This window comes from Engystomops pustulosus, chromosome 1, assembly GCF_040894005.1.
Source record: "Engystomops pustulosus chromosome 1, aEngPut4.maternal, whole genome shotgun sequence".
NCBI lineage: Eukaryota > Metazoa > Chordata > Amphibia > Anura > Leptodactylidae > Engystomops > Engystomops pustulosus.
This window is the reverse complement of record NC_092411.1, coordinates 61,388,960-61,533,138: the sequence shown is the minus strand read 5'-3', so window position 1 is coordinate 61,533,138 and position 144,179 is coordinate 61,388,960. Positions and strand designations below refer to the sequence as shown.

The 144,179-nt window shown below is 42.4% G+C and overlaps 2 protein-coding genes across 3 annotated transcripts; both read right to left on the bottom strand.

Moving 5' to 3' along the window:
- Positions 1–5,231: 5,231 nt before the first annotated feature.
- Positions 5,232–21,749, bottom strand: ISOC1 (isochorismatase domain containing 1). The gene is made up of 5 exons (XM_072141757.1): positions 21,158–21,749; positions 15,160–15,279; positions 13,832–14,035; positions 13,309–13,425; positions 5,232–9,179 (listed from the first exon to the last, which is right to left on the bottom strand). The coding sequence occupies exons 1-5, from the start codon at positions 21,476–21,478 to the stop codon at positions 9,033–9,035; spliced, it is 909 nt and encodes a 302-aa protein (XP_071997858.1). The 5' UTR covers positions 21,479–21,749; the 3' UTR covers positions 5,232–9,032.
- Positions 21,750–46,002: 24,253 nt separating this feature from the next.
- On the bottom strand, positions 46,003–91,556 carry SLC27A6 (solute carrier family 27 member 6). 2 transcript variants are annotated; one of them, XM_072141742.1, is made up of 11 exons: positions 91,440–91,556; positions 80,305–80,933; positions 73,846–74,055; positions 72,132–72,290; positions 68,031–68,155; positions 63,980–64,174; positions 61,590–61,680; positions 60,223–60,421; positions 57,110–57,207; positions 54,261–54,391; positions 46,003–47,612 (listed from the first exon to the last, which is right to left on the bottom strand). In XM_072141742.1, exons 2-11 carry the CDS (start codon positions 80,783–80,785, stop codon positions 47,436–47,438), a joined length of 1,866 nt encoding a protein of 621 aa, XP_071997843.1. In that variant the 5' UTR covers positions 80,786–80,933; positions 91,440–91,556; the 3' UTR covers positions 46,003–47,435. The 2 variants fall into 2 exon arrangements, with proteins under 2 accessions (XP_071997843.1, XP_071997836.1); XM_072141735.1 differs by lacking the exon at positions 91,440–91,556 and adding an exon at positions 81,024–81,344.
- Between the last annotated feature and the right edge of the window lie 52,623 nt (positions 91,557–144,179).

The following is a 144,179-nucleotide window of genomic DNA, read 5'->3' as shown; positions in this document are numbered from 1 at the left end:
ACCTGAACCAAGAGTGGCCGCACCCATGAGAAGATCTCTCAGTTCAACCTGGCTGGCAGAAGGGGGTCAGTGGACCCATTATGAGATAGATGAAGTTCCCCGAGTTGAAGTTCCAGTGGCTAGGTCATAAATACTGAACATGTGATTACCCCTTAAAAGAAAATCTACTATGAAAATGAAGCATGGTAAACCAGGGACACTTACACCCAGATCACTCTGTTTCCTCAGAACTTGTGTAGAAGGGAGCAAAGAGGAGCTTGAGACAGTGTAACACTCTGTAAAAACAGAGTTGCTAGGGTAGCCCTCATTAGCATAATTTTAGAATTAGATTTTAATACGATTACCACAGTCACGGTGCCTAGATCTATGAGTGTGATGGTAGATCCATCTAACCAAATACTAAATTTAGTGAAAAACTGAATTCCAAAGCCTACTAATAAATTATCCCTAACTTACCCTTAACTATTGACTATTATGGTTTTTGACAGGGCTGCAATAAACTGGGGTATTTAATTCACTTTTAAGGGAACCTGTCTCCAGATTTTCAGTAATAAGCCTAATAACAAGAGCCCATAGCATTATACTAACTTGTACCCAACTTGTACCCAACAAAAATCTGTAGTTCCCATCCCCAGAAAATAAAGTTTGTAAGCTTAATTGGCACCCTGCCAAAAGAGGCATCGAGCATGTGCTATTTGTGCAGGCCAGTGTGTCTCACACATCATGTCTACTCTTCCACCCTGGGTCTTGCAGTGCACAGCAGAGGATGACTCATCAGCCCAAGGTGGAGGAAGAACTTGCCTGCCTTGCATGAAAAGTACATGTCCTTGGGACACTGTGCTCCTTCAGGCAGTGTGCTAGGAAGGCTTACAAATTTCGTTTTCTGAGGATAGGAACTGTGCATTTTTTTTTTTTTTTAGCTAAAAACAGTACAGGCACAAGCTCGTATTAGTGTGATGGGAATCTGTTATTAGAATTATTAGTGAATCTTGTTAAAAGGTTCCCTTTAAAGAGAACAGCCGCTACACTATGGATAAAGCTGGCTTTTCAGCTCCCTCCACGGTGCGATTACCAATTAATAACCTATCCTCTGGATAGGACATTAATAGTTTAGGGTTATAAAACCCATTTAAAACACTCCCAAGATTGACCTGGTGTTGTTGTCATTCCTCATAGTTTCAGAAAGCGTAGATAAATAAGCCATGCTCCATAAAAACCTTGAAGAAACCTTGATGCAACAGAATAAAGCACGGGGTCTCCATAATAAAACCACATGAGTATTCTGTAACACTGTACTGCACATCTAATTGAGATGTTACAGGCCTGGAATGAGGATCAATGCCACTTCTGTTTTAGACAAGTTATATAAAGAGCACAGATTGAATTTGTTGATCGCATTACAGGTCAGTGCCTCAGTCTACTTCATTTACATTGATCACTAGAGTATATAGGCACAGTGCTGCTGCTGTGTCCTAGTTCTGAAAACACATTTATCTGTCCAACTTTTATAAAGGGAACAAGTTTGTGTATAAAAAGTAAAGATCAGGACAGGCAGCACTGGATCGGAGTCAGTAACAGAATCATGGTCACAAAGAGAAATCAGGACAATCGTAAAGGGTTTGTAATGCGGCTTTCTCATAGAAGCAAAAAAGATCCGGCAGGGGACACAGGAAGGGGCTGGCCAGCGTCAAAGCATGTATTATTATGGTCCAAAATCAAGGACGTTTTTGCCTCTGGTTCACTCAATATTCAAAATAGGCGACTATACTGATCACCACAACCCACAACGGTTGTGGATCAAACAATGGGGATACCACGTACCTGTAAATCACGGTGCCATGCACCATACCATCCAAAAAATACCTTGCAAAGAGGAAATAAAAGATGGTTTTTACCACAACTGGTAATGGTCTGTAGTTGTGTCCAGTGGTCAGCTGTGCTGTTTCCAAAGTACGTGTATTGACGGGAGCATTAAGATGGTAAAGGACATACCTGTATATGTTAGAACCAAAAACGTCACGAACTGTAACAAGGCTACAACTGTCCCTGTCCCCGGGTGTGATTAGCTCCCGCCCTGACAAGGGCAGTCCCAATAACTTGCCCTAGTTTAGAAAAAAACACCCTGCATTCCCCTTCCCAGACGCGTTTCTTCCTGCTGTAGGTTCTTCAGAGGGATTGCGGTGGAATCAATAAAACATGGGGTCTCCAATGTAGAGGAGCATCCCTTGGGGTGTAGTAAATAGTCTGATAAACCCAAGTGTAGGCTCATCTACTGGGTCCCTGGTGTGGAGCCCCAGGCGTTGATCCCTATCTGATGGTGTAGGGATAACTGTCCCCATCAACTGACGGATAATATATACTCTAATCCCCCTGTGGATCACTCACCAATCGGGGATCCTATCACACACATGTCCATCAGTGGTGCCAGCTGCGTTCTCTAATTACCGCACGAGCTGCCCTCACATGCCGGCGGAACTTCCGGTCACGTGATACCATCACGTGATCACCAGTCACGTGATCGCTCGGGGTGTGTCTAATGTGGTTGTCATGAGTGCATGACGCTGTCATCTGTGAGAGCATCAGCTCTCTACTGATGATCCTTACACAGTTTAAAATGGCTAGTAAAACTTAGCGACCAGATCGGCTGAGCAACAAGTGTCTGAATAAGTGAAAAAAAAAAAAAAAAATATATATATTTTTTTTTTTACTTTATCTTTTAATTTTAAAAAAAAAAACAAAAAAAACAAATAAAAAAAATTGAGATTTATTCCTTTGTTTACTCAGGGTTACTGATGTAAAATACAAATTAGTCATTGGTGAAAAAACGCATTTGCGCCGTATTCTTGTGGGCTTGGATTTTACGGATTTCACTGTACGCCCCAAATGAAATGGCTACTTTATTCTTTGGTTCAGTACGATTAAGGGGATACCAAATTTGTATAGTTTTATAATGTTTTCATCCATTTATAAAAACTAAACCCTCCTGTACAAAAAAAAAAAAAAAATGTTTGGATTTTGCCTTCTTCTGGCTCTAAAACCGTTTTTATACTTTGGTGTACAGAGCTGTTGGTGGTGTCATTTTTTGTGACTTTTGATGACGTTTTCAATGTTATTTTTAGGACTAAACGACCTTTTGATCTTTTATAGAACTTTTTTTATATTTTTTTAAAATGGCAAAAAAGTGTTTTGGTTTATATTTTGATCGGGCATTTTTGGAAGTGTCCATACCTAATGTGTTTCTGATTTTTACTGTTTATTTAGATCAGTTCTGGGGAAACAGGGGTAATTTTTTTTTTTGTTTTTATTAAAAAAAAATTTATATTTTACTATTTTTCATATCACTCTAATACTTAATGCTCACCAATTGATTCATCATCCCTGATGCTTCCTTTAGTGCTGTGTGCAGACTCTGTAGTATCTTTGTTTACTTATCCAAATACTAATAGGAAGGGAACTGTAGCAGCAGATGATGACTCATCCTGTCCCACTCCCCTCGTATATGTATGTGAGGGAAGAAAAAACACACACACTAAGAACGGAAAAAAGGAGTGAGAAACAAGAACAAGAAGTTGTATAGAGATGCAGAGTACAGCATGGTGAGAACAGGGAAAGATTGGCCAACCCCTTTAAGCTAAATGTCTCCCATTGAGTTAAGTAAACATGCAGGAAACACAATGTTAGCACCCAGGTAACGCAATAAGTAATTGGGGGTGAAGCCTTTCCATTTTAGTTTAAAACACAATTGAAACGCCACAAGTGAACACAGCAATGAAAGTGGCTAGAAGAGTGGCATGGCGACATACCCCAAATGGACTCAGGCTTCAAACCAATTTAAAAAATTCCTTTTGGTGAGGATAACTGTACTTATCAGTATTTGGCCTGGTTATGGCGGCAGAGAGGAACCAAAGGAGGTGAGCAAGAAGCGCTGAAATGATTTCCTATGTGAACAAAAGGTTGACGGTATATTTAGTCGATAACACAGAATGGCGGCGACAGAGTGACCAAGTTCCATAACGTATCTGGTGAAACACCCGAAAAATGATCCCGACAGAGCTCGTTAGCTATGGGGACGACGACGTGTGGAGGCAGCTATGGGGGGGGGGGGGGACGTGTGGAGGCAGCTATGGGGGGGGGGCGTGTGGAGGCAGCTATGGGGGGGGGGGACGTGTAGAGGCAGCTATGGGGGGGGGGACGTGTAGAGGCAGCTATGGGGGGGGGGGACGTGTGGAGGCAGCTATGGGGGGGGGGGGGACGTGTGGAGGCAGCTATGGGGGGGGGGGGGACGTGTGGAGGCAGCTATGGGGGGGGGGGGGACGTGTAGAGGCAGCTATGGGGGGGGGGGGGAACGTGTGGAGGCAGCTATGGGGGGGGGGGACGTGTGGAGGCAGCTATGGGGGGGGGGACGTGTGGAGGCAGCTATGGGGGGGGGACGTGTGGAGGCAGCTATGGGGGGGGGGGGACGTGTGGAGGCAGCTATGGGGGGGGGGGACACGTGTGGACACTAACGTTGCCATTTTGTAAACACAAGGTTAACAGCCATGTAAGAAATTTCGCCTCCTCAGCTGTTGTATTCCCCTTAAAAAAAAACAAAATGGAGACTGCGTTCACACATGGCGTTTACAACGAGTTCTTCCATGTGATTTCAGTTTCTTTCCATCTTCCATGTTATTTGACATTATGAGCATTAAACAGATCAGTGCAGAGCCCCATGCACACGACCGTCAAGGCGACGTATGCATGTCCACAAGCTTTCGGCTGTACATACGCCCCCCATATGTCTAAGGCACACGGGCTTGAGCCCAATAAGCGCTCACCGTTCAGAGCCTGCTCTACAAGTATCTTTGGCTGTGCGGCTACTATTTTATATGGAAGGGGGCGGGGTGAGCAGTGCTCACTCCCTCCTCCTCCGTGCGCTGAGTTACGGCACAGTGGGCACACATTCGTGTGCATGGGGCCTTAATCCAACATTTCACTAACAAAGCAGACCCCACCCCAGACTGGAGCAGTATTCTAGGGCTGACTGTTGTATCTGCTATATTTTGGGCAAATAAGAATTTTCTGCATCATATATCAGTTCTATCCCCACCATAGTGATCAGCCCATGGCACAGCCGTGATCACAGAATAATGTGAAATGGGCCCAAAGCAGGAAGCAGTTCGTTTTCTGAAAAAAGTAACCCACATAAACCAAAGCTTCAACAGCATCAAAAGAAAACAATACAAGACACAGGGTGGAAAAAAAAAAATAAGTCACATTTTATTTACCAAGGATTTGATAAAAATGGAAACATACAAAGTTTACAATACAAAGATTTTCACACAAAAAACAGCACTTTATCTAGGTGTATTCCAACAGAGTTATTGTATAGAACACGCAGGCACCTTATGTAGAGTCACTCGTGACATTAATCAGAATTAAAGAGGACCTGTCACCCCATTTATCGGCACTAGGAGCTGCTTACTAAAGTAAGCAGCTCCTAGTGCTTGATCAAACGCCGCAGTGTTAGAGTGATAGTGTTACCGGAAGTTTCCGGTAACGCTATCAAACACTGTGGCGGGGTACAGTGTAATCATCGGACAGCTTGCAAAGCTGTTCGATGTATTCATGAGGGGGCGGTCCGAGGCGCTGCCTCTAACCCGGACTGCCCCGCTCCCTCCATAGGCCGGCATTGACTGCCTCGCGCTATGCGGCAATCACCGCCTCTAGTCACACCCTAACCCCGCCCCCTCATGAATACGTCGGACAACTTTGCGAGCTGTCCGACAATTACATTGTACCCCGCCGCAGTGTTTGATAGAGTTACTGGAGGTTTACGGTAACGCTATCACTAACACTGCGGCGTTTGTTCGAGCACTATGAGATGCTTACTTTAGTAAGCAGCTCCTAGTGCCCATAAATGGGGTGACAGGTCCTCTTTAAAGAACGTACAAGCTTGGGAATCAGAATACCCATTAATGGACATCAATGGTGGAAATGTATACGTCCATTTCCAATGCTGTTTAAGACCGGTTGTCCATGAAACAAGTTCAGTCTGTGCACTGACAGGATTTCCTGAACCGAACATAGTATCACTGGACTGAACCTGGCATCTTAAGGTATTGTGGTCCGAGGTTCACTCCCCATAACCCTCCAGAACATGGAGCAAGTTTCTCAGACTGAACTGGTGCATGGGGCAAGAGGCCTGAACCACACATGTCTAAGCAACCCCAGATCGGTTCTGGTTTATTTATGCAGTTTTTGAAACCAAACTAGTTGTGTAGAGAAGATAAAAGTCCAGAAGGAACTTCTCTTTGATTCCTAGATTTGGCCACAGCAAATAATGTAGTGTTAGCATTTCCAGCTTCTGTAATATAGAATATTATTTGCTTCTCATACCACACATATAAATATGGGTCAGAAGAGAAGATTATGTGCATCACTCCTGCCACACTGAGAAATTATCACTGCCATACATCTATGAGAGATTGTATACCATGTGCAATTTGGGAGTGTACACTGCATAATGGAGATATTTTCCATCATCTGGACCAACAGCTTGTATCCACATTTTGTTAATTCCCAGTGTTGCTTTTTTCAGATTCAATGAATAAATCATTACTGGAGCATGGACCTGACTGCTGCCACAATGTCTCTAGATAAAACAGAGGATAAAGTGACCATTTATTCCTCATTTTATATTAGTTGGCTGCTGTACTTGTCCAGTGGACAGCAAGAAAAATAAAGCCTACAGGGATCACCAGCCAAATCCAAGTGCACACAAGTGCTCAAGACTGGAACTTGTCCTCCGATTTAGGAAAAGCTCAAGAGACATTAAAAAAGGGAATAGAAAATTAGTAACGGAAACAAGATGGATGAAACTATGAAGGATGCTGCACAGATACACCAGAAGAGGAGAGAGATTTAGAAGTGTGCAGACACATAACTAATATTGAATCTCTGATAAATTATTTTCATATCACTACGTAAAACAAGTGTCATGCACTGCTGTCTGTACTTACATTGCGGGAGCCTTATAGCAGGGCTTGGGATCCAATCACGTCCTAGGTTTTTTCCTTTATATCCGCTCAGCAGGCTACCATTTCGTAATCCTTAAAGTCCACTTTCTTAAACTATTTTTTAGCTTTGATCCATCTAGAATCTAATAGTGCAATGTATAAACATAAAAGACCTCACAAGACTACATAAAATTAAATGGTTTCTCTGTAATGGCCAAAATCTCTATATCAGTAATTAATCAATGAATCGGATCCAATAAGAAAACCAGTTATGGGTCGTAATAGCCGCTTTTCCCCTCCGTGGTCCCTGGTCAACTCAACCACGAGGCCCTGATGGGAGTTTGTATCCACTGCAGAAAGTAACGGCACCACACTGCCAACGTCATCATGGGTGCGACGCACACAATAGCAATGAAGGTAGTTGAAGAGATGTCTCCTGCCAAGGCATACTGCCACGTACTGAGAATGCAGAACATGTATCAGGAAATCAAGAAAACAAGTTTCTGGACCAATGCTCAGAGCTGTGCAGCGTTTGGACATGTTACAGTGGCACCACACTGGCCTGGTCCAAACCCTCTTCCACAATGTCATTGTGGGGATATACAACCTGCTGCAAATTTTTGGCTGGATACAAGTCCCCATAGACACCTATCACACAGGTGTGCCACTGTACCGTACACAGGAATAAGCATGCTCTCTTTTTCCAAGCATAAAACTGCGTGAAGGAGGCCCAAGACAGGTTCCATACAATAGAAAAGGGCTAATGATAATGGATGTAAACTTGGGAGCCCACAACAAAATATACAAAAACAGTGTTTAGTAGACATATGGCACAATAAGTTTTCTTCCAGTCTCTGGAAAATATAAAAAGTGACTGGCACTTCATAAAGCCATATATCTTTACATACAACATACACATTTGCTAACTAGATCTAGCTGGCTATATACTGGGGGTCAAGGGGCTGGCTAGCTGTATACTAGAGGGCATGGTCTGGCTGACTATGTACTGGGTGAAGGCTGTGACCAATGTATTTCCCACCCTAGGCTTATAGTCAAGTCAATAGATTTTCACAGTTTGCATTAAAATTAGGTGCCTCAGCTTATACTCCATGCCTGTTCAAAGGTCACATGCGGTATTGCAGCTTTGCACACATCCTTTGTATAGGTGTAGTTCTGTTCCTAAAGGAAAGCGACCTTGATTTTTTTTTTTTAAACCCCTTTCAACAATAGAGCAGTCCATAATTTACAAAAACATTGCATATAATCCTGATCTACCACATGTAATCCCTTTCCATGGGAAACCATATCCAAAAGATGCTACACAGACAAACTACAGTATTCACTTCATTTGACACGCAGGCAAACAATCATTTCGTTTACAGATGAGTCCATGAAGATACTGGATTTTTTAACTTACTGCAAAAAGTACTCATGCAGATCTGCAATTACAGGCAGTCCCCGGGTTACGAACAGAAGTAAGGTGAATTGGTACATCAGGCGGAACGGGTATATTTTATAATTGTAGCCCCAGACAACTTTTTTTATTCATGTGACAATTCATTTTTCAAAGTTTTGTGCTTTAATGGGAACAAGGATCATCACTAAAGCTAAGGGCAGCACGGTGGCTCAGTGGTTAGCATTACAGCCTTGGAACACTGGGGACCTGGGTTCAAATCCAAGGCCAACATCTCCGTGTTTGTGTGGGTTTCCTCCCACAATCCAAAACATACTGGTAGGTTTATTAGATTGTGAGCCCCATTGGGTACAGGGACTGATTTGGCAAGCTATGTGCAGCGCTGCATAATCTGTGTGCGCTATATAAAAAGAGAATCATTATTATTAAAGCTTAATGACAGAAACCTTACAGCTGATCATTGCAACCTGGGACTAAAGTAAAGCATCCAGACAACGTCACCAGATGTTATAGTGGGCATAGAGGTCCTTCTGTATCTAGGGGTCGTTTGTAAGCCGGGGACCGCCTGTATACCGGAAAAGATCACATATACATGGATCCAATAAGAATCATTCAGTTTACAGTTACACTTTAGAAAGGAGTCCCGACTCTGGAGCACTTGCTTTAATAAGGTTTTGGATTTCTTTAAATTTAGGATGGTCCTTATCTGCAACTAGCTGCAGGAGCACAGCCTCGCTCGTGGTGATGATGATTCCGTTCCGTGCAAGACGCTGCAAAAGAAAAATACACTACAGTAATTACTTATAGATTTGACTGCTAAACATTTAAATACTGGTCTGACCAGCTCTCAGTATAAGGGCGCATTTACACAAACTTATGCCCGCCGGGACATAGCCAGGCATACATATATGTCCAGCGCCATGGAGAGGAGGGGTTGACCTCTCCATGGAGATGCATGGCACACAGCACCATTACACAGGGAAAGATACAGTGCCACGTGTAAAAATATAGGATATTTCTTATCTATGGCCGCCTTCTAAGAACAATTTTTTTATAATTATTCTAATTAGCTTTTTTTTTTTTTTTTGAGAGTCCCGCAGTGCTGTAGCTTTACAGGCTGTTACCATGAGCAGAGCAGGTCTCCTCTCCCCATGCACTCCCTGCTACTAGATTACAAAGGCAGGGGGTGGAGGGAGACTTGTTCTGCTCATTGTGACAGCCTGTGAATCTGCATGCTCATTAGCATCATTTTCAAAGTTAATTTTAGAAGGAAGGAGGCCACATAAGAAATATAACAAGATTACCACAATCACAATAGCTGGATCTATGAGTAAATTTTTCCTTCTGAATGGATTTTTAACCCAATAACCCCTTCAATTAGCACTTGAAATTTGCTTCCTATAAATTTCCTCTTATGTGAAAACTCACCCGTTTACCTGGATATAATAGCCTCCAAAATCAAATACTTTTTAACAGATCACTGCCCACTTCTTATTTTAAAGGACTTTGCAATTTGTTACAGAGCAGGTGCATAAAAATTAGAGCTGGAGATACAGGCAGTTAAGGAAAAAGGTGTCTGACGTGACTACTCCAGCCTCTAAAAAGAGACTCATTTCATGACTATTCACAAACTATTTAAATGGGATAAATTTTCATTCTCAACTCCAGTCCATACAGAATAAAACAGCTTTCAAAATTCGGGACACTCTGCTCCACCCCTGTTAGGCTGAGGTTTTTGCAGCTGTCTCAGGATTCCTCAGCCCTGTGCCCCAGCCTCGCGTCCACACCAATACTGTACTTTTTTTCAATCTTAATGCTCGAATCTATTGCAGCCAAAACTAAAAATAAAGCAGTTTTTCCATCAGTAATAATTATTCCTATAGCAGGACAAAAACATGGCATTAGTGAAGACACTAAACACCTTATTAGCCATTATGGAGTCTAAAATATTAGTGCATGGTTACAGAAACCCAACAGTCTGTAAATGAGTTACACATAGGGGCTAGTTTTGCACGTCTAGCACCCAAAGGTTGTGCAAAAAAGCATTTTAATATTTTTTTTTTTGTCATTTTACTTGCTTCACACTTTTGTGACATGTTGGACAATGATGTCTCTGCCGGCAGATTTTCTATCATTTCCAAACTCAATTGCACAAGTCAACTCCCTACACGCTGCAAAATTATTTCAGAGCCTGGACATACAATTTTTCTTCCTTTAGTACAAGTATACCGAGCTAGAGAAGACTTATGCAAAAAAACCAATTTCACAGAAAGGGTTAAATCTCAAATCTAAATATTTTCAAGAAGACACAATGTAAATGATTTCCGTTTCCCTCATTGTACAGAACAGATGCATGTGGAAAGCTGTGCCTTGCCCTTGTTAGCCTCTAATCCTCCGCTATTTACAGAGAAATAACAATGGCATTTTGTGAAACGATTTCTTAGTGCCCACCAAATGAAGCATGGAGGTCGCCCGCAGCGACTCCTCTCCCTGTCAGCACATTGATCCTAGGAGCAAACACAATTTGCCTTCATGCTACAATAATCTAGTTGCTCAGTGTGGATACTAGCTGGGGGCACAGACTGCTAGATCTTATCACAATTTAGCTGGGTCGTTCAATGGTGTAATGTTTCTACCCACTTTCACCCTCAACTGGCATAGATCAGCTCACATCAGCAAACAGATCACAGACGACTCTTACATGACTACAGTACCAATAACAATACAGCTACATCATAACAGGATCACTAATTAAAGTAATTATGGCAAATACTACAAACCATTAGGTCTAGTCTTCTAGCAGCCCAACAGCTATAACCTACTTTTTGGATTTAATAACCCCCGGTGGGAAAAGTGTGGAGGAAGAGATGTGGGTGAAGGATATGGAATACATTCATTTAAAGTACCTATACTAAAGTGCTCAAAAAATTGTAAACAATACAAAATTAAAATGTGTCTAGGTCACAAAATATCAGAAATCAATCCTGGCATGCTGCAGCTCAGCACACATTCAAATGGCAGAACCGAGGCGCAGGTCACAGCTGCGTTTGGGCCTCAGTTTTTATCTTCTGCCACTAAAACAATAATAAGAGAAGGATAACAAACCTAGTAAAATGTCTATTAATAAATCTCTATATAGAGCCAAGTTATTGATTTCAATAGACTTTCGTTAAATGTTCTGAACATTACTCACAGTACCCACTTGAGACTTAAAAATAACACTGAAGTTTTTGTCCGATTTTCCATACAAATACTGAAAGCTCTAATGGAATTGTCGAAAACTGACACTGGCATCCCGGAAGGAGCAGCGAGTCACAAGGGCGTATGAGATTCATGCAGTCAGTGTGCGTCTCTCAGCCCGTATCTCAAGCAGCTGCCTCATTCCTCACTTCAGCTGACATCATCTTCTGTTCTCTTGTGCCATGCTGAAGACATGGGCTGTCGTATGGTGACTCTGGTAAATAACACACACCCTTGGGACTCAATGCTCCTTCTGGTATGGTGCCAGCTAGGCTTGCAAAGTTCATTTTCTGGGGATAGGATCTATGTATTCTTAGCTAAAATCAGTGTGTGCAGTAGTTCCAGTGACAGATTCCTGTTAAATTCAGTTAATATCAGTTAGAATTGTGCAATTATTGGCTCAGTGACAAAAGATCCAGACACAGGTGTGGAATGTAGTAACACAGCTAAGAAACTAAAAAGAAGAGAGCTCTTCTTTTAGCCCTGTTCTGTTTGGCATTGCAGTAAAATGAGGGTTCAGCAAGTTGAAAATAAGAACTACCAACACTAATTAATGGATCTGAGATTTTTCATAAACTATTTTTTCCGCTTCCGGCTTGGGTTGGGTGGGTAGAAGGGGACAGACTATTATATATAGTTCATATAATACAATAGTACAACGACAAATTGTATAGTTGGATAAAGTAAAACAAGATGTTAAATTTTAAAGGTAACCTACCACTTCTGATGGTAGGTATGAGATGTAAACACCGGGCACCAGCTCAGGGTGAGCTGGTGCCGGAGCTTACATTAGCTAGTGTTTTAAACCGCTATATCGCGGTTTAAACACATTTTGATTTACAGCCTCGAGGTAGCTTCGGCACTGCGCACGGCCGTGCACGCGCACCCCCATAGAAAGTGCCGGAGGCGTCACGCGCGCACGGCTGCACGCAGCGCCGAAGCTACCTCGGGGCTGTAAATCAAAATGTGTTTAAACTGCGATATAGCGGTTTAAAACACTAGCTAAGGTAAGCTCCGGCACCAGCTCATCCTGAGCTGGTGCCCGGTGTTTACATCTCATACCTACCTTCAGAAGTGGTAGGTTTCCTTTAATGCGCAACTGTAGATGTTGTCTTTGATGTATTATATGTATATACCTCTTTTTAGGAATTGTAAGAAAATAAAGATTTAAAATTTTTTTTTTTTTTTTTTAAGTGAAAAACTGAACTTACAAAGATTATTTCAGTAGGGAGTGGCCCTACTTACATTTCGGAGAATGTTACAGGGAAGTCAGATGAGAGCCATGTTAGGTCTTTGGCTAAAATAAACTTTAAATACATTGACAAGCAACAGACGTACATCATTTAAAAATAATCTACATTATTAATGGGAATTTACTAGAGAATAAGACAGTGGGAAACTAGTCTGTTACACCTCCAAAATAAAACAACTACTATAGTAATAAATATATCCCCGAAATCTACAAACCATGTTTTAGGCAGAATTTAAATATCAGGGCCAGGAAAGTGAACCCTCACTATCTACTGGTGGCAGTATTATTAAAAGAACAGGATTCCTCATGACCTATTGATACGTACGTTGCTGGATATTCTGAGGGTATGAATATGGAAGAATGAAGAAATGAGTGACTTCACTAAAAACAAAGAAGCCGATTCTTACCTCTAAGGCAAACATTCGATCCATCATGCTTCTAGATGAAGAAGCATCTGCCACAATATGGACTTCTACTCCTCGGCCAATCAGATCCAATGCCGTTTGTTGAATACAAACATGAGTCTGAAAACATATAAATATAAAAATAAATAACTCGCCTCACAAAGCAAAATTATGGAATTCAGTTATTTTATAATGAAAATATAAGAGCAAATGCACATACGTCCTTCTATGTGCCAGATGTACGGACACAAACCCAGAACAGCTGAAGTGAATCAAAGGCTAATGCAAACTGTCCTCTTACCCATCTGCTCTCTTATAAGAAACTTGTCCTAAGTAATATGTCAGTTGCAGTGAAAAAAGCCGAAAGTGGTTCTTCCACAGTGACAAGAGTAGTAGTAGGGATGTCTGTGTAGGACAGCAGCATGTACTATACATTTACCCGAGTGATAGAAAAGAGGCCCACGACTTCCATACACCATTCCTAATGCTAGACAATGAGGGGAAAAGACGACCAAGCCAAACTCACCTCAACTCCAAACAGTACGACACTACGAACTCCAGGAATTTCCGCTAATGCTGCCTCTACTTCAGGTAACACCATGGAGAACTTGGTTTTTGGGACTACAAGCTTCACTCCTGTTAAGTCCAGTTCCTGCACCGTGCTCCCAAGGCCTTTAGGATACTGTTCTGTGACAATGACAGGTATTCCTAATATACGTGCACCTTGTAGCTAAAATTAAAGCATTGAAATATTAATTTAAGGAACCTCTAGTCTAGAGCATTGATTTCTATTGAGTTAACTGCCACAACAGCTAAAGATCCATGTGGAAACGTTCCCGTGCACCAAGTAGCATACATGTTTTTATGCAGGAATCCTACAAGCTATTTAATAAAGATGACCCCTCCCCCCCAATCACCTGACTGCTTTCTTATATTTAAGTCTGAAGGTATAACTAGACTTATTTATGTCTTTCTCTGCTAATGAATCTTTATTACCGAGTCATTATAGGAGCACCTCACTCCTATGAGGGACATTTGTCATACGCTGTGTTCATGGAGCGCCTGCTATGATAAAGGCCCCGCCCACCCACCATGGCGGATACATCATGAGGCTTTGGTCTATTCTGCAGTGGCTAATACACAGCAGGACAATTTCATGCCAGGCTCTACCATCCATGGAATTGCAGCAAAAGCTTGCAAACTTAAATTTTGCAGGCTCTGGCTAGTATGCAGGTGCAGTGCCCGAAAACCCCTCACCAGCCCTCTCTTCCACTGCCCGCACCCTCTTCACGCTCTCATGGAGGCGTGAAGGTTTCATTGCTTCTACGCCAGTTTTCTGGTGTACGAACACTGATAAGTCACACCCTATATCTATTCACATATCTTTTTAGAACATCCCAGAAGTTGGACTATCATGGATAGGGGATAACATGCAGAATTGATACAACCCCTTCTTACAAATATGAAGCATAGTCGCTGTACCATATATGGTATATATGGAATGCTTTGTAGGAAGTGAAGTGATTAGAGAAGACCACAGCACTGGAGAGGTAAAGTTCCATCGATTCATGCATGATAAAGATTCAATGAGAATCAAAACGTCGCTGTTTTTTACCCGGATGTATTGTAAATAAAGAATGGTTGGAACTTTACCTCTCCGGTGCTGTGGTCTTCTCCAATCACTATGTCTACATGGGGATTTGCTGAGCACCAGGACTGCGTGCACCTTATATCTGAACCACTACAGTTTTTGGATTGCTGCCTCCCTTCCTTTTCCTTTTGGTAGGAAGTGAAGAAACCTGTGGTCCCTTAACCTTTCACAGCCCTTGTTAGCATTAGAAAGCCAAGACTTACCAGTCTTTGTCCTACGCTTATAATATCGCCAAAATACTTGATGGCTGGTCTGAACCTCTCTTGCATGTCACAACAGAAAAACACAGTGCTAGCAGGTGTAAGGTTCCCAAGTGTTGTAAGCTGCCAAGAGAAAGTACAAGAAATTCAAGTCAATTATTTCTATGTTGCATCCATTTTCGTAATATTTCGTAAGATTACATGCAGTCTAAACCTGGGTCAGCACACGGCATCTCATCGCAAAGAGAAATCAGAGGAATACTAAATTCACCATCACTAAAAGATGGAGCCAAAACTGCAAGAAAACCAAATAAAGTTGTAAAGTAAGGGGTTAAAAATGAGCTTTATTCTGTAAACATAACTAGGTGCTTAAAATTGTATCTAAAAATGAATATAAAAAGTTTGCAACTTCACAAAAACCTTTAGATGGTCTGAGTGTTGTACCGTCTAATTGGACCAAAACAACTTTTATGAAGTGAAGTTTGTTAACCATTTGTTTTGCAGGAGTTAAAGCAAATCAGGTGCAATTTTGAAATTTACCCTCGCTCTCTCCGGAATATAGCAATACCCCATATGTGGTGGTAACCTGCTGTATGGGCACACACCATGGTATTGAAGGGAAGAAGCGCCATTTAGAGCAGATTTCCATTGTTACTTTTTAAAGGAAATCTACCATTTTAGAAAAAACAAACAAAGAAAACAAACTATAAATACTCAGCTCATCTTGATCCCGGCGCTAGTCTTGACACGCCAAGGTCTCTTAGAAAGGAAAGGGATGTTCATTATGTAGGGCCCCACCACCTCCCTCTGCCATACTGGAAGCATGGGAGATGAGGCAGGGGGCGTGCATAATTAACAGCCCAAAGCGCAAGACATACCTTTCTTTTTTAGGTCATCCCGGCAGGTCAAGACTAGCGACTCACCCCCCCCCCCTTCCCTCTGTGTGTTGAAACTTTCAGTGCTGATGTGAGATTACATAAGGGTTAAAGGGTTAGGAACGGCAAATTTCTGTGATTGCAGAGGGAGAGGAGACAGTGTAACAGCCTGTGAACCTGCAGCACGGAGAGGGTCTGGAAACACTTTTATTACGTTTTAACTAGCTGTATGTGCCCCCCCCCACAAAAAAAAAAAAAATTATGGCCGCTAAACTGCCGCTTATGAATATTCGATAAAAATGCACGGTCACTAGAGCCTTTTCAGGGTGCGCCACTAATCTGTCACCAGAGTCTGATTTGTATCAGGGGAAACTTTGCTATAAACAATGAACTGTACATGCTAAAAATGTTTTCAATAAATGTCTATGCTACATGGCGGTTAAAATAAAGTATGTGAAACTTAAGCTGAAACATTTGGCAAGAAGACAGAGCACCGGAGAGGAAAATGTGAAATGACAACTTCCGTCTGCCCAGTAATATATCCACTGCTCTCTTGTCACTTTATAAACATGTTGTAGAGGTAAAATAAAGAAGAAATCCACACAATAAAGAACTATAGAGAAAAGACATAACAGTTCTTTGATGGATATTATATTGCAGCAGACATCCAGGAGAGGGGTCACATCCTCCATGACTGCTGGAATTTGTCCTATTTTATATAGAGTAAAAGGTGAGCGCCAAAGCCTGACAACATCTATGAATACTTAGTAGCACTGACAATATATAATATAATCCTCCTTGATAACAGGATGGGACTGGTATTATGGCTGTACATACAGGGGATGTGTGGGATTACTTAGTCCTGCATCTAATGAACCTTGCTGGCAAAGCTAAAACGTGATTGTATTTCCGCCAGACATAATAACGCGGCATTTAATTGCTTTCCCTGGCTTCATGCCAACCACAAGTTGCTCTTATTCCATTACAGCAACGAGACCGCACATGGACCGCAACGTTATTGGAAACGTTCCAACTTCTGACAATCGTTCTACCTGTAGTCTGCTCCTGTTCTGTCTAAGCATCTTCAAGACACAGACACACAGCGTTATCCAGGGCAGCAGCTACAAGACCTTTTTCTTTCCCTTTAAGCCGGCAGCAGCTGAGGAGCATTAATCATTGTTGCCTTGGCTACTAAGGAAGGAGGCCACGTCTTCTAGGAGAAATTACTGCAGATTTTAATTCTCATCAGTTTTCTATGATACCACCAACACATGACAATATTGATCCAGGTCATTATAGTACAGAAACAGGACACTAGATCCACAGTCGAGATCATTTTCAGAAGAGAGTGCCGACTGTTGAAGTCCAAGTGTATACAAAGAGGTAAAAAAAAAAAAAAAAAAAAAAAAAGGCAAAAGTCCCTAAAAACAGAGGTATCGATGGAGTCAGAAAATAACGTATCTTCATTGTACGGTATACAGGCAAAAACAAAACAAAAAAATCCCAAACAAGAATTGATTTTTTTATCCACCACCATGAAGTCACCAAATGTCATCAATAATATATAGATCCACCAAAATTAAGTTTTTGTAAATCTCAATCAGCAAAAAAATAAATAAAAACCAAGCCCTCATATGTCCACTTCCCCATACATTTAAAGTGTTACAGCCTGTTCAATGTGTGTGTATACCTGCTCTGAATGGCACTCCATCTCTCCAATGCCCTGCGGTGTGCCCATATAGCAGTTTATCAGCACATAAGGGATATTGGCATACCTCAGAGAAATTGGGTATCAAACTATGGTACATCTTGTAATGTAATCCATTGTGACTGTATAACCTTTGGGCCAAACAGACTGTATCCCCCACCCAAAAAAAAAGTAACACTTTCGCACCTTTTTGTTTCAACACCTTTAAAACACGTAAAAAATGTGTTTTTTTTATATGTCGTTTCTTTAATTTGGTATTTAACTAATATTTAGGCAACTCAAAGTAACTTTAAAACTTAGCAGGTCCCTCAAAAGTCAGAGATTTGCTGGTTTTCATGAAAATATGAAATATTGCATTGAAAGTTCTAAGCCTCAAAGCATCCTAGAAAAACGAGAGGGTGCATTTTAAACTTTAAAAATGGAGCTAAAAAAAATTTAGGCATATTTCCATTTTTCCCTGCAAAAATAAATGCAAAACATGTCACCCAAAATGTTCAACTAACATGAAATACAATATGTGACTAGAAAACAAATCTCAAAATGACCTGGATATGATAAAGAGTTCTAAGGTTATAGCCACTTATAGTAGAGATAATCGGACACCATGTTTTCGATCGGGACTGGCCAATCACAGTCAAGGCCATTTGGTAGGGGCCCCAATTTGTTGGATTAGCTGTTCGTCTGCCAATATGTACATGTGCTAGATAAACCAAATGGAAACATTGGGCCCACTCCTCTCTAGTCTGCAGCCAAAGCCAGTTTTTACTTTGCCAAGTACAAGTTGCTTGTATGTTTTAGTATTTGTTCTTTCTGTATATAAGATCCCATGTAAGGGTCTAAGCTGGGAGGGGTTCTAGTACCAGTGGGCTGTTCAAACACGGATTTATTGCAGAAATTTCTGTGACAGAGTCAGTTCTATTGATTCAGGTTGTTTCAGTGGCCGGCCTGGTCATGGATTTCGGCCAGCCCTATTAAGATAACGAGGAATAAACGTCTGCAACAGTATGTACAAGATATGTCTCCTCTAAGTGGGACACCGGTCCCAGGCAAACGACTGTTTTGGGGCCGGTGATACAATTTGCCACCTTATCACGGCCCCCATGAAGGTCAATAACATCTGGTCATGGTGCAATGAGCACAGTGTCTACAAGCACTATGACAGAGCCGGGCATTTATTTTTATGGCGTTTTTTGGCCTAATGAACTACTACCAATGTGTCATCAAACAGCATAAAACCTTCTAATTTTTGTTTCTTTCATAGTCCAGTGTGGAGGCATCATCCAGAAAAATCAACTTTGAAGTGAGATGTAAATTGGTTGTATAAAGTTAAGGAAGTGGAGAGTTTAGAGGGAACCCGTCACCAGGAGACCCATTTTTACCACTCCCCCAGTCCCCACAGAGCATAGTAAATGCACGACCAAAGACTTTTTGTAATATATATAAAAAAAAAAAAAAAATAGGTTTTACAGAAATAAATTTATACTATATAATACCTTTCAATGCCATCTGCTCCACGTCTAGGCACTTGTGACTTGGGAGTGGCTATAGAGGAGCAGTTTCTCCCCCCTCCGGCCCTGGGAAACAGCTCCTCCATGTGTCCTTTTAATACATGAATAACCCCTGCTGCTCTATAGCCAATCCCGAGTGATGGGAGTTATTCAAAGGGGGGGGGGGGAAACTGGTCCTCTATAGCCACTCCCAAGTGACAAGTGCCTAGTCACAGAGCACATGGGATTGAAAAGTTCTATACAACATATCTTTTTTTTTCTGTAAAACCTATATATTTTTTTTTATACAAAAAAAACTTTGGCAGTGCATGTACAATGCTCTGGGGGACTGCTATAATGGGTCTCCTGGTGATAGGTTCCCTTTAACACTGAAGTCAAGGTGAGGAGCTCTGAATGCCTCATTCACATCATGCATTGGACTTCAGGAGATGTTTAGTGGAGGTCTCTGGATGTAGGACCTCCAATCATTTTACTTAAAAATTGATTTTTTGGATGAGGCCATGGAAAAAAAAACTAACAAAAAAACAGGGAGACGAAATCTGCTGCAGACTTTCTGAATCAGACAGGATAGTCCTCTAATTGGAAACTACAGTCTTGGTCGTCTGCATTCAGCGTGGATTTTTATGTGGGAAATCTTTCTCATTATACGTTACCATTCCAGGCTATGACATTTAGAAAATCTCATGCACTTTCTTTCAAAGTGGAAATTGACTTGGTGCGAATCTTAAAATCCACATTGTATCAATTTTCTGATGGGAGTTTGATCTGAATTGCCTTTAGACAACCTCCCTCCAAAGTCAGCATGTAACATATGCAGATGTTCTCCGGGATTTGATGCCGACAAACCTGACAGTGCAGACTAAACCTATAGCTGACGATGTACAAATCAGGTGAACCCACAGATCATATCATCTGAATTAAAGGGGTCCTGGCTAGAGATAAGCAGCTCCACGTTAAAGTTCAGGTTCAGCCACCTGACATATTGCTGGCCGAACACCCAATCTGTAACAACAAGCCATGGCTATGATTGGCTGACTAGAACGTTAGGATGTGCTCATCTCTTGTCCTGGCAACCTATCCAAGCCCAGGGCAGGTGTAGCCCTTTAAGCCCTTAGGCTATATTCACACAAATGTACAGGAAACATACACGGCCGGCGTATATACGTCCCCCATACATCACAATGGCCTCACGACGCTGTACGGGAGCGGTATGGTGTACCACACCTTTCCGTAGAAAGATAGGCCGTGCACTGTTTATTCCTATGGCGTGGGGGAGCAGCGCTCATCCCCTGATCCTCTCCCCGGCACCAATGTATGCCTGCTGTACTACAGTACGGCGGGCATACATAGCGTGAATATAGCCTTAGGGTGATGTCACACATGACATTTTTGGTCTGATTTTAAGCATGCATTCTCACTCCCTTTAAAAACGTATATGTTTTTTGACCGTTTACCATGCGTTTGGCTGCTTGCAATCTGTATTAAGTAATAACTGGGAAAAATGGTCAAAAACTGATGCGATTTTAAACGGACTGAAAATGCATGCTTAAAAACTGACCAAAAACGCCATATGTGGCATCAGCCTTACGGGCAGGAAAAATAGCCATCTGCCCAGATCAATCAATGAAGGTCCAGCCATTACCATTTCATGATATAGAATAGGGAACAATCACACATGGTTATACCCATAGTCTACATATAAAGCAGGCTGCAGGGGGGAACTCACCACCAAAATAGCGGGTCCACCTCACACCCCTGTCAGAATCTGTGCGGTCACACCTTAGTTGTAAAGCTTATAGTGACACCAATGTGAACAGAGTCTTACACAAAAAGGGACATTTTCTAGGGGTTTTCCTTCCCATAGGGCAGAGGTCACAGTTCTCCTCCTGTAGTGTAGGTGGGGCACTCACCTGGATCTGCAGGGGCACCAGGCGGACCTTGCACCTGTCACTGACCACGAAGCCCTTGGGCAGGTCTATGTACTGCCCCCACTCCTCGGCGAAGAGCTGCACTACAAACTTGCGGTGCATGTCTATCTGGTCCCCGTACAGACTGAGGAACTTCTGGATCAGGACTTCATAGCCGGAGCCGTGCGGCACGGAGGAGGGACGGGCGAAGACGGAGAAGCAGAAGAGGACGGGCACGGAGCCGCTGCACAGGTTGTTCCCGGGGCAGCTGTTCACCTGCGGAGGAGCCGCTGCTGCCGCACACACCGCCGCCTGCTCTGCCATGTTCAGTGTCTGCGCGCTGCACACAAGGACAGATGCTGGGGGTTATCCGTGCGGCTATCACTCCCCCCTCCCCGGCCACTCCCACTGTCACCCCCTGCTGGAGGAGGAGGAGAGCGCAGGACGCTGCAGCACATCACTCACACACACCATGCGGCCTCCCAACAGAAACCTGTGGCTGTGCGATTGCACGTCCTAACATGGCGGCAGCGCTGCTCCTGGGACTTGTAGTTCCACAATTCCAGCGCCCTGGTCCTCCACCTCCCCCGAGCTCCCCCTTCGGTAACTTACCCCCGCGCCCGCTGACGTCAGGCGGTCGGTGCACACACGTCACCGGGGGCGGCAGACATCCGGGCCTGACTCCTGCCGTGTGTCACGTGACGTATACACCCCGCGTGTATATTACAGGAGATGTATACTGTATATATGTGCTCGTCATACAAGTGTGACTGTGTCCTCCCGCACTGATGTTCAGTATATAAACTATGTGCAAAATATATTTAAGGGATTGTCCACTTTCAGCAAATAATTGATACCATTTTAAAAAATACTTTCAGGGGGAGATTTATCAATGTTTCTGATGAGTAGAAGAAGTGAAATAATCGGAACTTCTTGTGCAATGCAATCATTTGGGATCTTAATAACGTAAAGGGCGCGGCGGCTGGGTATGTGGTGTTTCTGCCCCGCGGCACACTACTTTTGAAGGACCTGCAAACTTTCTTTTACTGGTTTTTACCAAAACTACGGTCCGGCCTGGTGTAAACAGCCGTCCCGCCCCCTGTAGTATACAGCCAGCCTGACCCTTGTAGTATACAGCCATCCCGCCCCCTGTAGTACACAGCCAGCCTGCCCCTATGTAGTATACAACCAGCCTGCCCCTATGTAGTATACAGCCAGCCTGCCCCTATGTAGTATACAGCCAGCCCCCGGTAATATACAGCCAACCTGCCCCCTGTAGTACACAGCCAGCCCCTATGTAGTATACAGCCAGCCTGCCCCTATGTAGTATACAGCCAGCCCCCAGTAGTATATAGCCAGCCAGCCCCATGTCGTATACAGCCAGCCCACCCAGCACTTAAAAAAAATAAACTTATATACTCACCCTCCAAGGGAAGACAGAAGAGGAGCCGCACCGGCATTGGGGTCGCCGGAGTATAAAAGTTTAGGTTTTTTATTGACTCGTGTATAAGCTGAGGTGAGATTAAAATGCGGCTTATACAAGTATATACGGTATATCAATTATTTGCTGCTAGAGGACAACCCCTTTAAGTGTGTTACATATTAATGCTCCACATACAATGTAATTTTTACCGTACATACTCAAGTATAAGCAGAGGTACCTAATTTTAACACAAAAAACTGGAAAAACCTCTTGACTCAAGTATAAGCCTAGGGTGGTCTCAGCCCCCCCCCCCACAGTATATAGCTAGCAAGCCCCCTGTAGTATATAGCCTGCCAGCCCCCTGTAGTGTATAGCATGCCAGCCCCCTGTAGTGTATAGCCTGCCAGCCCCCTGTAGAGTAAAGCCTTCCAGCCCCATGTAGTGTATAGCCTGCCAGCCCCCTGTAGAGTAAAGCCTTCCAGCCCCATGTAGTGTATAGCCTGCCAGCCCCATGTAGTGTATAGCCTGCCAGCCCCCTGTAGTGTATAGCCTGCCAGGCCCCCTGTAGAGTAAAGCCTGCCAGCCCCCTGTAGTGTATAGCCTGCCAGGCCCCCTGTAGTGTAAAGCCTGCCAGCCCCCTGTAGTATATAGACTGCCACTCCCCTCTAGCCCCCTGTAGTATATAGCCTGCCAGCCCCCTAGTATATAGCCTGCAGCCCCTGCCCCCAATATAGTGCCTATAAGAAAAAACAAACCTTCGTCCACCGACATGTTCTCTTCTATACAGCAATGCACTGGCATCGTCTCTGTTTCCCCACGCTGTCCGGCGCAGGTACTATGACAATGCCTGCAATGGACAGCGTGGGGACACGGAGCCGGTGCTGGAGCATCGCTGTATAGAAGAGGACCTGCCTAATTACAGTCCTGTCCACAAGTGATAACATGATGTCAACGTATGTTTTGTAACTGCAATGTTGACAGCAATGTAATTAGGCAAATCTCCTCTTTTTATAGCTGTTGTGATGTGTTTGAAAATGCATGTTTAATGCCATGTTGTAGGACATAGGTCTCCAAAACACGATTCCCCTTGCTGCTGAGGGCGCTTTTACACGATGCGTTGTGCCGCCTTTTTTTAAACGTTTTTGACGCATTCCAAAGGCTTCAGGCTTGATCACATGATGAGGATACATTGAGGGTCATTTACTAAGGGCCTGAATCGCGTTTTTCTGTCGCGTTACCCGAATATTTCCGATTTACGCCCCTGTTTCCCTGAAAACAGACCAAGAAGGGTGTGGTGACATTTTGCATTTTGGTTGCGTTTTCATTGTGTTTTGAAACGCATTACTACAGCTGAGGTGATTTGCCTAATCACATTACAGTTAACTTTTGTGTTTACAAAAAGCTTTGTAAACATAATTTTCAGTGCGTCTGTTAATAATGTGTTAACATATGTGTTGACACAATGTTAAAGGGGTTATCCGGGTTTAAAAAAATTTTATGGCCGGGCTGGGGAGGGCTAGTTAAACATAATAAACATGTACTTACCTCCTCCGGCGGCGCCGATGTCCCGCGCCGCGGTCCCTTCGATCCGTGCCCCTGTTTGTTTACAGGGGCACAGAAGCCGCGCACAGGGAGCTTCCGGTCCACGATGTGGATGGCTCCTCCCATCCGTCCCTATCTCTCAGCGTTGTAAGCGCTGGGAGATGGTGCGCATGGGAGCATCCGGCCGGCTGGAAGCTCCCTGTGCGCACTTGTAATGAAACCGGCGCACAGAGAAGACCGGCCGCGGCGCGGGACATCGGCAGCACCGGAGGAGGTAAGTACATGTTTATTGTGTTTAAATAGCCCTCCCCAGCCCGGCCATAAGAAATTTTTTAAACCCGAATAACCCCTTTAACATATGCAATAACACTGCATTTACATTGCGTTTTGTACATTGCTGTTGTAAATAATTTCAAAAGGCAATGAAAATGCAACCAAATCGTGTGACCGTACCCGAACACCCCGTGTGACTGCAGCCTAAGCCACCATCTCAATGTATTTTATATAAATTATACATATATATATATTATATATATAGAGAGAGAGAGAGAGAGAGAGAGAGAGAGAGAGAGAGAAGCTGTAAGAATACGAATAGTTGAGAGACAAGGAATGCAATAATGGAGTGTCCCTTTTACACAGAATCGTAGCATTTTCTGTGATTACATATATGGTAATAAATGTAGGACAATAAGGTGGCATCTAACTGTAAGCAAATGCTTGAGGAATAACAAAAGAATAATTATCAGACGAAGCTTAACAGCGCTGATTTATGTTGACAGGGAGTTTAGAAAGAAGCACTTTAAAACCTCAGATTGGTACATTGAAATAATAATATTTGTGCGTTGCATGGTACACTAAACAGAGAGGATTACCACCAGAAATTCAGCGTTTGGAGCATCACCTAAATTGCAGGTTACTGGCTGTAATAGAAGCTAAAGCCGCAGGTCTTTGTAGTTAATTCTTAGGACCAGGGAAGAGGCGGATCATTGCTCTCCATGGAGTAAATGACTGATCCCTCACAAAGCAGCTTAGAAGGAGGATGATAGCACATGGATTGATGAAAGTGGAAAGTGTTCCCCTACTGTTCTCGGTTGTCTCTGTACTTTTTGCAGTGCTGCAGGGGTCACAAGCTAATTTTTGCTTCCTTAAACTATCATACACGCACTAGCAGCAATTCCCAAGGAGTCCTATTTATCAGATTGATGTGCATACAGTGCTGCAATAAGGATTTTGGAAAATCACAAGCAAATTATGTGCCTTCCTCCATCTAATATATAAAGCTGAGTGAATACGTGTGCAGGGCAATAAAGATCGCGGTTGCAAGGGGTGTGACCGGGCCTCTTAGGGGGATGAGCCTGCCATGGGCCCAAGTCACCGCACTAAAGAATTCCCGTTCCCGAGCCTCTCTTAGCACTGCAATCTGTCTTCAGAGACTTCATGTGATGGTGTCATTTTAAGGGAGAAGCCACCAGAGGACTCCAGAAGGTAAGTGGTTTTGTTATTTTATTTAGGGACCAATTGATAAAATATATATATATACTAGCTGTAGATCCCGTTTAACAAAATAGAATCGGTCAACAAAAAAATATTGCAGGTGCACCCGTGCCCTCATCTGTGGTCCCCGCTGCTGCTGTCCCCGCTCCCCCGGGTCCGAACTCACCTCTCCCGGCTCCTGATTACTCCGCCGCGGTCCTATCCAGGCTGCGGGCCTGCTTTCTGGCTAGGCCGTGCGCGCCCTAGCAGCCGACTCACCAGGAACTTAAAGGGCCAGCAACCCCTGCCAGATCTTCAAGTCATTCTACTGTAGTGAAAGCCTCCTGAGCATTTCCAGACGCCTCCGTGTGGCCGTCCTCTGTTCCCCGTGGCCGTCCTCTGTTCCCCGTGGCCGTCCTCTGTTCCCCGTGGCCTTCCCGTGGTCCTGCCTTCCCTGTGTCCCTACCTTGGCTGCCACTGGGCCCTTGGAACAACCTTCCCGCCGCAGAAAGACCATCCCGCTTTGCAGCAGGCGCTGGCAAAGACCAGGTGCCACTTAGATTTCGGTCCCGGGTTGGGGCTAGTAACACCATCTCCTGTGGTGGTCCAGGGAGTCCACAGACTTTAGCTTCAAGAGACTCACTCACTCTTATGCTGGTGGGGAGGTCAATTTATTGTGGGGGCAATGACCCTTTTCGAAAACCTAGTGCATTTAGGGAAAATACTAAGATACACAGTATATGCTGTATATAGTATATGTATGTACAATGCAGTATAGTAAGGGATGGCCGTTGGGATGGCCCACCTTCTGAATTCAGAACAATAGTCCTCAACTGCACGTTTACCCTGACGTAAAGTAGTCAACTGTTCCTCAGCATAACTGTATTGTCTGGTTCCTCATACAGAGATCCTAAGGCTGAAAAGAAAAGATCCACAGAGGTCAATTCAGGTGCATCAGAGGCTAACGAGAATGCCCACTCTTGGGGACTACCTCGCAGTTGTGAAATGATAATGCCCACCTTTTGAGCTTCATTACCAGAAGACTGGGGCCTAAGACGAAAATACAAATAACAACTCTCCCTGAAGGAGAAGTAAAGCTTCCTATCACCACTAAAGAGATCAGGCAGCTTGACTTTAGGTTCACACACTGACAAACCTGAGGTAGCAGGGGGGCGCTGTTCCTGCAACTGAACCCGCTCTGCAAGGTTCTGTACCATCTGAACTAAGCCATGTAACTGGTTGCTAATAGCCTCCATAATACTGCCCCAGATATAATTTTTTTTGGGCTGGTCAAAATGTAATGGCAGGACACAAACAAGGACAGTGAGCCCTGACACTGAGACCCCCAATCTGTCCCTACCTACTTATTGGGTCCCCCCTAAACGGAGGCCAATAACTGGGCGGCATTCCCTCCCTGGGTAAGGTGTGAACACGTAACAACACAGACAAACAAACACAATAAGGCGAGGTATACAATCCGGGTCAGCAACAGCGGGGGAATAACAATAACCAAATCACAATCCAAATAGACTAGTCAATAAACAGGCAAGAAATCAGAAACCAGGAGTCAGAAATCAGAAATACAAGAGCGCTAGACACACAGCAAGATAGCAGTTTGACCAGCAAGGAGTCAAAGCAACACTGGAGACTGAGGGTGCGTTCACACGTTGCAGTTAAAACTGCATCACAATCAGCTTTGAGGTGGTTTTAGGTGCAGTTTTGTCAATTGAACAGGTGAAAGACATGAACTGAACGGGTGAATGACATTTGTGGAGCAGGTTTCTCCTTCAAAATCAAATTCACTCATTCAGTTTATGTCTTTCACCTGTTCAATTGACAAAACTGCACCTAAAACCACCTCAAAGCTGATTGCGATGCAGTTTTAACTGCAACGTGTGACCGCACCCTTATAGGGAACTCAGCCCTGCCACAGGTGGAATGAGCAATCAATTACAGATCACAGTGTTAACTCTTGCAAGACAGACTCAGTGAGGGGAGTGGCAGACATCATGTCAAACAGCATAGGACCTAGTTCACACTGCTGAAAGATGATGAATTCAGTGTCTCCTAATCCTACCAGCACGGTTAGAGGAGACAGCAGGCGCAGACGTGACACACAGTCTATAGGAATGGGGTACATGGGTAACAGTATTTAGAAGTGAGGTGTGAACTAAAGGTTCAGATTTGATGCCACTAATTGATTGAAGATTGTTTTATACTTGTTTGTTTTATACTACATCACCTTTTATAGCACTGACCAAATATTATTATAATGACTATCCAGATAATGTTAATCCCTGTTTAAAACAGGATAAGTTTAAAAAATTACAAAATGTTAAAATAATGCTAATAAGTATTCTTAGAGGGGATAAAGAAAATCGTGCCTTTTTTGCTACCATGTAATGCAGCCCCCTTACCATCAAGCATGACTTTCAGGAAGCCTAAAGACATGATGTATATTTAAATCTATTCCAGAAGGAACAGATTCCCAGCTGTAGACAGTGTTTGTTTCCTGAAAGTCATGCTTGATGGTAAGGGAGCTGCCTTGCAAGGTAGCAAAAGAGTCATGGTTTTCCTTGTCCATTCTAGGAAAAATTATTTGTGTATTCCCAGAATCCTCTAGTGGAGCATCAATGGCTGTAAGTCTCTGCATGCCTGCAAGGCGGCCTTTGTTGGAAAAGTCTCCATAAGGAGAACTCTTACTTTATGACCCTAACATTTTAAATGTTCACAAGTTCAAGTCAAGTTCACAGCAAATTTCACTGATATACAAAAAAGTTGAATTGCAGTTTTCAGGGGGGAAAGATCACTTAAGTCAAATGTGGAATTGTTTTTATTGTGATAATGTATCTCTTCGGCTATTCAAGCTGCATTTAACATAGAAGCTTGTTTAGAGGTGCACAGCTCAAGTATTCCCTTTCTTGTAAAGTGAGGCTGCTGTGATGTTATGTAAGGGAATGAGTGTTGGGGATGTTATAAGAATAACCCTTGTTTTCTCGACTTTCTGCTGGTGACTGGGCTGTGGTTAGGGATGTAAGTGTCAGCACTCAGCACCAATATTATCAATCAGAAAATTTGTAAGAACTGATAATAATAACCATCCCACACCCTGAGGTCATAGCACCACATACACAGACCTATCTGACTGAAACTCTGGATAAAGGCACATTCTGACAGCTGTTACAGTTCAGATAGTCAGTGGCAACACTTCTTACCAGAGGCAGAAGTGGGACATGGTACCTCACTAAGTGACTATGTCCTCTTCTTTGGGTTCGGAACTGCATGAAGACTTATGTTCTTGAATTATCCCTGCAGATCTTTCCAGATGTTGGGACAGCAGAATAACAAGGAAAGCAGATTGCATGCTTCATAAAGCGGTGCTGGTTTACTGACAGGTTGACTTAAATTCAGATATAGTAGACCCCAGTTATATTTAGGTATTGTGCACCCCTTTACATGTTATATACACTGTTTCCTGTACATGCTATATAATGTGCCCTTCATTACAATTACCATATATTCCGGCGTATAAGACTACCTGGTGTATAAGACGACCCCCCTACTTTCCTGTTTAAAATATAGAGTTTAAGATATATTCGCCGTATAAGACTACCCCTTTTCCAACGCATACAAAACACCGGTAAAAATTAAAAAAAAAACAGATTTGAATTTAACATGGTCCTTTTTTTAATTTAAATTCTTATGACATGCAGGTATATAGCAGGAAAACTGTCGCTCATAAACATAAGGCATACAACAACAACATTACCATCGTCCATTTTACTGTAAATTTTACCATACTGTACCTTAAATTTTTATTTTATTAAATATTCCACGCCATGTACTCAGAAGCGGGAAAAAAATTCCAAATGCAATAAAAATGGTGAAAAAACGCATTTGCGCCATATTCTTGTTGGCTTGGATATTACGTCTTTCACTGAGCGCCCCAAATGACTTGTCTACTTTATTCTTTGGGTCGGTACGATTAAGGGGATACCAAATTTATATAGGTTTTATAATGTTTTCATACATTTACAAAAATGAAAACCTCCTGTACAAAAATTATTTTTTTGATTTTGCCAACTGCTGGCGCTAATAACTTTTTTATACTTTGTTGTACGGAGCTGTGGGTGGTGTAATTTTTTGCGAAATTTGATAATATTTTCAATGATATAATTTTTAGGACTGTACGACCTTTTGATCACTTTTTATAGATTTTTTTTATATTTTTCAAAATGGCAAAAAAGTGCCATTTTCGACTTTGGGCGCTATTTTCTGTTACGGGGTTAAACGCATTGAAAAACCGTTATCATATTTTGATAGATCGGGCATTTTCGGACGCGTCGATACCTGATGTGTTTATGATTTTTACTGTTTATTTATATTTATGTCAGTTCTAGGGAAAGGGGGGTGATTTGAAATTTTAGGTTTTTTTATTATAATTTTTTTTTTACTTTTTTTAATTTATACTATTTTTCAGACTCCCTAGGGTACTTTAACCCTAGGTTGTCTGATCGATCCTACCATATACTGCCATACTACAGTATGGCAGTATATGGGGATATTACTCCTCATTCATTACAATATGCTGTTAGCACATTGTAATGAATGGGTTAAAATGAAATAGCCTCAGGTCTTTGGAAGACCCGAGGCTACCATGGAGACGGATCGCTGCCCCCGATGACGTCACGGGGAGCGGCAATCCCAGGTAAGATGGCGGCGCCCATGCGCCGCTATCTTTTTGAGGCTGCCGGCAGCTTTGCCGGCAACCATCGCTGCTAGCACCGATCGCAGGTGTCACCGGTAAGCCTTTGCTGCAATATGCAGCAAAGAGTTACCGGCTATGGAGAGGGCTCAGCCCGTGAGCCCTCTCCATGCAGCGCGACACGGCGGGCGGTCGGGATTACCGGCGTATAAGACGACCCCAGAGAAGACAGAAGTTTTTACTGTCTTCAAAAGTCGTCTTATACGCCGGAATATACTAACATATTGCCCTTCCTTTCATTTTGAATAGTGTGCCTTTACAATTTATATATTGTGCCGCCTTATAATTTAGTTGTTGTGACCCCTACATCCTTAAAATTTATATACTGTGCCCCCCACCCTCTTTATAAATTATATACTGTGCCCACCTTCTTCCTTATAATGTATATACTGTACCCCTCTCTTCATATAATTTACATACTGTACCCTTCCCTCCCTATAATGTATATTTTGCCCCTCCCCTCCATCTGTAGAGTTTAAATACTGTACCCTGTACTGGACAGATGATTATTAATTGCTTTTATGTTCGGTATGATTATGTACCGTAATCTGATTCTCACCTAGATAGTGAAAAGTATGAAAATCATTTACATCTTCCTACTCTGTATAACCACCTTCACTCCAACCATTATTAACTTTTCAATATTTCAGGTAAAAGCCTTAAAATACGAGAGGCTACACAGCAGATCCAGCTGTTTATTGTTTTTCTGTATCATGTGAAATGGCTTTGTGGGCTACTCCACCCCTTCATAAAATGGAAAGTGAATCACATGTTGATTAATTCACATAAGCATAGAAACTTGCTCTTGTAAATTACATTGCAACGCCGAGCTACTATCTCTCTTAAATCCCTTAAGCTGCTTTCAACATCAAAATTGTAATCTAACCATATGCCAAACTACTTGAAATGCTCTCCTGTTGTATTATGTCTGGGACAATAACAGGAATCCAAATATAAACCATCAGACGAAATCCAGATATGATACGTATGCAGCTGTAATGCAGATGCTTATACTTCTTGTTTGGCCAAAGTCCATAACATAAAAATACAAGTGGCGGATTCAAATGGGTAATAGAAATAATTCAAATTTTACACTATTTTTTGACAGTGCCTTCCTGTATACTTCATAAATTAGATAAACTACCATATATACTCGAGTTTAAGCCGACCCAAGTATAAGCCGAGGCCCCTAATTTTACCACTAAAACCTGGGAAAACCTATTGACTCGAGTATAAGCCGAGGGTGGGAAATGCATTGGTCACAGTGTATAGCCTGCCGCCCCCTGCCCCAGTATATAGCCAGCTCCCTGCCCCAGTATATAGCCAGCAGCGGGGGAAGCTGGATAGTTGATTTTTTATATATATCCTTTAATCGAGTATAAGCCGAGTTTGGGTTTTCAGCACATTTTTTTGTGCTGAAAAACTAGGCCTATACTATAATTTGAGCTATAATTTGAGTTCCTTGACTAACAAAGGTTATAGTCATGGGGTATTTAGGCTGCTTACAACAACGTCCGGTATATTTAAACAAGTAAACTTTAATGATTACTGTATTTGTGTTTTCATATTTTATATTGTTTATGAGTTATACCATTAAAACAGACAAAGTAGCACAATGAATATACGTATTACAAGATGTATTCAGACAATCGGTATCCATATAGCTATTAAAAATGATATAGAATTAGTTGCACATAGTCATCATTTACACTTCACAAGTACAACAGTAAACAAAATTAAATAACATTGTCCAAAATCATGATTGTGTGGCTTCCCCACTCAGGTCCGACAGAGTTCACCATATTTTTAGTGGTGCATCTTAGGGCTAGGGCTTGCGACACAAGTTAAATACGACACTCGCTCCGAATCAGTAGGACAGTCTGACAGCACGCCCCCTAATTTGTGTCGCATGGAAGCAGCACAACTGCTCCACAAAAGGGTTGCGGGCGCCACAATCACAGCGCGCGTACTTCTTAAATACCTGTGCAAGCCATTTTAGCCCCGAAAAAGGTTTACAGTCCGACAAAAGTGTGCACGCGATCTTTAGTAAATGAGCACCCATGTGTATTGCCTCGAGATTATGAGGAATGGAAATGTTCCGGGAAGGGCAGGGGTAGTCGTCATATTGCCTCTACTATTATTTTATGGAGCATGCATTTCAGATGAGACATCCATGGCTCCCAAATCTTATCAATGGACTGGTGGGTAAATAAACCATATGTAAGGGCTCGCTCATACCCCCACACAACTATTTCTCTAGTAAACTCCTGCAGTGTGGGTACGCTTACTGCTTTTTGGCCGGAGCCTCGGATCTCCCTGGGTCAGCAGGTCATTTGTCCCATTGCTGGGGCATTCCTCCCCTCCCTCATCACTATCCTCCGATCTCTCATCACTATCTGTGTCCTCAGGACAAAGATGGTGATGAGAAAGTTTACATTTGGCACACTGCTTTCTCCTGCAGGACCTAGCCTCTGGGAAATATTACTACCAGGAGGATACAGGACTCTTGATGACATGACCTGCAGGGGAAAGCAGTGCATAGAGCTGCACCAGCGAGGTGAGGGGGAAACATGATAGGAGCTAAAGGAAGGCTGTGTGGGGGACATTACTTGGGGGGGGGGGCTGTGTGGTAGATAGTACTGTGGGGATGTGTGGGAGGAATTACTAGGGGACAGTATGAGGACATTACTGGGGGGCTGTGGCGGACATTACTTGTGGACTGTTTGAGGATATTACTGGGGGCTGTGTGAGGACCTTACTGGGGGCTGTGTGGGGGAAGTTACTGGCGGTTATGGGAGGATATTACTGGGGGGCTGTGTGAGGACATTACAGGTTGCTGTGGGGGACATTACCAGGGGCTGTGTGAGGACATTTCTTGGGGTGTGTTCACATGTGGCTTTAGGACGGCCCTCGGTTTGATCTTGAATGTATTTCCAGTGAAACACATTTGATCGGTAATGAGCCCCTGGGGTGCTGCAATATCCTGTTTTGTGATGTTTTTTATGTCTAAAATGTGAAAATACTGTAGCATAATATCCTTTTAAATATAACCTCTCCCTTATATACCTTTTTACATAACATTTCCATTTTATATTGTATGTTTACATTCCCACAATAAAATTATATTTTGGTCATATGCATATTAAAGGACACCTTTCTATCTTTCATTTGTAAATGTGAGATATCAAATGTATGACCTCTGAATTTATGATCTCTATATATTTGTGGACACCTGTCATCAGGTCTCTGTCACTAGTCCTGTCACCACTACCTGTTGGAGCAGCTCACAAGGATTCCATCCCAGCCTTTATCTAGTCAATGCATACATTAACCCCTTAACATCGTACATGTATGGTGCTGAGGTGCGGGGGTGTATGAAGTGGGTTTACGGGCTGAGCCCTCTTCATACATAGGGGGGGGGGGGGGGTTGTTGCCTATTGCAGCAAACCCCCACCACTAATAACCACGGTTGGTCACCGATCGCAGCTATTAACCTGTCCGATGCCTTTGGTAAAGCTGCAGCCGGCATTCAAAAGACGGCGCCACCATCGTTAATCGGATCTCCGCTCCCCCGAACGTCATTGGGGGGCGGTGAACGGTTACCATGACAGGCTGTCAGGTTTCTGAAGATTCGTTACAACGAGCCAGTGGCTTATTGTAATGAATACTGTGCAAAAATGCCATTTACTGCAATACAGAAGTATTGCAGTATATGGTAGGAACGATCAGACCAGTTTAAAAAAAAGTTTTAAAGATAATTTAAAAAGTAAAAAACCTAAAAGTTCAAATCACCCCCCTTTCCCTAGAACTGATATAAAGCGTAATAAACAGTAAAAAACACAGACACAATAGGTATCGCCACGTCCCAAAATGCCAGATCATAGACAATTGTTGTTTATCACTTGTAGTCTACATGCAGGAGTTGAATGTTTTCAGCCAGCTGGGCTTCATCTTTATGTTCTCCTCCAGAGACCTGATAGCGTGTAGAGTACCATCATGGTGAACTAGTTGGTGGTTTGGAAAGCCCAATCTGTATTGTACCTGATTCTCACGTAGAGCTTTAGTGATGGGAGCTTGTTGCCTGTGGGCTCTCAGGGTACCTGCCGATAGGTCGATGTATATGGAGATGTCTTTATACGGATCAGGCAGACGTTCCATCTTCCTTGCCGCTTTCATTAGCCTCTCCTTAGTGGTAAATGTTTGGACACTTCTGCATCAATATATTTTGGCTTCAGGAGCCTGTGTGCCCTGTTCATTTCCAATTCTTGCAGGGAGCAGTTAGGGAGTAGGATCTTCATTAGCTCTCTCAAATATGTGTTGTTATCAGAATGCAGTACGATCTCTGGTTAATGCCTCGAAACTTGATGTTGTTGCGGCGGGACCTATCTTTGTGGTCCGCCACCTTAGCTTACAATCTCTGTACCGCTAACTCCAACTCATAACGAGCATCAATGAGAGGATTATGAGAGGAGTTTTGACATGCTGCACTTTTTCCTCTATAGTTCGGACATCTTCTGTAAGAGGGTACAGGAATTTGGTAGTATCCGCCTGGAAGGATTAGCGCATTGCGCCTAGCATATGCTTGATGGAGGATCCTGTGACAACCTGGGCTGTTGCTGGAAAGGCTGCGAGGGCATTTTGGTGGTCATTTGCCCACCACTAACCCTCAGCCTTTGCTCAGCCATGCTCTGTGAGGGTGTGGTGTGTAGCAGCCTAGTTCATGTGGCCACCTGTGCATAACTGCCGCCATTTCCCGAATCTCAATGACGGCGCCCATTCGTAGACAACTTGCCCCCAATTTCTGGGTTGCTTGTGAGAAGTTGCAGGGTTGTTGGTGCTGAAGTGAAAAGTCGGTGCCATCTTGGGCATGCTCCATCAGCAGAGAAAAGTGTAGTTCCATCAGCTTATAAGGCCGGGAGTTCTTCTGCTTCTTGGACATTATGAGCGCAGTAAGAAGGATCTTAGGAGCCGACTGCTCTTGCAGGGAAGCTGTTTAAAGTCGCTAATGACAAGGTACCTTAGTGGCGCTAATCCCTCATGCGTTCATCTTGCTCGCCTTGCAAGCCATGTCGCTCACTGTACAGTATTTGTGGCATTATGGTAGGCAATTACATTGGCAACATACAAGCCTTGCCAGAGGGTGGCAAACACAAATAGGAGGTGAAGGAGTGACACTACAGCCCCAAGGCTCACAGCTATGAACATTTTAGCATGGGTCCTGCAGTGAATTGCTGTGAAGACTACAATAAAACTGCTTTGTGCAATGATTAAAAGAACCTCCAAATGTAAGGTCACATGACCATATAAGTGAAAGTAAATTGTAGTGCACAGTAGATTACACAGAGGAAAAATATGTTGTAGCGTAAGTGTAAGAGAAGACATCACTTATGAGTCATTGTTTTGATATGTGATATTTTTGTTAAATTAAGTACAGTACTTGTTTTCCATAAAAAGTCATTGCACCATCATACCTCCCAACTTTTGGGCTACAGAAAAAGGGACAAATAGCCTTTTTCATAAATTATACCCATTGACCTTTGCCCCCAAACACAGTACAATATCGACATTAATGGCCCCACATAGTTTAATAATGTAACTCGACAACATATCACACTCTTTAATTTTATCCTCCCTTTATTTTTGTTCCACTACTTAAAATTTATCTTCCCTTCACTTATACATAGTACTTATTGTACTCTTAACCCTCTTCTACTCTCCTCTTTATATTATGTCCTCTGTACTCCCTCATACAGTGGCCTCCTGACCTTATCCTCTGCATTTTTTGGCCTTCTTTCCTCCATCCCCTGCACATTTTTGGCCTCCTGTTCTCCATCCTCTACATATTGTGGCCTCCTGTCCTCTATTTCCCTCATATTGTGGACCCTCTCCTCCATTATCCTTCGTATTATGGCCTCATGTCCTCCAACCCCTGTATATTGTGGCCTCCTATCCTCCATCATTTGCATGTTGTGGCCAACTGTACTCCATGCCTTGCATATTGTGGCCTCCTGTCCTTCATCCCCTGCATATTGTGGCCTCTATCTCCCTCTTTGGGGGGCCTCCTGTCGTCAGCCCCCCTCATATTGTGGCCTTCTGTCCTCTATCACCCTAATATTGTGGACCCTCTCCTCCATCCTCCCTTGTATTATGGCCTCATGTCCTCCACCCCCTGTATATTGTGGCTTTCTATCCTCCATCATCTGCATGTTATGGCCAGCTGTACTCCATCCCTTGCATATTGTGGCCTCCTGTCCTCAACCCCCCTCATATTGTGGCCTCTGTCCTCCATTTCCCTCATATTGTGGCCTCTGTCCTCCATCCTTCCTCATATTGTGGACTCCATCCTCCATCTACATCATATTGTGGCTTCCTTTTCTCCAATCCTTTACTCTTGTACTCAAGGCTACCTAATATTGTGGCCTTTTTCCTCCATCCACCTCATAATATGTCCTCCTGTCCTCCAACCACCTCATAATTTGTCCTCCTGTCTTCCATCACCCTCATATGGTAGCCTCCTGTCCTCTATCCCATGCATATAGTGGCCGCTGTCCTCAATCCTCCTCATATTGTGGCCCCTGCCCTCCTTACACCTCATATGTTGGCCCCTGTCCTCCATCCCCCTCATATTGAGGCCCCTGTCCTCCACCCCTCATATTGTGGCCTATTCTCCTCATATGGTAGACCCTCTCCTTCTCCTGTTTTTAAGTATTAAAAAAAAAACTTTTCTTACTTTCCTCATTTTCCCACAACAGTCCTGCTTCATCTTCTTATTTTGTGGCCTCCTGTTGTTCAACCACCTCATATTGTAGCCTTCTGTCCTCCATCCTCCCTCATATTGTGGCCTCTGTCCTCCATCCACATAATATTCTGTTTTATATCCACTTCAGTTATTTTTTTTGTCAAAGTCTGTGTGGTATCCTTGGTTCCCCTAGTGACCCAAACACTTGGTTCCCCTAGTGACCCATAGAATTCTAATGTTATCCGTGATCCGCACACATAAAAATAATAGTACAGGACCTAAAACTTTTTCAATGGACAACAGATCAGTGGAAAAAATGAAATCAGAAAAACAAAAAAGGGAGAGTATGCTATCTATGAAAATAATAGTAAACCAATCAGATGTGTGAATAAGCTAATGGTTGTAACAATTTATGCAATGTTCCCCAACATCACCAATGCTATTTTCCTAAAAGCCCCAGTTGGATATTTATCTTAAAGTAATTTTCCAATATAGAAGACGACATATAACTAAATCTGGCATTGATATATCTGTATAACCATTTGTATATACAAGCAGTCTTGAAACAGCATGTGGCTTATTTACTAAGGGTCGCGGATCGCACTTTCGTTGGACTGTTCGCGGTTTGCGGGATTTGTGCCGCTGTGACAGGTACTTAACAGGGGATTGTGTCGCACACAATCGAATTGTGGTGCAGCTGCGCCGGCTTTCATGCGACAGAAAGCAGGGGGCGTGCCGTTGACGATCTGACTGATTCGAACTGAGTGCAGGATTCAAGATTCAAATTGTGTCACAAGACAATGCACTTACATGCACCATGAAGAAGACGGTGAACTCCGGCGGACCTGAGCGCCGAAGCGGCACATGCAGGATATCGGTCACACAATCTTAGTGAATCGCACCAGAGTCAGACACTCCGTACCTCGTGGACTCCAGCTGCCGGATAAGTAAATGTGCCCCCCATATTTGACAATTAACCTCACAGTTTATGAAGCAGACAAACCCTTAGTACTTGGGATTGTGCTGTTCCTCTGTTATTCCTAGTGCAGTAACGGCACAATGCAGAGTGCTAAGAAAAGATGCTCCAGAGTACAAGTCTAGTGAGCAATTGTAGGAAATGCTTGAGCACCACCACATGGGCACAACCAGTCATTTCAGATACCAAACACATTCATTAAATACAAATGTCACATCTGCATCAGTGGCTCCATCTGTTGTTGCAAAATTGATGTATACAGGCAATTCCCGGGTTACGTACAAGATAGGTTCTAGAGGTTTGTTCTTAAGTTGAATTTGTATGTAAGTCGGAACTGTATATTTTATAATTGTAACCCCAGACAAAATTGTTTTGGTCTCTGTGAAAATTGGATTATAAAAATGTTGGTTTATAAGAACCAGGATTAACAATAAATCTTCATTGCAGACACATTTGATAACTGTTATAGCCGTACTGGCAAAATAATGGATACCGGAATAGAAGCCCAACATTCCCCTTTGTAGTCAATGGAATCTTTTGGGCTTGGTTGGTGTCTAGAATCCCCAGTACAAATGTGAACACAGCTTCATAGAAGCTATATTGCTCTTCTTACATTAGATGTTATATCATGACCAATTTTTCTTTTGTCGTCCCCATCCTCATAAAATAATACCAATTATTATTATTTTTTATGGTTTAATATTTGTATGCTCTTACCATTTCAAAGCATCAAACATGCAAATAGTCAGAGTTCAAAATTCAAACAAAGTTTAATAGCGTTTAGTAAGCGTTCCAAATTCAATATAAAACTATTTATTACTAAACAAATTTAATTTGCATTTACAAAATATCATTAGGCGATCACTGCTATTTACAAAAAATTGTAATATTTTGTGAATGGATATCAGGTAATGTTTGTATGAAGCTGTAAAGTTGTGGGTGCTCTAGGCAAATCTGGGAATACGAATAAGAGGGGGAGCCATGCTAGGGACTAGAAATGACAGGAGAATAGGTATATTTTTTAACATATGTACATATTTATATATGTATATTTTTATTAGATATAAAAACTTTTCATATATCAATTAAGGTATTTACATAGGTTTTAAGAAAGTATGTTACCCTTGATGATTCTGGTCTATAATAATAATAATAATGATGATGATTTTGTATCATGTTCTTACACATATAACATTGGGTCTATGATAAATACATATCAGGTATCAGGATTAAGTGTCCCATGGGCCCTGGGCTGTTCACCTGACTAGGACCCCACCAGCGTCCTAACTAACATGTACATGGATGATAGGATTTTAGTGCTACTCTATATCCTCTATATCCTTAATGTTATACTGTTCATAAAAGTAATTTAACGATAAACTTCAAATCTGCGCTTACCACCCATCTATCTAGGAAATCACATCCCCTAACTGCATGAAACTCTCCACCTGACTGCCGTCCAGAACACAAATGTCCACCCAGATACCCCCTTTAATGAAATGTCCACCCCATATGCCCCCTTTTAATAAAATGTTCACCTCCAACTGCCCCTCTAGTAAAATGTCCACCCCTGATACCCTCTTTTAAAGTAATGTCCACAGCAGGGCCGTCTTGAGAGAAAAAAAAATCTATACTCACCATCCTGCTTCTTCTCCCCGGCCCCGTAGCTCCGCCTTCTCCTCGTGGCTCCGTCTTCTCCTTCTGGCCCAGGAGCATACACTATGACATGGTGGTGTCGCGGCCTTGTGACGACAGATAGCAAGGGTCCGCGTGACACATATACTATATCGCAACACCACCATAGTGACGCCGGCACATACTGCCTATATGAAGATCTGCCATTGTACATTCTTATATAGAAAAAATTCTAATAAACACATCCACTGATTTTGCTCAGAGAATTGATTGCCAGCAGCGATAAAGACTATCTCCGCAAGAAAATCGCTACACTTACAGGTCAGTGTATAATCACTGTTAATCTACATGTAAGTGTACAAACATTGTCAGTACATAAATTCTTGCTCCTACATTTAAAACACAAACTATCCAGTCAGCGCAATTATTTAAAATTGTGGTTATATTAATAGTTTTTATTTGGCAGTGGAGAGGCACACTGCACATACCAGCAAAGGCACCGCTTATTCAGAAGCACCCTATCAACCCTATTCCTATATGCACCAGTGTGCTATACATATACATTGAATTTTATTGATCAAACCTCCCAAGTATATTCTTCAAAATTTAAAAAAAACCCTCAAAATACACAGTTCCAAATTATTATGCAGAGCAGAGTAACAATTTATAGGTTGTAAAGGACTGAACATGGTAATTTGTTGAATTTGAAGCATCACATTCACTGAAATCAAAAGCTATTTCAATCCAAAACATCCTAACAGGCCAAGTTACATGTTAACATAGGAACCCTTCTTGGATATCACCTCCACAATTCTTGCATCCATTGAACTTGTCAGTTTTTGAAGAGTTTCTTCTTGAATTTCTTTGCATGATGTCAGAATAGCCCCCCAGAGGCTGCCTCCCTCCCTCATAGATCTTTTGCTTGATGATAGCGTTAGGGGTAGGGTTGGTGGGCCCAGACATACACGAAGACTCTTTTTCAAACAGTCTTGTTTACTGATGAGTGTCGTGCAACCCTTTATAGTCCAAATGGATGGAGTAGTGGATGATTAGTTCAAACAAGGCTGTGACATCAGCAAAGAGGTGCACTCATCTTTGTGCATGACAATCCACCATCTCATGCTGCAAAGATACCTCTATGTCATTGGCTGCAATTGGCATAAAATGAAAGAATCTTCTCCTGACCTTAACCCTATAGAGAACCTTTGGAGTCAGGCCCGGCGCCAGCACCCGGCCAACCCGGGCAAGTGCCGGGGCCCCGGGGTACTGGAGGGGCCCACTCGGGCCCCCGGATCAATTGTACCAGTGTCGCTAAAAGACACTGGTATAATTGATCACCATCCGGATCGATCACTTTTCTCCCTCTATGCTGCGCTCCCGACCAGAATCTAAAACTCAACAGGGTATGCGACGGCTCTGAAGCCGGCGCACATGATGACGTCATCGGATCACGTGTGCCGGCTTCAGAGCCGGCGCGTACGGGAGGCCCAGGTCGAAGACAGCTGCAGGTGCTGCTCCAGGGGAACCAGGAAAGGTAAATTCTTTTTTTTTTCTTTCCCAGAGGGGGGGGGGGGGGTCAGTGTGTCATCAGGGAGAGGGGGGAGGGAGGGGGGTCAGTGTGTCTGCAGGGAGAAGGGGGAGGGAGGGGGTCAGTGTGTCATCAGGGAGAGGGGGGAGGGAGGGGGTCAGTGTGTCAGCAGGCAGAGTGGGGAGGGAGGGGGTCAGTGTGTCATCAGGGAGAGGGGGGAGGGATGGGGTCAGTGTGTCATCAGGGAGAGGGGGGAGGGAGGGGGTCAGTGTGTCAGCAGGCAGAGGGAGGGGGTCAGTGTGTCTGCAGGGAGAGGGGGGAGGGAGGGGGTCAGTGTGTCATCAGGGAGAGGAGGGAGGGGGTCAGTGTGTCATCAGGGAGAGGGGGGAGGGAGGGGGTCAGTGTGTCTGCAGGGAGAGGGGGGAGGGAGGGGGTCAGTGTGTCATCAGGGAGAGGGGGGAGGGAGGGGGTCAGTGTGTCTGCAGGGAGAGGGGGGAGGGAGGGGGTCAGTGTGTCTGCAGGGAGAGGGGGGAGGGAGGGGGTCAGTGTGTCATCAGGGAGAGGGGGAGGGAGGGGGTCAGTGTGTCTGCAGAGGGAGGGGGTCAGTGTGTCTGCAGGGGGAGGGAGGGGGTCAGTGTGTCATCAGCGAGAGGGGGGAGGGAGGGCGTCAGTGTGTCTGCAGGGAGAGGGGGGAGGGAGGGCGTCAGTGTGTCTGCAGGGAGAGGGGGGAGGGAGCGGTTCAGTGTGTCATCAGGGGGAGGGAGGGGGTCATTGTGTCAGCAGGGGGGGTTCAGTGTGTCCGGAGGGGGGGTTTCAGTGTGTCCGCAGGGGAGGGGGGGGCAGTGTGGCCACTGGAGGGCGGCCCACGGAGGGGCCCACTAAGGCTCTGTCACCCAGGGGCCCACTAAAACCTGGAGCCGGCCCTGTTTGGAGTACCATCAAGCAAAGATCTATAAGGGTGGGGTGCAGTTCATATCAAAACAGCAGCTCTGGGAGGCTATTCTGACATCATGCTAAGATATTTAAGCAGAAACTCTCCAAAAACTCACAAGTTCAATAGATGCAAGAAATGTACAGGTGATAGCAAAACAGGGTTCCTATGTTAACTTGTTACTTGACCTGCTACGATGTTTTGGATTGAAATAACTTTTGATTTTAGTGAATGTGACCTTCTTATCCTGCAAATTTAACAAATGACCATTTTGAGTTTTTTACAATCTATAACATGTTTGGAAACTCTGCTGTGCATAACAATTTGGAAATGTACATTTTGAGGGTTTTTTTTATTTTAAACAATATACTGTTATCATTGGGAGTTTTGTTCAATAAAATTCAATTTGTACTCTAATGGGTTATACTGACTATCATTTGCATGCAGCATTTTGGAAAATCAGAGATAAATATAATTTGCTTAATAATTTGGATCGTGGTGTAAATCGCAGTTCACACTATAAAATGTTAAGCAAAAACATATCGAGAAATTCAATGCCTCCTAAGCCGCATTCTGCGGACAGAGAAAGACACTGACACTGATGTTACAATGAATCTGTAAGGATTTTTGTTTTTAACTTTCTGTGATTTTTGAATAAGAAAAAGTTGGCTGTTCTGAGCCCTCTATGTGGTGTACAGTTGCTGCTGTGAAGCCGGGGCGCAGCAATGGGCATGATTAGTATGCTGGCAGGACTGTGGAGCATGCTTCATTAGGTGAATACAGGCTTTTTAAAGCTTGAACAGTAAAAGAAGACCAGTCTCACAGTCAGATCCAATTACTGGTGTATTTCATTTGGCCCAAGACACGGACAGGAAATCGGCAACAAAGAAGTCATTCCACTTACATTAGACGTTAGTAATTCAAAATGTAGTCTGTTATAAGAGAGAGGCTATTCAAGATTTTTATCTCATTATGTCTCTGTAAAGATTATTTTAGGAGATCTGTTGTTCATTAGTTAAATTTTATAATATTAGAAAAAATATTTATGCAGAACTGCCATACAAATAATAATACATACTGTAACTGTTACCGTAATAAAAATTATTAAATCAGATAGTAACTTATATTTCTAAATTCTAGTTTTATTTATTGTTGTTTTATTGGATGATTATAGGGATGCTATCTTCCTTAAAGGGAACCTGTCATCACGAGCCCTTTTTCTGGCTCCCCCATGTTCCCATAGAGAGTAGTGAATACATTGGCAAAGAGTTTTTATAGTAAAACTGTCTTTTCCCCCAAAAAATATAAGTTAGATCAAAGTTTACCTTTCTGTATGTAGAGCTAGAGTGGCCAGTGAGGAATGCTCCCCCCGCACCCACCCCAGGTACACAGCTCCGTCATGCATCAATTTTAAATATAAAAAAACTCCTATGTCCACCATATCTCCCCACTTCACTTCCCCCCTTAGGATGTCATACATGTCCGCCCCACTCGTCACTGGCCACTACCATGGGATTTGAGACACAGATAAACTTTTATCTACCATATCTTTTTTTTTCGGAAAAAGACAGTTTTATTATAAAAAAAACTCTTTGGCAATGTGCACACTATTCTCTATGGGGACATGGGGGAGTCAGAAAAAGGGCTCTTGATGACAGGACTGCAGCTTTTTCATTATAGAACATCTATAATAAGGAGATGATAAACCAGTGTCACTTTGTCGTAGATCAGGGCACGGAAATTCTATAACTGTCTGTATATAGTTGATTCATGCTCTGTTTCTTTCTTAAAAAAAACTTTAAAAATTTGTAAATAAGAGGCTGAAGTGCTCCGTGTTCAGTGCCAAATACATGCCCCCTGGAGCACTCCATACCCAACTCCTTCTGGACTGTACTTGTTGGTCGGTGACATAACCCAGCTTCCTCGAAATCCTGCGCATGTGCAGTCAGATCTTCATTGCGCATTTGCTGATACCTGGAAGCGGCTTCAGAGGCGGAGCTTTATTGTGCTCGAAGCTGCAGTGAAGATTCGCGGTACATTCACAGACTTAGAGAAAGCTAGATGACGTCATTGGCTGTCAAGGGAGTTCCGGAGGAGGAAGAAGGTGGTAGGAAGTATCGGGGCACTTCAGCCTCATTTCCATATTTTAAAAGTTCTTTTTGATGAAGAAACAAAGTATGAATCAGCTGTATACAGAAAGTTACAGAAACTCATGCCCTGATCTACAACAAGGTGACGCTGGTTTATCACCTTCAGTTCTCTTGATTTCTCCATTTATATTGCTGTTGTTAACACCGTACCATATACTAGCCATATAAAAATATAGAGCATGTCCTATTTTCTCCCGTATTTCAGTTCCGTATGCCCTAGAAGTCTATAGGGACGTATAAAATACGGGTTACATACGTGCTGCATACAGATGACAAACGTCATATATATGGGCTCATACGCCACGGAAATACGGGACTGGAGAAATCACATGTTCGTGTGAATGCAGCCTAAATGTAACATGCAAAAAATGGTTACAAATCAGAAATCCCCAAAAAATCTTTTCGCAGCTAACTAGGTAATTTTCTGTTGACAGGTTGCCTTTAGAAGTGACCATACACATTAGATAGTGGTAGATTGATGCTTAGACAACTGTTGAATAAAAGAGATCTTTATAAAGCAATTGCCATGGAGCTCTCCTTCATACATTGCATTCACTGAAAGTCTCTTCCTACATTTGCATTATGTGTCTCACACTATGTATTTTGCATAAAGGTAAAGGTAACAAACCTATTTCTAAAATGACAGATTATTGGGAAATGGGAAAGAAATACCAATGCCAGTGCGCATAGCATTGGGGGCTACTGGCCAAGGAAATACAGTACATAGGTTACAGATATAAGGGTCACTGAATAAGAAGAAAACAAGATGTGGAAGCAAAAAAATAGAGGAAAGAAAATAAAATGACAAGAATTAGGAAATTTGGTTCCAATGTCTGACGCTGTAGACTGTCTGGCTCCTATTAATACTCTATGTGGCAATAGTTGGTCTGAAGCATCTATGGGTTATTCAACTATTCACTGACCATTTCCAGGACACTTGCAGCTTAGAGGGAGACTACCATCAGTTTTGACCATAAAAAGTTGAAGTCCTGGAGACTGTGTATCTGTATCTTTGTGTGTGTTGTTAGTTGTAGCAGGACTTTGAAAAATGCATTTACATCAGAGGATTGTAGCTAAGCTTAGAGCACCAGGGGATCCCTGCATTCAAACTGCTCTGCAATCTCTTTGATCTGCTGCAATATCTAACCAGTAGCCTGCTACTGTTCTGAATTGGAGCAGAGGTTAGGAGTTGTGTTGTATTTAATGAATAGATCTCACACACCAAGTACAGCTACAATTCTGGGATATATAAGTATTTTTCACAGTCCTGCAGCTACTAATATCACACACAGGTATGGTTATACAGATCTTCAGGGCTACTATATAACACTGTCTGCAGCTTTGTATGGTCAAAACAGCTAGAAGTATCCCTTTAACAACATTATATTTTAATGAATTCCAGAAGGAAGATCTTGAAACGCCTGGTTTTGATTTATTCAACAGCTCCTCTCTCTCACAGCTCTCTCAAGGGTTGAAAATTAATCAAATGTATGCGTGTAAACATTAAGAGATAATGTAAAAAGATTGCATAAGAGGAACGTCCTGAATATCATATGCCAGTCACAAGACCTTATGTATTGCTACACCATGACAAACACTTGTGGTCTGCTATGTTTCTGGAGCAGTAGTCAGTAATGGCGTGAAGGTTCAGTTATCAGTGAGATCATCAATAAGGAGACGGACAACCCATGTCAGGCTTTTATTGCTAGCGTCTCAGTTATAGTGCTTCTGACAATAGCATCCTCACTATCAAATCAGATTTTACAAATATCCATTTGACAGATGAAAACAAAATAAAGACAGATCCTATGTTCTGCTGATTTACCAGTTTGGTATAAATGATATGTAGAAAATGTGTCAAATCAACTGTGATAAACTGTACATTAACATTTCTAAGAGTACAATGAGGTTATAGGTTATCAGGTAGTTGTATCACTAGTAAACAAGGAACCTTTTACTGAAATGTAAGGAATATTTCCACCATAGAAGGAGGTCCAGAAACACTCTGACGAGGAGAGATGTGCCTTCCCTACAGTATTTGAGGATGTGGTTCCACTCACCTTAGGGACCAATATGAAAGGGGAGTTGGCAGTGGCTGCGGCTCGCCACATTCACTGCAGTCATAATATATGAGATCAAGCAAAGTGGGACCAACATCTGCTCACCTCTCTCTCAATTTCTGACTATTAGCTGGAAATAAGGATCTGCATTTAACCTGGTGAATACAGCTAATCTTTTTCTTAAATGGTGAATATATGTGCATTGAATGTGGTCGAGAACCACCAGGTAGGAATTTTCATCCTACACCTCATTATTAGGACTTGAGATTCTGTCCAGGTGGATAGTGACCCTGCTTTTTCATGAATAGCATGTTCTGAGAACCTCTACTTCTCTCCCATCTCTGTATTTTGCAGCTGAGATGAGAATAGATCTCCCCCCCCCCACCTTCACTGAGGTGGTCAGAGTTCCAGAAACGGTTGAACCCAACTGTTCTACTCCATTTCTCTAACTCCTATTCACCTCTGTGGGGGTTAACAGAAACGGTGCAGAAAAGTCACACGATTCTATAACTCTGAGGGCCTGCCACAGATTTTGCTTTAGACCCAGCAGCTTCAAGCTACATCTTTGTCTCCTGGCCTTTAGTGTCCTAATCTGACCTCAGAATTTATGAGTAATGAAAAAGTTTCAAAAGTCAGTGTCAAGCATTGATGGATGTCATTACTCTTATTGCTACAACATTACAATACATGAATAAAGTGAAAGTTGGCATTTTAAAGAAAGCAGGTGATATAACAAGCTCTAGTACTGTCCATATTTTGCAATATTATAAGTTTTACAATATTAAGTTTTACATGGAAATAGTTACATAAACGTTTAGTATGTCACTGTCATCACACTGTGTAGTATTAGTGTCACTGTAAAGGTGTAAAAAATGTTTAATTACATATATACATGTATTATGTAAGGATACCTTACCTAGCCCATATTTTAACAGTAATCATTAAGTTCAATGAGCAGTATCAGGTAAACTCTTGAAGCAGGTTAGAAGATCACAGTTTCAGTATTTCAGTCCAATGAAGACTGATTCTTGTATTTTGCAGACATTTGAAGACTGAAAATTACAGTTTTAAGAGACCACTTGTGATTTTATCATGTATGTCTTTGGTCATTGGCACATAAGACTTCTGAGAATCATCTAAGAAGTAAAGAGGATCCGAAATTACTGATGGGTCAAATCCTTGTTCCACAAGACGGAATTTCTGCTGTTTGAAGGTCCCGGTGACTTCCATATTCTCCTGAAAAAACAGTAAAATAACAAAAAATGTTTATTACGTAATGGATCTGCAATCTCTGATCTATTGAGTATCTAGGGAAAGCAAGAGTTCGGATACACCTTGGCCTGCCCAGGTCTTCTGTCTAATGTCATTTATACAGGTCTTGTATTTGTTCCATACTAAATGTTTAGGCTAAAATTCGATCCAATAATATTCTATCGTAATAATATTTACCAGCACCCACTATAAATTACTAGCATCCAGAAAGCTTCAATGGAGGTCACATTAGGCAGAGAGGTCCATCTGTAACTAAGGTTCCCCTGTACATCAGGTACTGCTTGTATATTGTGTATTCATTTACTTTACTCTATGTGATTATATATAGTTAATTGCTCACAACGGGGGTATTTATCAGGGCTTCTATGCCAGGATTGCTAAGATGCCAAAGTATCACCCATTCCCCACCATGCTAGACAGTTGGCTTGAGGTGTTTTGCTGATATGCATTGTGAGGTTTTTTTTTTACTAAAATATGGCACTGCATCCTGACTTTGGTGTCATCTGCCTAAAGGATATTGTTCCAAACTTATTGTACATTGTTCACATGCAACATTGTAAATGTTAGCTCTGCTGCCATATACTTTTTGGAAAAAAGAGACTTCCGTATAGTAAACCCATCCAAACAAATTATACCATGCAGATTTTTTTTATTGTCATGAACTTGAACTCACATGTCTAACCTTGGTGTGAATTTGCTATGAATTGTAACTTTTTTGAATGTTTAACACTTCAGTAATCTTTTACACTGTAGAGTGATGGATATAGCATTTTTGTAAATAGCCTTTTACCTCCTGTCAGATTGATTGCCAGAAACAATATTTTTCTCTATATTCTTTGAGTTAAGACATAGCTCAGTGTTCTGGACAAGCAAACTAACAATTTCAGTTTAGATAGAGGTCACACTTTCTGATGTTCAAAAAATGTGATTGAAGTTCTTAATCTCTATCGAAATGGTAAGAGTACACTTAATTATTTAAACACCCTGTGTTACGTCTTTGCCGGTATCATCTTCTGTCCGCGGTATGCGGCTTAGAAGGCGTTGAGGTTGTTCAGTGTTCCTGTGTGTGAACTGGGACTGAGATTGCTGCAGGGTTGATTGTTGCACCACACCCGCTTCCCTGCAGTCTAGCAACAGTTAGCCTGCTGTGAATGACAGATCTCTCCTCCAGTCACCTTGAGGGGAGGTTCCCCAGTCACCTATATTACTTCCCAGCACAGGTCCCCCAGCGCTGGTAATATTCGTATTTTCAGCTCCCCAGTCCTTTCAGCGTTTTGTTCTTATATTTACTTCTCTGGCATTCTGACTTTGGCTTTCATTACTTACCTCGGCTTTCGCTTTCTGATTCTGCTTATATATTGCTCTCTCCGTTGTGACCCGGTTTACCTGACTTCGCTCCCTGTGTGTATTGTTTGTTTGTCGTGTTCTTTGTCTGCACTGTGGCCTAGGAAGGGATCGTCTTCGTGGTTGTCCCGTATCAATAGGATACCGGAGGCAAGTAGGCAGGTGACAGCATTGGGGGGCTCAGACTTAGGGCTCACTGTCTGGTTTGTTGCCCCTGTATCCCCGAGCCATCATTACATTATGACCAGCCATTTAAAAATCCTTAGTTTGCTACGTCTTCCGGACCCGCCAGGATGAGCTCCGTCCCGGATCTTGTGCATCGCATGGAAGGCCTAGCAGGCATTGTGGCTGATCTGGCTAACCAGGTCCATGTTCTAACTCAGTTTAGAGCAGAGACCCCTGCCACGTCTCCTGCTGCTCAGCAACCTCCACTCCCCAGTATTAACAAGGTAAAAATGTTACTCCCGGATCGATTCTCAGGTGATAGAGAGAAATTTGAGACTTTCAGGGAATCCTGTTTGCTTTATTTTCTGGGGTAAACCCGTTATACTCCCAAACTCAAATGGTAGGGGTGGTTATTTCCTTACTCCAGGGGGATCCCCAGGCATGGGCCCTGAAACTACCTCCAGCCGCAGAGGAGTGGTCCTCTTTGGAACGCTTTTTTCAATCCTTGGGGGCCATATACTCAGAACCCGATCATGTTGGGCTTGCGGAGTCCAGTTTGCTGTCTCTTTCGCAGGGTACCCGCTCTGCGGAGGAATACTGCATGGAATTCCGCAAACACTGCGTAACCTTGAACTGGTGTGAACTGTCCTTGAAAGCCCTCTTCAGAAAAGGCCTGTCAGAACCTGTAAAGGATGCCTGGATTGGTCATCCTGATCCAAACTCACTGGAGCAAACCATGGCCTTAGCAGTCCGCATTGATCGTCGCCTACGGGACAGACGAAAAGATAGAGTAGGTGCGAGTCACTCCTCCGGGTCACCTTTACTTTCTCCTAAAAACTCTGTCTCTCCTATATCTGAACAAGAACCTATGCAGTTGGACACGGCGAGAGCCTAAACCCGGAAAGAGCATCGCCAGAAGAATCGTCTTTGCTTTTACTGCGGTGAATCTGGACACTTCCTGAGAGGCTGCCCTACCAGACCCAGGCCACAGGCGGAAAACTTCAGCGCCTGAGTGGTAATCGGGGGTGTCACTCAGGCGCACAGGTATCTTCCGACTCTGTATCTAAAATTTTGTTGCCAGTGTCTCTGTTTGCTAAAGATAAGTCTATATCTGGACAAGCTATTGTTGATTCTGGATCCGTTGCTAATTTTATTGACTCTGCTTTTGTTTCAGCCCTAGGGCTGGAGTTGGTTAACCAGAATCCTCCTGTCCTGGTTGTGGGGGCAGATTCTACCCCTTTAAGGGGGGGTAGAGTTTGTTTCAGAACTCCACAGATAACCATGCAGGTTGGTGCTATCCACACCGAACGGGTAGTGTTTTTTGTTTTAAAAAACTTGTCCGCTGATGTCATTTTGGGATTTCCATGGTTATCTGTACACAATCCTGTATTTAATTGGACCACTGGAGAACTGGTTAAATGGGATCCGCTGTGTTCCTCCCATTGTAATACGCTGTTCCTCTCTGAATGTCAGTCAGAGGAAGAAACTCTGCCTGAATTTATCTCTGATTTCTCTGATGTTTTTGATAAAAAGACTGCCGAGTCCCTGCCTCCACATAGGCCTTATGACTGTGGGATCGATCTCATTCCCGGGTCTAAATATCCCAAGGGAAGGATTTTTAATTTGTCTTCCCCAGAACGAGAGGCTATGCGAGAGTATATACAAGAGAGCCTTCAAAAGGGTCATATACGATCCTCGAATTCCCCTATGGGGGCTGGTTTTTTCTTTGTTGGGAAAAAAGATGGTGGACTTAGACCCTGTATTGATTACCGTGAACTGAATAACATCACTGTCAAAAACCAATACCCACTTCCTCTTATCCCTGATTTGCTTAACCAGGTGGTGGGTGCCCGCTGGTTCTCCAAAATTGACCTCCGTGGGGCCTACAACCTGATTCGCATCAAAAGGGGGGACGAGTGGAAAACTGCTTTTAATACCCCCGAAGGACACTTTGAATATTGTGTGATGCCCTTCGGGTTGTGTAATGCACCAGCAGTATTTCAAGAATTTGTGAATGATATTTTTCGTGATATCCTGGGTCAATATGTGGTAGTCTATCTGGATGATATTCTGATTTTTTTTCCCCTGACTGGTCAACCCATATCCGACAGATCAGGGATGTTCTCTCTAGATTACGTAAGAATTCCTTATGTGCTAAGTTGTCTAAATGTCTGTTTGGGGTCCAAAAGATTACTTTTTTGGGTTATATCATCACCCCTAAATCTTTTTGTATGGATCCACTCAAGGTCACGGCTATCGAGAAATGGGAACATCCCAACACTCTTAAAGCCCTTCAGCGGTTTTTAGGGTTTGCCAACTATTACCGCAAATTTATTAAGAATTTTTCTGTTGTGGCTAAGCCGTTGACGGATCTCACTAAAAAGGGTGCTGATCTGACCAATTGGACTCCAGAGGCGGAGCAAGCATTTGCACAGCTTAAAAGATGTTTTGTAACCGTGCCAGTTTTGACTCAACCTGATTTGAATCACCCTTTTGTAGTTGAAGTTGATGCATCCGAAGTAGGGGTGGGAGCAGTGTTATCTCAGGGATCAAAGTCTCTCACTAACCTAAAACCTGTAGCGTTCTTCTCCAGGAAGTTCTCCTCTGCCGAACATAATTATGATGTGGGTAACAGAGAGCTTTTGGCCATAAAATGGGCATTCGAGGAATGGAGACACTTCCTAGAAGGAGCTAAACATCCCATAACTGTGATTACTGACCATAAGAACCTGTTATACTTAGATAATGCTAAACGACTGTCCCCCAGACAAGCTCGCTGGGCACTCTTCTTTACTCGTTTTAATTTTGTTGTTACTTACCGTCCAGGCACTAAGAATATCAAAGCAGATGCTCTATCACGTAGCTTTGGTAACGACAATACCCCAGAGGTTGTCCCAGATAAGATTCTATCACCGGGTATTGTGTTATCTGCTATTGACCATGACCTCGCCACCGCTATCTCGAACTCTCAAGATCTTGCGCCTAGTAATCTTTCTATGGGTAAATTGTTTGTGCCACATAATCTTCGTCTCCGGGTCTTGGAGGAGATCCATTGTTCTGTGCTCGCCGGACATCCTGGTATTGCCGGCACTAAGTATCTCTTAGAAAGGTTGTACTGGTGGCCGTCGTGGTCACGTGACGTTCAGGAGTTCGTAGCAGCATGTGATATATGTGCCAGGTCTAAGGTGCCCAGAAGAGTACCAGAGGGACTTCTCCAACCTCTCCCTCTGCCTAAAAAACCCTGGACTCATATCTCCATGGACTTTATAACTGACTTACCTGTCTCTCAAGGGAAAACTGTCATTTGGGTGGTTTGTGACCGATTCTCGAAAATGTGTCATTTAGTACCCCTCAGGAAATTACCCAGTGCTAAATTATTGGCCTCATTGTTCATAAACAATATTTTGCGTCTTCATGGTATACTAGAAAATATTGTCTCTGATCGCGGGGTACAGTTTGTCTCTAAATTCTGGAGAGAATTTTGTGGTCAATTGGGAATCTCTCTTTCGTTTTCTTCCGCTTTCCATCCTGAGACTAATGGGCAGACAGAGAGACTCAACCAATCGCTTGAACAGTTTTTAAGATGCTTTATTTCCGATAACCAGGAGAAATGGAGATCCTTCCTCCCACTCGCCGAATTTGCCTTAAACAACAGGGTTAGTACCTCATCTAAAATGTCGCCGTTCTTTTGTAATTACGGGTTCAACCCAAAGTTTTCGTCCTGCCAAGACATTGAGTCTGTTAACCCTTCCGCTGAAGCAACGTTCCAAAGGCTGAGCTCAGTCTGGGCACGGGTTCTGTCGAACCTGGTGAAAGCCCAAGATGCCCAACGGCGTCAGGCTAATAAAAAACGATCTCCCGGTCCTGAATATAATGTGGGGGAACGAGTGTGGCTATCTACAAGAAATTTGCGTCTCAGAGTGCCATCTGGGAAATTTGCTCCTCGATTTATTGGGCCATACACGATTAACGAAATTATTAATCCCGTCTCTTTTAGGTTACAATTACCTAGCTCTCTTCGCATTCATAATGTTTTTCACAAATCTCTTCTGAAAAAATATATCCCTCCCGTGTTACCCGTGACTAAACCACCAGCTCCTGTGGTGGTCCAAGGTGAACTAGAGTTTGAGGTAGAAAAGATTTTGGATTCCCGCAGGGTACAAAACTCTGTCCAATATCTGGTCCATTGGAAGGGTTATGGCCCGGAACATCGTACCTGGGTCTCTGGTAAAGATCTCCATGCTCCACGTCTCCTCAACATATACCACTGCCAAAATCCTTCTAAACCAGGTGGGAATAGTGAGGGTCCAGTGGCCCCTCATAAAAGGGGGGGTACTGTTACGTCTTTGCCTGTATCGTCTTCTGTCCGCGGTATGCGGCTTAGAAGGCGTTGAGGTTGTTCAGTGTTCCTGTGTGTGAACTGGGACTGAGATTGCTGCAGGGTTGATTGTTGCACCACACCCGCTTCCCTGCAGTCTAGCAACAGTTAGCCTGCTGTGAATGACAGATCTCTCCTCCAGTCACCTTGAGGGGAGGTTCCCCAGTCACCTATATTACTTCCCAGCACAGGTTCCCCAGCGCTGGTAATACTCGTATTTTCAGCTCCCCAGTCCTTTCAGCGTTTTGTTCTTATATTTACTTCTCTGGCATTCTGACTTTGGCTTTCGTTACTTACCTCGGCTCTCGCTTTCTGATTCTGCTTATTTATTGCTCTCTCCGTTGTGACCCGGTTTACCTGACTTCGCTACCTGTGTATTGTTTGTTTGTCGTGTTCTTTGTCTGCACTGTGGCCTAGGAAGGGATCGTCTTCGTGGTTGTCCCGTATCAATAGGATACCGGAGGCAAGTAGGCAGGTGACAGCATTGGGGGGCTCAGACTTAGGGCTCACTGTCTGGTTTGTTGCCCCTGTATCCCCGATTACACCCTGGCTCAATTTTTGTTCAATAAGGCAAGGTTACGGTAGGAACCAACATACACTAAAGATGGGTCAGTCCTGTTAAATTAGGCAGCTGTAATTTGTGTAATGTAAATGTGAACCACAACCCTTATACAATATACAGAACCTAACAATTCCCATTATGGCATTTTTTAAAGCAACAGTACCTGAAGTCTTAAGAATCTTGGAAATGCATATCCGGGAAGGTAGTTCACAGCATGTTCATAGATGCTTTTTAAATCCAATGACATGCCAGGCTTCAAAATAATTGATGCCATTCCCACTTTTCCCTCATGGCCTAAAAGAAATCAAAATGCATATATAAAATTGAGAATGTCTTTAATGTGTAGTTCTTTCATATTTAAAACAACATGTACAAACTTTTAAAAAATACTAAAACTATCCTCAAAATTGGTAATAACATTCACCCCCCGTTCAAAGGACTTTGTATAAGTGTTTGATTAGTGTCTGATGCCAATTCATTTACTTTTATAGGAATGACAGAAATTGCTGTGTCCAACTATCCAGAAATTAGAAACTGTGGATCGGAATCGCCTATAACAATCCCCCACGCATACACTCACACACCCTTTCATACATTAGTCGCTCCTGCCTTTATCCCCTTTCTTTAGGGTGGAAGACAGATCTATAGATATTTCTGCCCTTTGAGCCAAAAATGTGACATGTATAGCTGATATTGCTGTATCATTGTATGTCTTTATCTACACAGTGATTTAATGGTGTTCTAAAAATGTATATTTCTGACACTGCAATCCAGATAAAGGGTGAAATGTCACATGCAATACCGGGATGAATAACGCCTATGTGCATTTAAAGTAAGTGTGTCTAGTGTTACTGATGAAGAATTCAACAGTATTCACATAGGATATATAGTAACACTTTTCTTGCCAGAGTTACATCAGCTATTGAAAGCTACGAATCAGGGCTATATCGTTCATTAAATAATAATTTGAATTGCATAGGAAAGTTTTCACTAAACAGAGGAGAAATTAGAAGCTGCAGGGACCAAAATCGGTACCAGCTCCACAACTGCAATATACTGTATCATTTATAGTACTGGGAAGACGTTGTATGGGTCCCATACCCTCTGCACCACCTCAAGTTACACCACAAGGAGGTTGAACCCCTCGTCAGCTCCATTGAGATATATGGAGCAGAACGGTCATGGACAGCCATCTGCTCCATTGCTCTCATGAAGCGACGAGGGGTCCGACGGTGGTACATGGGACCCCATCGGACCCCTTGTTTTCATTGTCTATGGGAATCTCATCACTGAGACCTTAACTGATCAGCAAGTTAGGCCCTATCCTGTGTATAGGGCCTTACTTGTATTTTGGAGAAAACCCCTTTAAATATATACTGACTCAATAATATTAAAATATTGCATATATATATTTTTAGGTTATACAGTAATTCATTGATATATTTATATAAGTAAGTGAAGTCCATAGGGGTCCCTAAACATGGGGTAAATTCTGTTGATTTTTGATTTGTGAATGGAAAATCTTCTGCACAGTGCAGTAATTTTGTAATCAATGGTAATGGATGTTTCAACATGAAAATGGCCATAAAACAGAATTACCCTAACCCTTATCTTAATCTATGGAGAATTTAGTAACAATGGAAAGGCTAAAAACTTTGAATATCATATCATTTAAAGGGAACCTCTTATCAGGATCACACATTTTCACATAATGACAGGTTCCCATAGCCTTTTAATACTATTTATCAATCTGCATTTATAATTAACATTCAATGTTCCACTCACTTTTAAAAGTATGTAAAAGTACACCTGGCTCCCTCCCAGCAAGCTGGATGGAGTCATGTAGGCATCCTAGTTCCTGTGTTTCTGTATCTCATTTCTGGTCTCCTAGCTCTTTCACCTTCACCTTCCCACATGCAGCCGTTAGCTGACCTGTGCTTAGAGCAAATCTCTCCCGGCTCATGTGTACAGGAGGGGGATGCAGGTCTAGCAGAGAAGAGAGGAGATAATGATGATGACAACACAGGGACTCGGATGCCTCCATTACTCAATATAGTTTTCTGGGAGGGAGCCGGGTACTTTTATATCATTTTAAAGATGACCGGAACCATTAATGTTAATTATAGAAGCACAAAAACAGATTTCCATATAACTAAATTTGAGAGGCCTGCAGTTTCCAAAAAATGTGAGCGTATAGAGAAAACGTCATAAGCCCCCTGTTTCAGGACAGCATAACTCTGGAAAAGTTCTTCTTTCCTATTTGCCAAAGCAACATAAAAAATAATGTGCTGTTTGGCTAAAACTCCAATGTATCCACCTCTGCAGGGTATAAAGGGGCTCTCTAATCTCATACAGTAATGGTACAGTATATCATTTGGATATGCCATTACCTTATCATTCCTAAACAGCTGGCAGCCACTGTAATGGAACCCATGTAAAGGTTTAAAACCAGTCAGTTATTTTGTATCATATACATATACTATTGATCACACAAGCACCACCATTCAAAATAGGTGATGGTCACAGTGTTTCTACTGCCCCTCCCTACACAATGACCACTGTTCTTAGAGTATGACTTAAAAACTGTCTAGTCAAAGAACATCATCAAGCTATTTTGTATATGGCCAATGGACCTAAAATTTTTTAACTGAATCAAATGAAAGCAGCCCCCATAATTTTGCGCAAAACTCTACATTTAACGTTTATAAACAGATTTGGAAAAACAACAAGCTTTGGTATCTGTTTTTAATTAATGATACAATTTAGGAGATAGATTCCCTTTAAGTGAGAAGGATAGCTGAGATTCCTTCGGTATGGATGGGGAAAGCTGGGCCTACAGACTTTTTGCACAACCCCTAATATCTTCTTACCTGTACAATAAAATACAGAATTCATTCTACTATGTAGAAAACATTAAAACTATGTTTTGTTGAGCTTGACATCTCTATCCTTTAGAATGATCAGACTATGTAGTATAGAAGGGTTAGAGATAGGCTTTGGTTGTGATATTACCTGCTACAGCCACTCCATAGACATTGGCATCTTGTATGAAGTCCAGCATTCCAATTATATCAGCGACCTCAGTCGTAGCAACGTTTTCTCCTTTCCACCTAGAAAGATTCATAAAACATATGCATTATATTTACACTAAGTGTATATATAAAAAATTGGATTGAGGGTGTATATCCCATCTTCATAACAATGTTTCTAGGATAAAAATAAACAATATGTATATACATATTTTAGGGGTTCAACTCAAATGGTAGCCTTTAGAGAGGCGCCAGGTGCAGTCTTTCAGATTAACAAAGAAGGTGTCTTTATTTTGGACATAAAAATAACAGGAAAAAGGGCTTGCTCCAGCCGGCAAAACATGTGATAAGTCTCAGTCCATGTCATTAAGCACAGTACACATTAACAGGCACAGTACCGTACTTCACCCTCCTGGGCTAGGAGCACCTTTCCAGTCCTCAGACTTCCCCACACAGCAAGGCCCAGTTCTGGTTTTGACATCCACAGTGTTCCACTGAGCTACACACAGGTAGGGAACCACCCGCCCTTCCCCGGACACAGGGGCTTTACATAGGGCTGTAAGCCCTGGCCTGGAACATGGGAGCAGCCATTCCACCCAGCACCGTGACTGCTCGAGAAAAAAACCACCCAGCACCGTGACTGCTCGATGTGCGCCCCATTTAGAAGGGCTTTTTGCCGCACTCGATTGGATTTTGGCGCATCGGCACAGGGTTTTGCGCGACACAAATCAGGGGGCGGGCCGTCAGCCGATCCAACTGATTCAGACAAAACGCGGGATTTAACATTCAAAATTGTGTCGCAAGCCATGCACTTACATGCACCGGGAAGAAGAAGGTGAACTCCGGCGGACCTAAGCAGGGAGGCGACACATGCAGGAAATTGGATGCACGATCTTAGTGAATCGCGGCAGCTCCGAATCCTCGTCGGACAGCGCACCTCGGGGATCGCAATGGGACTGGTAAGTAAATGTGCCCCATTGTGCATTTTTATCCTAGAAACATTGTTATTACCCTTTGAAGACTGTAGTTTAGGATATACACTCTCATACCACTTTGCAATAACCTATATGTTGCACATTTGGCACAGATTTTTCCTTGGCAGCAAAATCATTAGGCTGGGATTTGAAGAAAACTATTCCCAATGAATAGAACAGATTTTTAGTCCCATCAAATATCCTATCTGTGAATGTACCCAATACAACATGCTTATGCAAATGTATAGAATCCTTCTTTTGAATGATCTGAAATGATGAAGGAACATTTTTTCCCTTTTGGTGTAGACAGGCTGCTATAATATGGAGAGCCTTACCCTCTAGATGATCACCATCATATCCATCTCTTAATCCCCATCCTATCCCTCTTGAATACACAGCAACTGCAGACAATAATACAGAGCTTAACTATTCGTACAAGATGAGTATTACTTATTTGTTTTAACTTAATTACTTAATTACCTTTTTTAAATGAAACCTTTTCTATTATACTCAAAGGTGGACATGTCCTTAAGTAAAGCAGAGTTTTATTTTAGAGAAAAAGTGAATTTATTCTGATGATGAATTAATATTTTTATCAAATAAAAACTTTAGAGAATGCATCCACATTATTTGTCTGTGCATTTGCCGTATGCGGATGGTAACAACTTTTCCAAGTCATTGACCTTATGACTGAGACCATATTTGTTGACTTGTAACATATTGTACATTCTGCATCAGCCCCATCCGCCTCGACTCCCCTCTGCCTTCTCATGTCATCACAATAAGCCTAGTCATTCAAGTGTTGGTAGTCCAGTTGCACAACCTCCTAAAAGTTGGCAGCTCCTCGATTTCCTTTTACAGTCTGCTGCCTTACACTTGTTAACTCTATAGGGAAAAAGCTACATTGTACAGTTTACAATATATAGTTCGCAATTATATCATAATCAATCTGCAAGGAGCAAGTTATAGAGTCGGAGTGGCTGAGCAGGTTAAAGGTAGTTGTATGGGAAAAGATTCAACATTTGTTTTTATCTATTAATATATGTACAATACAATGTACAGTCTATTCAGCCCCTCATGTTCTATAAAATAATTCCTGCAGATTTTCCATGTGTAGAATTCTGGAGAACAAAGTGTCAGGCAGAGGCAGCATGCAGAGCCCAATTGAGTGCCTACTGCTTTGTGTGTTATTTGGTTTTAATTTGCTACAATGAAGGATCCTATATTTGTAAGCCTAGGAACTATTAAAGGAAAACACTGTTTGTTACGATAATATTTTGTCAATATTTGTCATGATAATATTTTCATAAAGATGTTAGTCAGGAGTTGCACACATGAAAATCACATTGTTCCCTCTATTCATTATGTTTAACTATTTGCTTTGTAAGAGAGCAGGTTTCAAGGGTAGAAAAGGGTGTGCAGGCCCTAGAGTCACCCACAAACCCCTGTCACCTACCTAACAAGCCTTGCAAACACTATTGGTTAGGGACCTCTGGTTGACAATTCCTACACTGACTGAATGTACATTAAAGAAGAACAAACACAAAGGGACAGACAACAAGTAACAGACAAGCAAGTTGTCAGAACTGGGTCAAATCCAAGATTGCAGCAAAGCACAGAATTGTATGAAAAAAAGAATGGTCAATTAACAAAGCAGAGGTCAAATAGACTGTATAGCAAAGAGAGGGCAAGCACAAATTGGGAAAGGCATAAGGAGAATAGTAAAACAACCAAGGTGTAATGGAACTAGGTATATAAAGTATTTACTGGATGCCGCCCCCAGCAGCTGACTGGAACAGCCATTCATCACTCAAGTAAACCTGTCGAGCTGAGCAGTAGAGGACCAAAGTGTGCTTCAATATAGCCCCAATATAGTCCTAATATAGCAGTATCCTTAGCAATAGTTCACACGCACATAACACAGAGGAAAATCAACAACTTCTAAGCCGAAATACACGGACAATAGACTATGCATGCATGGATGTCACAGCAGTTACACAACGCAGCTCTATAAGCGGGTCACTTGTGATGATTTTGTGACCATATTATCAAACATTTTTCAAAAAGCAAATCATCAGGTATCACTGTTGAAGTAAGGCATGCACCAATATGTTTTACTGACCTAAAGGTATCTCCAATTCTGTCCCGGAAGTAAAGGAAATTATCATGATCTTGAACCATTAAATCTCCGGTGTTGAAATAAACATCTCCTTTATTGAATACATCACATAAGAGTTTCTTAGTTGTGTGCTTTTTATTTCCGGCATAACCAAAGAAAGGGTTAGCATGATTCACCTTCGATATCAGAAGTCCAGTTTCACCTTGTGGGTAAGAGGAAGAGAAAGGTGAGAGAAATATATAACTTTATAAATAAATGTAAGCACAAGTTATACAAACATGTACTTACCCCATGTGGTGATGGTTATGGGGTTAAAGGAGTTTTCCCACAAAGCAAGTTAGATGTGTATAGGGCCTTACTTGCTGATCACAGGGGATCTCAGTAATGGGACCCCCACAGATCACAAGAATGAGGGTCCAATGTACTCCTGTCGTACCCCTGGTTACACTCCGATATGACCGGAGCAGCCGGTCGCGCATGTCTCTTTGGTCTCTTTGGGGCTACCGTACTTAGCAAATTCCATCAACTGAATAGAGATGATTGTGGCAACCTGCCCATGAGTGACAAGACGCTCTGACCATCTCGGAGTGCTATTTGGGTACATCGTACCACATCAGACTCCAGTTCTACTCTGTTGGGGTCAACAAATACTGTGGATAGGGCCTAACTTGCTTCATGGAAAAACCCTTTTAATAGCAATTGTACAACCATCAGAGACTGATTTGCGGGACCCTCCAATAATGGTCTATAACACTGATAGTGTAGTATCACAGTAGATGAGATGGTAAATGAGAATAAAGGAAGATGAGGCAAGGCTCAATAAATGGGCACATGGCTCAGTTTACTTGGCAGCTTTATGTGACTTAATGAAACCGGAATAGTACTTCCTGACTTCATTTCACATGCTCTGTACCTAAAGCACATGCAAAGTAAATCCAGGGTGTATCAAGCCAGCTTAATTGAATCACGGGACAGGTGACGAGAGTTACGGACTGGTGGATTTTTTTATTCCAGGAATGTTGATAAAAATACAGGGTTATTAGGGACACTAAACCACCGGTCCATAAAGACCTGTGGTGGTGCCCCAAATCAGGTTCCTTTTAAGAAATTCTGCATTAGGTTAAAAATTTTTAACTGACTGCAAAGTCCCTCGTTAGTCAAATATTATCTGTCTGATGGAAGGAAGAACCATGTCCATGTCTCTGCTCTCCCTTTATACAGCTTGGCCTTATTTTTTTTAACCCTAAATCAACCGTGTCTACTCTCTACCGAGATAAAGTAACAGAACAGCTTACATGTATCTCCTGACTGAACAGCTTTGTAAATATCTCAAACTCTTATAAATTGTACATAATCTAGTTTACGATTACCTTTTTTAACTCTTTCACACCAGCCATCTTTGTTTTTGATTGGTTCATCTTTTTGAATGTCATATTTGATGAGTTCGAAAGGGAAGACAAGCTGGAGAGAAAATAAACCAAATCAACATATTAACACAATGTAAGAAGTTCCTCATAGTAGCAACTTAGGAATTTGTTTGAATATAAAAAACAGATGGCTGTCCTTATACAATCTCCTTCTTATGTATATCTACAATACAAAGCTTATACAGTACAGATGTATGTGTATTCTATGTCATGCTTCAGTATTGGACGTTCTTATGCACATGTTGGCCAAATCAGTGAGATCTCTACCAATCATTTTTTTCTGTTTTAAAAATACATACATTCTTGGCTGGATTTGATGTTCAACTCTATGCACATTATGGAAATTACAGGAGCCTAGAAATTATGGAGGAGTTCTGGCTAAATGTTTATGATAAAAATGTACTTGTAATAAAAATGTAAAAGGCTTTAGTTTAACTTCTTAAAGGCCAACTCTTTTATGCTGTTATTTACTCTCGCCTGCCCATTATCAATAATATTTTAAATTTTTCTCAATTATTCTGTATAAGGGATTTTGTAATGCTAGCATTTTCGGGGCACAAGTTACTTTTTGAGAAACCTAAATGAATCTTTTGTATGGTGAAAAATGCAATTTAAACACAGTAGGGCAGATTTATCAAGCTGTCTGAAAGTCAAAATATTTCTAGTTGCCCATGGCAACCAAGCACAGCTCCCCATTAAAATACTCATGAGCACTGTTAAAATGAAAGCTGAGCTGTGATTGGTTGCCATGGGCAACTAGAAATATTCTGACTGTCAAACATCTTGATAAATCTGCCCCTCTGGGGCTTATTTACTAAGGGTCCCGCAGCCACATTTTCGTCGGGTTTCCCTACTTTTTGTGGTTTGCACCGGGGATTGTGTCACACGCGATCGGATTGTGTCACAATTGCGCCGGCTTTCACGCGACACCAATCGGGGGTGGGCCGTCGGACCATCCAACGGATTCGGACTAAGAGCGAGATTTAACATTCAAATTTGTGTCGCAAGCAAAGCACTTACATGCACCGGGAAGAAGAAGGTGAACTCCGGCGGACCTGAGCAGGGAGCATCACTGTCAGGTTCGCTAGGGAGAATGCTGGGACTTCTGGTTCTTCTGCTGGTGCCAGCAGCGTTCTCCGACCCCCGGCGCGTATCCACGCAAACTCCACCTCTTGTCCCGGGCAGCGGCTGCTAAGATCTTGCGCTGTCTAGGAGTTGTGTCCGCAACTGCTGGGACTTGTGGTACCTCTGCATGGTGCCTGGTTGTTCTGCACCTTGAGGGGTTAATCCCCAGAAGCTGTCCAGCTCCTATCAGGTTCTGGAAGTGGAGTTCTGGCTGCATAAATTGCAGCTTCACTAGTCACCTGTGCCAGTGTTTGAAATCCCTTCATCACTCGCTCGCTGCATTACGTTGTATTGCTCTGTATCTGTATCTGTGTTGTTGTGACCTTGGCTAGTTTTTGACATTGACTCTTTGCTTACTGATTTTGCTCTTGATGTACCCTCTCGTTGTGAATCCGGCTAGTTTACCATTCTTTTGTGTTTTATGTTTGTCAGTCTGTTTGTGTTTCCCTTCCCACACTTAGCGTGGGGGGGCTATAGGAAGGGACAGAGGTTGGGACAAGCTCAGGGCACACTATCCCCTGTCTTCTGTGTTACCCAACCCTAACAGTCACATGCATGATATCGGGTGCAGAATCTACAGGGATCGCAGCAGATATGCATTCCGGCGGACATTTCGGATCGGGGAACCCGACTCGGAGGGGTAATGTGCCCCAATGTTCAAAGTACAGTATAAATAATATGATTAATTCTTTGGGTAAGTATAATCTGAAGACATTAGATTTGATATCTGCACAATGAAAACATTTTATAAGAAAGGAAATATATTTTTTTATGTGTTTCTTTAGGACCAATGTAGCTTGAATCTGGCACCCCCTACATTGCTCTGGAAGTTTGCACCATATTTTTTGGTGCACTTTGTTCATGCTGCAAAATTGTGGCACCTAGTCCGACTATGGCAAGCACTAACACGCCCCTTTAGGTGCACATTTTTCTGTCTTGTCGGACACAGTGGAGCCGCGACTTAAAACTGGCGCAGACACTTTATAAATACATGTACAAGCAGTTTACACATTCTTTCTAGTACTAGTTCTAGTACTTTTTAGTAAAGTTAGACTGGCGCAAATGCTTTAATAAATGTGGCCTATGTCTTTTTGCCGTATGGCTCTGAAATTAGGTTGAATAGGGAGCATTATGGACTGAAATATTTTGGGAAAGGAAGAGTTACTAGAAAATTAATCTTAAATAAACTGCACATTACTGTACATTACCTTGTAAAAGAAATTGCTACGGCCAACAGCTCCAATTCTTCCAGTGTGGTTCATGAAACAAATATTACCCTCGGTGGCACCATATAGCTCACACATCTTTATATCTCCAAATCTTGTGATGAATTCTTTCCATACATCACTGCGGACACCATTTCCAACAGCCATACGCACCTTGTGATCCTTTTCATCCTCCCTCTAAAGAAAAAACATGGTAAAGTGAAGGTTAATACAGATCTAGCAACATTAACCCTTTAACTCCCCAGTTTTACATTTTTATGCTCGGTTTTTGCTTCCAGTTTTATTATTGTTAACTTTTTCATTTTTCCATTTTTGAGCCATTTGATGGCTTTGTTTATATGGCCTTACTGGGTGGTCAAAATGACAAAATATCTTTATTCCTTGGGTACATGCAATTATTGAGATACAACATTTATATAATTTTTGCTATTGAAATTCTGAAAAAATGTCAATTTGGATCAATCCTGTTATGGCATTATAGATTTTTTTAAAAGGGATATACGGTATATTTTTTAAACAAATTTTTAAAAGTGTTCTAGGGAAGGGGAGTGGTTATTTGATATTTTGTAGATCATTTTCATTTTCTTAATTGCAGGGATGAACTCAATACTCATCACATGTTACTACTAGGAGAGCAGAGATACAGGGAAAGCAGAAACCGCTGCTGCAAACAGTGAGGAGGGAAAGTCAAATTACTTTTATTTTTTAATAAAAGCATTAAAGATTCTTGATGAAGAAAGCACAAATGACAATTTTCAAGCACCTAATCAAATCAAAGACTAATCTTGTATATATGATAACAGACATCTAATGTATCCGTTAAATTGTTTGCACCATGTAGTTTCATAGAAAATTAGCAAAAACAAGTGTAACACCCCTGCCAATACATGGTCAGAGGGGTAGTTGCGAACACTGCCCTCTCCAGGTTAGGTGCTAACAGAGGGAGTCGCGAACCCTCCAGGAAGGTTCTAGACCTGGTCATCAAGGGTTAACAGCGGTAGATCTTGCTTGTGGTGCCATGGGTTAACTATGCTAAAGTTATCATCCAATTGTATTCCTTCATGTGAACTGGAGTGTGATTGGAGAGTGAGGCACCACCTGACCAGGGAATAACAAAACCCCTGGACAGGAAGGGGCAAAAAGTTGGTGCACTCTGTCGAGGCAGTGGAGGGAGCACCAGATTCATGGAGAATGTGCGACACAATCCATGAATCTGGCGCACCCTGCACGGTACACAGGGTAAACTGTTTTTGATAAATGTTGGCCTGTATAAAGTTCTCTCACACAGTTTGCACATCTGTTTGCACATCTGCGCCAGATTCATGAATTGTGTCGCACAGTCTTCATGAATCTGGTTCCCCCTGCACTTCTCCGGCAGAACGCACCATTTTTATTTGGTGCACCTTGTTAATGCTGCAGATGCAATTATGGTGCACAGTCTGACTAAGCACTAATGCGTCCCTTTAGGTGCACATTTTTTCTGTCTTGTCAGCCATGAGCTAAAACTGGCGCAGACACTTTATAAAAACATGTTCAAGCAGTTTACATGTTCTTTTCAGCTCAAAGTCAAACAGAAAACTGGCGAAAATTCTGTAATAAGTGTGGGCCAGTATTTAATACTTTCCATAATATACAGTATGTGTTAGACAGCCATCCTTTGAGAACTGCAGAAGCAGGGACTCGCTGGGCGGGAGTGACCACATTCCTGTTTGTAATTCACTGGAGAATTCCGTTTTCCTTGCACTAGATAACAAAGAGGGGCTTTCAGCTGCAGCAGCTGGCAGAATGAAACAAACACCTACATGCTGCAGAGACCTACAGGGGCATAAAGCATCAAAACCTAATAATGAGTTTTATTTACATGTTATACGCCAATACTTTATCATGAGAATTGTATGAATATAGGCACCAAGGAAAAGTAAAGAAGCCACAGCATAAACAGTAGCCAATAACCATTCTTCGTTATAATTTGACACTGACAAATGAAATATATGATTGGTTGCAATTCGCACATGATATAAAGGAAATCTACCATCAAAAACAAACATGACAAACCAGGGACTCTTATTCATAGATTCAAGCACCGTGGTAATCTTCTTATATTTGTTGTCCTTGACCTCCTTCCTTCTAAAATCATCATTTAAAATTATGCTGGAAGGGCTTTGGGGTGTTATTAGAGCCCCCCATGCTGTAACTTCAAATGCTTTTACACTATCTCATCCACCCCATATGCTTTCTCAGTCAGTGGCATAGCAATACACCAGTAGGCCTCCGGGGAAACTTTGGATTTGGGTCCCATATACCTAAACTCTTGCTGCCACCCCCATTCTGCATATTACAATTGAGAATACAGATATATGCTATACAGACATATGCACACAGTACCATAGTCATATACCAGCCTCCCATCATTCATGAAAGTCCAGCAACCGCCATTATTCATGAATTATCCAGCAGCTTCTATTATTCATGAAATGTCCAGAAGCAGGGGCTGGCTGGCTATATACTAAAGGGGGCTGGCAAGTTATTACTGGGGCTGGATGGCTTTATACTACAGAGGGCTGGCTATATACTAAAGGGGGCTGGTTATATACTAAAGGGGACTGGCTGTATACTACTGGGAGCTTGCAGGCTATATAATGGGAGGCTGAGACCAATGAATTTTTCACCCTCAAGTTATACGTTAGTCAATAGGTTTTCCCAGTTTTTGGTGGTAAAATTAGGGGCCTCGGCTTATACTGGGGTCGGCTTATACTCGAATATATATGGTAAGTGACTCTGGTTTATCATGCTTGTATTTGATGGTAGATTTCCTTAAGGTTATACTTTATACAGTACTTCTTTTACTGTATGCATCAGAATAGCATTGCTTAGCAATAGAGATGATAAATAATGTTGTCAATATCTCTTAAACTAGGATGCCAAATATGTCAAAAGAACTATATTCTAGCATAGGTCAGGGTTGTCTTATGTATTCAGTCAAGTATGCTCCAGGAGCATTTCTAGTGCCAGCCCTGGGTATAGTGTGATTACAAAGGGGGCAAGCAGGAAAACTGTATAATAGATACATGTATTACATTGTCAGTTGCCCATAGACAACCATGAAAAATCCCCTAAACCATGAAAATGTTAAATTATTTAGCGATATCATGTATGGAAAATTATTTACACTATGAGAAATATAAGGAGATAACTTTTCCCCATCTGTGCTTTTCTCAGCTGATAACATTGTAAATGTTAATGACTGGTTAAGGTTGCAAAACAGTGTTAAAGTGCAACTTTACATATGGCCTTCTAGGTGAAATGTTGTACATTAAAATGATTCCTTTATTTTAAAAATTCCTGGTATGAAAGCAGAGGAATGCTAATTTTTATGTAAATGCAGCATTTCGGTGCACTGTGGGTGTTGCCACGAGGTCTGATGCACCCCCTCTTCAATAGCTTCACAGATGGAGCAGGATAAAGTCAATCAAGACTAGTGAAAGGCAAAGTCTGATGAAACTGGACAGTAAAGGTGTAGTGAATCTGGGTGCCATTCCGCCTGTGTTCCAAAACTCTAAATGACATATAAATACAAGTGATAATTTCTCTGCATTCACACCAGAAGTTTTCCCAAGTAAGTCACGCTTTTGATGCTGGACATTTCACCTACTAGGTCAAATGTTTTCTTTTGAAAGCTTCACTTAAAGCTTGTGTATACATCTGTATACCAATGGTATATTAATACTAAAATGCATATGGCCCATAACCTTGTACCCATAAACATCACTAGGTCTGTACAATACCTCTGTACTTTATATGGAGCCTCACAATGTTTTTAGGATATTCTCATGGAATTCTCTTGTATGTTTAATATGTAAGTATTTTCCTAAAAAAGCTTGGACCTAATCACCATATTGGAGCACTATAGACTAGAAGTTTTGCCAAGAACAAGTGGCTGTACAGCTTGTAAATGCATATAATTGTGATATAATTAAGATATATAATATCGCAATACATTAAAAAGTCTTCGGTGGGTAAATTGTAAACTTACCACAGGCAGTTTACACAGGTAGCGGCAGAGCTCCCCAATGTATTGAAACACGGTAACATCATACTTTTTGCAGTCGACCCAAAATTGGCTTGCTGAAAACTTTTTCCTTAGTATACAGGTTGCTCCTATTTATTATATAAAGTGAAATCCATTAAGATGAGCTAGACTGCTGACATAAAGGACATAATAGAGTCTTATAATAAAATACATGTCCTGGAATTGACACTAATGAGCACGACTAACCCTGGAGGCCAAGGAACTGTATTACAAAAAATAGACTCCAGACCTTAGTTGTCCTCAGAGCGATTTTGCAATTCATCTACATGTAAGAGATTATAAAATATATATCTGGAAGACATTTCTGAACTATAACTGAGTATGGACAAGACGCTATCAGTTAAAACTTGTGTAAAAGTTACTAAGTAGAGATGAGCGAGCACTAAAATGCTCGGGTACTCGTTATTCGAGACGAACTTTTCCAGATGCTCGAGTGCTCGTCTCGAATAACGAGCCCCATTGAAGTCAATGGGAGACTCGAGCATTTTTCAAAGGGACCATGGTTCGGGAATAAAATGTGTTAATTAATTGAAAAAGAATGTCTTCTGATAAGTTAGCAGATGTATGCAAACATCTGCAATCTATTCTTCACTGTTCCGCGCGTATATTATCTCCCGACAAGTTAGCAGATGTGAAGAACAGTGAAGAATAGGATCATTTAAGTGAAAAACACAGTGAAGAATAGATTGCAGATGTTCGGCACATCTGCTTACTTGTCGGGAGATACGCTGTCTCCGTGCCCCGCTGTCTCCGTGCCCCGCTGTCTCCGTGCCCCGCTGTCTCCGTGCCCCGCTGTCTCCGTGCCCCGCTGTCTCCGTGCCCCGCTGTCTCCGTGCCCCAATGTCTCCGTGCCCCAATGTCTCCGTGCCCCAATGTCTCCGTGCCCCAATGTCTCCGTGCCGCTCCCCGATGTCTCCGTGCAACGATGTCTCCGTGCGGCTCCCCGCCGCTCCCCGATGTCTCCGTGCCCCGCTGTCTCTGTGCCCCGCTGTCTCCGTGCCCCGCTGTCTCCGTGCCCCGCTGTCTCTGTGCCCCGCTGTCTCTGTGCCCCGCTGTCTCTGTGCCCCGCTGTCTCTGTGCCCCGCTGTCTCTGTGCCCCGCTGTCTCTGTGCCCCGCTGTCTCTGTGCCCCGCTGTCTCTGTGCCCCGCTGTCTCTGTGCCCCGCTGTCTCTGTGCCCCGCTGTCTCTGTGCCCCGCTGTCTCTGTGCCCCGCTGTCTCCGTGCCCCGCTGTCTCCGTGCCCCGCTGTCTCCGTGCCCCGCTGTCTCCGTGCCCCGCTGTCTCCGTGCCCCGCTGTCTCCGTGCCCCGCTGTCTCCGTGCCCCGCTGTCTCCGTGCCCCGCTGTCTCCGTGCCCCGCTGTCTCCGTGCCCCGCTGTCTCCGTGCCCCGCTGTCTCCGTGCCCCGCTGTCTCCGTGCCCCGCTGTCTCCGTGCCCCGCTGTCTCCGTGCCCTGATGTCTCCGTGCCCCGATGTCTCCGTGCCGCTCCGTGCCGCTGCCTGATGTCTCCATGCTGCCGCTGCCTGATGTCTCCGTGCTGCCGCTGCCCCATGTCTCCGTGCTGCCGCTGCCCCATGTCTCCGTGCTGCTCCCCGGTGTCTCTGTGCTGCTCCCCGGTGTCTCTGTGCTGCTCCTCGTTGTCTCTGTCCTGCTCACCGTGTTCTGCAATGTGTTCTTCACACATATATATTGTTCTTCAAATACTATTTTGTTCGCACCGTTCAGCGCGTATCTCCCGACAAGTAAGCAGATGTGCCGAACATCTGTAATCTATTCTTCACTGTGTTTTTCACTGTGTTTTTCACTTAAATGATCCTGTGGTCACTGTGTTCACTGTTTTTATTCTATTCTTCATTGTTCTTCACTGTGTTTTTTTAATTAAATGCTCGATCTCGAGCAGGAGAAATACTCGTCCGAGCAACGAGCCGTTTCGAGTACCTTAATACTCGAACGAGCATCAAGCTCGGACGAGTATACTCGCTCATCTCTATTACTAAGGTATTTAGATCCCATTAAAGTATTAAATATTAAGTACATTGAGTACATAAAAATCAATATAATATATGCAGAGCAGAGGATAACATCAAGACAGAACATGGCGTGTCCTACAAGGTAGAATGGGAGTAAACCTCTATTTTGTACAGAAACCCGCATTGTCTAGTGGATTTTTTTGCCTGACTGGTAGTAACATGTCGGTATGTGTTATGTTACACATAATATGACATGTTACTGTCTCAAAGAGATTTTCTGGCTTTTTAAGCTATTGATAACTTATCCAGAATTCCTGCAAGCCAGTCATTTACAACAGGCCTGCCACAAGAACTAACACAAAGAACTGAGCTGGAAACACAGTCCGCTGACCGCCTTTCTGCAACCGAGCTGAAGGGCATAGCATAGGTGACCATTCTCTATTCATGTCTATGGAAGAGATGAAAATACCTGTGTGTATAGAATTGGCTATTTCTGACACTCCCATAGACCTGAGTGGAAAGTGGCCTTGTATGGACCATGGGAGGCACTGTCATAACTATCTGACTTGGGAATACTCCTTTAAGAGAATAGAAGCTAAACTGCAGTAACCTGGCATTCATAGAGGTTACAGAGCCAGCAGCCGCTGTGAACAGCTCATTATTGGGGAGTTAGACCTGTACCAATTTAAAATGGATGACCTATCCAACCTAAAAAATCCCTTTTATATATTACTAAACACAAATCAATTACAAATGAATTGTAATTAAAAAGGGATACATAGGTTTTATAATGACATTTTATTTACTAGTTATAACACATAAAAGTTTCTCTGATGGAATCCAGTGTTCAATAAAGAGTTGACTGTACATGCAGCGCTTACAGGGGCTCCGCTCCCATAGCACATGTTGAAATAAAACTATCAATCTTTCTACAGTTGGCTCCAGGGGAAAAGTTTGGAAACTTTGCTATATATTAGACAGCAAGTAAAGTCTGTTAAAATCATCAGATTCAGTCAAAATGCCACACCTCCAAATATCTTAAACTATCACTCTCGTAACTGAATGAAATTTAGTAAAAACACTGCAGTCTATATGTGGATATCTTATCTGTCAGTTGTTGCAATGAACATTATGGAACACAGTATTCATTCCTCAAAGGGAACCTGTCAGGAGCCCTTTTTCTGGCTCCCTCATGTCCCCATAGAGAATACTGTGCACATTGCCAAAGTGTTTTTTATAATAAATCTGTCTTTTTTTTGATAAAAAGAAAAGTTAGACGAAAGCTCACCTTTCTCTCTGTAGAGAAGAGTCACGTAGGAGGGGCCAATGAGGAGTGGTTCCCTCCGCCAATGGGAAACCACTCCGTCATGCGTCTATTTCAAATAGGAGGGACATGGGTTTTTAAAATAAAATTGAAACAGACGCATGACACACCAGTTTCACGAGGGTGTGGGGAAAACCATTATTGGCCATTCAATTGGACACAGCTCTGCAGAGAGAAAAGTAAACTTTCATCTAACTTCTCTTTTTATCGGAAAAAGCCAGTTGTATGATTAAACAGTTTGGCAATGTGCACACTATTCTCTATGGGGACATGGGGGAGCCAGAAAAAGGTCTCCTGATGACAGGTTTCCTTTAATTATACCAAAAACCTCCCATCACAAAATTCTAACAGAGGCTAAAAGAATATTATTTTGATTTCCCTTGGGCAGTTCACATTGGGGGTAGAATTTTATAGCACTATTCTATATAATTATTTTAGACAAATTTCTTTTTTCACACAGACACTTAGGCCCGTTCCACACTTGCGAGTGTGATGCGATGAACTCGCATCACACTCGCAACGCATGCTGCCGGGAATGCACGGCCCGAACGCTGCACACCGGCAGTGAACTGACATGCTGAGTTCACTCCCGCGGTGCAGCGTTCGGAACGGGCCTTAGGGGTGAAATAAATTGTCCCAACAGAAGCCTTACAGGAGATATTGCATAAGACACTCTGAAAGGAGCCTGACTCAATGTCAAATGTCTAGAAAGGACCAATCACTTTAATAGCAGGTGAAAGAAATATAGCATACCCAGATATACACATCCACCAATCCCAATGAGAGAAGCAGCACTGTGATACAGTGGTAGAGTGACATATACAATGTCATCCGGAGTGCCGCCAAATGCCCATATGCCAGCAGCCCCCCGCAGTGCTTGTAACTGACTAATAACAGCTGCTTTCGGTAAACCTGTGGAAAATACAACATTTTTGTTATATAATTCAAAAAACACCAGTAATTCAATATGTACTGTAAGCAAAATTACATCACCAAACATAACAGTTGAAACCTATATTTAATAAAATTGCATACAGAAGTAAAGGGGGGTTTGGGGACAGGTCCCCAGTACTTATTATCATTGGACAATAAGTGATTTCTGATTGTTTAGTAGGCGCATTTCTGTATATTTTTCAGTTACATTCGATTAATGGGACTAAGCTGCAGAGCCAGAGACAGCCACTAAAAATTGTATGGAGCTGTGTCTAACATATATAATCAGCTTAATGGTGGGGTTACAAGGAGTTGATGTTGGTAACTTACCCTAATGATAGGTCATTAATTTCAAAGTCTCAGAAAGGAAAACTATCATCAAAATCCATCATGATAACACAAGACACTTACTCATAGTTCCAAGCACTATGACTGTGGTAATCTTTTTATATTTGTCATTCTTGGCCTCCTTACTTCTGAAATCAACTTTTACATTAAAGGGAACCTGTCAGAATTAATTGATTAAAACCATTACCAGTATGCTGTGAAGCAGCTATATACCTTCTAGATCATCTTTATCTTATGGCCTAGTCTTGTGGCATGCTCCAAAAAAATCAACTTTAAAGTGAGATGGAATATTATTATATGAAGTCAAAGAGGCGGAGAGTTGAACACTGAAATGAAGCTCTCTTTACTGTAAGTCAATGTCCTCTTAACTGTAATTGATGGCCCTGCATCCAGAAATGTCACTTACCAGATCTCCAGTCTGGCTTATGATGTCAATCTCAGGAAGGAAGCTTTCAGAAGTGCAGAGAGCTGAACATCAATGATGAGCTCTCCGCCTCCATGACTTTAAAAAATGTATGCCTCACTTCATAGTTGATTTTCTGGATGATGCCACCATATTGGGCCATGAAAAATACATAATCTAGAAGGTATTAAGCTGCTTCAAAACATACTGGTAGTACCTTATTAGATACATTTCTGATGAAAGGTTCCCTTTAATGCTAATGAGCCAGAAGGGCTCTGGAGTGGATGAGCAGAGACCCTCCATTCTATAGCTTTATAGGCTGTTAAAAGTTGATTTATTTTAAGCCTGATTTTGATATTAGATATAAGTATTATATGATATAATACAACCATATTTGGCCATAAAATAAAAAATGATTCCATAATTTCCAACATAGTCCGTTCTGTCCATTATGTTCTTTGCACTGCAATTTCCACCTAAACCTCTTCCCTCTCCTTCTGGTACCTTCCTAAGACCCATACCCCCCATCGCTTATTCGACAGTGGGAGGGAGTGGTACAGGCATCCATCATCTGTATGTCGAGGATATGCTCCACGCACCAACTGCCAAAAGCTGTAAAGTTATAAAGATTCTGGAAAGTGGATTTACTATAGGCAGGTTATCATTATATTTATTCACTTCCTTGTAAAATATTGAATAATTGATTTTGCTCCATATATTAGAATTTTGGACCATAATAAAAGTGTATTATATCACAAGCGATTTGTGGCCACCTGTTCATACCTGTAGTCCCTGAAGTGAAAATGAACAGTGTTGCAGCTTTAATGCTGTCGACAAAGCGCAGGGTTTGGGGAATGGGCTCATCTGTTACATTGTCCAGTTTGTCTAGGATAGTATTTACACCAGGAAGCGTAGATTCTGCAGCCATTACCCACACTGAAATGTTGTCTTCCTGTAGATTTGGCAGGATTTCTTCCAATGATTCTAGCATATCTAGTAAAATAAAAAAATGTTATTAGAAATACGAGATCCATCAATGAATGAATGAATAAATAAATAGATAAATAATATTTACTACATCTGCAATTCTGTATAGGTAATAACCGCTCCTTCAAGCTTATTGAGAACGACGGTTTGTGTCATATTCACAGACAGACAAACAGGTGTCTATTTTGCAACCAGCCCCACTTCAGATAAAGGGGTTGTCCACTTTCAGCAAAAATTGCTTGTATAGTGAAAAGTTATACAATTTTCTAATATACTTTATGTATCAATTCCTCACAGTTTTCTGTCAAAACTGTTGACATATTGGGGCAGATTTACTTACCCGGTCCATTCGTAATCCAGCGGCGCGTTCTCTGTGGAGGATTCGGGTTCGGCTGGGATTCACTAAGGCAATTCCCCCGATGTCCTCTAGGTGTCGCCGCTGCGCTGAAGTTCACCATCCTCCACTGGGTGCAGGTAAGCGTGTGTCAAGCAACACTGTTTTTTTTTAAATGCGGCAGTTTTTTTTACGGCCACGCCCCCCAATTTCCGTCCCGTGCATGCTGGCGCCGATGCGGAAAATCAGGGAAAATCGCCGCAAATCGGAAATATTCGGATAACCTATCGGAAAAACGCAAATCGGGCCTTTAGTAAATGAACCCCATTGCTTTGTTATCCCGCATCATGTCATTAGGCATTCGGAAAAGTCTTGCTTGATGCTGTCTTACAAGGTTACAGAGGCAATGCTTTCCTTATCCCATCCTGGAAAATAAATTTGCATATTTCCCAGAATATGTCATATTTGCATATTTCCCCCAGTCAAGCATCAATGACTGTAAGTCCACACATGCCTGCAAGGCAGCCTTTATTGGCAAAGTTTCCATAAGTAGAGCTCTTACTTCACAGATCTTGTCATTCAAAAGGTAGCTACATTGTTTACGTCCTGTGGTTAAAAAAGGTCCCTGGTCATGTGATGTATGACCAGGGACCTTGTTATAACTCACAGCTCTGATTACTCTCTGTGATATAACCCTGTGTGACATCACGTGACCAGGGACTGGGTCAGATCCACTGGAAGTAATCAATGATGTGTCCTGTTAAATGCCAGCATGCAGAAATCTAGAAAATTGGAAGGAATTGATTCAGAAAGTATAATTTATAATTGTATAACTTTTTATTACACAATATCAATTATTTGCTGCAAGTGGATAACCCCTTTTAAGAGGACCTGTCAACCATAAAAAGGCACTAGGAGCTGCTTACTAAAGTAAGCAGCTCCTAGCGCTATCTCAGATGTAGCAGTGCTACACTGCTAGCGTTATTGGAACCCTCTGATAAAGCTAGCAGACACTGCCGCGCTGTACAATATAAACACCGGACCGCCCTGTAAGCGGTCAGGTGTATTCATCAGGGGGAGTTCCAAGGCGCTGCTTAGGCTGGCGGTGACTGCCAGGATTCATTCGGCAGTCATCGCCTCCTAGTGCCACACCCTCATGAATACGCTCGACCGCTTACAGTGCCGTCCAGCGTTTTGTATTGTACAGCATGGCGGTGTTTACTAGTGATATCAGAGGTTTCCGATAACGCTAGTAGTGTAACACTGCTGCATCTGTTGTAGCACTAGGAGATGCTTACTTTACTTTAACCGGTTCGCGCCCGCCCGCCGTGTATTCATGGTGGCGGTCGCGTTCCGATGCATGGAGAGGGCTCGCGGGCCGAGCCCTCTCCACAGCCGGTAAGTCTCTGCTGCATATTTCATCAAAGGCTTACCGGTAACACCCGCGATCGGTGCCGGCACCGATCGCGGGTGTTTTCTTGCTGATCGCCGCCGGCATCTTTCCGAGGATCGCCGCTCCCCGTGACGTCATCCGTTGCCATGGTAGCTTCGGGTCTCACGAAGACCCGAAGCTACTTCGGGTTAACCCATTCATTACAATGTGCTATCAGCACATTGTAATGTATGAGGAGTAAAATCCCCATATACTGCCATACTGTAGTATGGCAGTATATGGTAGGATCGAATAGACAACCTAGGGTTAAAGTACCCTACGGAGTCTGAAAAATAGTAAAAATAAAAATAAAAAAAAAGTTAAAAAAAGAATTATAATAAAAAAACCTAAAAATTCAAATCACCCCCCTTTCCCTAGAACTGATATAAATATAAATAAACAGTAAAAATCATGAACACATTAGGTATCGCCGTGTCTGAAAATGCCCGATCTATCAAAATATAATAACGGTTTTTCACTGCGTTTAACCCCGTAACGGAAAATCGCGTCCAAAGTCAAAACTGGCACTTTTTTGCCATTTAAAAATAAATTTAAAATTCTATAAAAAGTGATCAAAAGGTCGTACAGTCCTAAAAATAATATCATTGAAAACATCATCAAAAGTTGCAAAAGATGACACCACCCTCAACTCCATACAACGAAGTATGGAAAAGTTATAAGCACAAGAAGACGGCAAAATAAAAAAAAAATTTTTGTTCATGAGGTTTTAATTTTTGTAAATGTATGAAAACATTATAAAACCTATACAAATGTGGTATCCCTGTAATCGTACTGACCCAAAGAATAAATTAGATGCCTCATTTGTAGCGTGAAGTGAAAGCCGTAATATCCAAGCCCACAAGAATACGACACAAATGCGCTTTTTCACCATTTTCACTGCATTTGGAATTGTTTTCCCGCTTCCCAGTACATGGCATGGAATATTCAATGTGATCACTATGAAGTGCAATTTGTTACGCAAAAAACGAGCCGTCACATAGCTTTTTACGTGTAAAAATAAAAAAGTTATAGATTTTTGAAGGTGGGGAGTGAAAAATGGAAATGAAAAAACGGGAAAGGGCCCGGTCCTTAACCGGTTAAAGAAACAGTCCAACACAGGTACAGATAAACTTCTTACCAGTGCCTTAATTTTGGAGTTATTAACTTTTCTGTGGTCCTAGTAGCACTGGTACAAATATTACCTGTACTGAAATGGACTTCTTGTATCTTGCAAATAGACTAGAGGGAATATGTCTATAAAACAAGTACATATATTCCACCTGTAAATGAATTCTATTAATATCCACACAATAGTTTACATTACACTAAAGGATCTGCCAGTATTTGTCCCAGGAAATCAGAAAGAAGATAATAATAAGAAAATAATAGTAAAAAAAACAAAATGTTCATAATTTTCCTTGAAGCCATAGTTCTCTCTTCTAGGAGTCCTGGCTGGACTAGAAGAAGGGCAACTGCCATGCCCCCTGCAGGCAACTCCCATGCCCCCTGCGGGCAACAATGCCTCCTGCAAAAGAATGATGTCACCGCTGCTGTGTCACTATTCTTGCTCATGTTGCCACTGAGCCTAATGAATTGCCACATTGGTCATGGGTGCCTCAGCATTTCGGGTCTAATTAGGACTGGATGCAGAGGGTTTGGGGCTGAGCCAATCAATTGGAGCGCCAGAAGTAGGTTAATATTACAGTATTACTGGAAAGAGGAGTGTTATTTTGTCAACTACTACTTACTGCCCAATAACTATTCCCTCTAGACCAGTGATGGCAAACCTTTTAGAGACCGAGTGCCCAAACTTCAACAAAGACCCGCTTATTTATCTCAAAGTGCCAACACAGAAATGTAATTTATGATTTATACTCCCTTCTCTGTCACAGTTTTCATTGATACCAGCACCTGAGGACTCCAATAAAGCAGAAAATAGTCCCAGGTAGAGCTGTCACTTTAAAATAGCTCTGTGCACAGCAAGTCCTGGGCTGTCTGGGACTGCAGGAAGATTCCTGGAGTCATCTCTGGTGATGGCCTGGGTGCCCACAGAAAGGGCTCCGAGTGCCACCTCTGGCCCCAGTGCCATAGGTTAGCCATCACTGCTCTAGACCATGGGGCTATAGTGTAAGGAACAACTAGTGGGTGCACTGTACCATTACCTCATCACCAGTGTTGGATTTATACCTACTGTTTTTTGGCATTTTGGTCAATGTGGTTATCTGCTGTAATGATCAGATTTTATATTTCAGCAACTGTATAGTTTTTAGTTACTCTTTGAGTTGCTCCAATCTTCCCATAGTTCTGCCAAAGTTTTTGTTTTCCCCCATCAGGTACACACCTCTGTATGATGGACTTTAAACTGTAGCAGCCAGGCAATGTGACCTCCTACCTCAAACACAGGGAAGCGTGAAATGAAATGTTTTGGGCTCATAGTTTTGCATCATGCTGAGCATTATTTCTTCTCATAATATTGGACTAGTAGAATCTACCCTGCAGTTTATGTTTTGCAGATTTATACTTTTGGCTTAAGGTCTATAATGAAACGCATGACACTGATAGTAAAAGAGCACATGGCGATGAGAACAGGATCAGGGCGTCCCCTGACTGAGGCCCTGCATTTCTGTGATTTAACCACTTCATCACAGATCAAGCTTCTTAAAGGGAAAGATGCCCAAAAAGTGTTTTGTGAACACGTTAAAAGTTTCTGCTTTTATTTGTACAAAAGAAGTATTAATTCTACACATGATGGCATAGCTGGTATATTAAAAAGAAAATCTGTCCTTTACAGTTCTTAGAGATCTGTAGTCATTGTAGTTTGATGGATCTTCTTTCTCGACTGATGTGTTATTTTTAGATGTTTGTTTCACCAGTTATCGTTTAGTGATATTTTGCTGGTTGCACAATATCTCTTAAAGGTACAGTGAACCCACCAGAACTGTGCTGCACTTACACATCAGAGGGGCTGAACACTTGGTTAAATGCAGCCTTATAGAGAGCAGAAAACAGCTCTTGAGCCCGGTAGACAAATGGGACCTCTGATACCCTATGTGCATACATATGGTGTGATTTCTCAATACAAATGCTTGCAACTGATTAACTGTATAAAATGGATTAATTTACTGAATTTGATATAAACGAATATATATATATATATCAAATACTGAATTGGTATCCATTGGTGTTACAAGGCACTGCAGTTTAAGGCAGGAATTGCCTACTAGAAGACCAGTAAAACCTCTAATGGGCACAGTAAGGTCTGACACTGTAATTGAGGAGAGTGATAAAAGAATTCATGAGGTTAAGCCTTGAATAACTAAATTTGAATGCATATATAATTCATCATTTGGTCTCTATGTGCAATAATAACAGCAGAATTTATGTTGCAGTTGAATCAAACTGGGCCCTCAGTAGGAGTTTCCCTTGGTTTACATAAAGACCTCCCATCCCACACAGTCAACACATGTTGACAAGTTATACAACATCCATACATTTGGAAAGTCGCCCTTCATATTGAGACCCCACCCTCTGTCGCCAGTTTTATTGCCTCTCCATATATTCACTCCACTCTTAAAACAGTAAGGACCATAATAGGATACAATCCTCATTATCACTTTGAGGAGGGCAACGTTACCCTAGCTGAACACTTGTAAACAAGAAAGATACACAATTATATGTCAAAACCAAAAAATAGGGAATGGTTTTCTCTAGGGCTTCACAATTGAAGATCACAACTCTTGTTAGTTGGGTGAAGGGGGCCACATTACAAGCCCTAAATTGCTGCAATTAAAAAACATGTCATAGTGTTTCATGGCAAAACAGTTATGTTTGATTGAACAGGGGTATCAGCCCTCTGTGGCCCAAGACTAATAGACATAGGATGTTTCGGCCCTAAAGGTCTGAAGCATTTTTGGGAGAGAATTATAAAGCATTGCCACATTTTGTACTGCTGGATATGTGAAGAGGCTTCTTTGTATTTCGAAAATCAGACCATAGAATTGCACCAGGAACCGGTCTTGATACCCCCCCCCCCCAATTATCTGTGATTCTGTTTTGTATACTTATGCCTTTTTTTAACAAAATAGGTTTTTAATACAATCGGGACCCAGTGCAAGTTTGGGTTGGCACAGGAGAGAACTATTAGATAAAATGGAATAGCAATACATTTCCATTGAATAGCTTGTAGACATTTCCTACAGTTTGAAATTCTCTCCAGACCTGCTTCATTTTTTTCCTGATGATAGAACTTAGGAGGAAACTAGAAATGGTACCCTGTTACAATATTGGCACAAAGTTTTTAAAAATCTATATGAGCATCATTGTACGTCAAGCTAAGGCACATTCATAACATACCCTACATTATTTTATCATTTTAACTTAATCATTTTAAACAGTTTATATAAAATAAATATTTTAACAGATTTCCAAGTAAGGATACTATATCAATACACTTAGACTATAAAATCTAATATTGTGCTTATGGTATTACCTGCTCCCACAACAAGGATCTTGGCTCCGCAGCTATGGAAGCAATGCAGTAAGGATCTGGAACGGATGTTGTAGTTGAGAAATGCCACCATACATCCAACTTTAACTAAACCAAACCAAACATTAATGAAGTCTGGTTCATTGTTCATGAGCATCGCCACAGTGTCACCCTTTTTAAGTGCTGTGTACTTCATGAAAACGTTGGCCAGTCTATTGCTCCTTCTATCCATTTCACGATATGTGTGGACCTGTCCATGGAAGATAATAAAGGCCTTATCCGGGATGCGTTGGGCTTGCTGTACAAAGCGATCCACAACACTCACTACGTGACCCGTCCTTTTATACTTTTCAATCTGGATGCCATAGCGGATTACCTTCAACAGATATCTTAGATCAAGCCAGAAGTATGGAAAAAATCTCTTCTGTAGAAAATGAAGAGCTGCCAAACCTGTGACAAGTGCTGTTATCCAACTTAGAGCCATAGGGCTAGTGCAAAGGACAGATTATATGCGAGTAAAGTGCAGGGGCCCCAAAAAAACAAACAACCTAATCAATGAAGATCTGTACGAAAAGAAGGACGGGTATGTCTGGACGGTGCCATAGATGACTAGTGATGGAAGCTCCAGGAACCTGAAATGAAGAAAGTAGAGCATCAACAAACACTTGGCTCTTCTGTAAAAGGAAACTATAGAAATGAATTCCGAGAAGGATTGGAATTACCTTGCGACTGAGTGTTAATCTGCAAAATAAGTAATAGGGCAATGTCTTCTTAATGTTTTCTCTTTGTCTCTATAAGTCTTGAGCACAAAGAGTTCTTTACATAACTTGATACAAGGGAACACACTTTGTTCTCGATTCCATGCTTCTCTCTGCAAGTCTGCCGGGCTGAAACATCTCCCTCTCAGCCTGAGACGAAAGCATTGTGGGCTTATTTCTTTCAAATAAGGGGATGGGCCCTGATGATGAGCTATGAAATGTGTCCACTCCCAAGTGATCTCAAGCTGCCGCCTACTTGTTTACAAGCCAAAGCTTAGATAACACCCAGATAAACGCCTCTGTCAGAGCTATGAAGGCTTGTGAGGAAGGGAGGGAGCACAAACTAAGAGGAAGTGCAGTATGTTATACAATACACTGTTAAGCTAAAGTAGCTTCTCGCACTCCCAGCATAGGACATTGGAGGATCCTAGATTTAATAAGAGGAAATAAGCTGATTATACATAACAGATCCATTTATATAAGATAAGATATTCTCATAGCTTTTCAGAAAAATATTGAACTAGGATTCACACCTTGTTTTGTAACATCTTAGATATAGAGAATATTAGTTTGTCTCCAAGTCTTTTGTTAGACATTAGAAAACATTCAGATCAAATGGATGAAAATGACATTTCTCATCACAGTTTGGAGCAAACTTAAGTATAACACATGTGCAGCAGGGCGTAACTACGTGAGCCTGGCAGACTAAGGGTCTCCCTTCCCCTTAAAAATATATACATATTTGTACACACATATATACACATATTTATATACCTATACACACAGATAAAGTTCTGTATATATATATATATATATATATATATATACACATATATATATATATATATATATTAATTTATATTTAAAAATTTAATTTTAAAATTTATACACTCATACATACAATATATAGTCATAATATGCACACACAGTACGTACACATCCATACATTTATACACACATGCAGTATATATACATAATTTTCTAATTTTCACACATACTTTATATAGACATCAAATATGCACACATACTGTATAGTATATAAACATTATGTACACATACATATAGTATATATACAGCACACACTTATCATCATTGAGTAAATACACACCATATATACATATACATACAGTATAAACACACAATATACAAGGATACTGCATATACATACATATACCATATGCACACATATATTAAGTATATAGACACCATAAACACATACATACAGTATATGCACACAAACAGTATATACACATACCATATAAACAAATACCTTAGATATATATATATATTGGTTCACATCCTCCATTCTTAAAAGACACCTGTCATCAGGTCTCTGTCACTTGTTCTGTCACCACTACCTGATGGAGCAGCTCACAGGGATCCCATCCCTTGTTAGTTATTTCATACATTAATGATTATAAAATCATTAATTCTTTATTATGTAAATGGGGCTGGTCACATGGTCAGGGACAGGGATGTCACTCCTGTTACCCCTCCCCTCTCCTCCCCCTGCTCATGTCTGTGTGTAATGTATAGTAAAGCATAGTTAGTGTGTGTGCTGCATCTGCTGACATTTTGCATCCTCCTAATATACAGGTGAGAGACACAGACATCAGCTACATATCTGACATGTTCTGCTGTAACATGGCTGCCTGGAGCTGCTGTATCTTTCACATACACACACAGGCTGCAGGGGGCGTGGCCACCAGCAAGCACATGGAGCAGCCATTATACCATTGTACATCACACCATTATACAGGCTGTCAGTCAAGCACTGGGGGTGTGGTTGTGCCTCCCACTCATGAATAAGCTGGACAGCTTGAATATGACATTAGACTCATTGGACATTTCACAGGTCATTTGCATACAACTTTAGGACCTCATTGCTTAAGTTTAGAGGCATGTAGAGGGACAAGGAATAGATAGAGGCAATGCTTTCTAATGGCAGTTTATGAAAATCTATTTAGATTAGGGGGTTATTTTGCATGACGGGTTCTCTTTAAGAGTGTCAGGTTGGACGTCCGTGCCCCTTTAACACAGTGGGTCCCATAACAACTTCTATGGCTGCTAACTCTGTAGTTATGCCCCTGATGGGTAGTCAGTACAGCTTCAGGGGCCTATCACTATGAAATATACCACTTCTTTTACTCTTTCTTGGGGTAAATGTAATATTGTAGAGTGTCTGGTACAGCTGCGAGTTTGCTACAATTATCAGAGCCATACTTATATGACCATGACTCAGCCTTACTGGCCAAGGCCTCATATACTGTTCCATCCAAGATTTTTTGTTCTTCTTATTGTAACAAAATAAATGCACGTAGAAGCAAGGGTTAAAACTAATTTTTACTCTAGTTCAAAAGGTTATTTGTTTTTATTTTGTAATACATTTAGATTTACCTTTCATGTGTGCAGAAAGAACCAACTTCTACAAAAACTATTTTATAAGTTATATTTTAAGTCTACCCTTTTATGGTCATTATATCCATTTTGCATATGTTTATTGTTTTTTATAATATACAATATGTAGATTCATCACAAAATTATTATTATTAATAATCGAGAAGCTAAAGCTGTTGACGATGTGAAGGTTGATAAAGCTAAGATGTAGAGACACAGAATGTAGATGCTGGATTATAATTAGGAGCAGTCTGGGACATCTAATACATCATAGTATAATGACCCAGTGGATTCAACTGCCATAGAATAAATCCAATAAGGTAAAAGAGGTGGATCCTGAGGTCAGAGTGTGTATACAACATGCAGAGCCCGGGTGAAGGCAACACTGAGCTGCAATGCCAAGGTAAAGCCATGATCAAACAACCGCAGCTAATCTTTTGGATAAAGAGGTGAAGGAAAGTGCAGCAATACTAGTGCTGACTCTTTCGCCAGGTGAAATAGACACCTATCCACTACTACTGGTAATGTGGAACTGCATCATTATTTTTTTGTATTTTCTGTGTGTGAACTGTGGCTTAGGCTGCAGTCACACGTTCTGCTAGTGTTGCGTTCATAATGCATGCAATTGATTACCAGGACCTGGTGTCTTCCATTTAAACAATAGAAGACACAAGGTCCTGGTTACCAATTGCATGCGTTTCCCTCAAGGCCCATCCCTTGTGATCTAGCGTCGCGTTATGAATGCAACGCTAGCGGAACGTGTGACCGCAGCCTTAGGTTTCAGCTATTTTGATTTACTGAGCCACCCCCGCTCTCTGCAGATCAGCCCTGCTCAGCCTGATGCTAGTCATGTCCAGGATCTGTTTTATATGCCTGCTCAGTCCCATCACCTTACTGGTTATACTGCGTATCTCACTTATTTCTGTCCTGTGCTTTCTATTGGTATTCCATTGCTTTCTTTGGTTATCTGATCTCAGCTTTGTACTGTTGACTACCCTTTTGGACTCCAATTCAGTACTGTACTTGCTACATTGTGACTTGGACTCATGTCGTCGCTTTCTGTGTTGTATTCTTGTTTGTCTTGTTTTGTGTCTGCACTGTGCCTTAGAAAAAGAACGGCGCCCAGTTACTGCCCACCGCTTAGGGTGGGGCCAGTAAGTAGGCAGGTGACAGCTTTGGGGGCTCAGCTTGGGGTTCACTGTCCTGTCTGTCCATCCTGCCCCCTTGCCACCTTTCTTACATAGATATTTAAACTACTCTTTGAAATTGGATTCCAGTTTGAAGACATTTTCATCTTGATACTTTCTTGGTAAACTATAGGGTTTTACAAGAGATTGTTCATCCTGCAAGGTTTTTCCCCCATGATGGGCTGCCAAACAGTTAGATTTTCATGCCTATTCTGTGTGCAGCCAAATTCATTTAAACTTAAACATTCTCCAAAAAAGAACATGGATATCCAAGGTGTTTTGTTAGGTAAATGGGCTTTCAAGTAGGGTGGTAACTACAGCAGTCGAAGCCATAGCAGCTGCTATGGGGCCCACTGTATCAGAGGGTCTGACTCGGAGGCAAATCTAGGTGGATTATTAGTGCAAGAACAGAAGGAAAAAGAGAGAGATGATGAGATCCATGAGGTGGATATAAAACACAATGACACACTCTGCCACTGCTACATCTCAGGTTCTTTCCACTGCTTTAAAGATCTCATTTCATCTGTAGCTGCTAGAGTAAGTTTTTGCATGCCGCTGCTTGCTGGCAGGAAGTGTCTGTGTGTGTCTGTGTGGGAGCTCCTATTGTAATATGGGGGGCGGGAGCAGACAGCACATTGCACCGTAAAGACAGGAGAAGCTATTCATGAGAAGAATCTGCCCTGCCTGACCATAATCAGAAGATTTACTGTTGGATCCTGGGGCAACCAAAATTGTATACACCAGGACTTAAAGAGACAGGTTGGAATTATATCCGTGAAATGCTGTATTTTTGTTAATAACCTTGAATTAGACAATTTGTTATTTTGTTATCCTAAATATATTTAAAGTATAACTGTCATTATAAGCAAAAAAAAACAACCAAAAATACATAATTTTGCTCCAGGTGTCCCTGGGAATCATTCCTCAAAGTATTTTGCCTCTCGGTCCTCGGTCTATCTATCTACCTCATATCTATCTATCTATCTATCTATCTATCTATCTATCTATCTATCACTCCAGCACAGCACATGAGGGCACAGCTTGGAGATTGTCTCCTGCCACTTCCTTGTGTGAGGTGATGGGGGGGTCTGTCTCTGTCTGTGTGGATTATTTCTTTATACAGCATACAGGTGTAGGGAAAGCTGAGTAGAGATAAGAGTTTAGGTGTTTGGTCGCTACATTAGTCAGGGCTTCTCCCTGCACATGACAGTGCTGGAGTAGTGACACATGACTGCTGCAGCACTGAGCTATGAGGTAACAGCTGTGAGCAGGGAGTGGGAGGGGGGCGTGTCTCTCCCTCCCATAGTCTCAGCTTCTTTATGAAGACGGAATGTCCATAGTAACAGACATATGTGAGATTGCTGACATCCAGGGGAAGTCTGCAGAATACAAGAGAAATGAGCAAAATCCAATTGCAAAAGTGCTTAAAATTACCTGCCCTACAACATATCAAAAGTTTTTGGAAATTATGGTTACACTTTAAGAGTATTGTCTTTGTGGGAGTACTCCTTTTAAAAGCCCAAATGCCCAAGTACTTAGGCAGTCTGTAGGACAATGAATTGGGATATATATATATATTCCATTTCTGGCAGTGTATATAATAATTAATAAGGTGGATCATAAATCATTTCAGTTATTAGTGGGGCATGTATATTTTTCCAGGACACATTGTGGGAGATTTATCAATCTGTTTATGCCAGAATCCTGGAGTAATTTGCACTTGTATTGTCCACATTTATTAAGGCATTAAGACAATCTCTAGAAAGTTTTCCGACAAGTGCAAAAAGGGGGCATAACCCCTTTAAAATAAGACACGACTCAACAGTGCACTACAGTCTACTCTAGATTTAGTATCCAGCATGAATAAAACTGTGTAGTCTAACTCTGCACTGATCTGTTCAAAGACACTTTCATAAATCTCCACGATTGTATAACACAGGAAGACAGTGGGGCAGATTTACATACCCGGTCCATTCGCGATCCAGCGGCGGGTTCTCCGACGCTGATTCGAGTCTTCCGGTGATTCACTAAGGTAGTGCGTCCGATGTCCACCAGGTGTCGCTGCTGCGCTGAAGTCGCCAAGCTAACCTGGGTGCAGGTAAGTGCGTGTCGAGTGGCACATTTTTTTAAAAGTACAGCGTTTTTCCGAATCCGTCGGGTTTTCCGACGCCCCGCCCCCCCCCCGATTTCTGTCACGTGTATGCCGGCGCCGATGCGCCACAATCCGGGGCAATTCGGCGCAAATCGGTAATTTTCGGTAAAGCCAACAAAAATACGCGATTCGGGCCCTTAGTAAATGACCCCCAGTAGATCTTAAAATTAATCTAATAAGCCTGCCTTCAGGGGTGGAGGATGACGTCAATTATTAATGCTTTCAGTATTTTTTTTTTTAAATGGGATGAGAGGACTTTATTTTAACCCCTTACCAACATGTGCCATATTAGTATGTCACACATCGCTGCCTCTGTATGAAGAGGACTCACGAGCTAAGCCCTCTCTGTACAAGGTGGGTGTTTGCTGCATATTGCATATTGCAGCAAACACCCACTGGTAACACCCGCAGCCATGTGTGTTAGCCATGAAATGCCTCCAATAAAGATGCCTGAGGCATATAAATCCCGGTGACGTGTGGGCGCTGCCATATTGGATCCAATCACCGTCCTCCTGTGAGGTCATTAAGGGGCGGTGATCAGTTACTATGACAGCCTTGGGTCATACAAAGAACCAAGACTGTCTCATTTTAACACATTCATTACAATGTGCGATTTCCATTGTAGCATTGAAAACGTCATTAAAAGTTTACATTTTTTTTTCTACATTTTTTTTCTACATTTTTTTTGTCTCTATCTATTCATGTAAAATCTAAAAAGGTAAAATGTTACACTAATGTGGTATTTAAGCTAAATATTAATGTCATGTATCTACTGTATATAAAGTGTATAAAGGTTCACTGTACTTTTGTTATTTTGCATTATAAATTGGAATTTAAACTATAAATCCTCTTAATTTAATCTAGCCTGAAATTCTTTGCTATCTAAATGAGCTAAAGTGAGAGCTACTGGGTGATAGATAAGGAGGGAGGTGCACACATATATGCATACAGATCTGACTTCTCATAATACATAATACAGTTTTAATGTGTCTATAGTTCATAGGTTTTAAAAGGAATGGGAAATATAAAAGATTTATGGTATGTTCCCATAGTATTGCGGGGCTGCAGATTTCTTGCTGCAGAAAATGCTATAAATTCAAGCCATTAGTAAAGTAGTCTGAACAGGGCTAGAATAAGGCATTTTGGTTCCTTAGACAGACAAAAAAATGCTCCCTTCTACACAACTACACACTTTATATATCCCTGCAGTCACTATACTAGTGGTGGTGAACCTATGGCACGGGTGCCAGAGGTGGCACTCGGAGCCATTTCTGTGGGCACTCAGACCCTCACCTCAGGACAGAGTTCACCAAATAGGACCAAATCCACCAAGTCCCAGGCAACTTAAGAGATGCTGCTCTCAGCGCTATTTTAAAGCAACATTTTGTTGTTAGGAACTGCGGGAAAAGTGAGAAGTGGTGACAGAACTGCAATATCTTTGGAGGTCTTCCTGCTGGACCAACCATTTTTCCTTTACAGAGAAACCCTGGAGAGAAGCTACAACGAGACTCTGAATATGCTCTCCTACTTTCAACTGTATTGGTGGCCTCAGGGGGGGGATACAATTGAAAGATGTGGAAGAACAGGTAGCAATAAATTACTGCTTAAAATGCCATGTTGGCACTTCACGGGAAAATCAGTGGATTTTGATTGTAGTTTGGGCACTCTGTCTCCAAAAGGTTCGCCATTACTGCACTATACCATACACATAAATATGTATCTACTGTCACTATACCGTACACATAATACTATCACATAACCGTACATAAATATGTACCTCCAGTCACTATGGGTGAATTTAGTTAAATGGGAAAATGCATTCATGAAAAAGGGTTTGTTGTTAGGTGTGATCCGCAAAAAAATTTGTGTGTGCACCATCTTTTATTTTGCAGAGCACGTGCTGCTCATGGCCACAAAATACGGCCATGTCCATTGGACTTACACAAGGTACACTATGAGAATCACACATAAAATACACATTCATAAACGTAATACACGGGTACACTCACATGGTGACCACAGATATGCACATGTCAAAAACATCTATATGCTTCATAAATGCACATCTATATACATATTTTGTACACATAACACATTCTCTTAACTGACATACTACAACTTGAGATGATGCTAGAAGTACAGGACATCACAATGAAAACCATTGGAACAGCTTGAGAGGAGCGCAGAGGACAGCTGCTTGACTACTTTCCCTGCTATTTGCTTGGTGGGCAGCCCATCCCTACTACACTGGCCCGATCCAATCCTCCGCTGGAAGCCCCGGGTCTGCCAGTGCCACGGGGCTGTGCAATTTCTTAATTGAGACGGGTCCCTGTCTCCTGGCAGGACCCGACTGTAGTACACTGGCCTTTATTTTTGTTAGCACATCCGTTGTAATTCTCCAAGTTCTTTATTTGTTTATTATTATTATTCATTTATATTCCAAGTGCTTTATCATTCCGGAGACCTGCTGTATTCTCCTTGCTGTACACCTTGCTAACTTCTCCAAGAGGTGTGCATTCAACAATTAGGTTCCCTTTTCAGGTTTTCCTCTGTTTTATATGGTTAGGGCTCTCCAAATGTATCCTGACACATGTAAAGGTCAAATTTGGCTTCTAAAACGTCAACACCCCTCTTTCCCTCTACTGTGCACCCATACAACATTTTATATGCACATGCGGGGTACTTTTACACTAAAGGGAAATAGTTTTACACATTTTTTGGGGTTATTTCATCTTTTATCCCGTGCGCATTACAAAAGTTAGGGGAAAGGTGACCTTTATAGGAAAATTTTCACCTTTTTCCTTTTACGGACCTAATTGGATCATACACCTGTAGGGTCAAATACACAAATTACACCTTGCTAAATGCGTTCAAAAATTAGGGTCATATTTTTGTTTTTTCTCTGTTTTATACCACTAGGGCTCTCCAAATGCAAGTATTTCTGTCAAATTTGGCTTCTAAAAGGCTCTTTCCCTCTTCTATGCACCTAAACAACATTTTATATGCAGATGTGGGGCAATTTATATTAATATACATGGGAGAAATAGTTTTACACATTTTGGGGGCTTTTTAATCTTTAATCTCTTATGGCTTACAAAAATTAGGGGTTCCCTACTTAAGGACATCTAACTTACAGACGACCCCTTGTTAAAGACGAACCCCTTTGCCCACTGTGACCTCTGGTGAAGTCTCTGGATGCTTTACTTTAGTCCCAGACTGCAATGATCAGCTGTAAGGTGTCAGTAATGAAGCTTTATTGATAATCCTTGTTTCCATTACAGCAAAACATTTTGAAACTCCAATTGTCACTGGGGCAAAAAAAATGTTGCCTGGATCTACAATTATAAAATATACAGTTTCAACTTACATACAAATTCAACTTAAGAACAAACCTATGGAATCTATCCTGTACATAACCAGGGGACTGCCTGTACATAGCATAGAATATTAAATACCATCACTATGAAGAGTAATTTGTTACACAGAAAACAAGCCCTCACAGAACTCTTTACGCATAAAAATTAAAAAGTTATAGATTTTTGAAGGTGGGAAGTAATAAATGGAAATGAAAAAAATAAAAAAGGCCCGGTAATTAAGGGGTTAAAGTGACCGGAAAAGGGCCGTGTCAGGAAGGTGCAAAATGCAAAATACATATATAACATATCTTTCCTGAAAATTATTATAGTGCACGGTTAATGTGTCAAACAAACAATGGTATTTTGGGTAAATTTGTACAAATTATTGTGTTGAATAACCAGAATTGATGCAGAAATATGTTTAGTATAATGGGCTTTCTACATGATTATTTTTCAGATTTTTGTTCTCTGTGAATTTAAGAATTTTCCAAAGGTAAATGAGTGCATGATGTGATTTTCAATTTCATCTGGCAAATCCATAACGTGCACTTGGGGACAATTGAGGCTTGTGTTGAAAAAGTACACAGTTTTTTTAAAGTGCAAATGTGTACGTGTTGGAATTATTCTACTGGGAATAAAGCCAGGATAAAAACATTTCATTTTGTTTTCACCAATAAACTTGCTGTAACTTGGATGAGGAATAGTGGAGTGGCACAGCTGACATTCTTGTTCAGTGATCTACCTTACTTTGCATTACAAACATGAAGATGTGGGTCAGCAACTCTATGCACCCTATACAAAAGTTAAATGCAAGTAAGAAGGGTCAGTAAATGTTTACATTAGAGCTGCCAAACATGTCACTCGATTGACCTTAGTGGTACCATGGAAAACAATTATCGGCTTTCAGAAAAGCTGAACATATCCACAGATATCCAAGGGATAAACACGTTATTTCTAGTTATTTTCCATCTACAGGAAATAGCTGGTTCAGCTACTCTGGGACTCATGAATGGCAGCAAGTGTGAAAAACTTTTTGCGCAAAAATAAGTAACTATTGTTGAATTCCATCAAGGTGTCCTATTCCAAACTACAAATGGTATACTGAATATGCATTAAAACAAATAGGATATCTACCACCAGAATGAAGGATTGTATACCAAGCCCACTGACATACAGGTGAGTGCTCCCTCTGGCAGGATCCACTCTAAAAGTGAAACTCCAAAACTATTTTTTTCATAAATCAATTTCTCTTGGGATGTATAACAAATTTGCCTATTACTTTCATTACCTTTTTCCAGCAGTTTCTTAGCTAACCTCCTCTATTTAGACTGTTCCAGCAGTAGCTGTCTCCTCTGGTTATGCTGCTTGTACCCTTTGTGTTTTGCGTGTGTGAACTGTGACTTAGGTTGCTGCTATGTTGTAATTGATTAAGCCACACCCAGTTCCCCTGCAGACCAGCCCTGTTTGGCAAGCGTTACTAGGGTGATGGACTGCTTGAGGACTGCATATCTGATTCCCCTTCTGTGACTTATAAGAGGGAAAAGATCCTAAGAGATAGGTTGGTACATAGTTAACTGGAATCAATTCCCCCAAAAACAACATGGCTGGATGTAAAAAAAAAAACCTGGCAGATACAGACAGGGCGTTCCTTTTCGAGGGCATCAACCGGAAAGTAATATATACGATCAGGGACTTTGTCACATGCCTGACACCCGGGGTGATATACTTCATTACTTGCCCGTGTCCCCTGAACTACGTGAGAAAAACCTACAGGCAATTTAGAAGAAGAATCAGGGACCACATCAATGAGTTGGAGAATGATGATCAAGACACACCAGTAGCTAGACACTTACATTTACATCATGGAGGTAACCTGAAAGTGTTATGATTTCAAGCAATGGAATGGGTATGACCCCCGGTTTGTGTGTGTGGGGATTTGGAATAACCTTATCCTACGGAAAGAGGCTCAATGTATTTTTCGGATAAACTGTGTACAGCCAGCAGGAATTAATGACCAACTAATATATACCTGCTTCATCTTAAATCCATGTATAGACTTCTACATATGCACATGCCTTCGATGGGTCGTTTACTACTTCTAAATTTTTGAATAGAGTTCCCGTATTTATTACCATGCCCATCTCAAGCTTTTGTTTGGAATTTATTGCTTTCTTTCTTTTCTGTGCATCATAAGAATACTTGGCTTCTATGATAATACTATCTGTGATATTTTGGGCATTGTCATGAGTGACCATGACTCTGGCTTGCACCATTTTGGGACATGGTCCCTCTTTACTGCATTCCCTAGTGCATTATGTACTACCCCCTTGACATTGAGTGAGGAACTTTTTCCATGTATTTAAGGACCAATGTTGCCATTACCGGTGTTCCTCTTCCTCCTATACTCAAAGTCCCCATTGGACGTTCTGAGTTATCTCAGATTTGTAGACCTTATGTCTATCATATGTTTTTCCTCCCATTGTGGGCAATTGTGTCAATATATGAGTGCCGCAACACACACGGCACATTTTACCCTGACTCCATTGGGTCTTACCCCAGTGCAGCAGGGGATTGTGGCACCCCCACCCCCCTGGTTCCCTGATCTTACCCGACTTTTTTGCTGGGGGGTCATCGTTAGGACCCTATGTAACATTGTGGAGGAGCTACACCAACTAGCCGCGTCTAGAGGCGGGCCTGTTGCTACAGACTCACTACAATCCCTGTCCAACTGGTCCGGGGGCCAACGTGCCATGCACGGATCACGGTCCTGATTGGTCTCGTTAGAATCCAGGGCGGGGTCATAAATCCTGTGGCTCAGTGAGCAGGCACGCCTATCCTTCTTCATAGGTGCTGATGATGTGGCTAGGTGAGGTGTGTCTGGTACTAGCCCTAGGATTGGCTGTCTGGACTATGACGGGGGCAGAGCATCATGGAGTAGGGGCCCCGAGTGAAGCCAGCGGATTGGACAATGGATAGGGATGCCCCGCATGAATGGGAGGTACTATGGGTTTATAATCTCAGAGAACCCACAGCTCGGGTTCACTGCTGTTATCAATGCGGGACCTTGATTGTGTGCATGCACAATCAGCAGCACATACATTGGGGCAGATTTATCAAACTGTCTGAAAGTCAGAATATTTCTAGTTGTCCATGGCAACCAATCACAGCTCCCCTTTAAAATATTCATGAGCACTGGTAAAATGAAAACTGAGCTGCAATTGGTTGTCACAGGGATAGAAACGGATGGTTGCAATGTAAATAGGAGAGGGTCAGAGTTAGCACGCCAGCAGACCTTTATGTAGTTCAGTGTGAATCCCCAATTCAGCCGCAGTGTGTAGTGTGGTAAGTGAACAAGTCTGTGAATATTGGTGAACAGCTCTGCCCTCTACCTTTATCATCCTTTCAATGTCAGTCATTAGGAAATTTGGAGCATGAGGGAGTATCAATCTCTCCAAAAAGATTTTTCAGTATGATTTTTTTCAGTATGGTTGTAATTATGTTCCACACACCTTTGGGTTTTGCTGACATTTATTAGATGTTTTTTTTAATTGAGATTACAAATAAAAGTTATATTTTATTCTCTCTACACATTCTCAGTGAATAATATATCGACTTTTAAGCATTATTATGACAGGGCCCCCTAACACTTTGGGCCCTATGGGCTTCTAACACCATAGTTACGCCCCTGTATAAAAGGTATGTTTATAGATGTAAGCAGGGCTATTCCTTGTGTTTTATTTTTGGGATTCGTTTATCAACTTAGCAGCATGGAATACAAAATTTCCTGAAGTTATCAACAGCTGATAGCATTCGTCGGGTGAAGTTCAGAGGATCACAGCAGATTTAGCTTGTATACACATTTCTATTGAATTTAATATGCCAAGCCTTGTTACGGTATGTTGGGTAAGCTCTTACTATGGAGTGCAGTGCTTCCTCTCCCTCACAGCCATTATTCTCTACACTCTATTCCATAATATGTGAATGAAGCACAGAAGTCATACTTGACAGCATCAAACCTGCTTTCTATTTGGTATTTAGTTTAGAGTGCCTATTTACAGAAATAAATGTAAAAATCTGCACTTTGCAAACTTAAAAAGGGTTTATTGGCAAAGGCCCATTTCTTATACAAATATACCACATTCATTGCCAACAATGCACAAAGACCCAGTGTCTCTGCATGCTTTTAAGAAGGTCCTTAGTGCATTCGATCTCGGCAGAGCTTTGCATGCTAATCAGTCTCTCAGTAAAGAAATGGTGAGCCCCTGAAGAAGCCGAAACCAGCAGAGGTTTTATGTGATGCCATTTGTCAGAGACCTCTTCCAAAGTAGGAAGTGTTTTTTTTTTTTAATTTGATGTATAACGTTAAGATTTATTCTGTTGTCCATGTGAGTGAGATCTTTAGAAAAATGCACATATATGGGTCAGTTCTGTAGAGCTTATAAAGTGCAATATACTTTATACCACTTAAGGGTAATGTGCCCCCAGAATATTACCTATTTTTTAAACCAAGTTTTTCTGTAAAACAGATTTTTAGGAATATTACATGATTTCTGAATATTTTTCTATGTCACTATCTATATACATAATACTATATTCTGCGATTTTCACTATGGCCAGAAAGAGTAATTATATACTTACGCTAATTTCCCTTGCTTTTCGTGCGGACAGTATAACAAAAACATTTGTAATAAAAAAAAATGTGATAGGAGACATTTCTATGTTAATATTACATAGATATAATTAATATTATTATTTGTCTTGCTGGTTGGGAGAGGAGGAAATAATTGTTGAATACAAAATTCCCTTTTATCCATATTTGCTTTCATTTTTCTTCTTTTTTCTTCATTCCTGGCATAATATTGCCAAGCTGATTGGCTTGCCAATAATTGCAATTGCTGGGCTGCTTCTCGATTAGTAGGAGTTTCCCAGCATTTCAAGTAAACTGATGAGGTCACTCATGGCAATCAGTGCCTGCGGCCATTAAATGCGGTAACTCTTGGAGTAGGTAGTCCAGAGATATTCCACAGTCAATAATGACAGGGACTCCCTATAACCCCCTAATAACAAAGGGGTCCCTGGCCCCTGGCACATAGGTGTCCTGAGATGCAGGGCTCCTGTATGGCAGAAAATACAGGGGCTACTACAATTCAATGACATACTTTGGGTTTGTAGATCTGGTGGACTAATCTAAAACCAGGATTTTATTGACATGGTTATGGTTTAAAAAGTAATAGATAGTTTCCATGAATTAGTTTGGAGAAAAGGATAAATCACTACCCATTACAACTAATATAGTACCTTTCAATATGGGGTGCTGGAAGAGCTGGGTACAATCAAGTATATGACCATATTTAGATGACTGGACACTGGGCCCGCTGCTGGCTGGTATTATCAAGCTGAGAAAACCCAAAAAGTGTGGGCTCTCCCATCCCATAATGCCAGGATGCTTCAGCATTATTGTATCTGGCTTATTAGGGAAAATGGGGAGATTTCGATAATTGGTTAAACTATTAAGTTTATGTGGTTTGTTTAACCCTTTTCTTGCCAGGACCTTTTCCATATTTGTATTTCCCTTATTTACTCCCCTCTTTCCACAAGCCATATCTTTTTTTATATCTCCGTTTATAGAGGGATTTTTATCGGCAGGACAAATTGTACTTTCTAGTGGCAACTTTTTATATTTTGTTCATTGCACAGAGAAGCTGGAAAATATGAATATGCTGTAATACAACTATATTTAATAGTCTCAAAGCTGACTACAGTAGATTTCTTGTAAAATAAGTTGCCAGTGTAAATCAAAATGAGTTAATCAATAGAAAGTAGAAAAGAATGAGGGAGATGTAACAATGTGGCGCAAGCTCTGCCACTGCAAAGACAGACTACACTAGTTTTTGCTACACCACACTGGTGCAGTTTAAAACTGTGGTCTACTTGGCACCTTCATAGAGTTGTTCTAAACTGTGTGCCACAATGTGGTCTAAAAATATTTGGTGCAAGGACTATTTTCTGCCTTCCCATGCCCACTTTTCACCCCCTTAGTAGGAAAAGTCAGAAAATATGTTGAAAACAAGTCTAAAAGCCTTGAAATTACACCAGAAGTCTGGGAAATTTGGCTTAATACATTTTCCCAAAATGTATATGTCATAAACACTCCTTTTATTCCTTAACCTGCCCTAATTTTAAAGAAAGCATGTCAGGTTTGAACAGTACCTAACCTTTTATACAACTTTTCAATATTAGCTGCTCTGTGTATACATGAGGAGTAACACTATATCTGCCCATTAAGTAAGACTTGTATTCAGCCTTCACATTTAGGAAATCATCATCATTTGCTTTCATTCTGCTGAAAGCAGTTCTAGGGCTACATTGTTGCTGCTTGTTTCTTTGTACAATAGTCTTTTGGCAGTTATAGAGTAGAGTTCTACAGAAAATAGTTGTCTATTGTGGCAAGAATGACATCAGAATTAATGAATCCTCCAGCCGCGAGCCATCCCTGGTAATAATGGTATCCTTAGGGACTAGAATCATTTGTTTAAGGTTTCTGGAAATTGATTTGTGAGGAATTGAAAATTAGAGTGATATAATTCTAGGATTACTATTATTATTAGGATATTATACTAAAATTCTAAGATACTAAAATTATATAATATTATATACTAATAGGAAGTTGCACCTGACTTGTATATTTTAGTAAATAATTGTATTCCCTGCAGTATAACTGTCAGCACCTGTCCAGCAATCGCGCAACCACAACCAGGCTTGGCGCTAGCTGTCAGACTAGGTAAGTGGTGGTGAACTCACCCTGCGACGTCCCTGCGGACTAAGGCCCTGCCTAAAGCAGATAAACCGCCCTGGTAAAGACCAACCCATTTCAGGAACCTAACTGATGGTCCCTGAGTGACCCTACAAGATGACAGGAAAAACCTACTTTTTCTGGCAGCTGCTGGATGGTGGAGCGGACAGGTAACCGGGATACTGATATAGGTCAGTGTTCACACTGGTAACAGAAACCGACACTAGAGAGGCAGGAAGGTGGGGTCACACTAGGAGATAAACGATACTGAGGGACAAACAAAAGATACAGACAGACAAGCAAAGTCAAACAAACCGGGTCAAAACCAAGATGGCGGTAAAGGTACAGATTCGTATAGCAAATAGAATGGTCAGAAGGCAAAGCAGAAGTCAGTACACAGAATAGCCAGAAACACAATAGCAAGAGCACTAGATACACAGAAAGACTGCAATAACCAACACCAAATGAAGGGGCTGAGCAGAATATAAAGCAGTAATGGACACTGCCTCCAGCACTGACTGGCTCAGCCGTCCATCACTCAAACCGCAGCTGCAGGCAAAACGAGTTCAGAGGCACACCCAGCTTTCCCAGGATCAGAAATGCAGCTGTCAATCACAGGCAGCTCTGGGTGTGGCTTTCCAGCAAAAGGCCTGAAACCTGATCCATTCAGTACAATTTGAGAGTCCTGACAATAACAATTGTGGAGCAGCCTTAGCGGTTTAAAACACTAACGAAAATAAGCTCCGGCACCAGCTCACCCTGAGCTGGTGCCCGGTATTTCCATCAGAAACCTGCCACTTCAAGTGGTAGGTTTCCTTTAAACTGTTTAGATGGATATGAAAAAAATGATATGTACAAGCAGGGCTGGCTCCAGGATTCAGGAGGCCCCTTGGAGACAGAGCCTCAGTAGGCCCCTTTGCAGTGAACTCATGTGGCAGCATTAATAAACTAAAAACTATTCCCTAGTTTATCATTCCAAACAGCCCCCTCACCCCCTATGGATTCTTTATGTACAGCCTTATGTGGGCTCCCCAGTGGCCCTGGGTCCCACAACTTGCCCGGGTATGCCAAGTGCTGGTGCCGGCCCTGAGTGTGAGTTATAAGACAGGGTTTGGGTATCTCTACACAATCTGACATTGTCCACTTAGTGTGGACTGTGTAGTGACATGCTCCCTTGACCAAAGGACTGATTTTATCCAGTTTTCAAATTATTTGTACACTTTTAGGTAGTATAGGAAATTAACATCACAATAATTTGGTGATGAACTTTTCCAAAGCATTTGACACAGTATCGCATAAAAGGTTGGTAAAAAAAATGAGACTGCTGGGACTGGGGGAAAATCTGTTTATTTGGGTAAGTAATTGGCTTAGTGATAGAAAACAGGGGATCGTCATTAACCCCTTACCAATAAGTGATGTAATACTATGTCACATGCCAGGTGCGGGTGCATTGAGTGGACTCATGGGCTGAGCCCTCTCCATAGCCGGTTAGACTTACCGGTAACACCCGCAATCGGTGCCAGTATTTTCCCACTGATCGCCGCCGCCGGCTTCAAAAAGATGGCAGCAAATGGGCTGTATGGCAGTATATGATAGGATCGTATAGACACCCTAGGGTTAAAGTACCTTAGGGAGTCTGAAAAATAGTAAAAATAAAAATGAAAAAAATAAAAAAAAAATAGTTATAATAAAAAAACCTAAAAACTCAAATCACCCCCATTTCCCTAGAACTGATATAAATATAAATAAACAATAAAAATCATAAACACATTAGGTATCACAGCATCCGAAAATGCGTGATCTATCAAAATATTATAACGGTTTTTCACTGTTTAATGCCGTAATGGAAAATCGCGCCCCAAAGTGCCATTTAATAAAAAAAATTAAAAATTCTATAAAAAGTGATCAAAATGTCGTACAGTCCTAAAAATGATAACATTCTAAACGTCATCAAAATCTGCCTAAAACGACACAACCTAAAACTCCGTACACCAATGTATAAAAATGTTATTAGCGCCAGAAGACGGCAAAATCCCCCAAAAATTTTTTGTACAGGAGGTTTTCATATTTTTAAATGTATGAAAACATTATAAAACCTATACAAATTTGATAACCCCGTAATCGTACCGACCCAAAGAATAAAGTAGATATGTCATTTGGGGCATACAGTGAAATCCGTAAAATCCAAACCCACAAGAATACGGCACAAATGCGTTTTTTTTTACCAATTTCACTGCATTCTGAAATGTTTTCCCTCTTCGCAGTACACGGCATGGAATATTAATTACCGCCATTTTGAAGTGCAATCTGTTACGCAGAAAATAAGCCATCACACAGCTCTGTACATGGAAAAATGAAAAAGTTATAGATTTTTGAAGGTGGGGAGTGAAAAATGAAAACCCAAAAACGAAAAAGGGCTGCGGCGGGAAGGGTTAATGGCACATTCTCCGATTGGGTTGATGTTACCAGTGGAGTGTCACAGGGGTCAGTATTGGGGTTACTTTTTTAAAAATATTTTTACATTTATATTTAATGATCTTGTGGTGGGTTTACACAGTCAATATTTGCAGATGATACTAAGCTGTGTAAAGTAATTAATAATGAGGTTGATAGTTTAGCATTACAGAGGGATTTGTGGAAGCTTGAGGAGTGGGGGGAGAAATGGTTGATGAGGTTTAATGTAGATAAAGGTTATGCAGTTGGGTCATGGAAACAAAAAGTATAATTATATTTTAAACTGTCAATTACTTGGTAAAACTGCAGCTGGGGTACTGGTGGATGGTAAACTTAATTTTAGCGACCAGAGCCAGACGGCTGCTGCTAAATCAAATAAAATTATGGGATGTATAAAGAGAGGAATAGATTCTCATGATAAAGACAAAGTTTTGCCCTTATAAAAATCATTGGTCAGACCACACTTGGAATAATGGGGCACATTTACTTACCTGGTCCTGCGGAGTTCACGAAAGTGCATTGTCCGACGATAATGCACTCTGCTGCGATTCACTAAGATCATGCAGCCGATATCCTGCATGTGTCGCTTCCCCGCTCAGGTCCAACGAAGTTCACCTTCTTCTTCCTGGTGTATGTAAGTGTGTTGTCTTGCGACACAATTTGAAAGTGAAATCCCACGCTCAGTCCGAATCCTTCGGATTGTCTACCCACCCGCTCCCCGATTTCTGTTGCATAGAAGCCAGCGCGGCTGCACCATAATCCGATTGCGTGTCACACAATCCCAGCGCAAACTCCTGTTAAATACCTGTCAGTCCGACGTAAGTGTGATCCGCGACCCTTAGTCAATAAGCCCCATTTTGTACAGTTTTGGGCACCAGTGGATTAAATGGACATAGTAGAACTGGAACAGGTGCAGAGGAGAGCAACCAAGATTATTCGGGGAATAGGGGGACTAGAATACACTGACAGATTACAAAATTTGGGGTTATTCAGTTTTGAAAAAAGACGACTGAGAGGAGACCTCATTACAATGTACAACTTCCTGAACAAGGATCTCTCAAGGATCTGTACAAGGATCTCTCCTAGATACCTAGGCCTGTGACCAGGACAAGGGGGCATCCTCTACGCCTAGAGGAGAGGCGATTCTACCATCACCATAGACAAAGGTTCTTTACTGTAAGAGCAGTGAGACTGTGGAACTCTCTGCCGCAGGAGGTTGTTATGGCGGACTCTATGTACATGTTCAAGAGAGGCCTGGATGACTTTCTGGAGAGAAAAAATATCACGGGTTATGGGGATAAAACATTTATTTAATTCTTAGGTTGGACTTGCGTCTTTTACCGGCCTTATAAACTACAATAATCAGTTCTAAGAAGAAATGCACTAGAATTGTATTTTATGGGACTGAAACAGTCATGTTAATAGCAGATTATTGTTTTTAAATAATATTCAAATTGATGTTTGGATACAGTACAACTTATCCCTTTACATTCTCCTGGTACATACAGACAGTGATAAAAACTATGTAGGCGGTTAGTCACTTCACACTTCATCATATTATAGGAGCAAAATGGAAGCTGCATCCTGTAGTGTACGTGGGTTGTCAATACAATGTTACCACTGAAACTGTGGCGGTAGTGGGATACCCCTATGACTAAAAACCCTGATACTGGGCAACCACTTTAAGGTCACTGCTACTTATCATGACCTATGTAAAATTGTTGAATCAGCTTAAACTATTTAATAATAATAATCCCTTTATTTATATAGTGCCAGTAGATTCTGCAGTGCTGCACAAAGCTTGCCAGATCAGTCAAATCTAAAGGAGATCTACCACTAGGATGAAGGATTGTAAACCAAGCACACTGGCATATTGGTGTGTGCCACCTCTGGCAGGATCTGCTCTTCTCTTAGTGTCTTATGACCTGGATTTTGCCCAAAAAATTTTTTTAAACATTATGCAAATGAGCCTGAGGGGCTCTGGGGCTACATAGATGTTAATGGAGCCTTGAGCCCCTCAGGATCATTTGCATAATTTATGAAGCATTTGTTTCCTAAAAACAAGGGCATAGGAAGTTAAAAGTGTAGTGGATTCTGTCAGAGGGGGCACAATCCTTGATCCTGGTGGTTGATGTCCTTTAAGGGTGGGTCTATCTTCTGACCACTTAAAAGGGGTGATTCAGGATTTACATGTTGATAACCTATCTTAAAGTAAACCTACCGTTTAATTTCATGCATTATGAATCAAACATACCTTGAGAATGCTTTAGCTACACTGATGCAGAATCATATCTTGTTTAATCCCTGAACTGAACGATTTTGCTGATAAAACAATCAATAAATTATGATAATGAAGCAGGCTCGCTCCTTTGTCTGGCACAGCGCTTTTCCTAGCAGATTAGTTATGCACTGCACCAGAGGATAGTGTAATCCCTGGGTTGTATCTGAAGGCAGAATAATCAATTGCTGCACCATCCCCCAGCTGCTCTGTATGCTCTGTAGCTCAGGTTGATTAGTCCTGTCTTGATTAATACAGTGTGTAATACAAGCTTTGTGTAACTTGTGCAATCATGCAATCCAGCTTTCCCAAGGTCCTGAATATTATAATTGTTTTTTCAGCAAAATCACTCTACTCAGGGAGTAGACAACCACAAGATTTTATTCTGCATCAGTGTAGCTACAGCATTCTCAAGGTCAGTTTGGCATCAAATCAAATGGTAGATGTCCTTTAAGGATATTTGCACACCTGAGGTAACATGGGGCTTTGGTGTCTTTGCTGCCTTTTTAGCTCCATCACCACATCAGCTAGGATTGTAACAGGAATCTTCAATCTAAGTAAAATGTGATAGAATTAAACAGTATTTTTTGAACAGTTCTTAGACATTTTTACCAATTTTTGCAGAAAGGGGGTGTTGGTTCACAAAGATGTGGGGGTGCACTAAGGTGGGACAAATTTCGGCACATTGTTCTAGCATGAAGTAAGGTAACAAAGAAGGTGTAAAATAAGACTAGACAGTCTCAAACTGAGACAGACTTATTTGTCTAGTCTAACTTTACATATTCATATTTCACTTACATCATACTAGAACAATGCACGAGACACTGGCACTCTGGTTTATGATCTTTTATTGCGTCTATCCCAACTTTCGCTGAGTGTACACTCAGGGACCACCATGGACTGTCCAGATAAGGACATTTACATCACTAGAGGGAAGAGAGCAAGGGACAGTACTCTGTATTCCACTGTAAATGTCTAAAATGTTGTGGCCTCATTTTGCACTGTCAAACTTTCAGTAAATCTAGCTTATGATGTATAGCTTAAAAGTTGCCTTGGCATCTTGGAGAGCGTTTTAGAGTATTTTTTACTATAATCTAATAATCATTTATTCAAAAACTTGTTGTTCCAATAACCTTGGTTGATATCTAATACATTATTTTACATATGAACTGTACCCAAGTCTTTGCAGATGATGTAACTTCAGTGCAAACCTTGTGACTGCTACTTTTGCTTCTACAGACTACTCACTGTTCAGTACAGTTTATGTAAAGTATACAGATAGTCTGGGATAATTGTGCCATCTAGTGGCAAATTTAGTTTAAAACATTTACAAAATTGCAGTTCCCCAAATTTTACCCCACTTTAATATTAAAGGGGCTTTCCAGAGTTAACATGTTGAATGTTGTTACCCTATGATATGCTTAGTAATTGCTGTAAGGAAGTTGCTAGCTGGTTGGATGATCCATCTGAGCTGGACACTCCCTAAGGTTATAACCAGGGCAGCCATCAGGAAATTCGGGGCCCCATACAGCAAAAGTGTCTGGGCCCCAACACACCCCAAAACCGAACAAGCCTCCTGCCCCCCGCAGTGACCTTTCACAAACAGGGTTTGAGGCCTGTTGCTACGACAAGGCACACTCTTCTGGTAGATTGCCAATAGGAGTCATACTTTTGGTCAAGTATATTTATTATAGTGCAAATATGGCATCAAAAACTAAAGCATGGTGAACAGTAAACATATAAAAGTGTTTAACAGACAACATATAACAAATATAACATTATAAAGTGCAATTGCTAGGGCCGCCACTATCTTTTAATGTTTTAATAAAGAATTGTGTTAATTACCAGTGGGGGTGCTCCAGTGCACCTAAGGGCTCTTTACGTCACCCTGCCACCAGTCCTGAGGTAATCTGAAGTCCTGGTACCTGTGCCTGCTCAGCAACCTCTGTGAATCACTGCATAAGGGTCAGGACTTCATATTTCCTCAGAACCAATGGGAAGGAAAAGAAGGAGCGTTCATTGCATGCCCCAAGGAAACCTAAAGTCCCTGCACCTGCACACTGATTCACAGAGGCTGCTGAGCAGGCACAGGTATCGGGATTTCGGATCACCGCAGTCCGCAGGACTGGCCGCTGGGTGACATAAGGAGCCCTTAGGTGCACTGGAGCACTCCCACTGCTCCTAAGCTGGTAATTAACATAATTCTTTATAAAAGCATTAAAGGATAACCATAGAGGCCATTTTGATGGAACTTACAGTGCTGAAGTCAGGGTCATCAGGTGCATAGCATGATACCTTCAGGTACTATGCTGTGCACCTGGTGCTCGATTCCCTTTAAACAAGGGATATATATAAAGACAAAATACTCATGTACCACACTATAAAAATAACACAGTGATGTCACAGTACAGACATAATAAGCACAGTGATGTCACAGTACAGACATAATAAGCACAGAGATGTCACTGTACAGGGATAATAAACACAGTGATGTCACAGTACAGGGATCGGCGTCTCGTGGCCTAATCAGACCTCAGGTCGGCGTATCGTGCCCCCATCAGACCTCAAATAGCGTCTTGTGCCCCCATCAGACCTCAGGTCAGCTTAATGTGCCCCATCAGACCTCAGGTCAGCTTAATGTGCCCCATCAGACCTCAGGTCAGCCATTTCTGCCCCTATCCATCAGACCTCAGGTCAGCCATTTCTGCCCCTATCCATCAGACCTCAAGTCTGCCATTTCTGCCCCCATCAGACCTCAGGTCAGCCGTTTCTGCCCCTATCCATCAGACCTCAGGTCAGCCGTTTCTGCCCCCATCAGAACTATCCACAACCCCCCCCCCCCCCCCCCAGGGCCCCAGCCACAAAATATATTTACAAAAAGGAAAAGGCTGCTCCGGTCTTCTTCTCGTTCTCTTGCGCGCGCCTTCTTCTCCTGCAGACAGTGTGTGATCCCGCGAGACCAGGCTGTGACCCAGCACTGGATCTCGCGGGATCACACAGCCAGCCCAGGAGGAAGCGCGCAGAGACCGACGCGACGCTGGCGGCAGGGTAAGCATGAAAGAACTGTACGCAGCGCACTGCGCACTCCCCCCCCCCCCCCCAGGGCCGATTCTAGCATATTTGCTGCCTGAGGCGAATATTAAAATGCTGCCCCCCCCCCTCCGCTACCTGTTCAGAAAATGCTGAAAACTTTACTAACAATTAACATCCCTACAGACAGCTCCCTGACACTGTGTGACTGACTACAGGATCTGGGAGTCATTAGTGGCATCTAGTACCTTATAGATGACAATCTCTTCCATCAGGAGGACTTTATTCCGGGTTCTCCAATCCATGACGTATCACAGGTGAATTCACAGCTGGATATCTTCAGCTCCGTGCAGCATCTCCACCCGGCGTCCCTAAAAATACCACAGTCACTTACAGTATAAAGTCTCCTGGATAACAACACTGCGCTCCTAAATAACCCTCACAACACAAGTGACCGCACGCTACCCCACATAGAACACATCCCCTCATTATATATAAATATTCTACTGGAATTATAGCATGTACAGCACCAATCAATATACAACACCCCTAATTTATTAATACAGACCCCCCCCCAATATTTGGTTTACATGATGCAAAGTAATCTATTGTATCTTATGAATAATATATCCCACCCAGTTATTATGTTACATGTGAATTTATATAGAGTACTACCCTGATTGAAGTAAATATATAGCACCTCCTAATGAATATATATATATAATTTATTTTTATAGGCCCCCCAGTATAAACAGTATCCAGCCCCATATAAATATATACAGCCCCCCCAGAATAAACAGAATCTGGCCCCATATAAATATATACCCCCCCCCCAAGAATAAACAGAATCTGGTCCCATATAAATATATACAGCCCCCCAGAATAAACAGAGTATGGCCCCCGATATAAATATATACAGCCCCCCAGAATAAACAGAGTATGGCCCCCCATATAAATATATACAGCCCCCCAGAATAAACAGAATCTGGCCCCCCATATAAATATATACAGCCCCCCAGAATAAACAGAATCTGGCCCCCCATATAAATATATACAGCCCCCCTAGAATAAACAGAATCTGGCCCCATATAAATATATACAGCCCCCCTAGAATAAACAGAATCTGGCCCCCCCATATAAATATATACAGCCCCCCCCCCAGTGTAATAAGAATTTGGCCCCCCATATAAATATATACAGCCCCCCCCCAGTGTAATAAGAATTTGGCCCCCCATATAAATATATACACCCCCCCCCCAGTGTAATAAGAATTTGGCCCCTCATATAAATATATACAACCCCCCCCCCCCCCCCAGGAAAAATGGGATCTGGCCCCTTATAACTATACACAGCCTCCCTAGTAAAAAAGTATATATCGAAGACAACCCCCCCCCCCCCGTTACAGTAGTAATCGCCCCCTAATATATATATTTAATTAATAATTGGACAATAAAAATAATAAAACTTGTACTTACCTCACGGCAGGGTGCTCCCACGGCGCGCGGCTCCCATATTCACGCGGCTCTTCTGGCAGCGGCTCTTCTGGCTGAGTGACACAGGCGCGTTACGTCATCATCAGCCGCCTGTGTCACTGCACTGTACGGAGCGACGCCAGCAGCCGTAAAGGCGCTGCGCCGCTCCGCATGTAAATCGCACCTGTTTCTTAAAGAGACAGGTGCGATTTATCTGAAGGGAGATTCGGGCGCCAGCGGGCGCCCGAATCGCCCAGATTGGAGCTGCAAAATGCCGCTTTTAAAGAGGGCCGCATTCTGCCGCCCGAGGCGAGATTTTCATCTCGCCTCATGGCAGATGCGGCCCTGCGGGCCCCCCCCTAGTGTCTTAGAGTCCGGGCCCCATAGGGCAGTACCAGTTGTACTGCCCTATCGGCGGCCCTGGTTATAACCTTGCTGCTGAATCAGCCCACCATCTTCCAACCTGAAGTCACCTTGCCAGGCTGTGAACCCATCATCCTGAGGAATCAGATTTGACTAGCTATCTCCTTCCAGCTGAAGTGCCACCTTGTAATCCCTTGATCAGGCTGCATCACCATCATGGGCTCCCTATCCTTCATCACCCAGGGACACCTCCATACCACTCAGGGGTTGCCCCAGGGAGAAACCTATTGCAACACACCACCTGTTGGAGACCCGCCAGGCTGTAAGCCTGTCCTCCTGTCCCAATAACAAGCACCGTGACCACAGTGTCCCCCAGGCTGCATAAGCCAGCCACCCCAGTATACTGGGCCCTGGCTGTCTACAGCCACCGAAGAAAGGCTAGGCCCTGTTGGGGGATGTTGCAAACGTATATGTATATATATATATATATATATATATATATATATATATATATATATATATATATATACACAGGGACGATTCTAGCATATTTGCTGCCTGAGGCGAATATTAAAATGCTGCCCCCCCCCCCACGCTCCCTGTTAAGTAAATCCTTAAACTTTACTAACAATTAACAACCCTACTGACACTGTGTGACTGACTACAGGATCTGAGAGGCATTAGTGGCATCTAGTACCTTATAGATGACAATCTCTTCCATCAGTAGAACTTTATTCCGGGTTCTCCAATCCATGACGTATCACTGCTGAATTCACGGCCAGATATCTTCAGCTCCGTGCAGCATCTCCACCCAGCGTCCCTAAAAATACCACAGTCACTTACAATATAAAGTCTCCTGGATAACAACACTGCGCTCCTAAATAATATATACCCCTCACAGCACAACTGACCGCACTCTCCCCACATATAACACATCCCTTCATTATATATATATATATATATATATATATATATATATATATATATATATATATATATATATATATATATATATTAGTCTACTGGAATTATAGCATGCTAAGCACCAATCAATATACAACAACCCCAATTTATTATTACAGACCCCCCCAACATTTGGCTTACATGATGCAAAGTAATCTGTATCCTATAACTAATAAATATATAGCACCCCTGTCAGTAGGTGGGGGGAAAGACAACCAGACAGTGAGCCCTGAGGCTGAACCCCCTCCCACTGTCCCTACCTGCTTGCCTCAAGACAGCTCTAGCAACTGCGGACAACCTCGGTGGCGGTCCCTATACTATGTAAGTGACACACGTAACTGGACAAGACAGACAACACAATAAGGGGTAGTCGACAAGCCAGAATCAAAAACCAGAAGAATCGCAGTACAAATTCAGTAGGCAAAAAACGGTAGTCAAAGTCAGGCAAAGGTTCGGCAACGATAACAGAAGGTACAAAGAGGTCACAGGGAAATATGGGGAGCTGGGATATCCAGGTAAGAACTAGACAATAGCCAGCACGCAATTGAGCCACTGGCAGCCTTATAAGTAAAGCTGGAGAGACAGACAAGAAGCTGATAGGACTAGTGCTGATTGGAGCTGAAATCAGCTGCATCAGTCCAGCAAAGACCAGGTAACTCATTAACTGCTGGACCATAGTCATCGGGTGTGTCCAGACTCCAGAGGCACAATTCACACTGAACGGTTCTGACAGTACCCCCCCTCTTATGAGGGGCCTCAGGACCCTTAATCATTGGACCAGGCTTAGAAGGATTATGTAAATGGTATCGCCGGACCAGACGGGGCGCATGCATGTCTTTAGCAGAGATCCACGTGCGCTCCTCCGGTCCGAAACCCTTCCAGTGGACCAGATACTGTAAGGAGTCCTGTACCCAGCGGGAATTCAAAATTTTCTCCACCTCATACTCCAATTCCCCCTGGACGATGAGTGGAGCCGGAGGAGGTGAAGGCAACACCGATGGCACATATCTTTTAAGAAGAGACTTATGAAACACAGGATGGATACGAAGAGCATTGGGTAGTTTCAACCTAAAGGTTACCGGATTAATGATTTCCACAATGGTATAAGGTCCAATATATTTGGGTGCCAGTTTCCCTGACTGCACCCTAAGTTTCAGATTTTTAGCTGAAAGCCAGACCTTCTCACCTAGTACATATTGCTGACCAGATATACGTCTTTTATTAGCATGTCTTTGATAAGCCTCTTGGGCTTTTACCAAGTTCTGATGAGCTTGGGCCCAAACTGTGCACAGTTTAGAGAAAATGACCTCGGCTGAGGGATTAATAGATTCTGCAGAATGAACAGACGAGTACCTGGGGTTAAAACCATAATTACAGAAGAAAGGTGACATCTTAATAGAACGTTGTTCATGATTGTTTATAGCAAACTCTGCTAGAGAAATGAAGTCTTTCCACTTATTCTGAGTATCAGCCACAAAACATCTTAGAAATTGCTCTAACGATTGATTGGTCCTCTCTGTCTGTCCATTGGTCTGAGGATGGAATGCAGACGAGAAGGACAGAGAGATACCTAATTTGCCACAGAACTCCCTCCAAAACCTAGCCACAAACTGGACACCCCTGTCGGAAACAACATTCTCAGGCAACCCATGAAGACGTAGAATATGATTAATAAAAAGTGTGGCGAGTGTGCGAGCGTTAGGCAGTTTGCGTAGTGGGATGAGATGACACATCTTAGAAAATCTATCCACCACTACCCAAATGACTGTCTTACCCTTAGATAGTGGCAAGTCGGTAATAAAATCCATAGAAAGATGCGTCCAAGGTCTCGTAGGAACCGGTAGAGGATGTAACAGACCCTCGGGTGGTCTACGAGGGACCTTGGACCTAGCACAAACCTCACAAGCTTCGACAAAAGCCTTGACATCTCGAGCCCAAGATGGCCACCAGTAATGGCGTGAGAGCAGATACTTAGTACCTGCCACACCTGGATGACCAGACAAAACTGAACTATGAATCTCTTCAAGAACTCGGAGTCGAAGGTTAGGCGGTACATACAACAAAGAGTCTGGAGTGTTATGAGGTGCTTGACCCTGAGATTCTGCAATCAGGGTCACCAAGTCAGGTTGCAAAATAGACACTACTACCCCGGGTCTTAAAACAGTATCAGATTGAGTCCTGGGGGAACTTTCTATATCAAAGCTACGAGACAAGGCGTCAGCCTTGATATTACGGGGACCAGGTCGGTAAGTGACTTCAAAATCGAATCTGGTAAAAAACAAAGCCCATCGGGCTTGACGTGGCGAGAGACGTTTAGCATTGTCTAGGTAAACCAGATTCTTATGATCAGTGAGTACCACCACCTTATGTTTGGCACCTTCAAGGAAATGCCTCCATTCATCAAATGCCAACTTGATGGCCAATAGTTCTCTATTACCGATATCATAGTTACATTCAGCTTGAGAGAACTTCTTTGAGAAGAACGCAATAGGTCGCAGGTTAGTAAGAGTGTCCGATCCTTGGGACAACACCGCTCCTACCCCTACCTCTGATGCGTCCACCTCCACAATAAATGGACGTTCAAAATTAGGTTGACTCAATACTGGGGCCTCTGAAAAACACTTACGGAGCTTGTCAAAAGCTCGGATAGCCTCATGAGACCAGTTGACAAGATCTGCCCCCTTCCTGGTGAGATCAGTAAGTGGTTTGGCTATAACAGAAAACCCCTTAATAAATTTCCTATAATAATTAGCGAACCCCAGAAATCTTTGTAAGGCCTTCAAATTATTGGGACGTTCCCACTTTTCGATGGCCACCACCTTAAGGGGATCCATACGGAAGGAATTAGGGGTGATGTAGTAACCTAAAAAAGAGACCTCCTGGATACCAAACTGACATTTAGACAACTTAGCAAACAGACTGTTTTGTCTAAGCAGTTCCATCACTATACGAACATGTTTTATGTGTGAAGCCCAGTCGGGAGAAAAAATCAAAATGTCATCTAAGTAGACCACAAGAAAACGACCTAGATGCTGACGAAATATATCATTCACAAAATGTTGAAAGACCGCCGGGGCATTACATAGACCGAAAGGCATCACTAGATATTCAAAATGACCCTCTGGTGTATTGAAAGCGGTCTTCCATTCATCACCCTCTCTGATTCTAATCAAATTGTAAGCCCCTCGCAAGTCTATCTTGGAAAACCATTTGGCCCCCACAATTTGGTTAAATAAGTCAGGAATCAGGGGTAGAGGGTGTTGATTCTTAACAGTGATTCTGTTAAGTTGTCGATAATCTATACAGGGTCGTAATCCCCCATCCTTCTTTCCCACAAAAAAGAACCCTGCTCCCAATGGGGATGAAGATGGGCGAATGTGACCCTTCTGGAGACTTTCCTTAATATACTCCCGCATAGCCTCCCTTTCCGGACAAGACAAGTTAAAAATACGACCTCGAGGAAACTTGGCGCCGGGAATTAATTCAATGGCACAGTCGTATGATCTGTGTGGCGGCAATCCGTCCACAGTTTTTTCATCAAATACATCTGCATAATCGGACAAAAAACTCGGAATATCCTCTTCCATGGAAGAGCACTCAGCAAAAGAAACCACCTCACAATGGGAGTCACATTCAGTACCCCATTTCACCAGTTCCCGGTTTGCCCAATTAAAAACAGGATTGTGCTTCTCCAACCAAGGCAACCCTAAGATCACATCAGACGACAGGTTATGCAGACACAAAAACTTCATACGTTCCACATGAACTGCCCCCACCTTAACCTCAAGGCAGGGAGTGATGTAACGTATATCCCCCTGAGCGAAGGGGGCTGAGTCTGCTCCTGTGACATTAACAGGAGATTGGAGCAGAAGGGGACACACCTCTAGACCGGAAAAGAACATAGGGTTAACAAAATTAGCAGAAGACCCCGAGTCAATCTGAGCATAACCAGAGATGTTTCTCCCTCCCAAAGACAATGAAATAGGCAATAATAACTTATTCTTATTGGTGAAGGTTACCTGTTCGCCTGAGTGACCCCCTCGATAGTCACTCAGGCGTAGAAGTTTTCCGGCGGTGGTCCAGGAAGGGATGGACATTGCCGGACTCGATGTCCTGCTTTCCCACAGTAGAAACATAAGTTGTTCAACACACGATATGCACGTCTGGTCTTGGCATCAGTAGAATCCACTTGCATAGGTTCCTCTGATGGGGGTATAGCAGGAGGGGAAGGACTAGGGTTGGTAACACGAATAGGTGAAGGTCTAAAAGCGTCTGATGTACCTCTCTCCTTTAGCCTGTCTCTCAAGCGTCTGTCAACTCGGATAGCTAATGTCATGCTATCCTCAAGTGAACTAGGAGTGGGATAAGCTACCAACAGATCCTTCAACCGATCATTCAGTCCGACACGAAACTGAAATCGGAGTGCCGAGTCATTCCAAGTGGAGGGACCACTCCACTGCCTAAACTCCGAGCAATATTCCTCCACAGGACGCCTACCCTGCCTCAGACCTGTCAAGTGACGTTCAGCATTAGCTGCACTATCCGGGTCTTCATACAGTAGCCCTAGGGCCTGAAAAAACCCATCCACCGTCTGCAACTCAGGAGAACTAGGAGGTAACGAGGAAGCCCATTCCTGTGGTGACCCCTGGAGTAGAGACATAACTATGTCCACCTTCTGGACCTCATCCCCAGAAGAGCGGGGGCGCAATCTAAAAAACAATTTACACCCCTCCCGAAAGGCACAGAATCTCTTTCTATCCCCACTGAACTTATCTGGGAGTTGTACAGGTGGCTCAGGTGGTGCTGGGGAAGCCATGGTAAACTGACGTGGGGCCGTCTCCTGCTCATGAAGCCGAACAGCTAGTTCCTGCACCATGGTGTTGATTTGCTGCATCTGTTCCACAATATTTGTCAACGTAGTTCTGCTGTCCATGACAGCGACAGTATATTTTTGGGCTGGCTATTCTGTCAGTAGGTGGGGGGAAAGACAACCAGACAGTGAGCCCTGAGGCTGAACCCCCTCCCACTGTCCCTACCTGCTTGCCTCAAGACAGCTCTAGCAACTGCGGACAACCTCGGTGGCGGTCCCTATACTATGTAAGTGACACACGTAACTGGACAAGACAGACAACACAATAAGGGGTAGTCGACAAGCCAGAATCAAAAACCAGAAGAATCGCAGTACAAATTCAGTAGGCAAAAAACGGTAGTCAAAGTCAGGCAAAGGTTCGGCAACGATAACAGAAGGTACAAAGAGGTCACAGGGAAATATGGGGAGCTGGGATATCCAGGTAAGAACTAGACAATAGCCAGCACGCAATTGAGCCACTGGCAGCCTTATAAGTAAAGCTGGAGAGACAGACAAGAAGCTGATAGGACTAGTGCTGATTGGAGCTGAAATCAGCTGCATCAGTCCAGCAAAGACCAGGTAACTCATTAACTGCTGGACCATAGTCATCGGGTGTGTCCAGACTCCAGAGGCACAATTCACACTGAACGGTTCTGACAACCCCCTAATGAATATATATATATATATATATATAATACATTTATTTTTATATATCCCTGCTCTCATATATTTAAAGGCCTCGTTATTCACCACCCAATTAAATTATATACAGATCCCCTACAGCTTAAATAAAATCTTGCCCCACATATACAGTCCCCTCCCAGCTTAGTAATATTCTGTATCCCATATACATCCCCCCAACTTAGTAATATGCTGTACCCGATATACAGTCCCCTCCCAGCTTAGTAATATACTGTATCCCATATACAGCCTCCCAGCTTAGTAATATACTGTATCCCATATACATCCCCCAGCTTAGTGATATATAATATATAGCATCCCCCCAGTATAAAATAATTATGGCCCCAAATAATACATATAGCATCCCCCCCTAGTATAAAATAATTATGGCCCCAAATAATATATGTAGCATCCCCCCCCCCTAGTATAAAATAATTATGGCCCCAAATAATACATATAGCACCCCCCCCCCTAGTATAAAATAATTATGGCCCCAAATAATATATATGGCACCCCCCCTAGTATAAAATAATTATGGCCCCAAATAATACATATAGCACCCCCCCCCCTAGTATAAAATAATTATGGCCCCAAATAATATATGTAGCATCCTTCCCTAGTATAAAATAATTATGGCCCCAAATAATACATATAGCATCCCCCCCCCCCCTAGTATAAAATAATTATGTCCCCAAATAATACATATAGCATCCCCCCCCCCTAGTATAAAATAATTATGGCCCCAAATAATACATATAGCACCCCCCCCCCTAGTATAAAATAATTATGGCCCCAAATAATACATATAGCATCCCCCCACTAGTATAAAATAATTATGGCCCCAAATAATATACATAGCATCCCCCCCCCCCAGTATAAAATAATTATGGCCCCATATGATATCTATAGCGCCCCCCCCCGGTATTAAACGTTTTCTAGCCCTATATAGTACCCCCCCTCCCAGTATAACATGAAACCTCGCCACATTTAATTAAAGTACATGAAAAATAAGAAAATCATACTCACCTGCAGGCAGCTGCTCCCTCGGCGCGCGGCCCCGGTCTTCATGCGGCTCTCCTGTGAGCCGCGGCTCCGCGCAGTGACACAGGCGCGTGACGTCATGACGCCTGTGTCACTGCTTAGAACGGAGCGACGCAGCTGCCGGAAAGGCGATGCGTCGCTCCGAATGTAAATCGCGCCTGTGTCTTAAAGAGACAGACGCGATTTATTATAGCTGGTGGGCGATTCGGGCGTTAATGGACACCCGAATCGCCCACTTTAGAGCGGCAAATTTCGCCGCCCTTTACAGGGACCCGCATTCTGCCGCCTGAGGCGAGATTTTCATCTCGCCTCATGGCAGATGCGGCCCTGTATATATATATATATATATATGTTAGTTGATTGTGAAGTGGTGTATGGAGAGGGCTCCACCGTGAAGTTGGCTGCACAAGGAAAGCCAGAACCGGGAAACAATGTGGAGAGGAAGTCAATGAAGCTGGAAGATATGGAGGAAGAACAAGCTGACAAGATGAGGAGATGACCAGGCAGAGGAATGAAGTGGGACTTTTGGAGAACCGGTCTGTGACCACCCATATGGCGGCATTACCTGAAGATGGTGGAAGGTCGTAGCAAAGTCCATGGCTACGTCAGTGCAAGGGGAACTGGGTATAGGCAGTGGCAGAAGCAGACTTGCTGGCATGAGACGTGATGACTTATTACGGGCACAGGAAGTGCAAGAACTCACAAAGTCTCGTACATACTTGACCAGACCTGGGCACCAGTAGAAACAAGAGATTAGAGTGACAGATCTCTGCACCCCAGGGTGCCCAGCCACACGGAGCAATTTCCCCAAGTTAGTATCCTCTTCCAAACAGCAGGTCAGATATAGGTTTTGCCAGGAGGAAGCTGCCATAGATCCACAGGAGTGGCAGCAACCAGCCATTCAGGAGGAACAATATGTTGAGGAGCTGGTTCTTCCCCAATTATATCGGAGGCACAAGAGAGGGCATCAGCCTAAACATTCTTCTCTGCTGGATGGAAATGTATTATGTAGTTAAAGCGAGAGAAGAAGAGGGGCCAACGCGCCTGTTGTCGATTGAGACGCTGAGCGGTCTGGAGATATAGGAGATTATTGTGATCCATGTAGATACAGACCAGATGACGAGCTCCTTCCAGAAGATAATGCCACTTTTCAATGGCAAGCTTTATGGCAAGGAGCTCCTGATCAACTATGCAGTAACGGCTCCAGCTCCAACCGAGGAGGCGTCAACCTCTAGTAAGAATGGTTTCTCTGCATTAGGCCGAGTGAGAACAGGAGCAGAGTCAAAGACAGACATTCAGCTTGGAGAAAGCTTCTTCAGCTGCTGGAGGCCAGAGTTTACGACTGGCGTTTTTCTTGGTCAGCGCCACAAAGGGACACATAAGGGAGGAAAAATGCGGTATGAATTGCCGTTAGTATTTAGCAAAGCCCAGGAATCTCTAGATAGCACAAAGTCTTACAGGGCGAGCCCACTGAAATACCGCAGACAACTTTTGTGGGATCCATCTGTAGTCCCTTATCAGAGATGATATACCCGAGGAAAGGAAGACTCTTGGTGGAATTGGCATTTCTCAAGCTTGACATATGGACAATTGGCCCTTAGGCACCCGAAAACTTGTCGTACATGGACCTGATGGCACTCAATGTCTATAGAGAACACCAGGATATTGTCCAGGTATACCATGACACAGGTATATAGAAAGTCTCTGAAAATGTCATTGATGAACACCTGGAATACGGCTATTACATTAAAGAGTCCAAATGGCATGACAAGATATTCAAAGTGCCCATCACGAGTATTGAAGACAGTCTTCCATTCATCACCTTCATGGATGCGGTTGAGATTATATGCTCAAAGTAGGTCTAATTTGATAGAGACCTTGGCTCCATGTAGGCGGTTGAAGAGTTCAGTGATCAGAGGTATTGGGTAGAGGTTCTTCACCCTAATCTTGTTAAGGCTGAAATAGTCAATACATGGACAGAGTGACCCAAAAAAACAAAGACGATCCCAGCTCCGGCAGAAGAAAAGACTTTGTACGAACCCCCTCTGCAAATTCTTCTTCACATAGGCTGATACTGCTGCGGTTTCAGGCACTGAAAGTGGGTAAACCTGACCCCGTGGAGGGGACGTGCATGGCAACAGCTCTATAGGGAAGTCATGGGGATGTTGCGGTAGCAGATTTCCACTTGCTTCTCCAAAAGATGTCAGCAAAGTCCATATAAGAAGTTGGAAGACCAACCAGAGGCTTGGAGGACACTGGAGAAGTTGTGGTGGATACAGGATGAGGTACCAACAAATAACGTGACTGGCATTCCGGTCCCCAGAGAAGAATTTTGGTAGACTGCCAGTTGAGCACAGAAGCGTGACATTGCAACCACGGGAGACGCAGTAAGACAGCAGACGTAGATCGGGGGTAGCACATAGAACGACAGTCTCTCCTTGTGTAATGCTCCAATTTGCAGGGATAGGGGCTCAGTGCGGTACCAGACCAGATCGCAGAGAATCTGCCCACTGTCGCACGAAACTGGCTGCTTGTTCCAGAGCTAAGGAGCAATGTCAAGGCGTGGAGAAGCTTTATTCTCACCTAAGAATGCTTCTCCCAGAAACCCTAGGTGTGTGCGTTTCCCCAACAGAGTGGACAGAGTGGACAAGTCCCAAGAAAGTGCTTCGGGCTGGCACAACAGAGACACAAATTGTTCTATCATTGTCTGGAGCATTCTTGGGGAGTCAGACAAGCTTTATTCACCTGCATGGTCTCCTCTGGAGCAGACAAGGAGGACGGTTGTGGCGGTCTTTGAAACACTGGTGTCAAGCGGGACAGTTGATGGGTCCTGATCTGTGCTTGTTCAAGACGCTGCTCCTCCAAAAGCCCTGAGAACCGGATGGCCAGGGAGATGAGGTCATTTAGAGAAGACGGCAGGTCCATTGCAGACAGGGCGTCTTTGATTTGACTAGCCAATCCTCTTTAAATGGTGGAAACCAAGGCGCTTCATTCCACAAAAGCTCGGAAACTAGAGTGTGGAATTGCACCTTCTTAGTCACCAACAGTCAAGTCCCCTTGTTGTAAGTTTAGCAGGGAGGTTTCAGCAGATGACGCCTGGACTGATTCCTCGAAGATGTGGCCGGATTTGTTCCTGTCCCACAGGGGGTGGTCCATGCCAGGGCTTTCCTGGAGAGAAGACTGATCAGGAAAGCCACCTTAGACCGTTCTGTGGCGAACTGAGAAAGTCGTAGTATGGGTTCTGCAGTAGACAGCATAGCAGTAGTATAGGAATGTGCAGCAGGAACTGGACGCTGCTGCTGGGTAGCCAACAATTGCTGCATGATGGTGGTGAGCGGACAAGTTGCTGGCTCTGGACGGCAATCTGCTGGGACTGCTGGGCCACGATGGTGGTGAGATCAGTCAGTTCAGGTAACCGTACATAATAAATTGCCCATGGCAACCAATCAGAACTCTCTTTCATTTTCCCACAGATGTTTATAAAATTAAAGCTGAGCTTTAATTGGTTGCCATGGGCAAGTAGAACAGTTTTACCTCAGACAATTCTGCTAAATCTCTCCCATAGTGTCTAATTGTTTTTAATATCTATACATCTTGAACTTGTAGCATTGACTTAATTTTCTCACAATTTCCTTTTAGCTGGTCATCTGTAAGTATGCTTCGCACATGTAACATCAGAAATGCAGATTCGCTTTCCTTTTAAATAAAAATGATTTTCCAGAGATCTTTGTTTCAGATTTTAATCTTTCAGTTCTGCTTGCTTTCATCTTCTGCCCATGTTGACATATCATCTGCTCGAACTACAACTATAGAGATTTTGTTACCAAATATTTTATAGGTTTACACCTGCAGAATTAGGAAATGTGTTTAATTAGCGCAACAGTAATGTGAATATAAAACAGATGAAGTAGTCCGCATATTTCTTGTGGAGACTGGAGAATTTGAGTGAGATACTTATAGTGAAGTTAATTGGAAGAATATGTAAAATGTATGAAGAAATGGTCAATACAGAAGACTGCGCCAGCACATTTATGCTTTGTAAAGTACACTAAAATACTTTATTTGGCTGTCTCTTTTTGCGCAGAAGTCCAAGAACATACCTGGTGATGGACAGGTTTCCATAGAATGACAGCAAGCAGGGATCTAGAAAACCATGAGGATTGATATAGAAAGCATAATGGAAAACATAACTTTTCATGACACAAACCATATCAATTATTTGTCGAAATTGGACAACCCCTTTAATTCCAAAGGGGTTGTCATTTGTCATTGTGTGAGATATTTTGGTACCTTCTTTGTGACTAATGCACTGCAATTCATATTACTATTAGAGATGAGCGAGCACTAAAATGCTCGGGTACTCGTTATTCGAGACAAACTTTTCCCGATGCTTGAGTGCTCGTTTCGAGTAACGAGCCCCATTGAAGTCAATGGGAGACTCGAGCATTTTTCAAGGGGACCAAGGCTCTGCACAGGGAAGCTTGGCCAAACACCTGGGAACCTCAGAAAAGGATGGAAACACCACGGAAATGGACAGGAAACAGCAGGGGCAGCATGCATGGATGCCTCTGAGGCTGCTTAATCGCACCATTATGCCAAAATTATGGGCAACAGCATGGCCATGACAGAGTGACCGAATGAGGCTAGATAGCATCTAAAACATCCAATAATTGACCCTGACACTATAGGGGACGGCATGCAGAGGCAGCGGCAGCAGCGGCAGGCTAGAGAGTGGCATGGCAACATACCCTAAATGGACTCAGGCTTCAAACCAATGGGTGGCAGAGAGGAACCAAAGGAGGTGAGCAAGAAGCGCTCAAATAATATCGGTACATGATAAAAGTTTGCCAGTATATTTTGTGGATTACACAGCAGGGTGGCGACAAAGTTAACATGGAAGCCATGAAAACAATCCAAAATTCTGCCTGACACAGCTCGTTTGATAAGGGGACCATGTATGGAGGCAGTGAACTAGTAGTAGATTAAAGGTGCTGCAGTTAAAACTATGTTAGTTGGATCTTGGCATGGAGCTGGCGCTCCGCTGCCAGGCGAGCTTTTGCCAATCCAAGCCCCTGTCTCTAGGCTACTCCCCAAACAGCACTTCTAAGAACCTTTTGTATAAGATCAAGTGTAGTAGCGTTCTTATAAGTTTGGGATATGGCGGGTGAGGGGAATGTAAACATCTGCGCAAGAAGCGCTGAAATAATATCCGTAAATGAAAAAAGTTTTCCAGTATATTTTGTGGCTTACACAGCACGGTGGCGACAAAGTTAACAAGTTTGATGCGGAATGCCCTGTAATAGCTCTTGGGCGGTGTGCCTTTTATCACCTAGGCTCAGCAGTTTGAGCACCGCCTGCTGTCGCTTAGCGACGGCACTGCTGCTGTGCCTAGAGCTACCGACTGATGGTGCCATGCCCACGGATGGTAATTCGGAGGAGGAGGAGGAGGTGGAGGAGGGGTGGGAGGAGGAGGAGGCATAGTAGGCCTGAAACACCTGGACCGAGGTAGGCCCCGCAATCCTCTGCGTCGGCAGTATATGACCAGCCCCAGGGTCAGACTCGGTCCCAGCCTGCACCAAGTTAAGTGTAGTAGAGTTCTTATAAGTTTAGGATATGGCGGGTGAGGGGAATGTAAACAGATGCGCAAGAAGCGCTGAAATAATATCCGTAAATGGTAAAAGTTTGCCAGTATATTTTGAGGATTACACAGCAGGGTGGCGACAAAGTTAACAAGTTTGTTGTGGAAGCCATGAAAACAACCCAAAATTCTGCCTGACACAGCACGTTTGATAAGGCGGCCATGTATGGAGGCAGTGAACTAGTAGTAGATTAAAGGTGCTGCAGTTAAAACTATGTTAGTTGGTTCTTGGCATGGAGCTGGCGCTCCGCTGCCAGGCGAGCTTTCGCCAATCCAAGCCCCTGTCTCTAGGCTACTCCCCAAACAGCACTTCTAAGAACCTTTTGTATAAGATCAAGTGTAGTAGCGTTCTTATAAGTTTAGGATATGGCGGGTGAGGGGAATGTAAACAGATGCGCAAGAAGCGCTGAAATAATATCCGTAAATGGTAAAAGTTTGCCAGTGTATTTTGTGGATAACACAGCAGGGTGGCGACAAAGTTAACAACTTTGATGTGGAATCCATGAAAACAACCCAAATTTCGGCCTGACACACCTCGTTTGATAAAGGGACGATGTATGGAGGCAGCTATATGGACGACTTTTGGAGGTAGCAATGGAGACAACGTGTGGAGGCTGCTATGGAGACAATTCAATTTGGATAGTGCCTGTATGTGGCAGTCCAAAAAAGTTTTCAAACCAGAGGAGCAGGTAGGTGGCCCTCCAGAAAAATGGAATAGATTGAGTGCCTGTATGTGGCAGTCCAAAAAAGTTTTCAAACCAGAGGAGCAGGTAGGTGGCCCTCCATAAAAATGGAATAGATTGAGTGCCTGTATGTGGCAGTCCAAAAAAGTTTTCAAACCAGAGGAGCAGGTAGGTGGCCCTCCAGAAAAATGGAATAGATTGAGTGCCTGTATGTGGCAGTCCAAAAAAGTTTTCAAACCAGAGGAGCAGGTAGGTGGCCCTCCATAAAAATGGAATAGATTGAGTGCCTGTATGTGGCAGTCCAAAAAAGTTTTCAAACCAGAGGAGCAGGTAGGTGGCCCTCCATAAAAATGGAATAGATTGAGTGCCTGTATGTGGCACTCCCAAAAATTGTTTAAAACAGAGGACCGGGTCGGTGGCCCTCCATAAAAATTAAATGCATAAAGTACTATAGCTAGAGCCAGTGGGCCCTGTAAAAAAATAGCCAGTTTCCTCTGCTTTACTGTACAAAGAGGAGGAGAAGGAGGAAAATGAGGAGGAGGAGGAGTGGATAAATTATTCAGGTTGAGCTTCCTTCACCTGGTGGAGATTGGAAATTAGGAGAAATCCAGGCTTTATTCATCTTGATAAGCGTCAGCCTGTCAGCGCTGTCAGTCGACAGGCGTGTACGCTTATCGGTGATGATGCCACCAGCTGCACTGAAAACCCGCTCGGACAAGACGCTAGCGGCAAGGCAGGCAAGAACCTCCAAGGCGTACAGCGCCAGTTCGTGCCACATGTCCAGCTTTGAAACCCAGTAGTTGTAGGGAGCTGTGTGATCATTTAGGACGATGGTATGGTCAGCTACGTACTCCCTCACCATCTTTCTGTAAAGATCAGCCCTACTCTGCCGAGACTGGGGACAGGTGACAGTGTCTTGCTGGGGTGACATAAAGCTGGCAAAAGCCTTGTAAAGCGTACCCTTGCCAGTGCTGGACAAGCTGCCTGCTCGCCTACTCTCCCTCGCTACTTGTCCCGCAGAACTACGCACTCTGCCGCTAGCGCTGTCAGAAGGGAAATACTGTTTCAGCTTGTGCACCAGGGCCTGTTGGTATTCATGCATTCTCACACTCCTTTCCTCTCCAGGGATGAGAGTGGAAAGATTTTGCTTGTACCGTGGGTCCAGGAGAGTGAACACCCTGTAATCGGTGCTGGAATAAATTCTTTGAACGCGAGGGTCACGGGATAGGCAGCCTAGCATGAAATCTGCCATATGCGCCAGAGTACCAACGCGTAAGAATTCACTCCCCTCACTGGCCTGACTGTCCATTTCCTCCTCCTCCAACTCCTCCAACTCCTCTTCTTCTGCCCATACACGCTGAACAGTGTAGGACTCAACAATGGTCCCCTCTTGTGTCTCGCCAACATTCTCCTCCTCTTCCTCCTCATCCTCCTCCACCTCCACCTCCTCCGATATGCGCTGAGAAACAGACCTAAGGGTGCTTTGGCTATCAACAAGGGAATCTTCTTCCCCTGTCTCTTGTGAGGAGCGCAAAGCTTCCGACTTCATGCTGACCAGAGAGTTTTTCAACAGGCCAAGCAGCGGGATGGTGAGGCTGATGATGGCGGCATCGCCACTGACCATCTGTGTTGACTCCTCAAAGTTACTCAGCACCTGACAGATATCAGACATCCACGTCCACTCCTCATTGTAGACTTGAGGAAGCTGACTGACCTGACTACCAGTTCTGGTGGAAGTTGACATCTGGCAGTCTACAATCGCTCGGCGCTGCTGGTAAACTCTGGATAACATGGTCAGTGTTGAATTCCACCTCGTGGGCACGTCGCACAACAGTCGGTGAGCGGGCAGTTGGAGGCGGCGCTGCGCTGCCCTGAGAGTGGCAGCATCTGTGCTGGACTTCCTGAAATGCGCACAGATGCGGCGCACCTTCGTGAGCAAATCAGACAGATTGGGGTATGTCTTGAGGAAACGCTGAACTATCAGATTTAACACATGGGCCAGGCATGGCACATGTGTCAGTCTGCCGAGTTGCAGAGCCGCCACCAGGTTACGGCCGTTGTCACACACAACCATGCCTGGCTTCAGGTTCAGCGGTGCCAGCCACAGATCAGTCTGCGCCGTGATGCCCTGTAATAGTTCTTGGGCGGTGTGCCTTTTATCGCCTAGGCTCAGCAGTTTCAGCACCGCCTGCTGTCGCTTAGCGACGGCACTGCTGCTGTGCCTAGAGCTACCGACTGATGGCGCCATGCCCACGGATGGTCGTTCGGAGGAGGAGGTGGAGGAGGGGTGGGAGGAGGAGGAGGCATAGTAGGCCTGAAACACCTGGACCGAGGTAGGCCCCGCAATCCTCGGCGTCGGCAGTATATGACCAGCCGCAGGGTCAGACTCGGTCCCAGCCTCCACCAAGTTAACCCAATGTGCCGTCAGCGATATATAGTGGCCCTGCCCGGCAGCACTCGTCCACGTGTCCGTGGTCAGGTGGACCTTGCCAGAAACGGCGTTGGTCAGGGCACGGATTATGTTGTCTGACACGTGCTGGTGCAGGGCTGGGACGGCACATCGGGAAAAGTAGTGGCGGCTGGGGACCGAATACCGAGGGGCGGCCGCCGCCATGAGGCTGCGAAAGGCCTCGGTCTCTACTAGCCTATAGGGCAGCATCTCCAGGCTTAGCAATCTGGAGATGTGCACATTAAGGGCTTGGGCGTGCGGGTGGGTTGCACTATATTTGCGTTTCCGCTCCAGCGTCTGGGGTATGGAGAGCTGAACGCTGGTGGATGCTGTGGAGGATCGTGGAGGCGACGATGGGGTTTTTGTGGCAGGGTCCTGGGCAGGGGGCTGACTATCAGCTGACACAGGGGAAGGAGCAGTGGTGTGCACGGCCGGAGGTGAACGCGCTTGTTGCCACTGAGTGGGGTGTTTAGCATTCATATGCCTGCGCATACTGGTGGTAGTTAAGCTAGTAGTGGTGGAACCCCTGCTGATCCTGGTTTGGCAAATGTGGCACACCACAGTCCGTCGGTCATCCGGTGTTTCCTTAAAGAACCTCCAGACTTCTGAAAATCTAGCCCTCGCCGCAGGAGCCCTCGCCACGGGAGCTTCACTAGTTGACACATTTGGCGCTGATGCACCAGCTCTGGCCCAGCCTCTACGTCTGGCCCCACCACTGCCTCTTCCAACCTGTTCTGGTCGAGGACTCTCCTCCGTCTCAGAAGCACTGTGTTCACCCGGCCTCTCAACCCAGCTTGGGTCTGTCACCTCATCATCCTCCGATCCCTCAGTCTGCTCCCCCCTCGGACTTCCTGCCCTGACAACAACTTCCCCACTGTCTGACAACCGTGTCTCCTCATCGTCGGACACCTCTTTACACACTTCTTCCACTACGTCAACAAGGTCATCATCACCCACAGACTGCGACTGGTGGAAAACCTGGGCATCGGAAAATTGCTCATCAGCAACCGGACAAGTGGTTTGTGACTGTGGGAAGGGTCCAGAAAACAGTTCCTCAGAGTATGCCGGTTCAAATGGCAAATTTTGCTGGGAGGGGGCAGACTGGGGGGGGAGGAGGCTGAGGTGCAGGAGCTGGAGGAGTGCCGATTTCGGTGACATGGGTGGACTGCGTGGAAGACTGACTGGTGGACAAATTGCTCGAAGCATTGTCGGCAATCCACGACATCACCTGTTCGCACTGTTCTGGCCTCAACAGTGCTCTACCACGAGTCCCAGTAACTTCAGACATGAACCTAGGGAGTGTAGCTCTGCGGCGCTCCCCTGCTCCCTCATCAGCAGGTGGTGTCTCACCCCGCCCAGGACCACGGCCTCTGACCCCTGCAGTAGTTGGACGCCCACGTCCCCGCCCTCGTCCTCTACCCCTAGCCCTCGGGTTAAACATTTTGAAAATGAGAGTTATAACTTTAATTTTTTTTTTACCTTTTTTTTGTGTTTTTTTTTTTTGTGTGTTTTTTAGTTTTTAAAACCAAACGATGCTATCCTATTGCTATGGCTATTTTCTAGCCAAGTATGAAAGCACACTGCTATGCCAGATGAGATGACGCTGAGTTATGAAAAAAATAAACGTAAAATAAAAAAGGAAATGGCAGACTGTGCCTAATTGAAATCCAACCCCGGGCCCTAATAAATTTTCCCACTTCGGTCTTTGCGATGGATATGTGCGTCACTAAGCGCAAAACACAGTGGTCGCAATTCTCACTCCAAATTGCTCACAATTTGCTAGTAGATGCACTGCAACAACTACAGCCACCAGCAGATCAACCAGAAATCAAATATATATAACGCTACTGTAGGCGTAAGTAAGCCGTTTGGATTCTCCTATGGCTATTTTCTAGCCAAGTATTAAAGCACACTACTATGCAAGATGAGATGACGCTGAGTTATGAAAAAAATAAACGTAAAATAAAAAGAAACTGGCAGACTGTGCCTAATTGAAATCAAACCCCTAATAAATTTTCCCACTTTGGTGTTTGAGGTGGATATGTGTGTCACTAAGAGCTAAACACAACGGTAGCAAGTCCCCCTGCTAATTCCTCACAATATGGTACTAGCTGCACTACTAGTGCCAGCAAGCCCAGCCACAAGCAAATAAAAAAAAAAAAGGATAACGTTATTGTAGCCCTAAGAAGGGCTGTTGTAGAATCACTCCTGCCTAACAGTAAGCTAATAGAACACCCTAACGCTTTCCCTGACCAGCAGCAGCTCTCTCCCTAGCGGCATCCAGACAGAGAATGATCCGAGCAGCGCGGGCAGCGGCTAGTCTATCCCAGGGTCACCTGGCCAGCCAACCACTGCTATCGACGTGTAAGGGTACCACGTCATGCTGGGTGGAGTGCAGAGTCTCCTGGCTTGTGATTGGCTCTGTTTCTGGCCGCCAAAAAGCAAAACGGCGGGAGCTGCCATTTTCTCGAGCGGGCGAAATACTCGTCCGAGCAACGAGCAGTTACGAGTACGCTAATGCTCGATCGAGCATCAAGCTCGGACGAGTATGTTCGCTCATCTCTAATTACTATATTTTGAGGCACATTTACTAAGGGTCTGAATCGCGCATTTCCATCAGTTTTTTCCAAATTTGACCGTTTTGCGACGAATTGCCCTGGGTTTTTGGCGCACGTGATCGGATTGTGTCGCGTCGCCGCCGGCTTGCATGCAACGTAAATCGGGGGGCGTGGCCGTTGGAAAACCCGACGGATTCAGAAAAATCGCGGTATTTTAAAAAAAATTTGTGTCGCTTGACACGCACTTACAAGCACCAGGAAGAAGATGGTGAACTCTGGTGGACCTCGGCGGACCTCGGCGCAGCAGCGACACCTGGTGGATATCGGGCACTCGACCTTAGTGAATCCCGGCAGGACGCGAATCCACGTGGGACAACGCGCCGCGGGATCGCGAATGGACTGGATAAGTAAATTTGCCCCAATGTGTGTAATATTCTGCACTCTGTTTTCCTCAATATATTATACTAAGGCTACATTCACACAATATATGCCCGCCGTACCGTAGTATGGCGGGCATACATCGGCGCTGCGGAGAGGAGCAGGGGATGAGCGCTGCTCAACCCCACCCCTCTCCATAAGGAGATACAGCGTGCGTCGCCGTATCACGGGAAAAGATAGGACATGTCCTCCCGTACCATGCCGTGAGCCCATAGAAGTGTATGGGGGACGTATATCGCCCGTATATACGTCTCCCATACATGTGTGTGAATGTAGCCTAAATGTAATATAGTTTCTGCGTATAAAATATGTTAGAATACAGTTTAATTGCAACATGAATAATTATGTGTATAATGTTTTTTTCCTGTGTATTTATACTATACTACACGTCTTATTACTTCTGTTTGTGTGTGTACACAGTGGGCTATCAGTCACTAGGAAAGGAAATTAGGACTCTTAATATTACAGGTTGGGTCTCAGCAATGTTTGAGGGAATTATTTACAATTATTGGGATAACTATGTTATGTGTCCACTAGATGGTGGCATTGGTAGAGAAAGATTGTTACCTAAATCTTACTAATGTAGAATCTTTCAAAAATACATAAAAAATATTTTAAAAATTCATATTCATCTCTATTGACTCACATTTTAATTACTTTAACACAATAAATTGTGCGAACCAATACAGAGCTTTCATTCAAGAAGAAATACATTTTAGTTAAAAAGTATCTATACTTTAAAGTCCCATCTGATCCTACTGTTTATTGTACTGTTCTTTTTTAATACTTAGTGCTGCAGTTTAGTTGGTTAGTAGTTGCAGCATCCTTTTTTGTGTGAGCTAAGATGTATGCCCTTTGAACATAGTGTATTGGCTTTGATGTCACAATAAGTTAAAAGACACAACATACCCAGCCAATATGATCTATGGCACATTGTCATCAGAGGTAGTGCAAAATACAGTGCCCATGGCTACTGCTTATAGCATAAAAACCTGCTATATAGCAGTATTGTATACTTCCCAATCTCTTCCAGCTTCATCTTCTGGAAATAACATATTTGAATTGATGAAAAAGTTTATTGTTCTGCCAGCAGAGAGCAGCATTTACTTATTGTGAACTTCGAAATATGAATCAGAAACACAAATACATACTTTAGTTACACTATGTTCATGTCATATTTTATTTGAAGGGATTCCAGATATCACAGCCATAAAAAGAAAAGGAATGAATACTGTGTCCTAATAAATTATTAAAATCAAGTTATTGTTTTTAAAGTTTATCTCACATTTCACATCATTAAACAAGCTCAAGATGAATTGTCTGGTGTATTTATTTTACATAAGGAGTTACACTGACTTGCATTCTATATTTTGTAGCAGTTTTCCCATCTGCAGCTTCAAACTGTGATTTTCAGTTGTCTCTGTGTGGTGGGTAGAGACCTGCTCCCCCTACCCTCTCCTTAGAGTTTCAAACTCCAACAAATGGCAAATCAGGAAGCTTCTTAGCAATAGGAATTTCAGCAGAGATTTCAGAGATAAACTTTGTTATCAGGAAGGGATGGAGCATGATAAGAACTAACCATAGAAAGAGGTACTTTTCTCTGATAAAATATGTAGCAACTGTTATGATGACTCTGGACTCAGAGAAGACAGATAAAACAAAAAGGCCTAAACCTAGCCCCCTATACTGTCACCTGCCTACTTGCCTCTGCCCATCCCAAGCAACACGGAACAACCATGCAGTCAATCCCTCCCTAAGTCACCGTGCAGACTCACAAACAATACTCACAAACAACACAAAAGCAAGGTCAGAAGACCAGGTCACAACTAAGATAGCGAATATGGCAGAAAATCATCGTCAAAAGGGATACTAAAAAATATGAAAGCCAAGATCAGAAAACCAGCAATACTGTATTACAAATATAGCAAATCAATAGCATACAAGTAAGCTAGCTAGAAATATAACCTGCAGCAGTACAAGCTGGGATATCGAAACAGAAAATATTCAGACCCTGTTAAGTTTTTCACTAGTATTTTTCATTGCAGCAATTGGTAAGATCAAAAACATTCTATTCTTTACTCATTAATGTGCAATCTGCACCCCATCGTGACAGTAAAAAAAATGAAATGTAGATGTTTTTGCTAATTTATAAAACAAGAAAAACTGAAATATCACATGGTAAATCTGGAGTGAGTTGTTTTAAATGAAGAATGGAATGTGTTAGCTTAGTCCCCTATAAATAACAGCAGATGCGATAATTTTGAAACATTTTAAAAACTGCAATTAACATGTATCTATTTTATTTCTACAGACACAGTAGTCGTTTTGTGTTATAGTATCACACCATTTAATTTACTAAACTCCTCTTGAGCCTCTTCAAGTGTACTGGCAAATAATCCTAAAAAGTCCATCATGTCTTTTTAGCTCTTCAATTTTTTTTTTTTTTTTACAAGGTATAGGTCTTTTCAGGATACACAACAGTCTGGAATTCTTTTTTATGAAACTGAAGTACACTGTCTCAGTCCATTCAACATTTATGGAGCCATTTGGTGAACAAATTAGTAGGAGTTTTAATATATAGTCTATTAGCTGCACTTCTAAATGTCATTGTCTACTGTCATTGTTCCAACCTTTAACAATGTGCTGACAGTTGAATTGAGTTTGCAGAGTAATATATATAATGTATGTCTTAAATCTGATGCAGACTACGTATAGTGAAACCTTAGTCTTTCTCTCCAGGTAAAGCATGAATTTCTTTGAATGCAAACATCACACGTCACGGTGTTCAATGTTCCAAGAAGTCTCATAAAATAAAATGACTCAAATAAACAGTTCTGCTCGTAGTTTGGTGTTCCAGGTATGGATTTAATGGGAGTAATCCGAACAGTTTACTAGGCAAATTATACAGCTTTGCAGATGTCGGCTTTTGACCCTTTAAGGAATCTATATATCTTCTGAATTATTTCACATCTTTACTACCTAAGTGTATATATATATATATATATATATATATATATATATATATATATATCATATATATGTTGTTTTACTTATTCTATGATGTATTGTACTATGATACTGTGCATTAATATAATGCACCCTGTATATTACACATCTGGAGCTTTTCTGGGTTTGAAGATCCATCCTCTCAGATCTTCAAAACAGTACATAAAATGCAAATCCCCAGGTTTATGAACCTCTTACAAAGTTCATGTAGGTCAGCAGGTCTAATTACAAGCTTCCGATATGAAGAGAAGTTGCCAGACTTTCGATCTCTAAAAATCCATTTCATTATAGTGCAATGGGTAAACAATAACAATGAGGAACAATCATTTTGGTGACGTAAAAGTTTGAACTGTTTTTAAGTATGTTTGGGGTCCTGATTCTGGAAATGACACCTGTTTCCCCATATCAGCTCTAATTTTGGAGATTTGGCATTGCCACCTTACAAAGTATACATTGCTCAAACTAGTCATCAATCAACATTGTACTAAAGAAATTTTGGAAATTAATGTCACCTAATTAATAAATGCCCCACTGCTGCAGAAACTAATGGTCACTAAATATTGTGCTAAAGAAATTTTAAAACTTAATGTCATATTTTGTGGCTGTAGAGATTTTCCAACAGGTCACTGAAGCCTCATTTCTGTGGTTTCTTCCGATAATATATTCTTGGACATTTGTGCTGGATGCTCCAACAGTAATCAGCCATAAGAACTATAGTCATAAGAATAAGGTACGCATTGCATCAGCGTATCATAAACTGGAGAAGCTAGAAAGAAATGGGAGGTATTTCCGGAATCAGGTGAAGCACTACTTAAACATTTTTTTTTTTTGCTCCCCACTGTAATTTGTTGGATGAAATGGTTAAAAAGAACAGAATTTTGATCACTATTTAGGTACACTGCTGCTTAAAGGTTTGGGATCACATAGAAATGTCCATATTTGTGGAAGAAAAGCACCTTTTTGACATTAAATGAATCGTAACTAAATTAATCATAAAATCGTAAATACACTCTATACATTGTTAATGTGGTAAATGACAATTCTAGCTGCAAATGTCTGGTTTCTGATGCAATATCTACATAGGTGTATATAGGCCCATTTCCAGTGGTTTAATGATATACAGTGTTTGCTAACTAAGGCTAATAAACAATTAGAAAACCCTTGTTCGAGTATGTTCAGCACAGCTGAAAACAGTTTATCTGAGAGGCTATAAAACTGGTTCCTGGTTGAGCTGTTTGAGACTCTGGAGTACCACATTTGTTTGTTCCATGAAACTCTCATAATGCCCAGAAAAAAAGAACTTCCATGTGGAACTTGACAGTCTATTCTTGTTCTTAGAAATGAAGGCCACTCCATGTAACAGATTTTCAAGAAACTGAAGATTTCCTACAACCCTTAAGAGGAGAGCCGAAACAGGCTCTAACCAGAGTAAAAAGAGAAGTGGGAGGCCCTGCTGCACAACTAAGCAACAAGACAAGTACATTAGAGTAGTGCCCGCCAAATGCCAGTGCCAACCTCTACTGTGAAGAGGAAGCTGGCCTTTAGGGCAGAGTAGTGAAGAAAAAGCCATATCTGAGACTGTCTAACAAAAGGAATAGATTTATACGGTGTAGGGATTCACTCAAATGGTAGCCTTTAGAGAAGCGCCAGGCAGCAGTCTTTCAGGTGAACAAAACAGGTGTTTTTATTTAGACATAAAAATAACAGGGAAAAGGGCTTGCTCCAGCCGTCAAAACAAAATGCATAGTTCATATGATAAATCTCAGTCCATGTTATCAAGCACAGTTCACATTCACAGACACAGTACCGTACTTCACCCTCCTGGGTTAGGAGCACCTTTTCAGTCCTCAGACTTCCCCACACAGCAACGCTCAGCTCTGGCTCTGCTATTCCCTGTGTTCCACTCAGCTACACACAGGTAGGGAACCACCCACCTTCTCCTCACACAGGTGGCTTTACATAGGGCTGCAAGCCCTGGCCTGGAACGTGGGAGCAGCCATCCCACCCAGCACTGTGACTGCTCCAGAAAAAACCCGTCCCGGATCAGCTGCATTGCAGCTATGCTAAAATAACAAAAGTGTGTCAGTGGCCGAACGCCGCTGACACCAGCAATACTGGTTTTTACTTCACCGAGGCCAGGCACCACGGTGACACGTATCTACCATCCACCACAACACCTTGTGCCTTTCTACAACGGGCAAAAAACAAGGACATTGGACAGAGAAATTTTTAAGTTTGAGGTGTTTGGATCACACAGAAGAACATTTGCGAAACACAGGACAACTGAAAAGATGCTGGAAGATGTCTGACACCATCTGTCAATCATGGTGGAGATCATGTGATGGTCTGGGGTTGCATTGGTGCTGATAAAGTGGGAGATTTGTACAAGGTCAAAGGGATTTTGAATAAGGAAAGCTATCACTCCATCTTGCAATGCCATGCCGTACCCTGTGGAAAGCGCTTGATTGGAAACAATTTCATCCTGCAACAGGACAATGACCCAAAGCACACCTCCAAATTATGCATTTAGGGAAGACTGAGACAGAAGCCATTTGAGCTGCCCCCACCGGACTCACCAGTCGCTGGTAGCAACAAACCAGAAAATGTGAAATAAAGTTTTATAAAGCAGTGCAATTGTTCAGAATTTAGAAATTACCTCCTTGATCAAGTGTTCCCGTGAAAGCGGTCCATATGTTAAAAGACAAATTTAAATATGCTGATAGCATCATATAACTAACTAACTAATATGCAAATATGTTTTTTGTATATCTTGAAAATATTGAGACTTACTAAGATTGATATCTTAACTGTCTAAAAGAAAAGTAATACATGTATGGTATCTGGATGATGTCTCGATCAAAAGATTTGTGATGTATTTAGCTGATGCCTGGAAGGAAATTGTGTATGTGTTACTAAACAACGGAACATAAATGCAATGTCCAAAAATACAATTGCAAGTATTTTAACATCTGCCCATATGTCCTTGGGTGAAGAGTATTGGAAAATCTTGGCGGAAAACTGTGTTGTGTCATTTCTCTGTTTTTCCTTCTGAAATTGAGTGAACAAACAATTCTGCCAGTGTTGCAAGGCTCTTTTTGTTCTCTATAGTAAGACCTACTTCTTTGGATTTTCTTTGATATCTGAAGATTTTTAGGAAGCTGCTAGCACTAGGATCTTTCCTACTTGCCTGCACTGATGCAATCTTTAAGCTGAAGAATACTTTTTGGTTCTAGGGAACATGGCACTTAAACATCAATCCATGTTAGTCAATCCCTTGCTTAATTAATTTTATGCCCCATTCATCAATTCATTATTTAGTACAGAATAAATAAATATATCATTTTAAGTAAAATATGTTACAAATTAGTTTTTATTTTTATTTTGGCCAAATTATAAAGGATTTCCCATCCTAATCACAAGTCTAATGGTCCAAACCCAAAGTGTAATCGCCCACTAGATGGGTCCTTACAGAAAGCTGGTTCCAGCTATCATCCTGGCTAGCTGACTGAGTGTTCCCTGCTCTGTTAAGAACTCATACTGGAGTTTCCCTAATTTATCTACTGTCATATGCCATCTAGTGTCCTCATGTGGTATTACACCTGCCATAGCTAATGCCTGTGAACTCTGGGGTTAATGTTTGTAATGTTTACATTATATTACATAAACTTATAGGGAATCTACCAATCTACCAGGAAAATCAAGCAGAATAAACCAAGGACACTTACTCATAGATACAGAAACTGTGGTAATCTTTTACATCAGGAAGAGGGAGTGGTGAGGGTTAGAGTAACAACCTATGTAGCTAAGGAATGGAGGGCTTCTGGTAACATCCCCTGGACACAGTGCCTAGGGCTGCCAGCTGAGAATAGAGGCAGGGCAGTGGGGACCTGTATTAATGTTTCAAAAAGAAATTTGGGAGCTGCAGAGCAGGAGCTTCCCTTCCCCCACAGGTCAGGTGTTAATGGAGTGGATGCTGGGTCTCTTTCAGTGACTGTCCCTAACCTTCTCTTTCAGTGTCTCTGACTTTCTCTGTATCTGACTGTCTGTCTTTCTCTGACTGTGACTGTCTCTGACCTTCCCTATATTTGTCTCTGACTGTCTCTGTCTTCAACGGTCTCTCACTGTGACTGTCTCTCACTGTGACCCCCTTGGCAATGAGCATGTCCTTTCCCCCTTAAAAATTTTTAAAAAAAGAAAAAAAACCCCTAGAAGTCATAAATAAAAAAAACTGTAAAAATTATCAAGGTAAGTATCGCTGCATCCGAAAATGCCCACTCTATCAAATTATAATCACGTTTTTTCACTGCATTTAACCTCATAATGGAAAATAGCCCCAAAGGAAAAAATGAAAAATATAAAAAAAATTCTATAAAAAGTGATCAAATGGCCATACAGAATTCTTTTCCTACTTCCCAGTAGGAAATGGCTTAGAATATTAAATTCAATCACTATTAAGTGTAATTTGTTATGCAGAAAACAAGCCAACACACACCTCTTTACATGGAAAAATAAAAAAGTTATAGATTTTTGAAGGTGGGAAGTGAAAAATGAAAACGCAAAAACGGAAAAAAGGCCTCGGCAATAAGGGGTTAAGCAAGATAGGAGATATATGAAGGCTAAGTAAATGAACCTAAAAAAATGTAAATCTCATATAATCAATAAGTAAAAGTACAGAAATGGGAATTCATCACTTGTTTATGGAAAAACTTCTGCAGTTATCCGTCAGTAGAAGAAATCTGCCCCAAACTCTAATAAAATTTTAGTAAGAAACCTCAGGCCAAATAAAATGCTGTTTTTGCTTAGCATTGTAGAGAACGATGTTTAGAAAGGTTAAATATCCTATCTGACTCTTCAGTACAGACACTTTTATAAACAAACGATAAAATGTACAAATGGAGATGACCGCAATTGCAGCTGCTTTTGGGTGGAAACATTCTATTTTATTATCATTTACATTAGAAAGCTTCAGATATACATGTCTCCGCTCCTGCTTCCAGCCAGATGGACATTAATTCTAGGGAAGCATGCATTGTAATATTTATAGACATCTGTGTGCCAGTGATAAAGTTATGTCGTTCTCATGCTTAGAACAATAAACACTGAGGTTATGATGTCGCTTTCACGCTTCTTGCTTATTGCAGCACCTCACATGAAGCATCTGCCGTTCATACAGAGATTAAAACTTACTGACTCTGTGTGGGAATTGTTAAACTAAGATGAATATGATTTACAAATAGCATTCATCCCAGTCATACTAAGAATGACAACATCCTAATGTGATCCATGGTTTACTAGTACTTTGTAAGTCAATTGTGACAGATTTTGAATGTCTGTTGCAGTAGACCAATATTTGCATCTCATGTCTCATAAAAGAACAGCATTTGAGTGACATTGCGTGTATCCTAAGCACTGACATATTCTCATTCATTCAGTTATATTTAACAGCCATAATAATAATTCTTTATTTATATAGCGCACACAGATTACGCAGCGCTGCACAAAGCATGTCAAATTGGTCCCTGTCCCCATGGGGCTCACAATCTAAACAACCTAACAGTATGTCTTGGAGTGTGGGAGGAAACCAGAGTACCCGGAGGAAACCCAAGCAAACTCTTTGCAGATGTTGACCTGGGTGGGATTGGAACCCAGGACCCCAAAGCTGAAAGGCAGAAGTGCTACTCACTCAGCCACTGTGCCACCCTACCCAGAAATTCTTTGTCTTTCCTTAACCTAGGATGAATAAATAGGGGGATGCCAGGTAGCAAAGAGTGCTGTCATTTTACAATAAACACCTAAAAGGAAATATAACAGTTTTGATTAGGCAAAACTCCTGATAGTGCTAGGTAGGAGTCCTTAAGTGCTGTTTAATCTTAGCTGTGCATGTTGATAGTATAAGTACTACTGAATCCATAGATTAATATTCCCATCACTAATCTACCCTTATCCCTTTGCTTTTAAGTGATCCACAGACCCTACTGTTTAGTCTGAGTAAAAGCTGCAGCGGACTTTAAGGTGAATGTCACAGCAGTCACTCAGAGCACATGGAATGCATTGGGAAACAACTCAATGCAAAGCACATTAGTGTGAGGACATATTCAGAGTCCCGCAAGTAACAACACACACAAAGGTATGAAAGGTATGAGTACACAGAACTCCTGACCGCACAGACCACACTTTTCCATAGTTAAAACTAATAGTAGACTCCCTTTAAAAAGCACCTGGCAGATTCCTTCATTAACCACTGGAATGCAATACCTATTATAAAATTTGTATATAGAAGCAATAAAATTCTGGGCAAGATCTTTTCTGATTTGCTTCGTACAAATCTTTGAAAATGGCTGATAGATAATACTATCATTCATCCCAGAGCTTAGGGTAGGGGACAGGCAAGGTGAATACAAAATTAAACAAGATAGGAGCTTTTTATAAAAAAATATCTGTATTTTAGAGAACTACAGGGGGCCATTTGCTTATTTTAAGGACAATTGTAGCAACATTGGTTTGGACAAATTTGTTTTGGACATGTGCTGAATCTTTTAAAAAATTCAATGAAGCTTCTACGAATTGATTATTGGATGATTTGCTCATCTCTAATGCTAATGTTAATTTTCGTTTTTCGGCAATGGAATGCTTTCAACCTGGTGGTGACAATTTGGGGAAAACCCTTTTTATATTCCACCAAGGCCCAAAACGTCATGATGTGATAACAATGTAGTGGAGAAACTCAAATGGCTACACAAAGTTCCAAACTACTCCCGGAACTGAAATGCTTATTGCAAGCCAGGACTTCACATTTAGTAACCGGGTCACAAAAGGCTCTTTTGCCTCAACTAGCACAAGATCTTAGGACATACTCTCAAAGCTTGAAAGTTCTCACAGCCAAACAAGAGGTATTGCTATGTATTGACCGATTAGGGTTAGGAAGGGCACTATACAATAAATGTTTAAATTCCATGACAATTTCTTGTAGCCATCACATGGTGATTGTTTACAATGACTAAAACTGTTGAATAGGAAGAAAATTCCTCTGTTTTAAGGACAAGTAACAGTATGACCACACTGAGGTAATGTAAAATTGTACAGGTTGTTTTTTTAGCTCAGTCAGCTTTTCCGAGTGCTGACAGGATGCAGCTGTCAAAGCAGTTACGTCTTCAAGTCATATAAGCAACCCTATCACTTTTCTACTTATCTTAATTTTATACTGTAAAATCAGAATTGAAGAAATATTGAGGTGTAGGAAATCTTTTCTAAAAAATCAAGAATTAAGCAGCACTTAGGCTCTCCTAGAACAATCTAAAAATGTTTGGACGTCCCATTGTCTTAGATCAACATTTCACATACAACTTTCACACTATAGAATTCTGCCATTTCAGTTGTCTCTTTTTTCATGGAACTGTCCCACGAATCTGACTGCAAATTTAACATTGAGTTGGTGCTTTCTGTGTTCCTAAAAGTTTACAAGACATTCTCAGGTAGAACCATGGACTGGTCACATATTTCCCTCTATTAGAAGGATAAAAAATGTGCTGAAATGGACTTATATTGAAGTATTACAATCTATATTTTAAAAAGCAGCAAAAGGGGCCTCCAATATGATCTTCAATGAGATATTTTCAAGGAGATCCTGGTGGACTTTGAGATAGATCTTTTTAAAGGGGGCCTCAGATGGTATCTAAGAAAGAATTTTTATAATTCCACACAAACTGAAAAGACGCATAAAACAGCATATGTATTATGCATTGTATTTTTAATGTATCTCCTGATAATTAATCTCATGTAGACCCTTTTGATGTTCATACCTTGTCCACGTTTTTTAAACCATGGAGGAGGAAAATCGGTTTGTGTGTCTGAAGGATTTTTGAGGTGGTCTATGTTCAATCCATCACACAGTTCCATCAATGGGTGCTGGGTGAGCTGCGATCTACCCTAAAGACTCTCCAACTATAACATTTGCAGAACAAATATACCTCAGATAGATTCAATCCCATGAAGATATTATAGAAAAACTGACCAACAAGAGGGAATATTAATGAATATTGATTAATTACCTAATATTATGTAACTTCATACACAGACCTGTAGACAGTGCAGTGGTATGCGTACTTCTACACCATAATTAACACATATACAGTTCTCCTCATAAGTGATTTCCATATTCAGTGTACCCTTTGTAAAATAATAAAACTACTTACCTTTCTCACTCTCCTGTGGTTCTATCTCCCAGCCAGCTCCAGGACCGGCAATGCAACAACTTCATTAAACTGCCTGTGTCACATAGAGTGTTTCACTTGTATTGGATAGTACCCATGTTTTAACGACCAAGGTACTATGGATTCTAAAATAGCTTGGTACAGGTGGGGGAGAATGCATCGCACTCATTCTGCTTAAATTGACTTGAATAACTCCAATTCAAATCAGTTTAGTGGCACAGAAGGATCAACTCCTGCTACATAACAAGGCCCAAACAGGCTAAGTCGGAAACATGTCATTAGAGAATGTATGTAGTATCTGCAACACCCCTGCCAATGCAAGGCAGAGGAGGTGTTGCGAATATGTGTGTTCCCCTAGTAGAGAGTCTGATCAGCTCCTCTGCAGGACACTATACATGTACAGAGGTAATTGTGCAGCGGTAGATACTGCCTGGGTAGGCAAAGGTTAAAAATGTTATTTAATGTTATCATCCAATGATATGCCTCAATGCACTTAATTGTGACCTGGAGTGTGATTGGGGAGTGAGCCACCACCTGACCAGAGGGAGTAACAAAACCTCTGGACAGGAAGAGGCCAGCTCTCTTAGTGACCAGGTCTAGCACAGACCTGAGGAGATCATCTACAGAGCACATAGCGAGAGACACTGGGGCACATTTACTTACCCGGTCCAGTCGCAATCCAGCGGCGGGTTCTCCGTCGCTGATTCGGGTTCTGCCGGGATTCACTAAGGTCCTTGCGCCGATATTCACCAGGTGTCGCTGCTGCGCCGAGGTCCGCCGAAGTTCACCTGCTTTTTTCTGGTGTATGTGAGTGCTTGATCTTGCGACACAAATGGCTTTTTAAATTCTGCGGTTTTTCCGAATCCCTCGGGTTGTCAGGTGGCCACGCCCCCCGATTTCTGTTGCACGAAAGTCGGCGCGATTGCGCCGAAAATCGATCGCGTGCGCCACAATCTCGTGAAATACGGCGCAAAGCGGAAATATTCGGGAAAAACCCGATGGATTCGCGGCTGCGCACCCTTAGTAAATGTGCCCCACTGTGTCAGTCCACCTTCAGGACTGATACTGAACAATACCCAGGATAAAAGCTGCAGCTTCCAGCATTGGACACAGCTACATCCCAGTCTGCCGCTGCATCCAGGCTGGCGACCCAACTCCTGAAGTTCCTTCTACAAGCTCACTCAGTTTAAAAAATTGTGTGAGCACATCTGCCACGTCACGGGGACCAAATTCAGATGGGTCTCTACACTAAGACTTTACTTGTATAATAAATATTGTCCACCACTAGAGATGAGCGAGCACTAAAATGCTTGAGTGCTCGTTACTCGGGTCGAACTTTTCCCGATGCTCGAGTGCTCGTATTGAATAACGTACCCCACTGAAGTTAATGGGAGACGCGAGCATTTTTCACCGAAAGAACACATTGAAAGAACACTAAAAAAGAACAAAATGCAGATGTTTGCAGATGTTTTCAATGAAAGAACACAGTGAAGAACACATTGCAGATGTTCCGTACATCTTCTAACTTATCGGAAGACACGCGCCGAACGGTGTTCTTCACAATAGTATATGAAGAACAATATGTGTTTTCCATAAGTTAGCAGATGTTCGGAACATCTGCAATGTGTTCTTCAGTGTGTTCTTTCTGTGCTCGCGCTGGGCTGTGATGTGATCAGGGTCGGACTGTTGGTCCTGCTCCAACCCACTCCGCTCCAGCCTCCACTTCAGCCCCCATTCCTCTCCTCCATGCCCGCTCCGTTTTGCTCCAGCCCCCGGCTAAGTTAGCAGATGCTCAGAACATCTGCAATGTATTCTTTCACTGTGTTCTTCACTTAAATGATCCTGTGTTTCACTGTTTTAATTGTATTCTTCACTGTTCTTCACTGTCTTTTCTTAATTAAATGCTCGATCTCGAGCAGGGGAAATATTCGTCCGAGCAACAAGCCGTTCCGAGTATGCTAATACTCGAACAAGCATCAAGCTTGGACGAGTATACTCGCTCATCTCTATCCACCACCTATTCACAAGATCTTAGAGGTCACGCATTTAGAGATTGCATTAAGCAAAAAGTAAAGTGTTAGCGTAAGAGGTAAATGGGCTCACAAATGTCATTCAATGTGGCACATGTATCAAACTTTTGGCTGGCCTTTACTTTTTGAGAATTTTCATGGTGCTTGTTTGCATTTGGGACTTTTTTGTGCCTAAAACAGTCTCCTTTCAAAGTTTTCCATTGCCTAGCTCTCTACTTTTTTAAAAAGTTGCAAAAGAAAATAATTATTGCAAATCTATTGCTGCCCCTGGCCAGGCGTAGAAAGTAGCTTGAAACTGATTGCGACTTACCAGCAGAAATGCCAAGAAAAGTACCAAAAAACCAACGGGCAAAGCCAGATTTATAATGCATGTGTCTGATATACATAAATATTCACTTCTATACACATATAATAATACTGGGTTCAAGTTCTGCGGTCAACATCTGCAAAGAGTTTGTATTTTCTCTCTGTGTTTGCGTGGGTTTCCTCTGGGTCCTCTGGTTTCCGCCCCCACACTCCAAAAAATACTGGTGCAGCGCTGTGTAATCTGTGTGCGCTATATAAATAAAGAATTATAATAATTATTTTATTACATACAATAACATACACATAAACATGACACAGTCCATTTTCTCTGTAGATACACGGATACAACCATCACTATATTTAAGGTAGATAACAAGGTTTTTGATACAGGTAATATTAGACATACAAGCCTCTCACCCCTCCTTCATCCCTGCTTTCTCATTCTCTAACCTATACTTTAATAATCACTGCCTCCTTCTTTATCTCCCATAAGCCCTCAATCCCTTTCTTCTTACATCACTACCATATCCCTGCTATGACTGCCTCCTCCTATCGTCCATGTCAAACTTTGGCTGTTTGAGTCACTTGGGTTCGGGTCCAGCTAAACCAACTACCAGCGACTCCGCAATTGGTGTTGGCACTTAAGGGCGTTAACTGTTTAAATACTGCTGGCAAAGTCATCATTGGCATTTAAATGTGGAAGTGCCAATCCTCCCCAAAATGCCTGCTCACACTCAATTTCAGGTTCAGCCCAAAGCAGAACTTGAACTTCTAATGCCTTATTCTCTCTATCAAACGTTCTCCATCAGTTTCTTTTACTACATCCTCTCTATGGCTGTCCCTCCTATTCTCCTCCACAACTCCTCCATTTCACTTAACTCGACTTTATCTCCATAACTCCGGCATGACTTCTTCAAGACTACTCGTATAGCTTTTACCACTTCCTATCACTGTTCCATCCCAGTTTCACTGCCTCTTTCTCCATCTCATACCCTGTATGTAACTGCCTTCTACTCCCCTTATCTGCTCCATTTCCATCCTGTAACCCTAAACCTCCCCCCGATTACTGTCCCTCTCATACTTCCCCCATTTCTCTCCTCTCCTCTTCCAAATACCCTTTTTTTACTGCTGCCTCCAGTTCCTCCTTTATCACTGCTTCTCATAACCCCATTCCTCTATCTTCTCTGCATCTTCCTTCCTCCTCTGAAGCATCTCCCATACTTCTTTGATTAGTGTATCCTTCTTCCGCTCACAAACTGTAATTCCTCCATCATTGCATCCTATACACCACTCCTATTTGCCTGCCAATGCTGCATCCTCCTACTTTCTTATACTTCCTCCATCTCAGTTTCCTCCTCATAGCTACCATAACTTCTATATCACTGCCTTCTACTTCTAGTTGTTATAAAACCTTACATAATACCCTCCTCACATATACCCTCCAATATTTCTGACTTGTGCCCTGCCTAAAACATCACAGATATAAAAAGATTCATGTACAGGGATTATACAGATAGCTAAACACATATATAAATATGCATATATTATAATAAATATAATATATCTTAGGGTACATGCACACACGGTTTCCCCGCCGTGGGAGCATACCGCCGTGAGCTGGAGAGGAGCTAACCCCTTCCCCCTCCTCAAGAAACAGCAGCAGCACGCGGCACACTAGGGATAAGATAGAGCATGCTCTCTTCAGGTGTACTGCACAGAAGGGTGCCAGACATGTGTGGCACCGTACCGCCACCAGGCACCATTGCCGTCTATGGGGAAGTACATGCGGCCACAAATTTGCCCTGAATGAACCCTTACTGGGATATTTCAGGGATAAAACCACCATTGTATGTAAATTAGATAGTAACAAGGTTTATGATACAGGTGACATTGGACAGTGATCTGTATGGATGGAATGTGAACAATAACAATCATTTCCTCTGGTTGCCCAGATCTAACTCTGGTTGCCCATTGATGAATAAATCGGTAAAGTAATGTAACAAGGCAGAGGATAAGTAATTATACGAGGGGCAGGTGATACCAGGATGTCATTTTACATTATAACATGTGGTACAACAGAGCTGACTGTGCTGTTCTACCTGCCAGAACCTGCCTCATATTACCAGTGACAGCGGCCATAGAAGTATCCTGATGACATCAGTGGGGAAAAGTGATAAAGGGAGAAGCCAGTGTGAATTGAGACTAATACTAAACATTTACTACCGTATTCTTCGGACGATAAGGCGCACAAAAAATAATTAGATTTTCTCAGAAATCAAAGGTGCGCCTTATAGTCCAGTGCGCCTTATATATGAAGCGTACTTACAGACAACAGCTGCCTTGAACAGTGCACAGGTCTGCCACCTGCTGGTCATTCATCCTTATAATCAGGTGCGCCTTATAATCCAGTGCGCCTTATATATGAACCTAGATGTTTTAGCAGGCATTTATTGACGGTGCGCCTTATAATCCGGTGCGCCTTATAATCCGAAAAATACTTGTCATTTCCTCTACAAACTGTTGTGTTACATGTTCTGTCTAATGATGGGTTTCTGTAATAGGATTAGATGCTGGTCTCTTAACAATCACGAAAAGTTGTCCATACATCTGCACACCGAACCCACACTGCTCCATCCTCCCTATCACTGATCAGTAACTGACAACAGCCGAGGACTTGTTTTTTTCAGTTTCACATCCAACAATCCCATTTGCTATTGGTTGAATGTTATTGCCATGATGAAAGATGCATGTGATTATTTAAAGTGACATTGCTCTGTTATACATGAGTGTGAATTATAATACATATAACACTTTGGGAGAATCAGCGTATGATGTAAGTCACGTACCCCCTGCTGCAGCGGAAACATCAAGAGGCCTAGACCCCTGGCAAAACTATACCAGGCCCTGTCTGTAAAAACCTGAGAATATTCAGCGGTGAATGGTGGGAGCCCCAGTCCACTTGGTCACCAGCTGCACCCCCTTCACATTGTGATTATTACATTAAAAGTCATCTGTGGAGGCTGCCCATACTGCTTGCTTACTCCACTTCCCTATGGTATTTCTAGGTAAAATTTTAGGGCTTAGGGCCTAGGGCATTTATAAAATCAGCAACTATGGGACTTGACTTTTAATAGTGGCACAACCTAGGTCCAAAAATGCTGCTGGGTAAAAATAGCACATTTTATTACAAATACACAGTCATCAAAAAATACTTTTTGGAAGGCACTTCCACGGTTAAAATGCTTACTACAGCCATTGTAAAATTTCTTGAAGGGCGTTTTTTCCAAAATGGGACCGTTTCATGGGATGCTTCCGTTACATTGGTATCTGCAAATGTGGCATAGCATTGGACAACTATTTCAGCCAAATCGGACCTGCAAAAAGCCAGCCCTGCCATTTTCCATTAGTAATTGGAGCCGATGTAGCATTGTTTTGTTTCAAGGGTAATTTTTGTTTTTCATATGGTAAGTTTTCTTTTTCATTAATAAATTCTATGAAATGCCATAAATTAAAACTTAAAGTGAACCTGTAACCAGGAATGTCATTTTTAGCTGGCAACAGGTTCCAATAGCCTATGCTATGCTGATTTAAAAAATGCCTTTGTCAGTATTCTGAATCATTTCAGTAGTATAAAACTTTATTTCACATTACCTGGCTACACTTCCTGTCCACTTCCACTGCCTCCACTTCCTGTCATGTGAATTAAACAGGTAGGTAAGGTGATGGTGTGTGTAGGTATATATATATATATATATATATATATATATATATATATATATATATATACCATTCTTAGTACCAGGGATTATTTCTCTAACTTCTATAATCCGACTGTTACAGAATATATAGCATGTTGGAAATACCCTGCTAGGTGTCTGGAAAAAGCTTTATATAAGTCTGCCATGTTTAAAATGCTCATGAGTTCTGACATCTTGGTGGAAAGGCAGTCTGCCAGAATATAGTCACCAGAGAGCCAGATGTAGGGTATACGCTGCACACCCTGAATAGCTTAAGTTAGCTTTGGTCCAAAAAGCTTGAGAGTACGAAATGAAAATGTGCCAGGCTAAACAACCAGACGCTGCTTCTGGATATCAATCAGCTAAAGAGTCTGCAAAATGTCATCTGTATGTATAGGAAAAAGTAATGTTTTCAGGATTGTAAGGAATATTCATCACAAAATAAAGAGAAGAAAATATTTATAACCAGGTCGGGAAAAATAGGAAAACTCTAAAATAAAAGATAATAGAATCAATGGAATAAAAATCCTATTACTGTGGGATAAAACATGTGTTAATGTTTTAAAGTACAATATTCCCTGTGCCAGCAGAGTTAGAATCATACTTAGGAATGTTTATTCTGGCGGTAAAAGCTAGACTTATTTCTACAACTGTATTTGCAGCCTGTTATTGGAATATTACCTTTAGGAATAAGCCCATTTGAAGCTGAAGGTTGTACTATAAGTGCTGCCATTCCAGAAACAAAAGGATAAGGATTACAAGACTTTCGGCTGCTGGAATGTAAATTGTATCTGCTCTACAGCTGTAAATGAATAGGAGACTAGCTGCAATAGTGAACCGTGGTCCCTACAGAATGTACAGAGTTATAGTATCTGCTAATATTAATTATTAAGTGCGGGTCAATAATTCTCCAATTAATGACCTCTCCTGAAGATGGGCCATTAAAGGATACCTACCATCAGGAATCTACTTAAGGTAAAATCAAATGCTGGGTTCCCACTAACGTCCTTATACTTCCTAACGTGATCTAAGCTTTATCTAACTAATAC

Bases quoted from the DNA above. Each gene is read 5' to 3' on its own strand.
- ISOC1 (XM_072141757.1), bottom strand. From the start codon at position 21,478: ATGGCAGAGCAGGCGGCGGTGTGTGCGGCAGCAGCGGCTCCTCCGCAG. The intron at 15,280-21,157 runs GTGAGTGCCCCA...TTCTCTTGGCAG, and splicing joins TGGTGCCCCTGCAGATCCAG to CTTACAACACTTGGGAACCT. The intron at 13,426-13,831 runs GTGAGTTTGGCT...ATATGTTTTCAG, and splicing joins TCGTACTGTTTGGAGTTGAG to ACTCATGTTTGTATTCAACA.
- SLC27A6 (XM_072141742.1), bottom strand. From the start codon at position 80,785: ATGGCTCTAAGTTGGATAACAGCACTTGTCACAGGTTTGGCAGCTCTT. The intron at 72,291-73,845 runs GTATGAACAGGT...TATTTTCCACAG, and splicing joins TTTCACTTCAGGGACTACAG to GTTTACCGAAAGCAGCTGTT. The intron at 57,208-60,222 runs GTCAGTAAAACA...GAATCTTTCTAG, and splicing joins AGAATTGGAGATACCTTTAG to GTGGAAAGGAGAAAACGTTG.